Source organism: Corythoichthys intestinalis, chromosome 19, assembly GCF_030265065.1.
Source record: "Corythoichthys intestinalis isolate RoL2023-P3 chromosome 19, ASM3026506v1, whole genome shotgun sequence".
NCBI classification, from domain to species: Eukaryota; Metazoa; Chordata; class Actinopteri; order Syngnathiformes; family Syngnathidae; genus Corythoichthys; species Corythoichthys intestinalis.
This window is the reverse complement of record NC_080413.1, coordinates 9058057-9178145: the sequence shown is the minus strand read 5'-3', so window position 1 is coordinate 9178145 and position 120089 is coordinate 9058057. Positions and strand designations below refer to the sequence as shown.

The 120089-nt window shown below is 39.3% G+C and overlaps 4 protein-coding genes, 2 long non-coding RNA genes and 1 pseudogene across 9 annotated transcripts; 3 read left to right on the top strand and 4 right to left on the bottom strand.

Moving 5' to 3' along the window:
* Positions 1–1764: 1764 nt before the first annotated feature.
* On the bottom strand, positions 1765–19977 carry LOC130907975 (probable methyltransferase-like protein 24; annotated as a pseudogene).
* A 7682-nt stretch (positions 19978–27659) lies between these two features.
* On the bottom strand, positions 27660–35997 carry LOC130907974 (uncharacterized). Its single transcript, XM_057823544.1, has 5 exons — positions 35993–35997; positions 35479–35762; positions 31605–31802; positions 31249–31423; positions 27660–27936 (listed from the first exon to the last, which is right to left on the bottom strand). Exons 1-4 carry the CDS (start codon positions 35995–35997, stop codon positions 31254–31256), a joined length of 657 nt encoding a protein of 218 aa, XP_057679527.1. The 3' UTR covers positions 27660–27936; positions 31249–31253.
* Positions 35998–38430: 2433 nt separating this feature from the next.
* Positions 38431–93383, bottom strand: mettl24 (methyltransferase like 24). 4 transcript variants are annotated; one of them, XM_057822620.1, is made up of 6 exons: positions 92968–93383; positions 54508–54640; positions 51670–51768; positions 48386–48501; positions 44346–44565; positions 38432–42763 (listed from the first exon to the last, which is right to left on the bottom strand). In XM_057822620.1, exons 4-6 carry the CDS (start codon positions 48490–48492, stop codon positions 42443–42445), a joined length of 648 nt encoding a protein of 215 aa, XP_057678603.1. In that variant the 5' UTR covers positions 48493–48501; positions 51670–51768; positions 54508–54640; positions 92968–93383; the 3' UTR covers positions 38432–42442. The 4 variants fall into 4 exon arrangements, with proteins under 4 accessions (XP_057678604.1, XP_057678603.1, XP_057678602.1 ...); XM_057822619.1 differs by lacking the exon at positions 92968–93383 and adding an exon at positions 68808–68952; XM_057822618.1 differs by lacking the exons at positions 54508–54640; positions 92968–93383 and adding an exon at positions 68808–69122 and having other exon boundaries at positions 38436–42763.
* Positions 40015–54308, top strand: LOC130907480 (uncharacterized). The gene is made up of 4 exons (XR_009061484.1): positions 40015–40839; positions 41710–41798; positions 51208–51281; positions 52016–54308. It is a non-coding gene; the product is annotated as an uncharacterized LOC130907480 (long non-coding RNA).
* On the top strand, positions 54381–67792 carry LOC130907479 (uncharacterized). The gene is made up of 4 exons (XR_009061483.1): positions 54381–54661; positions 64311–64450; positions 66695–66815; positions 66937–67792. It is a non-coding gene; the product is annotated as an uncharacterized LOC130907479 (long non-coding RNA).
* On the top strand, positions 75947–97203 carry slc22a16 (solute carrier family 22 member 16). The gene is made up of 8 exons (XM_057822612.1): positions 75947–76060; positions 78363–78839; positions 81431–81548; positions 86980–87535; positions 89443–89570; positions 89876–89985; positions 92979–93078; positions 93149–97203. Exons 1-8 carry the CDS (start codon positions 76017–76019, stop codon positions 93311–93313), a joined length of 1698 nt encoding a protein of 565 aa, XP_057678595.1. The 5' UTR covers positions 75947–76016; the 3' UTR covers positions 93314–97203.
* rnf217 (ring finger protein 217) lies at positions 94840–110241 on the bottom strand. Its single transcript, XM_057822615.1, has 7 exons — positions 109343–110241; positions 106461–106682; positions 103190–103354; positions 102926–103023; positions 102731–102834; positions 100696–100767; positions 94840–100528 (listed from the first exon to the last, which is right to left on the bottom strand). The coding sequence occupies exons 1-7, from the start codon at positions 110162–110164 to the stop codon at positions 100446–100448; spliced, it is 1566 nt and encodes a 521-aa protein (XP_057678598.1). The 5' UTR covers positions 110165–110241; the 3' UTR covers positions 94840–100445.
* Between the last annotated feature and the right edge of the window lie 9848 nt (positions 110242–120089).

Below are 120089 nucleotides of genomic sequence, written 5' to 3'. Positions count from 1 at the left end.
ACCATGAGAGACAGAATGGGAAAAAAAAAAAACAGAAAATGACATTGTTTGATTTTTAAAGAATTTATGTGCAAATCATGGTGGAAAATAAGTATTTGGTCAATACCAAAAGTTCATCTCAATACATTGTTATGTACCCTTTGTTGGCAATAACAGAGGCCAAACGTTTTCTGTAACTCTTCACAAGCTTTTCACACACTGTTGCTGGTATTTTGGCTCATTCCACCATGCAGATCTCCTCTAGAGCAGTGATGTTTTGGGGTTTTGGGACTTCCAACTCCCTCCACAGATTTTCTATGGGGTTGAGATCTGGAGACTGGCTAGGCCACTCCAGGTCCTTGAAATGCTTCTTATGAAGCCACTCCTTTGTTGCCCTGGCTGTGTGTTTGGGATCATTGTCATGCTGAAAGACTCAGCCACGTCTCATCTTCAATGCCCTTGCTGATGGAAGGAGATTTTAGCTCAAAATCTCTCAATAAATGGCCCCATTCATTCTTTCCTTTACACTGATCAGTTTTCCTGGTCCCTTTGCAGAAAAACAGCCCCAAAGCATGATGTTTCCACCCCTATGCTTCACAGTGAGTATAATGTTCTTCGGATGCAATTCAGTATTCTTTCTCCTCAAAACACGAGAACCTGTGTTTCTACCAAAAAGTTCTATTTTGGTTTCATCTGACCATAACACATTCTCCCAGCCCTCTTCTGGATCATCCAAATACTCTCTAGCGAACCGCAGACGGAACTGGACGTGTTCTGGCTTCAGCAGGGGGACACGTCTGGCCGTGCAGGATTTGAGTCCCTGGCAGCGCATTGTGTTACTGATAGTAGCCTTTGTTACTGTGGTCCCAGTTCTCTGTAGGTCATTCTCTAGGCCCCCCCGTGTGGTACTGGGATTTTTGCTCACCGTTCTTGTTATCATTGTGACGCCACGGGGTGAGATCTTGCATGGAGCCCCAGATCGAGGGAGATTATCAATGGTCTTGTATGTCTTCCATTTTCTAATAATTGCTCCCACAGTTGAATTCATTACACCAAGCGTTTTACCTATTGCAGATTCAGTCTTCCCAGCCTGGTGCAGGTCTACAATTTTGTCTCTGGTGTCCTTCGACAGCTCTTTGGTCTTGGCCATAGTGGAGTTTAGAGTGTGGCTGACAGATTGTGGACAGGTGCCTTTTATACCGATAATGAGTTAAAACAGGTGCCATTAATACAGGTAACGAGCGGAGCCTCGTTAGAAGAAGTTAAGACCTCTTTGACAGCCAGAAATCTTGCTTGTTTGTAGGTGACCAAATACTTATTTTCCACTCTAATTTGGAAATAAATTCTCTAAAAATCAAACAATGGGATTTTCTGTTTTTTTTCCACATTCTGTCTCTCATGGTTGAGGTTTACCCATGTTGACAATTACAGGCCTCTCTAATCTTTTCAAGTATGAGAACTTGCATAATTGGTGGTTGACTAAATTTTTATTTGCCCCACTGTATGTTCTCTGAACTTCTAGGTACATGTGCATCCCTGCAATATTGTCCTCTTGACTCGGTGAACTGGTGGCCATTTGTTGCTGTGGGCTTGAATTTAATATAGGGCCACAAACTATCGTTCAAATGACTAATGAGTTGACCTTTAGCAAGGACAACATGTGGTAGCATACACAGGCTCTGAAGGCATATTAGGTCATAACAGCCCAGGAGAAATGCATCTGGGTGAGAATTAGGTTAACAAAAAAGGTCAATCCGAGCAGAGAGCTGGGCTTCAACCAGCACCTTAGCCCCCAGTCCACCGTGTGTTCACCCACACAAAGGTGTAGGCACTGCTAGCATTAAGGATGTTCTTGTGCAGAAAGATTTGCGGTAGCGTCGGGTCACTGCACACGTGGAAGAGACAGAAGTTGGCGTGTTCCAGCTCCTTGAGCAGACTGAACCAAAATCGTACTACGGAAGGATTGTCTCCTGCTACCTCAAAACCTGCCCAGTGGAGGTAAATCTCCAAAAGCAGTTGACCGACAAGAGTCCAGAACCCCCTCCAGGATTAAATTCTCGAGGATCTTCCACTCAGCAATCTCCATGTCTGCCTTCAGTACGTCCACCTGAAATGAGAGCGCAAGAATTTCTTACCGCCACCTGGGGAAAACGCTTAACTGTGCTATTGATTGGTAGTTAATTTGTACTTTGCACTTTCCTTATCTAGATGATGGATTGAGTCTGACAAGGCTTAACTATAGTGACAGGAACCTTTTGGTCTGGAATCATGAATCACCTAAGGTTTTTCAGGTTGTCTTGTCTAAGGCTATTCGATTGGTGATAAACATCGTTTAGCCATCACTCCAGTGGACAACACCAACTTGGTGATAATGCACACTCAGCAGGGAAACTACATTATTTTCAATGACCTATACCCACCTGGAGGCAACAAACTGTATGTTTAAAAAAAAAAAAAAAAAGTTGTCCGGGCAGACACTCGCTAATAGCATTAGGCGAATGCTATGCTCACGCTACTAGTTACATTTAGTGTGTGATGATCACTCATCACAGACCTTTAAAGGCTAAAGCAACATTGCATATTCTCTCTGGCCAAGATGAGAAAAGAAATCTTACTGTGTATCATTGTTTTCGTCAACAATGGCGATAACGAAAATATTTAGTTGACAATTTCTTTCATGACGACGAGCTAAAAACGTATCTTGGGAAACTAAATCATAATGAGATGGATGCCAGTTGTCGTCTGACTAGACGAGAACGAGATGAACTTTCGCCATAGTTTCCGTCATCAGTTCACAATGTGTGACATTTTCTTACCGTATGTGTAGTTAGCACGCATCTTAACAGTGTTTGGTCGTGTCACTCATGTGACGTGCTGCGCCTTCCCCCCACCCACACACACACACACGTGATTACTCACCAGCCGGTCATTAAGCTTGCCCACTCCAGGCTCCTTTTTTGAAACGTGTCAGGTGCTGTTTGGTAAGTTTTGATTTCTTATTTTGGCTAGTTACGCCATATTTCTTTAGCCTTTAAAGGTCTGTGCTGACCGATAATCACACACTACCTAACTTGTAGCATTAGCATTTAGCATGGTGAGTGTTGTCTTAAACTCTTGGAAAACCTTTTCCATACAGTTTGCAGCCTCCAGGTGAGTTTAATCAATTGAAAATAATGTGCCGTTTTCCTGCTGATTGTCTATTATCATCACAAAGATGGTGATGTCCTTCTAGACTTATGTTCATTCGAAATTGTTGGAAACCTTTTATTTATTTATTCATGGACTAAAACCTTTGAAGTTTATAGACAAAAACATACAACAGTTTTCGTTGACTGAAACTAGACGAAGACGAACACATTTTGAAATGACTAAAATATGACTAATATTTTTATCCAAAAGATTAAATTTAAAGTCAATGCCAAAAATAACATCGTACGCCACAAACTGTTATGTTACAAAAAAAGTTTAGGAGGATGCTCACTGTTAGCATTAGCCTAATGCTAACGCGAATGTTATGCTAACGCTACTAGTTACATTCATTGTGTTTTTTACTTCCAGGTCTTGGCTTCCAGGTGGGTTTAATTGAAAATTATATACTGCTTTTCCTGCTGAGTGTGTACAGTGATCCCTCGTTTTTCGCGGTTAATTGGGACCAGAACCCGCCGCGATGAGTGATAAACCGCGAACCCCCACCCCACAAAAAAACTTTTTTTTTTTTTTGTGTGTGTGTGTGTGTTCAGTGTATTTATTCAGATTTAGGATTGAAAAGAGATACATCTAAGACATGTTTTTTCACACACCCCACACACACACAGTATAATTACACAAAAAAACTTAAGTGTATACATATTTTAATAAATGCTTTTGAACATGTTACTGCCCCACCGAATTATTTTTTTTAACAAGAATAACGAAGAAAAATGCTTGTCTTTATTAAATGCGTCATTGAGTGAGCCCACTCAAATCCGCTGAAGCTGCTCACCTACACACAATGAGTTGCCACAGCAACTTTTTAACAAGCTAAACGATGATTGACGTGTGCAGCGCTTTGAAGTTTCGGCTTCCAGGCATTTCTGGGAAGATCAAACCTTAACGTCTGTCAATTATCGTTAACTTTACCAAGCAACTCCAGTGCATTGCCTAACCAAGAAAAGCAGCAGGAGGGAGAGTGAGACTACTTGGTCGGATAGGGGCAGCTAATCTGTATTTATTTTTATTTGAAAAAAAAAACTGCAATGGACTGAGGTCGTGAAGTTTGAAGCGCGAAGTAGCGAGGGATCACTATATTATCCTAACGAAGTTGGCGTCCTTGTGAACGCTAAAATATGTGCTCGTCTGTCTATGTTCATTCGAAATTGTTTTGGAAACCTTCATTTATTTTTGGACTAAAACCTTGGGAGTTTTACAGATGACATTTTTTTAAGTAACTAAAACAGTGGTTCTTAACTTTGCTAATGATACCGAACCCTACAAATTTCCCATGTGAATTCACCAAACCCTTTTTGAATTAAATAGTAGCAATTTTTTTCAAATTCAAAACCAATATATCTAAGCTAGCAAGCTAATAATTTAGCAAATCCCCGTTCAAAATTCTTCATATTTTGGCAGCATGTTTGGCAGATCAAACTTTAAGACCACGCTGCCCATTGGTCTGTTATATTCCCCCATACTAAGCGCAAGTCAACCTTCCACTGAGCAAACCAGTTCCTCCTTCCATCAGTTTGAGGACTAGCAGTTAAAAGAAATGGATTAAGCCTTTAATCGGGCGCAAACCAGTCCAAGACCTGGTCCAAAAAAGCCACTTTGCGTACGAAAATGGATATCTGCGTTTCTTTACTTTCGCCGAACCCGTCACTTACTCACTGAACATTCGGTTGAACCCAGGTTAAGAACCACTGAACTAAAACGCAATTTGTATGAAATTCTGTCGACTAAAACTACACGAAGACTAACACATTTTGAAATGACTAAAATATGACTAAGACTACGAAACAAAAATTAAATGGGCTGCTAACAACACTGTTTAAGAGGATGCTTGCCAGTAGCATTAGCCTAATGCTAACCCGAATGCTATGCTAACACTAAGAGTTACATTTAGTGCGTGATGATCACTCAGCACAGACCTTTAAAGGTTAAAGCATATTGCATCATTGCAGTTGTGAGTGTGGGTGCACACGTCACATGAGTGACACAACCAGACACTGCTATGATGCAGGCTAACTACATATAAAATCTCACATATTGTGAACATGTGACGGAAACTATTGCGCATTTTCGTCTCGTGATGTTTTACTCTCCCAAAACACGTCTTTAACTCGCCATCGTCATTGAAAAAAGCGTTGGTATATGAAATATTTTCGTCCTCGTCGACAAAAACCAACACTGGACAAGATGCCTGAGGCTCAAAAGCTCACAGTGTTGACTTCTCAACAGGTTTCAACTAATGAGTGCACGTTATTACGCGTGCACACTGCTGTGTAAATTGCTTTTTCTTAAGCAGCTGGGTAAGTGGAAGCTGCTGATTGTGCTGACCCACTGCGCTCACTGTCATTAAAACCTCATTCCGAGGATGAATGTTGTGTGACGCTGCGTTTAAAAACGGAGAAGGGCTAGGCATGCTTGTCTGGTTAACATAATGAAGTGATAACACTCGGGGAAAAGTTCACAGTCGCCAGTTCAAACAAACAAAGCTTTTTTTCCCAAGGAGTCGTGAGGATTTGTGTAATGCTGGGATAAAGGTGGGAATATATGGTACTCTGGATGTATTATTAAACAGAGGTAAGTAGTAACTCATTAAATTTACTTCATTGACTTTTTGAGAAAATGTATTTCTAAGAGTAGTTTTATTAAACCATGCAATATTACTTTAACTTTAGATTTGTGAAGAAGAAAAGCTACTCTTTCTCTGCTACTTTGGACTACACTAGTCGTTACATTTTTCCTCTTTATTCTACACTCTACTTCTTTACTTTTTTTTTTTGGCCAGACGCCAACAGTCGCTGTACCAGTTTCACCAATGAGACGTCGCAACAATAATCACATGAATCCATTCTACCAATCAGACTCAAGCTTGCCGTTCTACAATCACGCTGGCCTGCTCAATCACGTTGCGTCTTTAAAGCACCGTAAAAAATGATGTATTTGATAAATAGCGCCGCCGTCAACTTGACTCGAAAGCGTGGATTTTATTCCCTCTCCCAGCACCGACTGACCACGGAAAAAGATCCTTTTAGTTTCATGATAGGAAATATGTTTTCTCCACTAGAGGGCACTTATTCTCTTTGGACAAATAATGCTTAATTTCTGTAGATTCTCTCGCCAGAATTCAATGTTTTTTTGTGTTTATATCTTTGGCCTAATGTGTTTATGTAATATGTTATAGCACAGTATATTAATAACAGTTCATACTGTAGAGATAACTTTGTGCTGAGAAAACACATCTTAAACAGTTACAATGTTACTCATTACTTGAGTATTCTTTTCACTTTACTTTTTTACTTGGGTAAATTTTTGGGATGCCTACTTTTACTTGAGTAATAATATTTTAAAGTAATGCAACTTTTACTTGAGTCTAGTGCGGCAACGTTTAATCGATTAACTTCAGTAATTTGAATAGAAAAATGCTTCGAATCAAATTTTGCTGCTTCGAGTATTCGTTTTGTTAGATTGGCCTTGTAGTGGTTTGTTTTGAAAGTGTTTGCATTTAGTTTTATTGATTTGGGTGGATCCACTGCCTTCTAGTTCCAACAGTGAATATTACATAACTCATTTAACATGGCTGAATCGAGCTGCTACCTGTTAAGACAAACATACGGTAAGTTTTTTTTTTTTTTGCTAATATGTTTTTAATTTGTAATTGTAATGTAATGTAATTTAGTTTATAGGTATATTCAACCATGTTTTGTGGGAATATGTGTTTGAACGATTTGTTGAGAGCATTGTCCCAAAAAAATGTTAGCTTTTATAGCACTCAAGCTAGTGGACTGTTACTATGCAAGTTAGCCAATTGTTCTTCTGTTATACTTAGATCATTTTTTATGATTATTTATACAGTTTGAGGCTAAGCTCAGGTATTTAATATTTAAATTAAGTGCAATTCTGCTTAGTTTGAAGAAACACTTGAATTTTATTTTGAAAGTGCAATCTTAGATAAGCCTTTGTTTTACATCCCTAAAATTTATTGTTCGACGCATTAAATGTTTCTAATCAGATTACTCGATTACTCGAACTAACTAGTTGATAGATGAATCGACCACTAAAATAATCGACAGCTGCAACCCTACTTGAGTCAATTTTTTGGTTACTCTACTCACCTCTGTTCTTCAATTTCTTACCTATCTGTGACCAAAGTCGTTGAGAATAGTGGCCAGTTTCTTGGTGTTCTGACGCTGGGAGATGACAGCAGGGTAGGGATCCCTCCAGTCTACGGATAAGCGGTGGAGCCACATTTCACTGCGTTGTTGGTGTGGCTCTTTCAAACTGGGGTCAAAGATGTGGACCTCGCAGCCAGATGTCGCTAGGTACCGTTCAACATTACGAGTATTTGGCCCCAACCTAGAAGCAAAATAGTCAAGTCGTTGAGGTTAAAATTGAAATATTAAATCCGCAATGTACCATACTTTTCAGGCTATAAAGCGCACCTGACTATAAGCCGCCACCCACCAAATTTGACACAAAAATGGCATTTTTTCATAGATAAGCCACACTCGACTATAACCCGCAGCTGTCATCACTGTATTGTGGGATATTAACACTAAAAGATATTTACCGGTCACACTTTATATTACAGTGGCAACATAAGACTCGTAAGACCACATGAAGCTTTGAATCAATTGGCTGCAAGGCTTCATTGCTTCGAGAAGCTTCATTTTGCCAACACTGCTCCCTTGGGGAAGACAGTCAACCTCTGCTGCCACCTGCTGTCAAAACTTTTGTCGTCCAACATGCCTCCTAGCATGCAATGCAGCCATAGCTGGAGGTTTTTTTTTTTTTTTTTTTTGTGGCGGGAGGCAAAACATGTTGATCACTCAGAAACGCAGTGTCGGCAATAAAATTACCTCACAAGATATATGCTGTGATAGTAATTTAGCCCATGCTTGTACATACAGGCATGCCTGCTATGGGTGTGTGTGCGTGCGTTTCACCCATTATAAAAATATATTTTTTGTTCATTTCAGCCATTTTTATTGTTTATTTTATTGCTTTAGAACTTTGACATTTTGTCCCGGCAAAGTCTTAATTTTAAATTCAAATATAGGAAAGTCAATTACATGCAATGACATTTACGGCCACTGGGAGGGGGCTATGCCCCCTGCTCCCCCATAATCTCCGCGTATGATTGCAGCGCTACAGATGTAAATAACAATCAAAATTCATGTTCTGTGCTCATTATTTCTTCATTTACTGTACCACTTGTTTCACAAATAGCTAGTTATGGTATTTGGTCACACTTTATTTGACAGTAGTGATTATCATAATTATGAAAAGACACTGCTATGGGCATTAATGAATGCTTATGACGGATATTATTTTGTGTCATCCAGCAAATTATCTCACTTTTGAATGGATGTAAAAGATCGGAGCTGGACATAAATGAAGTTAGTCACATAATTTGCCGGATGACACTGAATGACATCTGTCATAAGCATCCATCAATGCCCATGATAGTGTCATAATTATGTCTGCCTTATGATGCAGCTGTCAAATAAGGTGTTACCTATTTACCCAAATAAATCAACAAATAAGCCGCACTGGACTATAAACCGCAGGAATCTAAATGAGGGGAAAAAAGTAGAGGCTTGCAGTCCAAAAATGGTGAAAAAAAAAACACGGTAAATCAGTTCCTTTTTCACCCTATTCCCCTTAGCTCCTATCTCCATGCTCTCCCTTGGGTCTTGTTTCTGCGTTGACTGTGTTCTTTAATTGCTGGAAGGGAAAACACATTACTCGCAGTACTCATCTTTTACAGATGAGTCCCCAGATTGCGTCCCGTGAGCGGGAGCATGAATGATGCAGAGAAATGGAGCCGCGACTCGATGCATGTTTTCGCTTCACTAAATATTTCATTGGGAACTTCCAGGGTGTTATGGACGTGAGCGACACCTCAGACAACAGCATTACTTATGGAACAGCCCAGGTCATGGATAACCAGTAACTTGCTTTGAATTATTAACGCACTACAATGAGATTTGCCGTGTATAAGGCCCCTGTGTCACTGCAATAGTTTGTCACTAGAGACTGCAAAGTGGAGGAATGCGCTTGTTTATAGTATAGCTTCTATTTTTCCATAGGTGCTGGTCTGTTGCTTCACTTTCCTTCCTGCTGGACTGCCTTTTCTGGAGAACATACAGTGGGGCAAATAAGTATTTAGTCAACCACCAATTGTGCAAGTTGTCCTACTTGAAAAGATAAGAGAGGCCTGTAATTGTCAACATGGGTAAACCTCAACCATGAGAGACAGAATGCGGAAAAAAACAAAAAATCACATTGTTTAATTTTTAAAGAATTTATTTCCAAATTAGAGTGGAAAATAAGTATTTGGTCACCTACAAACAAGCAGGATTTCTGGCTGTCAAAGAGGTCTAACTTCTTCTAACGAGGCTCCACTCGTTACCTGTATTATTGGCACCTGTTTTAACTCATTATCGATATAAAAGACACCTGTCCACAATTTCAGTCAGTCACACTCCAACCTCCACTATAGCCAAGACCAAAGAGCTGTCGAAGGACATCACAGACAAAATTGTATACCTGCACCAGGCTGGGAAGACTGAATCTGCAATAGGTAAAACGCTTGGTGTAAAGAAATCAACTGTGGGAGCAATTATCAGAAAATGGAAGACATAAAAGGCCACTGATAATCTCCCTCAATCTGGGACACCATGCAAGATCTCACCCCGTGGCTTCAAAATGATAACAAGAACGGTGAGCAAAAATCCCAGAACCACACGGGGGGACCTAGTGAATGACCTAAAGGGACTCAAATCCTGCACTGCCAGACGTGTCCCCCTGCTGAAGCCAGTACACGTCCAGGCCCGTCTGCGGTTCGCTAGAGAGCATTTGGATGATCCAGAAAAGGACTGGGAGAATGTGTTCTGGTCAGATGAAACCAAAATAGAACTTTCTGGTAGAAACACAGGTTCTCGTGTTTGGAGGAGAAAGAATACTGAAACGCATCTGAAGAACACCATACCAGCTGTGAAGCACGGGGGTGGAAACATCATGCTTTAGGGCTGTTTTTCTGCAAAGGGACTTGGACAACTGATCTGTGTAAAGGAAAGAATGAATGGGGCCATGTATCGAGAGATTTTCAGTGAAATTTCCTTCCATCAGCAATGGCATCGAAGATGAGACAGGGCTGGGTCCATTCAGCATGACACTGATCCCAAACACACAGCCAAGGCAACAAAGGAGTGGCTTCGTAAGAAGCATTTCAAGGTCCTGGAGTGGTCTAGCCAGTCTCCAGATCTCAACCCCATAGAAAATCTGTGGAGGGAGTTGAAAGTCTGTGTTGCCCAACGACAGCCCCAAAACATCACTGCTCTAGAGGAGATCTGCATGGAGGAATGGGCCGAAATACCAGCAACAGTGTGTGAAAAGCTTGTGAAGAGTTACAGAAAACGTTTGGCCTCCGTTATTGCCAACGAAGGGTACATAACAAAGTATTGAGATGAACTTTTGGTATTGACCAAGTACTTATTTTCCACCATGATTTGCAAATAAATTCTTTAAAAATCAAACAATGTGATTTTCTGTTTTTTTTTTTTTTCCACATTCTGTCTCTCATGGTTGAGGTTTACCCATGTTGACCATTACAGGCCTCTCTAATATTTTCAAGTGGGAGAACTTGCACAATTAGTGGTTGACTAAATACTTATTTGCCCCACTGTAAATAGCTATAGCCAAGGAACAAGTCCGAATAACAGTAATGTGCCCAACAAGGAATTTAATGATGACGTCTGTTTTGAAGCAAGATTGATGCTGGAGAGTAGAGCCACTGAAGCAGAGCATAACTCTCCTGAGAGTTGGTCCCATATGGCGCCTGGGATCGTTTTTAGAAGTATGATTGAGGTCAGATAGAGGATGGTGATCTGGATTTGATTTCTTTGAACTTTTATCCTGGGATGTCTTGCCTTTAAATGTGTTTTCCAAAATATGCTAGCTTCTTTCAAGTGGAAAATGCACACCGAAATGGTAATAGTCTTGACACCTTGACACAATTTTTTTGGGGTTGCGCAGAGGTTAAGGGCGCTTTCACACTAGTGTTTCTCACTATTCCCCCGATTTTTGCGCATTTTACGAAGGCGAAAAATGATAACCTGGAACTCCAGACTCACTCAGAGAAGTTTATTCAACATGGCTAGCGCGAGACAGACTGTTGGTTTTAGCGACTCAATGAGTTTTTGGTCATTTAAAACTGAATTTACAGCGAATAGGAACATATTCTCGGCTCTTCCGTTCGCCATCTGTGTTGTTGTGGAGACGACTTCCAACGCGCAAGAGTTACGTTGCTCATTAAGAACACGTCACGCAAATAAACGAATCTGATTCCACGAACGAGTTAGTTCGGGCTTGAGAGGCCAATAAGGAGCTGGGTCCCAGACTCTATACTTGAACAGCGGTGAGTCTGAACTAGAAAACAGGCTAGAAAAATGAAGGAATACAGCAAAAAAAGGTTTTATCACTATTCCCCCGCTTTTCGCATTTTTTACGCAAAAAAAAAAAAAAAAAAGTGAACGCTGCGAAAAATCTGATAATACGGCGAAAAAAAGTATTTTCAGTATTTTCACACCATTTTACTAAAAAAAACAAAAACAAAAAAAAGGGAATACGCTGAGGAAAAAAATATTCCTATTACCCCGCTTTCCCCACTTTTATGACGACTGAACGCCGTGAAAAATAAGGGAATACGGGAGAAAAAGTATTTTCCCCTTTCCCCCGCTTTTTGCGATTTTTACGGTGGAAAAAAACTCGAAAAATGATGGAATACGGTGGGGGGAAAAAATCTATTTTCACTATTCCCCTGCTTTTTGTGATTTTTACGGGGGAAAAAAAAAACTGAGGGAATATGTCGGGGGGGGAATTCTCACTATTTCCCCGCTTTTCGCGCTTTTTACGAAGACCTCAAATGCCGCAAAAAATGAGGAAGAATTTTTTTTTTTTAATGTGAAAAACGAGGGAATACGGCGAAAAAAACAATTCTCACTTCCCCCACTTTTCGCGGTTTTTCACGCAAAAAAAAGTGAATGGTGGGACAAACCAGGGAATACGGCACACAAAAAATACACAGTTCCCCTGCTTTTCGCAAAAAAAACTAGAAAACCCCAAACACCGCAAAAAAATAGGGAATACAGCGAAAAAAAATTTAATAAAAAAAATTAATCGCTGTACTCCCCCGCCCAGTGAAGATGGACAATTTGACAATCTGAAAAGTCACGAAAGTGAGAGTGATCACGCACTTGTGTGACTTGGGGTACCCTTTCGTGGTTTAATTTTCCCCTTATGCATTTTTTATATACTCCAGTTCGCTCGGCATAGAATCGGGAGGGAGTGACAGTGGCCGAGACAGGTGGAGCCTCTCGGGACGGCTGCTTCTAGGGTCTCGCTCATCTGGAAGTGATGACAATTTGACAATCTAAAAAGTCACGAAAGTGAGAGCGATTGCGCACCTGTGCGACTTGGGGTACCACGCGGTTCCCTTTCGTGGTTACATTTTCCCCTTATGCATTTTTTATATACTCCAGTTCGCTCGGCATAGAATCTGGATGGAGTGAGCCCAGCGGCGACTTAATTTATTCTACATTACGTGCAACGTCACAGCCTGCACATTCCCTCCCCTCAAAGGAAGGATGTATTTCCTCTTCTATTTGTTCAATCAATGAGTGCACCTTTCGTCCACGTGATGCGACAAAGGCACACTGCTCAATAGTCTCTCAGAGTTCACATTTATACACTCCCTGTTCTTCAGAAGTTGAAACCCCTGTGGATCTGAGCATAGTAAAGAAACCAGCAGGGCAGTGTCGAGCCAGAATAAACAAAGTCATTCATTAACTTAATGATCTCAAGAAGATGAACTGCCACAGCGTCCTGGCAGGATCTGATCTGAGTGGCTTGAGGGAGACGGATTCAGATTGGAGCATTATCTTCTCTTTAATTAAACTGTCACACGACAAATTAAGAATTAGAGGTAACGACAGATGCAGTGCGAACGTAGTCCCTCGGTGACCAATTAGTCACAGACAAAGAGTAGGATGTCAGGACTGAGTTTTATGAGGAAAGCAACTATACAAAGAAATCTGAATAGACTGACGTGAAAACAGCTGCATTTGAAGGTTTGATAAACTGTAACAGCATGAAGCTCAGTATGTAACATTTTCATACATAACTTAAACCACATGCGTAGCTGTTAGTGATGGGTGATACCAGTGATTTTGGATTCGATCCGATACCAAGTAATACCAAGGCCAAATATTGCGATCCAGATCCGATATCGATACCGGAAGTTCATATATATATATATGTGTGTGTATGTATATGTGTATAAACAGTGGGGAGAAGTATTTGATACACTGCCCCCATTGTCAGTGTATCAAATACTTGTTCTCCCCACTGTATATATATGTATGTGTGTGTATATGTATGTGTATATATATAATATAATCAGGTGTCCCTTAGCAATGGAAATCGCTTACCGTGACAAATGAGCGGGAGCCAACGCTCCGGTAAGGCGGCAAAGGAACAAAGCCAGGCGATCCGTACGTGACCCGCTGGTGGCCTTCACTGGTCGCCCGGAAATGCCCGGTTTTTGTAGGAACACGCCACACGGGGGCGGAGACGGCCAACCTTTGCTCCCAGGCGGCGCGGCCCCGTCCAATGACAAAGCTACTTTTGGTTCAGCCCCTCGAAAAAGGGGCTTTTCTTTGCGTGGTTCCCAGGTTCCGCCGTCCGGTAGCAGATGTTGTGTTCCCACGGTAAATATTATGAGTGCAAAACAAGTTATCTCGTGAGATTCCCTCCTAACTATGGAACCCAGGCGTGTAAGAAACAATCAAAACAAGTTATCTCGTGAGATTCCCTCCTAACTATGTAATTAAAGGTAAAAAACAATAAAAGTTGTTACAATCTAGGTCACAGAAGCAATCATACATCACAAAGGCATAATGTAATTATTTTCCCCCATCATTCCGCCCTTTGACCCAGATTGAATTTATTATAAGGCATAATGTGCTAATTCACTTCGGGTCACATAATATTTTCTCCATCAGTAGGTCACCCATTAGGTGAATTGATACATTTAGGGTAGTGTATGATTCACTCGTGGTGTTGTGATGTAGCAAAAGAAATCATTTGGCTTCATCCTCCAGAGATTGACTGTGTTTGGCCCAAGGCTGCAGCTCTATGCACCACCGATGCACCTGCACATAAACACAATACAGTATTTACAAACAACTCATTAAACATTCCAGAAATCCAGATCAAGGATGCTAAAGTGAGCTAACGGAATTCTCACGTTTTAACCTACTTTTGTTCATTGATAGAAGGTAGGACTGAGTGTATTCAGTTTTTATTAATTCCTCACTTGCACATACACAAGCTAAAATCTGTTCCATAGACACTATTCATCTTGCTGCAACCTTGAGGAAATGTGCACCCTGTGTACTCCTTCCACAGTCGTCCCTGATGGAGAAGCTTGGCTGTCAGTGTACTCGGCGCAGGTTGGAACATGACAACTGATCACAGGGCAGATATCTGGGACAATGGACTCAGTGGGAGGTGTTGCAGAAGTTAATGGCATGACAGGATTTATTTGGGACAATGCAAACGTGGGTTTTATCCTGATTTTGCCATAGGAGAACCCTAACAAATTGTATTTTGAGGTCTGTTCATCCCCTTTATGTGCATCCATTCCATCATTTTAGCACTGTGACAAAATCAGAGTTGAGTGCAAGTGTTCAGTCAGGCAGCAACAAGTCATCAACACCTCTGGCAGAAGGTAAGCCGTGTTAAACACAAACACATCTCATGTCCCTCACTAGGGTCTCGATTGACTGGACTTAATGGGATCCTCTATTTTTAAGACAAGTAATTCTTAAAAGATAAATGTTAGTATGAGTTATAATAATTTGACATTAAAACCCCTCTTAATGTTTTTGTTTTAAAAAAGTTTGTAAAATTATTTTAAGTGATAGGTCGCCATTCTTGTTACGTCGCAGTGTGTGACGTCACCGGGCCCGTTGCAGAAATTCCAGCGTGTCACTCGTTAGCTTTCCCAACATGTCGTCAGTTCTACCCTTCCTATTTGAACCAGATCTGAAAAGTGAAGAGCAGGACAGCACTGTCGGTCGTTCACAAGACGAGCTTCAGGGAAAAATGCGTGCAGCAAATACCTAATAAGACAAAAGTTGGGCAAAACTGGTGATGCACTCGCTGCTATTGAGTCTCAATGGCAACAGAGCGAGAGAGTGCTGTTGGGAACTCCGGTTTTATTAGCAGATATTCAAGGTAAGCATATTGCGTTTTCAAACTTATCCCAATATAATAATGTAGATTGTTAACATCCAGAGCTGTCATGTGCTTTACATACAGTACAGGCCAAAGAGCACATCTTGTGTAATCCATGTCTTGTACATTGTAACGCGTGGTAGGTAGGATATGTGTATAAAAGTACAAAAAAGGGGAGAAGCTTCCACTTATGCACATTTATTCACAAAAAAAATATTTCCACCTTGACCACTCTTCACTCGGGAGCTCAGCAGTAGCAAACACGCGTTCCCTGACGAACTCCAACATTGTTGTAAGGTCCACGTCAGAGTCACTGTCGTTACTGTAGCGTGCCATAGTGCTTTAATTATTATGATTGGGGGAAAACTCCCACGATGAATAGTCAACAAAAAAGATAGTAATCCAAATCCGCGTTTTTTACTCACTCGACGATCCAGGAATTAGACCGGTCCCATAGCAATGTTGCAGCCACGATCAGGCTGTCGATTCCACAGAATAGACTGATCCGTAAAGCCGCTGTGGGACCAACGAATCAAAAAAATGGACAGATCCGAAACCAATATTGCAGACGCGGTGGGACCGTCGGATCCAGAAAATAGACGGATCCCTTACTTGCCTGAGGATCCTGGAAAAATGTTCGGGCGCCAGTTGTAATACGTGGTGGGTAGGATACGTGCATGCATGGACCAAAAAGGGGGAGAAGCTTCCACTTATGCAAATTTATTCACTAAAAATAATAATTCCACCTTGACCACTCACTTCACTCCCCTTGTTTCCATTTGACTGGAAATTGCATCCAAAAGCAGCACATCGTGGCATTTTACTTCGCGAGTTTAGGCAGCAATAAGCAATTGTTGAACATGCTACACATTTGGAAAGATCCCAATTACGTCATCACTGCGAGCCCGCTACCATGGCGCCAACTAACGGTCAAAATATGTACTAAATATTATAAAATACTGACATTGATTTAACATTTTATGTGTTTCTAACAACATATTTTAGTACAAGAGAACAATTGTGGTTTATTAGAGCCAACATGTATTTAAGTTAGAGGATCACTTTAAGAAGCACTTTGAAACGAGTCCATCTTAAACAGTGACGACATCCAAATGTTTAGGAGATTTTTCTTGTTGTCGTGCACGACCTGGTGGAACCGGGATGTCGGTGGAACTTGCAGAAGGTTCCCAAAAAACGTCAAACAAACCGTAACGAGAAAACAGATGCTCCAAAAACAAGCGAGGAGACATTTTAGCGATAGCATTGTTGCTAATGTCCCAAAATTGTAGATACTACAGAGCAGAGGTGTGTTGCTGCCCAGTTTTTATTGGCCCACAAATTATGAAAATAACACTGAAGCTTGAGTTCAGCCTACATTCTGCTGTACTTCTCAGCTTCAACTCTAGATGGAGCGAGTCACTTAAGAGACCTGAAGTCTCACCTACGCCCCGAGGAGCACGAATTTCACCGAAGACTAACTGCATTTGGACATATTAAATTACTCATTCGGCTTAATTCGATTATAATTTTCCTTTCCCTTTCCCTTATCCCACACCTCCCTTCTAGGGAGAGCCGCGCAGATGGCCCTATCTCTTGCCCTCGATTCTATTCCCAAGGCCGGTCGCAGGGCCCTGCAACTCTTATTTTGTCTACAGACACGTACACATACTGATACGTCTGTGCATACACACACTCACACACAACCCCCCCCCCCCCCCCAGTCCGCCACCGCCTTTTTCTTACTATCACTGACCCCCCGCCCTCTTCCTCCAGCCATAACTGGTTGGCGGCGCAGAACGTCTGCAGCGGCCCGATGCTCACTCATCGAACGGAATTTCGTTGTCATCCTGTGAGAGCTGGTGTCAATGACAAATAAATCTCTGAATCTTTTCACGCTTTTTGTGACAACCATGAACGCAGTGAAAAATGAAGAAATACTGCGAAAAAAAAGTTCTCACTATTTCCCTGCTTTTCGGGGTTTTAAAAAATGTGAATGCCGCGGAAAATGAGGGAATACGCCGCAAGAAAACCTCACTGTATTTCTTCGAATCAGGGAAGTTCGAGTTTGAATCCCAAGACAAGCAGCAATCGATAGCTCAAATATGAGAGAAATGAATCAGGCCCAGCTAAGGATTGCCTGCTTCGAAGACTTTATATAAAAACTTGATAAAGGTCAAGGATACAATGGCGTGATCCGGCCAGGAGCCGTGAACACGCGGGAGTACAAAGAGGATACACAAGTCAAGGGTTTACATATGCTTATTGAAAGGGCATTGCTTACTATGAAAACGATACCTACTAGGCCTGAACGATACTGGAAAAAACTATTGCTGCAATTTTTGGGGGATTTGCGATATATTGCGGTATTATATTGCGATATTAAAAAAATATATATCTATATATATTTTTTTTAAAAGACATTTTTACTAGATGACTTGAATAGCTGTGTGGAAAGACTTTGGATGACTCATCATGACCACAGTGTACAGTATTCCATCGTTTTTCGCGGTTAATAGGGACCAGAACCCGCTGCGATAAGTGAAAAACCGCGAAGTAGCGCATTCCCCCCACCCCCATTTGTGTGTGTGTGTGTGTGTTTGTGTGCTCAATGTATTTATTCAGATCTAGCACTGGAAAGAGATACATATAAGACATGTTTTTTCTCACTTTTTCCCCCAAAGTATGATTTTAAAAAATGTGTATATATATATATATATATGTATATATATATATATATATATATATTTTTTTTTAATAAATGTTTTTTAAGCACTTCAAATGTAATAATTATGATCAGTTTTTAACATAACTGTCCCATTGAATCATTTTTAAACAAGAATAAAGTACTGTAGTAGAAAAATGCTTGGCTTTATTAAATGCTTCTGTTTACCTAACATGGCTGTGACTCTTGGAGTGACATGTAGAAATTACAAACTCCTCATAATCACTTCTGGCGTTTATTTTATGTCTCGAACGTCACCACATTCTCCCCCCACAGACACACACATTCATTCCAGCCCGTTCTTCTTTGCAGAGACTGTTTAACAAGTTAAACGATGATTGACAGATTGCTACCCGGCTTCTTTGTCCAGATCAAAGCCATTTTTAACTTTAGTAAGCATGTGCCGCAGTGACTGACAGCTGGGAAAGGGGGTGAGAGAGGCTGTGCGAGCGAATGAAGCAGATCAAAGGTTTGTGGATTGGAGAAAAAAAAATAAAAAACTATCGCACGTCCTTGCGATGGGACTATCGCGCATGCGCACATTGCGATGGCGATGTTTAAACGATATATCGTTGAGGCTTAATACCTACTATGAAAGCAAAAATGAAACCTCTTACAGCCCACCTCTGGTGATTTTCTGCTGAAAAACATCTTGAGTTACAACCTTGGGAACTTCGCCGTAGCTGGCACGAGTGGGAGTAAAATCAGATAAGACAGTCCACAGAAACCTTTTGTACTATGTTCAAAGAAATACAGCACACGAACATGGATACAGTCACAGCACAAATGAATATAGTATAACAGCAGTTATGTGTTTTATAAGCATGGAAAAAATATTCTTTCACACCCCGCCCAGTCAAAATGCATTGGACATCTATTGCGTCAATGAATTCCTACCTAAAATACTTGAACCATGTTGGAAGCACAGTTATTCTTTTACTTTTGTTTGAAAGACTAATTTTGAACAGCATCCTTCCAAAGATTTGGTCTTGTGTGATTTACGGTGTAACTAACTTCAAAGCGTGAGTGTGTGACAGGAACCTAAGCAGCCAGGTCATCCGTGAAGGATCCCTCTGGGACAAGATACAGACAGACGGATGAACAAGAGATGAGGGGATTAAACAAGAGAGAGGACGGTCGGTCAAAACAATGGAAGCAGGTGAGAGGGAAAGACGCAGGTAGTGTGCACACAAACAACATTGTTGCCGTTGATAAATATGCAGGATTTGACCCAAACGTTTAGTCCCGATTATGATGATTTTACACAATTCAATTCTCGTAATCAGCCTTTTAAAGCATCGTCGAAGCTCAGGTTTTTAATACGTTGTCATCCAGTGAAGGATTATTTTCATCCTATTTAATACCGGCAGATTTTTTCCCCACTTTAACGGCTTGCAGAGTGATTCCGGCAAGGAGACGGAACTAAATTGCCGCGATGACAGACTCCTGATTACTTTTACGCTCTGCCCACATGCTGTCAGTTAAAGCCAATCCAAGACCAGCGTGTGGGATTGTAATTTGCACCATTGCCCGCCTGCCTACTGTGTTGCATTAAATAGCGCAAACTACCAGAGGGGACTAATCCTTAATAAAATCACGCAAAAGAACTCCTACTTTTGTTTAGCTCCTGTTTGCACGTGCTACTCATAGCGCGCGGCTGGGCAGGACGTCGCTGTTAAACACACGTTTGCCTTGCAAGCATGCGCTCGCCTTACTTGGATGCCATCCCAGACGCCGCAAGATGTCTCTTTGGAAAGAAACACAGTGAGCGCCATATGGACAAGATGGCCTCAGAAGAAACAAATGTCGCTTTAATAATAATAACTGTTTAAAATAGTCGCCGCATGGAATGTAGATGAGGTAAATTGTAAGCTTGAGAACGATAAAGCGATACGACCGGATATCCGGTTTTACAGGTGAGAGATACAGCTGTATCGATAGTAAACTTACCATTCGACAGTAATGGCGTACCACACGCATGCTATTTTTAGACCGTGACGTCGCATCGTAAAGCGGAAGTATTGCCGAAGTGGGACATTATAGACCCGCCCTTGCATAGAAACAACGTAATTTGTGCTATTTTTCGCCGGTAATCTTTCAAAAACAATCATGCCGATCACACATTGCTTTTTTGGAACTTGTAGAAACGACTCTGGACATTACGACACATGAAGAATGTGTTCTTCATACGTTTCCGGTAACCAAAAACTCGGGAGGAAAAAATGTGAAGACCGAATCAACTTGAGCGGACTTTAACACCAGCTCGGTGAATCCATTCACATTTCATATGCAGTAAACATTTTGTCGGGTTGGCATGGTCTTTCAGAGGACAAAGCGAGTAAGCCATTTATATATTTCTAACTTAAATTTTTTTTTTTGCGTAACGTTGTGCCGTACTGCTTCTGTCTGACAATGAATGACCTGAAAAGAATTACAATGGTATCTGACTGCCACTGTTACCGTTTCTGTTTTATATATAATATATATATATATATATATATACTAGGGCTGTCAAACGATTAAAAATTTTAATCGAGTTAATTACAGCTAAAAAATTAATTAATCGTAATTAATCGCAATTCATCGCAATTCAAACCATCTGTAAAATATGCCATATTTTTCTGTAAATTATATATATATTCTGTAAAATGTTGGAATGGAAAGATAAGACACAAGATGGATATATACATTCAACATACGGTACATAAGGACTGTATTTGTTTATTATAACAATAAATCAACAAGATGGCATTAACATTCTGTTAAAGCGATCCATGGATAGAAAGACTTGTAGTTCTAAAAGATAAATGTTAGTACAAGTTATAGAAATTTTATATTAAAACCCCTCTTAATGTTTTCGTTTTAATAAAATTGGTAAAATTTTCAATCAAAAAATAAACTAGTGGCCCACCATTGTTCATGTCAATAATTACTTTCGCAATGCTCATCGGTGCTGAAGCCTATAAAATCAGTCGCACCCAAGCGCCAGCAGAGGGCGGCAAAACTCCATAAAACACAATTAACAAATGGGCATTTCACTCTATATACTCTATATTTCACAAATATTTTAACGTGATTAATTAAAAAAATTAATTACCACCCGTTAACGCGATAATTTTGACAGCCCTAATATATATGTGTGTGTATATATATATATATATATATATATATATATATATATATATATATATATATATATATATATATATATAAAACACCTTTAGTAAGGTGGAAGTGTAAATAAATTCTAGAATTAAGATTTGTTATCAATGAAAAAAATAAAAGTGTTCGTTGGCTGTCACTGAGTAGCATTTGCGATCGCTACACAAGGCTAACTAAATTATCACCAAGAACGGTCAGAGACGTAGGACAACCAGAGGATATATAAGAAAGACAGGGCTGATGGTAAAGTTCAATCCATTGCTTAATATGATAATAATTTAGCTTTTGCCTCACGTGCTGCGCTTGTGTCATTCACCACACAGCGCACTTAGATTGTGACCGCCGTCGTGGTTGACTCAACTTCCCATTCATTTCGGCACAACCGCTAGTAGTCGCCGTCATTACCCGATTGTCACGGGCGTGTGATAACAACGCGAGAGCTAACAAAACCACTGTAACGCACGCTCCGTAGCGTTTTCTTCACAGCCCAAAACGAAACTAGTAGTGGCAATGAAGCAACATGCTAAAGCAATGGACAGTTCACGCACCACGCTAGCGACGTGCAGCGATTGATTTTCAACGCACCCAGGAAAACAAAAGTCGGACTTTGAAGTGACGAAGGCAGCCAAATCTGTTCGCATGGGACAGAGCTAGTGTGAAATGTGAAGTGGTACACAGATCTGCTGACAAAGCACAATAGCTGTTGGGTTTATGTTTGTTTTAGTTCAGTGCTCATTTTTCAGGGGAACACATCGTCAATGATATTGACTATTTGATTTTGATGGAATCGAATTATATTTATTTGAAAAAAATAAATATGGGCACTTTATTTGAAGCCAAAACTGTTCTTGTCTTTGTTTTGTTCATTATAATGTTCATGTCATCATGAAAATTCTGGTTAGGTCAAAGGCAAATTTATGCTGAATCCACCACTAGTAGTTTTGACCCTTGGGTGTTCGAAAACTCAGGTGAATATACAGTACATTGAAAAATTAGATATATATTATCGGTTATCGTATCGGTATCGGCCTTGAGAAGCAGGGAGTTATCGATATCTGTAACTAGAGCTGGGAATCTTTGGGCACCTAACGATTAGATTACGATTACGATTCAGAGGCTCCGATTCGATTATAAAATGATTATTGATGCAATGCAATTGTTCAAAAATCCTCTAAGGCTAAACCATACCACTATTTCAGTATCAAATTAACATATAACAGTAAATAAAAAAAACTCCAGTCCCCATTCTGTATCAGCAGCTTTAAACTACATTCAATTGATTTAATGTTGTGAATCAACTGTTAGTTGTCAAAATTGCTCCCGTTATTCCACAATTTCCCTTCTGTCTACTTCTGTCAAAGTTTTAAAACTTTATCATTTAAAGATAGATTCAAGACAAGATTCTGCCGATATAGGAGTATTTTAGATAAAAAGTTAATTAGGTTCGCTACAACAGAGCCTTCTAGAGAGGTTGTTGAGGTGGTTGCAGCTCAATGTTGCGTTCGTAGGAAGAATTGACGGAGAATAAGTTGTCTTTCAGCCAAAACTCTGCGTATTTAATTTCCATTGATATGCGGATACATCCTCTCTCATTGCTGTCTTCACAGGCAATCCCACAAATCAGTCATCAAAGTCAAACTAGAAGTAATAAAAGTAGCACTTTAGACAATTAAGACCCATCCTGCCATCTTGTGGCGAAAAGTTAATATGTCAATAATAACAAGCAATAGGAGCATTATTTCCACATCAACTGAGGACACATTTATGAATACAAAACATTTCCTCCACCATTTCTCTCAACACCCCCACTTGTTCTCATGTTGATGGCCTTTTTAACAACCAAATGAACTTTTAAATTTCAAATTCCAAAAATAACACTGTCAAACTTCTTCAATTTTAACTTTGTTACAGGTTTTGTCATGATATCAGCTATCATGTCATCCGTTGTCAATCAGGTAGCACTCCGCATCTTCTCTTTTTAGTGCGACTCCATCTTCTCTTTTTAGTGCGACTCCACTGCACCGGTTGCCATCTGCCAACTCGACGCTGTGGTTCTCTGGTTTGAACGTCTTCTGGAATCTTTTAAACTTGGTCACGTCAGTCATGATACTAGATGTCGCTCCCGTGTCCACCATCAGACCTCGTTCCCGGATACTGTGTGTATCCTGCCGCCTGGTGTCGGGCTGTTCATCTCTCACCTTGAACGCGAAGTCAGGATCTCCATCTTCAGCAATTTTTCTCGCTCCGTCCGGTCTTTCCTTGCGTCTGCAAGTGGTGTCTTTGTGCGTGTCCGTTTTGCACCGACTACACCATGTCTTTTGTCGACATGATTTTGCACGGTGGCCTTTGATCCCACATTTGAAGCACACTAACTCTGCGTCATCTTTGATCCGGTCACGAGCGTTTGCTTTTGTGGCTTGCTTTGAAGCTCTTGCTTGAGTCTTCATCACTCTGTCGCTTGATTCTGCTGCATTTAACTTTTCCGTTTCTTCAAAACTTCGGAGTTTGGTTTTGAATTCTGCAAATGTCATGTTCTCATCAGTATGCGCCACATGAATTGTAAATGGCTTGTAACTTTCTGGCAGCCCCTTCAAGACCATTGCGATGAGTAGACCATCTGCCATTGTTTCACCTGCATTTTGCAATGCTGTGATGGCAGTCTCAGCTCTTATTATGTAGTCCACTATGCTTTCTTCGGTTCCCTTTTGAAGAGATGTTAGCATGGTGTACAAATTTATAATCCTGGGTTTTCCCATCCCAGCATAATATTCTCTTAATATTTTCAGAGCTTTTCTTCCATCATTTGGCGCATCTCTCATTATTAATGAAAGGCTTTTATCATCAAGAAGTTGTATCATTTCAGCATACGCGTCCGCATTTTTCATTTCATCATTTTCTCTCTCTGCTTCATTGGTTGGTCCTACCAGCACTGTCTTCTTTAGCCCGATTAGATGAAAATGTCCCAACATTTTAGTTTCCCAGAGTTCATATTTAGCTTCATCTCCGTCAAATGCCAGTCGAGGTAACCTACTTGTTCCTAGTGGATCCATGTTGCCTGTGAGCTTTTTCCGCTAATCAGCAGTCCGTGAGCACGCTGTCCTTCGCGACCTTCTACACAGTGGAAACTGACTTTACCTTCGAATGACTCCTGGGCCCATAACCTGTTGAGGTGGTTGCAGCTCAACGTTGCATTCGTAGGAAGAATTGACGGAGAATAAGTTGTCTTTTAGCCAAAACTCGGCGTATTTCATTTCCATTGATATGCGGATACATCCTCTCTCATTGCTGTCTTCACAGGCAATCCCACAAATCAAAGTCATCAAAGTCAAACAAGAAGTAATAAAAGTAGCACTTTAGACAATTAAGTCCCATCCTGCCATCTTGTGGCGAAAAGTTATTATGTCAATAATAGCAAGCAATAGGAGCATTATTTCCACATCAACTGAGGACACATTTATGAATACAAAACATTTCCTCCACCATTTCTCTCAACAGAGGTCTACTGCTTTAAGATGGCGGCTGTTTACTTACGCCGGAAAGTCTGTTATTTCGCATCTCCGTTCAACAATACATGTTCTAACACCGACGTCGTCTGTGTATTTTCCCATCTGCCTCTTCCATGAATCTGAAGAATGTTTACCTCTGTATTTTTTCCCAAGAAGTAGAGTTACGGTGTGGATCCCACGTCACTCGCTTAGTTAGTAAACTAACCCCAGAGCAGCGAGCACAATTTCGGAGATGCACGTTCGCTCGACGCGCCAGTTATTGCATTCTCAACGACCTTGCTCAATAGCTGAAATATGAGCCTTGGTGCCAAGATTTGGATGGACAGATGACCCCCACCAGGAAGAAAGGCGAGGTGAATGGTCCAAAGCCAGACAAGCGCCCACAAAAACGGACAATCACCGTATTACATGGCTCAAATAATACGACTAGAAAGGTGTCCATGCCAAACAATACCTCCACCATCTCAAAACCACCTTGTCATTGTGCCCTCTGTGACAGCAACGAACGGCACATCAGCCAGTGTCAAGATGTCAGCCAACTAACAAAGGAAGAGCTCACCGAGTGGATCAAGACCAACAAAAGATGCTGGCGCTGTGCCCGTCCACACCAAGCGGCGCAGTGCAACCTCAAGAAGCCCTGCCAACTCTGCCGAGGTCAACACGTACGTGCCTTGCATGATGTTAACAGTGGCGCCTCCAAAAATTTTTAATAGGGGTGGCCAGATGGGGCCACTTAAAATCTTGGGGTGGCACACCAAAACTAAGGTGTCGTTTACATGGTGACTCTCCGAGAATACGAAAAATTTCAAATTTGCATTTGCGTCTCCATTTGAACAATGTCGCAATTCCGCATGAAAACGATGTAGTATTCATGCCAGACCCTAGGGGGCAGTGCAGATTTACAGGGAGACAGAGAATGATGCACTTTGACCCCACCAAGCTCCCTCAGCCCGGAAAAAAATATGCCCGCCCACTCGAAGCAATGTCACTTTTCTTTTGTTCAAAAAGGCAAAAAAAAAAAAAAAAAAATGAAACGTTCAACATATTTAATTTAAAAATATTACTAAAACAGTAAATTAAAGCCGACATTCCGCCATATTTGCTGTTTTTAATGTTTAGTAGCACCACTGCGCACGCCCATTGTGACGTGTACGAGTGCTGACGTTACGGCGCGGTGTCGCGGCGCAAGAGCGTTTGATATGCATGCCGAGGTAGCCCCCCACAACCGGATTCTTCCACTTTGGTGGCAGGATTCAGAATTTTTCGTCTTCGCCGACACCATATGCACGCGAGGCGAGTCCGCTACTCAGTCATTGCGTCTTTGTGTCACAGAGTCGCCATGTAAACTGCCCCTAAAAGCCATAATTTCAGGTTTTCATTATATTATTGCAGAAAAAAGGTCAGGGGGAAACTATCAGAAAGACTTAAGGACACGGCTACTGATATACTTTGGTGTATTGTGTTATATTTGATGTTACTAATGATTGAATGTGCATAGTCCATAACTGTCCAGTCAACATTTTGAGTTCCACAACAATTATGTTTTATTGAGTTATGTATAAATTAGGCATAAGGTGTACATTTAACAAAACAAAATATTTACTGGGGAAAAGCAGGTGCTGGCAGATTTGCATTTGGGATGAAATGCATAACTCGTGCTACAACAATCTAACGATATACTGGCAAGCGGGGTGGCCAACTAATTTATAGGGGTGGCAACGACATCCCAGGATAGTGGTGAGAGTCAAACAAGTGTTCTACTTCGATCGACCAGCAGAGGGAGCCAGAACACTGCTTAAAGTCGCTCCTGTGTCCTTTCAACATGGCAAATGCACCCTTAGGACTTACAGTATGCAGTGCAGATGATGGGTCAGAAAACAATGTTGCTGCCTATTGCTGCTCAGAAATTAGGCCATTTATTCTATTTATATCTTCAATTATTTTTCATTTTTCTTTTATTTATTCATATGATTTTCAAGATTTAAATTTTTAGGGAAAGGTTTTTCATTAGTTTTCGACTTGTTATGTTTTATTGACCGGGGGATTGTATGCTATTTAATTAAAAAAAAATATATTATTTACCTTTTTATTTTCAAAAAAGGAAAAAATATTTTTTAAAAGGAAAAACTAACAATCCTTAGTAAAAAAAAAAAATTTAAACCTCGTAGTGACGTACAGGTCACTTAGGCAGATAGGTTGCACCCCCTAGTTTATGGTTCAAAAAGTAAGTATTTTAGGTTGACCTCTGTATGTGTCGCAACAAAATATGGGAGATGTTTGGGCAAATTTTTGGACCAATTTTCAATACCAATATGACTGACAGCATTTTTCTTTCATTTGAACTTTTTCTTGAACAACTTTGAAAACAATATTATTCCACAAGCTTGAACGTAGTATATTAAACTTAACAATTTATTTCACCTTTGAACATTTAACAAATAACAAGAACAACTTTCAACATTTAAATTTCACAATTAACAAGAACAACTTTGAACATTTAAATTTAACAATTAACAAGAACGACTTTGAACATTTCAACTAACAATTAACATTTCATTTTTGCCCCTCGCGTACGGGCGCGAGGTGACTGGTCGCGTCTCGTCTGATTTTGAGGTCCGAGTCCAAAAAAAAAAAAAACAAACACAAAAAGACATATCGTATTTTTCGGGCTTTAAGTCGCAGTGCCCCCCCCCCCCCCCCCCCTAGTTTATGGTTCAAAAAGTAAGTATTTTAGGTTGACCCCCTGTATGAGTTGCAACAAAATATGGGAGATTTTTGGACCAATTTTTGGACCAATTTTCAATACCAATATGACAAACAAATATTTATTGACAGCATTTTTCTTTCATTTGAACTTTTTATTGAACAACAACTTAATTATCAAAATAACAATTACTGACAACAATTATCAACTTGACACAAATTAATTCATTTGTCGCCCGCAGCGTCTGGGGCAGTGGGACGGTCGGGCGTGGGCCCCCTCGGGTTGCGCCCATCTCCCATAACACGCCGGAGCAACGGCAGGATATCCGCCCATCGCACGTGCCTCCGTGCGGGATCAGGTCCCTGTGGTCGGAGAAAGTGTTAATTCATTACAGTTACAAATGACTTCTCCCAAAAAGTAATTGAGTTAGTAACTCAGTTACCTGAATGGAAGAGTAATTAGTTGGCCTAAACTTGGCAAATGTGTGTTACTTTTCATGTTCTGTTCTGAAAAAACAAAAAGACATATCGTATTTTTCGGACTATTTCGGTCGGACCTCGATGCCATCAATCCTGTCGTGTTTTCTACGTCTCTCTCCCCTAACACACCAGAATCAAATGATTATGTCATCAGCAACCTCTCCAGAAGGTTGCTGATGGTAATGGTCCTGATTATTTGATTCAGGTGTGTTGGAGGGTGGAGACATGGTAAACACGACAGGAAAAGTGGCTCAGAGGTCCGGATTTAGTGAACCCTGATATATACTGACATACACATCACTCCGGCAGATAGGTCGCACCTAGTTCCAAAAGTATTTTAGGTTGACCTCTGTATGGGTCGCAACAAAGTATGGGAGATTTTTGGGCAAATTTTGGGACTAATTTTCAATACCAATATGACTGACAGCATTTTTCTTTAATTTGAACTTTTTTATTTAAGAACATTTTTTTTTTTTTTTAACAAACTTCATCACAAAAAACTAGGGCTGTCCCAAACGACTAATTTTCTCCCGATTAGTCAGCCGACTATTTTTACGATTAGTCGACTAATCTAATAATTAATTTTTTATTTATTTATTTATTTATTTAAACTAATTTAGAAATGAAATTTTTGTTGACGCTTATCAATTAAAAAAAAAAACATATTGGAACACTCAAATCATTTATTAAAGTACAAATAAACACGTAAATAACAATAATGAATCACAAATTAACAATGAGTTCAAATGCTGATAGAATTAACTAGTGTAGCATCCCGACTGAAAAGATGGTCTCTTAAACTGATGGTTTACAACTTTTATTCCATCCTTGATGTAAACACACCGTAAGAGCTACGGCGCACACAAATAAAGCAACACAATTAGAAATTAACAAAAACTTTTCACATTTTTCCTTTTAAACCTTATTTATATATCTATGAATTGCCTATATGAATTGCCTTTACCTTATTACCCTATCATTGACAATCTCTCCCTTGAGTGCAATCACTGTATATACTGTATATATTTATGACCTTTTAACCTTATATAATTTTCTATACCATAAAATAAACTATAACATGAAATAAACCTTTCAATTAGCATTAAGAACAATACTAATAGCACTTATAGGCCCATTGTCAATGAAACATTATTATTTAGTAAGGCGACAGCACCCTCTGGTGTACAAAAAATGAAAGAAAAAAAAAAAAACCTTATAAACTGCGTGAAGGCGCTTGAGGTGTTTATTCACGGCCGACGTGCAGCCAAGCTTGGCACTGAAGAGACAGGACAGAAGAGTGTACTCTCCTTTGTTTCTTTGAAATAAGTCAATGTTTTGGACATCCTGGTGCGCTTTTTTTTGGCTTTGTGCCGCTTTCCCTGCTTGCAAACAGAGCATCCGACATTCTAACTTTCCACGCATATATTTTTTTAACCCTTCATCAACCGTCGACGGCATGTTGTGCTCGTCGACGGATTTACGTCATCGATGACGTCGACTACGTCGACTAGTCGGGACAGCTCTACAAAAAAACAACTAAGAACTTTTATTTATTTATTTTTTTTACAAAACCATGAAAAAGAACTAAAGGCCCAAGTACACTGCATGCGTGATCGTTGCGGTTCCGGTCCGGTTCAGTGTTGCCTGCGTGCCACGCAGTCCGTCAAAAACAGGCAAATCATACCGGGCTGCTGCACGGCTGCGGTCCGCCAATTCCGTCCCCTCGTGAGCTCTCGCGTGATCGCGCGCGATCATGTGCCATTTAAATCAACGACAAACACACAGAGTCTGTAGTATGTACTCATCAGAGAAGCAGAGAGAGAGAACATTTTTTTCCTTGCATATTGATAATGTAACGTTTGCTAAGCGGAAGTTTGGCCGCGAAAACAACACACGAGCTTCAACGCCTTTTTCCTCTTTTTCTTTATTAACTTCCCGCCACCTCACCAATGCAAAAACAACAACTACAGTGGGGAGAACAAATATTTGATACACTGCCAATGGGTTTTCCCATTGTCAGTGTATCAAATACTTGTTCTCCCCACTGTATTTACACTGACGCGATCTAGTCCACCAATCGGAGCGTCGCGCTGGTGCACCAGCACACCAATGACAGCCCCGCGTTGGTACATAAATTAACCCACCGATGACAGCCCCGGCGACGCTACAATATTTTATTTGTGTCTGTCTCTTAATTCCAGATTGACTGCATCATGTTGAGATCAGGGCTCCGTGTGTGGAGGGAAGGGGGGCTATTATGCCCTTGGTTGTGTCGGTGCGTTTATATCTTTGTGCACATTTAAAATTTATGGCACATAACATCTCATAGAGCTGTTATAAACAACTGATAAATAATCTGTCATATTTATAAAATGGATAGCGAATTATATTCGATATGAACTAAAAAAACAGCGTACTTGGAATTGGTGTCTCAACACTGCAGATTCATGTGGCCAGCGCAAACTGTTGTTTTTTCTATGAAGAGTCAAGTGAAATGTAGGAAAGAAAGAGAAACGTCTTGAATAGACCACCAGGTCGAAACTTGTGGGTGTCTCTTTTTTTCTCTTTCGTCTCTTTTTTCTCTTTCGTACTTTCCCCCCTCGACTCTGTATACAAACCGAGATTGTTTGTACGCGGGGCACGAGAATTTCTGCAGTGGAACCACTTCCAGATACGCCGTCTTTTTTTTTTTTTTTTTTTTTTGCTTAGCACGTCGTGTTTGATATCATTGCCAGAAAAACACACATAATAGGACACTTTGCAGTTTCGCTTTTAATGGTGTCCTTATAGTAATATCTGCTGCATGTATATCACTTTGTGGCTTTCCACCTCCATGATGAAGCGCTCATCATCCATTTTCGCTCGTGTTTAAACCGTAATTAGGCACCTGGGCTTTTGACGTCAGGCCCAGCTCCGCCCATTTTGCCGGATGCGTGTCCGGCAAAAATAGAAAATAGCCTATACCATCCGGCGGGCATGCGGCACGCCGGAGGTGGTTCGCAGTCAAGCCGGAGCACTGACGCGGCCGGTATACGTTGAACAATAGGATATAATGGGAACGGATTGGCTCCGGCGCTATTTTTTACCGGAGTCGGACCGGAAACGCAACGATCACGCATGCGGTGTACTTGGGCCTTAAGAATAACTTTTATTTTTTTTAAACAAAACCATCACAACTAACGAACTTTCGAGTACCTTTTTTAATTGTCGTCCTGACTTTGTGGCGCATTGGGCGGATCAGGCACAGGCCCCCTCCGGCCGGCCCTATCTCCCATGGCCGCCCTTTGTCGGAGGCACCAGGGCGCCAGCGGCCTGTCCCAGCGGAGCTGCGGAAAGGGGAGCAGTGGATGGCAGTGGAAAAAGGACGGTTCTGTTGTTGGAGAAAGAAGTGTTAATTCATTACAGCCACAATTGAGAAAATTTTTGGGACCAATTTTCAATATCAATATGACTGACAGCATTTTTCTTTAATTTGAACTTTTTATTTGACAACATTTTATTTTATTTTAGAAAACTTCATAACAAACTAAGAACAACTTTTAGTTTTGAACCTTTATCAATTGTTGCCCTGGCCCTCTGGGGCAGTGGGTGGATCACCGTCCGGGGCAGTGGGAGGATCGCCGTCCGGGCCAGTGGGCGGATCGGGCGCGGGCTCCCTCGGGCCGTGCCTATCTCCCATACCGCGCGTGGCACGCCGGAGCAACGGCAGGACGTCCGCCCATTGCATGCGCCTCCGTTGGGGGTCGGGTCTGTTGTCAGAGAAAGAAGTGTTAATTAATTCATTACAGTTACAAATGACTTCTCCCAAAAAGTAATTGAGTTAGTAACTCAGTTACCTGAATGTAAGAGTAATTAGTTACTTGGCAAATGTGTGTTACTTTTCATGTTCCATTCAGAAAAAACAAAACAAAATGACATCGAATTTTTCGAACTATTTGGGTCGCAGCCCCCCCCCCCCCCCACCCCCCCATAGTTTGGCTGGGGGTGCGACTTATACTCGGGAGCGACTTATGTGTGAAATTATTAACACATTATTATATTGTTTCACATGTTATTTTTGTGTTTTGGAGTGACACTGATGGTTTGGTAAACTTGTTAGCATGTTATTTAAGCTGCAGTTGTAGCAGTAGTGGTAGTAGCCTGAATAACTCTTTATACCTATGTTACGTTAACATACCGGCTACGTTCGCGTTTGGTCGCTCATGTAACGTTATCATACTGTACACTTATTCAGCATGTTGTTCTCTATTGTATTTTTATTTTAAAATTGCCTTTCAAGAGGACATATCTGTTCTATGCATTTGATTTATCAAGTAAATTTCCCCCAAAAATGCGACATACTCCGGTGCAACTTCTACCGTATTGGCGCGGATACAAGACGGTGTTTTGTTGCATTGAAATACGACAAAAAGTAGGGGTCGTCTTATATTCGCGGTCTCAACATTATACCCATTCATGACGCTTGATGGCGCCAGATATCATTGAAGCGATGTTCTGTCATGACAGATCTCAGCTACTCTCAAGTGAACCAGTTTGCATTATTTTATTGCAATGTTTTTCCTTATTCAGATTTGTTTCAAGAGTACAGTTACAGTTAGACTTCACTTTGATGGTTAATGCAGTTATTGCAATTTTGTTGTTTCATCACAATAGATTGGTTTCTTTACATTTCAAAAGCCATTCATTTGCGAATGTGATATCACTTTAGTTTTAATAGTTAAATGTTCAGATATTAAGATTTGAACGAGGCAAAAGAACATGCTTTTCTCTTAAATATGTTGTTGTAATCGTTTGTTTCAGATGTACTGCAATTATTTTCTGTATAAAAATTAATTTGGTGTTCAAAAAGTCTTTTTTCAAACTTCAGTCTTGAAAAAGAGGGGGTCGTCTTATATTCAGGGCCGTTTTATATTCGGGCCGATACGGTATATGTTTTTTTCCCCTCATCGTTGGGCATTTTATGGCTGGCATAGTCCGAAAAATACGGTAGGTCAGACTATGTGAAGTTCAAAGGGTTCTTGGGACAATTCGCCCGAGCCCAATTCTTTACCCTTAACTTACTGAGACACAGGGATATTGTGATAACTTGATGGTAACCTTTGCTATGTTTGGAAGTCATTTAATGTTGTGAATCAACCCTTAAAGTAAGCCTGTCGCAATATGCAATTATTCCATTCATCGCACGGCAATTGAAAATGAAGGCGGTAATTTTCCCGCTGCGATTTATCGCCCCGCGTGCGTGCGGCGGACGTGCTGTTAAAAGTTTGGCTTCCTTGTTACCGACAGCGCAATACGCTGTGACGAGGATTCACTGTTTTATTGACTCCTGGGTATGTTTGTTTTATACATTTGAGTTTGCGTGACCATCATTCAATGGGGGGGAGGCGGGGCCGAGTGCACGGTCGGCGTACAGCAATGAGCGAGCAGAGTGAGGACTGCGAATTGGTGCGCGTTCGTGATACTTGAACGGGCTCCATGGACAAAGGCAGTCTAAATGGGCACGCCCCCCCCAAAAAAAATTTGGATTTGTGCATCAAGACCTGCAGTATGAACCTAGCCTTAGTGAAGCCAAATGTTTTTTTCTCTGTTGTTGAAGTGCAATTGTTTGTGTTACTACAACGTTATACCTCTGTGTCTGAATGCTTAAGTTATTGAAGCGCGATTTTATTTTTCTCTTGAAAGAGACATTTTATTTCTGTATTTCTGTGCGGTATTGATAATGTTGTCTTTTACTTAAAAGAGGCACGGTCTATTGTTTTTAGTTCTGATTTCTTCAAATATTTTTTTGAATTGAAGAGTAAATTTTTATTGCGTTTAAATGGGTGTACTTAATATTATTATTCATATATACTGTATTCTTACTGTGTTATTGTAAATTGGTTTAAAAAAAAATGGGGGGGGAATAATTTACGAGGGAATTTATCGCCTACTAAAACTTGTTATCGCGACAGGCCTACGTGTAAGTTGTTAAAATTGCGCCCATTATTGCATTAATTTGAAGTTTTAAAACTGTTTCATCGTTTAAAGATGGATTCAAGTCAGGATTTTGGCTGATTTAGGCAGTATTTCAGATATATAGTTACTGAGGTTCACGAGGAAGGTTCTGTACAACTGAGACTTTCTGAGAAGTCTGCTGCTCTGAAGATATCGGCTGTTTATAAACAGCTACGCCCAACTACGCCCACATGTAATTTCTAGTGGGCGTAGGTTGTAGGCTGTCAGCTACAGTCAGGTATTATTGGAGCCGCCACCTGGCCTAGCATTGCGTTTGCAACTGCTTCACAACCAGTGTTGTTAATAACGGCGTTACAATATAACGGCGTTACTAACGGCGTTATTTTTTTCAGTAGTGGGTAATCTAATTAATTACTTTTCTCATCTTGGCAACGCCGTTACCGTTACTGAGGACGGAAAGGCATGCGTTACTATGCGTTACTATATTGGTCGAAAAGTCTGAGGGAGACGGACTCACCTAGACGACAGAGCAGAGCAGGAGTGGGGAGGAAGCTAGAAAGTTGTGACGCCGAGCAAACGCGATGCTAGGTAGCTCCAATAATACATGTTGTAGCCGATAGCCTACAAACTACGCCCGCATGTTATGGTAGATATGGTAGACATGGTAGATAACACATGTACTGTGATATAGATATAGATATAACTAGATGCAAAATGACAGACATGGCACTAAATGCGTTAGTAGACAGCGCCATCTTAAAGCAGTACTTTTTAGGACGGCTCTGTTGTAGAGAACCTTCCTAGCGAACCCAAGTAACTTTTTATCTAAAATACTTCTAAATCGGCAAAATCTTGACTTGAATCTATCTTTAAATGATGAAACAGTTTTAAAACTTTCATATGTCGAAAGTAGAGAGAAGGGAACTAATGCAATAATGGGAGCAATTTTAACAACTTTTAACAGTTGATTCAGGGTAAAGGGTAAATTAGGGTAAAGAATTGGGCTCGGGCCGATTTTATAAAATACCTTCACAAAAAACTTGACATAATGTGGCCAATGTTTTTTTTTTTTTTTTTTTTTTGGGAGGAAAAAAAAAGAAGTAATTATCACCAATTACTTTGCCAAGTAACTAATTACTCTTACATTCAGGTAATTGAGTTACTAACGCAATTACTTTTTGGGAGAATTAATTTGTAACTATAATTAATTACTTTTTTTTCAGTAAGATTAACAACACTGTTCACAACTCCCTTCACTCCTTCCCACTCCCGCTCTTCTCTCTCCGTCTCTCAGACTTTTCTCGCGCCATTGAACCAACGTTGTAACGCACCCCTTTACATCCTCAGTAGGCTAACTAACGGCGTTGCAAAGATGAGAAAAGTAATTACGACTGAAAAAAGTCACGCCTTTATACTCTAACGCCGTTATTAACAACACTGAAATTAAAGCGCGTTGTGTTTTTAACTTACCCGCCACCACGGCCGCCTCCCTGCAGGGTTGGCGGTGCGAGTGGCGCGGACGTCCCCGCGCCTCCCTCCTGGATGGTCGGCGCGGACGTCCCCGCGCCTCCTTCCTGGGTTGCCGGCTGGGTTGTCGGCGCGGACGTCCCCCCGCCTCCCTCCTGGATTGTCGGCGCGGACGTCCCCGCGCCTCCCTCCTGGGTTGTCGGCGCGGACGTCCCTGCGTCTCCCTCCTGGATTGTCGGCTGGGTTGTCGGCGCGGACGTCCCCGCGCCTCCCTCCTGGATTGTCGGCTGGGTTGTTGTTATATAACTGACTCTCTGTCTAGTTATATTAATATATGTTCAGGACTCGGGAGGCACTTTCGTGTGTCGCATGCTTTACTGAACTCTTGTTGTGTGTCACATACAAGTACGTCCGTGTCACAACACGAACCCAACACATATAACATCCACTTACACAACACCTCCCCTTCTTAGATGAAACTTTTAATAAACAAAATAGTTATTTTTCTATTTCCCACAACATTCTCATATAACAAACAATATCGTTTACACATTTTTTCCCCATTGAACACAATAGACCCTACTCACGTGACGTCACAGCCACGCCTCCGCGCCATGTTGTCCGTATAGACCCTACCCACCGACGTCACAAAACCACGTGCTCGCTGTATGGTTCCGCCCACTTGTCCGTCATTTTGTCTCTGTATTAGCATTGGTTTCAATTGATCGAGGAATTTAAAATGCATTTCATGGAAGACCCGGTGCTTTCTGATGCCGTAAACTCACTGGATGTGTTGCATAAAAGGCGTTATGTGGAAAAGCTTCGTTCTATACAGTCGCCAGATCCATATTTGATGCCCAAATCGATGTTTTTCGACCCACTGTCTTCGCCCTGTCTGCCTGACATCTGCTATGCTATCTTGTCCACACAAAATCAGCCTATTCTCACGAAAATTTGAAAAACTTCAAGAGCTTGGAGGCTTATAAATACTTCGTTGCTGGTTGGGTGAAACAGGTCCTCGTCCACGAAAATTCGGCAGGAATCTATCTTGTGCTTGGAAAGGTGAGTTACGAAATTTTCAATTCAAAATCTTTTATTCTCGCTAACATCCACTGTCAAGTCTAATTTATTTCATGTCATTTGTCAATGCAGTTAGGGCTTTTTATGTTTATATGGTTTAGCGATAGCACTCTCACTACATACATACGTGTATGTTGTCGGCGATTAGCGTAGCAATGATCTTAATTGTGGTTATTTGTCAGCCCAAAACCCTCTAAGTATATCTTAAATGCATCTTACCGGATATAAAATGACGACTACATAGTCTGTGGTGATTTTTTGGTGCCCAGTTTTCACGTCGAATTGCAGCCGTCCATTTCGCTCTCCTCTTTGGATCCCTCGGAATATGGTAAAACTTCAAGTCTCTCCTTCCATCTTCTCTGTTAGTGCAACCAACAGCCACACACGCCTTCACCATTTTGATTATTAATGTTAAGGAGCAGAAAAACATGCCGTAAATAGGAGGAATGTACGTAGCCGTAACAGGTTAACACTATGTTTTGACGGACAATTGGGCGGTACCATTCAGGAGAGCGGAGTTGTGACGTCACGTGGTAGACCCTACCCACCGACGTCACAAAATCACGTGCTCGCTGTATGGTTCCGCCCACTTGTCCGTCATTTTGTGTCTGTATTATCAATGGTCTCAATTGATCGAGCAATTTATAATGCATTTCATGGAAGACCCGGTGCTTTCGGATGCCGTAAACTCACTTGATGCGTTGCATAAAAGGCGTTATGTGGAAAAGCTTCAGTTTATCCATTCGCCAGATCCATATTTGATGCCTAAATCGATGTTTTTCGACCCGCTGTCTCCGCCGTATTTGCCTGACATCTGCTAGCTACCCTGAACTGTACAACTATCTTGTCCACACAAAATCAGCCTTTTCTCACGAAAGTTTGAAAAACTTTAAGAGCTTGGAGGCTTGTAAATACTTCGTTGCTGGTTGGGTGAAACAGGTCCTCGTCCACGAAAATTCGGCAGGAATCTATCTTGTGCTTGGAAAGGTGAGTTACGAAATTTTCAATTCAAAATCTTTTGTTATTGCTAACATCCACTGTCAAGTCTAATGTATTTCATATCGTTTGTCAATGGAGTTAGGGCTTTTAATGTTTATATGGTTTAGCGATAGCACTCTCACTACATACATATGTGTATGTTGTCGGCGATTAGCCTAGCAATGATCTTAATTGTGGCTGTCAGCCCAAAACCCTCTAAATATATATTAAATGCATCTTACCAGATATAAAATGACTACTACATAATCTGCGGTAATCGTTTGGAGCCCAGTTTTCTCGTCGAATTGCAGCAGCCCATCTCGCTCTCTTCTCTCCGGGTCTCTCGGAATCCGGTAGAACTTCAAGTCTCTCCGTCTTCTCCGTCTATCTTCTCTGTTATTGCAACCGACCGCCACACACGCCTTCACCATTTTGATTATTAATGTTAACGAGCAGAAAAACACGTTGTAAATAGGAGGAATGTACGTAGCCGTAACAGGGAAACATGATGTGTTGACGGACAATTGGGCGGCACCAGTCCGGAGGAAGGAGTTGTGACGTCACGTGGGTAGGGTCTATACTCGTCATGTTAATGCATTAGCACTTCGTAAATTCCTTCTATTATGGCGTGTTTTTCTGCTCGTTAATATTAATAATCAAAATGGTGAAGTCGTGTGTGGCGGTCGGTTGCAAAAACAGAGAAGATAGACGGAGAGACTTGAAGTTTTACCGTATTCCGAGAGACCCGAAGAGGAGCCGAGATTGACTGCTGCAATTTGACGAGAAAACTGGGCTCCAAACGACTACCACAGATTATGTTGTAGTCATTTTATATCTGGTAAAATGCATTTAATATATATTTAGAGGGTTTTGGGCTGACAACCACAATTAAGATCATTGCTAGGCTAATCGCCGACAACATACACTCAGACGTTGTGAATGAACTACCTGAAAATATACAGTTATAAGGGGATAATCAGACAGTTGTCATACAATTAATTTACAATTTCACTATTGAGGTCAAAATCCAAAAAATAAATTCAACTAGGGACAATCTGGAGTAATGCTATCGCACTTCATATTTATTACATATTATATATGTATGTAGTGAGAGTGCTATCGCTAAACCATATAAACATTAAAAGCCCTAGCTCCATTGACAAATGACATGAAATACATTAGACTTGACAGTGGATGTTAGCAAGAACAAAAGATTTTGAATTGAAAATTTCGTAACTCACCTTCCGAGCACAAGATTCCTGCCGAATTTTCGTGTACGAGGACCTGTTTCACCCAACCAGCAACGTAGCATTTATAAGCCTTCAAGGTCTTAAAGTTTTTCAAACGTTTGTGAGAATAGGCTGATTTTGTGTGGACAAGATAGTTGTAAATATCAGGATAGCAGATGTCAGGCGAAGCCTGCGGGTCGAAAAACATCGATTTAGGCATCAAATACGGATCTGGCGAATGGATAAACTGAAGCTTTTCCACGTAACGCCTTTTATGCAACGCATCCAATGAGTTTACAGCGTCAGATAACACCGGGGCTTCCATGAATTGCTCTATAACTTGCTCGACTAATTGAAAACAATGAGAATAGATCTAAAAAATAGGTACAATATGGCGGCCGGAAACAGCGACACGCCCATTTTGTGACGTAGGTGACTAGGGTCTATAGGGAATGGGACGTACTACGTCATTGTTTGGACCAGTGGCGCCTCCAGAAATTTTTCATAGGGGTGGCCAGATGGGGCCACTTGAAATCTTGAGGGTGGCCAAAACTAAAAGCCATAATTTCAGGTTTTCATTATATTATTGTAGTAAAAAGGTCAGGGGAAAACTATCAGAAAGACTTAAGGACACGGCTACTGATATACTTTGGTGTATTGTGTAATATTTGATGTTACTAATGATTTAATGAGCATAGTCCATAACTGTCCAGTCAACATTTTTAGTTCCACAACAATTCGGTTTTATTGTGTTATGTATATATTAGGCATAAGGTGTACATTTAACTAGGGCTGTCAAGCGATTAAAAATTTTAATCGAGTTAATCACAGCTTAAAAATTAATTAATCATGATTAATCGCAATTCAAACCATCTCTAAAATATGCCATATTTTTCTGTAAATTATTGTTGGAATGGAAAGATAAGACGGATATATTACTTAAGACAAGCTGGATATATAACTTTAACATGCTGTACATAAGTACTGTATTTGTTTATTATAACAATAGATCCACAAGATGGCATTAACTTTATTAACATTCTTTCTGTGACAGGGATTCACGGATAGAAAGACTTGTAATTCTTAAAGGATAAATATGAGGTTATATATTGTGACTAAATATTGCCATCTAGTGTATTTGTTGAGCTTTCAGTCAATGATACGGTAGCGACTTAACCGTTCTGCCCAAATGCATGATGGGAAGTGGTGCAACCATGAATGTGTGTGGTGGCTGCAAAGGCTGTATCTCCTCTGCGTTCGGTACACTACAGGGTGTTAAGAAAAAGATCAACTCCTGTCATTCTTCCCCACGTCGCTTCCCACAATATTTATAGTTGCTGTGGGAGAGATGACAAAGCTTTTGCCAATTAAAAGCACGGCCCCAATGAATGCTTGTATCTACTCCACTCTGCCTCTTATCTCTGTATATAAGTAAAACTGCACCATTGTAGGCTGTTTGCGGCAATGCATGAATGAGTCGTACCGCGAATGCGTTAATTGCGATAAATATTTTCACGTGATTAATTTTAAAAAATTAATTAGCACCCGTTAACGTGATAAATTTGACAGCCCTACATTTAACAAAACAAAATAAATGCATTCAATTGGGAAGAAATGCATAACTGATGCTACAACAATCTAACGATATACTGGCAAGCGGGGTGGCCAGTGGGGTGGCCAACCAATTTATAGGGGTGGCCGTGGCCACCCCTGGCCACCCCCTGGTGGCGCCACTGGTTAGGACGCGCCTCCATGCTGGTAATATGATTCACTTCCGGTCCGGCAGACTCAATGCGGATTGTAACGTGTGGTAGTGCTAAGCTAACTCCTTCGGTGTTTTAGAAAGAAAATATGGGTGCTTATTGTTGCGTTACCGGGTGCAACAGCGTCTCCTACGACAAAAAAAAAAGGGGTTAGGAAAAATGGACTCACTTTTCACCGTTTTCCTGCATGGAGGACCAAATATCAGATCACGAAGGTACGACGGATGGCTGGATTGCAGCGGTTCGTCGGAAAAGCATCTCTTATGATCATTTTTCTGCTGGAATGAGAGTGTGTTCCTGTCATCTCTACTCTTGTAAGTTGAACGATTTATCCACTTTTGGTTTCAATACGTTTTTGTTTTTTTACACCGTTGTGTAAATCTGCCTCGGTAGCAATGCTCGCCTACTACGACTCACCTACCTGTTGTGTTCCTTGGTAAACCTGCTGACAACACATCCCGATTGGTCACCATCTCTCTTCTTGGATCATTTGACAAAGAAAAATTGTTCAAAGGAGTGGTTCCATTTGTCCTGTGTCGGACTCAAACAAGCCCCTGCAGCAGACGCCATCTGGGTCTGCCCTTCTTGTCGATAAACTGCGGGCTTTTAACTTGTGAAAATGCAAGAACTTTAATGCACATATTTATTCTGCCTGGCTATTTAACTAAGGCCAGTGAAGTGTTTTTTTTTAACCACTTTGACAAAGACACGTTTCATTGTAATGTTGAATTTATATATTCTATTATTATTTTTAATTTATAATATTCTTATTTGCACTAATGTAGACTATAGACTGTCAATTCAAATAGTGTTGGAAAAGTTGCAATACCTAAAATAGAAACGCAAGAACTGTAAAGTACATATTTATACACCTTTATTTACCTAAGGCCACTGGATGTTTTTTAACTGCTTTGAAAAATACAGGTTTTGTTGTGATCTTGTATTTATATAGTATATAGCTTTTTATAATGTATTATGTATTATAATATTTGCTGCCCCCTGCCAGAGTGTGGGCCATTTTGTACTAAAGGGATTTTAAACTGTCAGTTCAAATACTGTGTTGGAGACTAGTACTTGCAATACTTGAAATGGAAATGCAAGAACTTTAAAGCACATATTTATTCTGTCTGGCAATTTACCCAAGGCCAGTAAATAGTGTTTTATGCTACGGTCATAATGTGCAGGCAAAAGCCAGGCGATCCGTACGTGACCCCTGGCGGACTTCCTTTGCCGCTCTGCCGGAGTGTTGCTGGCTTCCCACTCATTTGTCACGGTAAGCAATTTTCATTGCTAAGGGACACTTGGTTGTGCTGTAACGTAGCGCGGGGATTCTGGGGTTGACAAACTCAAATCTAGCGTCATCGTTGACATTTGTTGATACTTGTTTGTTTGCTCTTGTGGGATTGTAATCAATAAATCTAATTTATTCTCCATTTTCTAATCAATAAACATCGTCTATTGAGCAAAAGTGTGCCTGTTACTGATTCACCGCGAACCTGGAAATTTCGGAAAACATTAGTGGCGTCAAGGACATGTCGTATTACTTGATAAACTGATTGGGATTTGTGTTATTTGGTAAATTGAATTATTGTGCTTTTTGATAAATTGAATTAAGTAATAACTGGGATTGTGCTGTTTGATAAATTGAATTGATTAATACTGGGATTGTGTTTTGATAAATTGAGCAAAAGTGTGCCTGTTACTGATTCACCGCGAACCTGGAAATTTCGGAAAACAGGCCATGAACTTTGGGTCGGATGACTAAGAAGTTGACCCGTAGCACAGCCAACATGAGGTAGCATACACAGCCTCTGGAGGTATATTAAGGTCATTACAGGCCAGGAGAAACACAGCTGGGTGAGAAGTAGGTTAACAAAAAGGTCAATACAAGCAGAGAGCTGAGCTTCAACCAGCACATTAGCCCCCAGTCCACCGCGTGTTCACCCATGCTAAGGTGTAGGCACTGCTAGCATTGAGGATGTTCTTGTGCAGAAAGATTTGTGGTAACGCCCGGTCACTGTGCACGTGGAAGAGCCGGAAGTTGGCGTGTTCCAGCTCCTTGAGCAAACTGAACCAAAATCGTACCACGGAAGGATCGTCTCCTGCTACTTCAAAACCTGCCCAATGGAGGTGAATCTCCAAAAGCAGTTGACCGACAAAGTCCAGAACTCCTTCCAGGATTAAATTCTCGAGGATCTTCCACTCGGCACTCTCCATGTCTGCTTTCAGTACGTCCACCTGAAATGAGAGAGCAAGAATTTCTACCACCACTTGGGGAAAACGCTTAACTGTGCTATTGATTGGTAGTTAATTTGTACTTTGCACTTTTCTTATCTAGATGATGGATTGAGTCTGACAAGGCTTAACTATAGCGGCAGGAACCTTTAGGTCTGGAATCATGAATCACCTGAGGTTTTTCAGGTTGTCTTCTAAGGCTATTCGATTGGTGATAAGCGTTTAGCCATCAATCCAGTGTTAAGACGAGCACATATTGTAGCGTCTACAAGGACAAAACCAACTTGGTGATAATGTACACTCAGCAGGAAAACAGTGCATTATTTTCAATTAATTATATTATTAATTATCGCGTTAACGGGCGGTAATTAATTATTTTAATTAATCACGTTAAAATATTTGACGCAATTAACATACATTCCCCGCTCAGACAGATTTAAATGACAGTACAGTGAATGCCCACTTGTTAATTGTGTTTTGTGGAGTTTTGCTGCCCTCTGCTGGCGCTTGGGTGCGACTGATTTTATAGGCTTCAGCACCCATGAGCATTGTGTAAGTAATTATTGACATCAAAAATGGGCGGCTACTAGTTTATTTTTTGATTGAAAATTTTACAAATTTTATTAAAACGAAAACATTAAGAGGGGTTTTAATGTAAAATTTCTATAACTTGTACGAACATTTATCTTTTAAGAACGACAAGTCTTTCTATCCATGGATCGCTTTACCAGAATGTTAATAATGTTAATGCCATCTTGTTGATTCATTGTTATAATAAACAAATACAGTCCTTATGTACCGCATGTTGAATATATATATCCATCTTGGGTATTATCTTTCCATTCAAACAATAATTTACAGAAAAATATGGCATATTTTATAGATGGTTTGAATTGTGATTAATTGCGATTAATTACGATTAGTTTTTAAGCTGTAATTAACTCGATTAAAAATTTTAATCGTTTGACAGCCCTAATTTTAATGTTTTTAAGCACTTCAAATGTAATGATTATGATGTTTTAAACACATTATTGTACCACCGAATTAATTTTAAACAAGAATAAAGTAGAAAAATGTTTGTCTTTATTAAATGCTTCATTGAGTGAGTCCACTCAAATCCGCTCAAGTTGCTCACTTATACACAATGAGTTGCCAAAGCAACTGTTTAACATGCTAAACGATCATTGACGCATGCGGCACTTTGAAGCTTCGGCTTCCAAGTATCTCTCACAAGATCAAACCTTAACGTCTGTCAATCATTGTTAACTTTAATAAGCAACTCTAGTGCACTGCCTGACCAAGAAAAGCAGCAGGAAGGAAAGTGAGACTACGTGATCGGATCGGGATGGCTCATTTGTATTTATTCAATTTTTAATTGAAAAAAATCTGCGGCCTCCGGTATGGCTCTTCCTGGCGGTTAGAAGCTAGCCGGCCTTCTTCATTCCTTCCTCCGTGGCGGCGATTACTCGATTATTCAAACTAACTAGTTGATAGATTAATCGACTACTAAAATAATCGATAGCTGCAACTCCACAAGACTCAAATTTTTGGCTACTTTACCAACCTCTGTTCGTAAATTTGTTACCTGTCTGTGACCAAAGTCGTTGAGAATGGTGGCCAGTTTTTTGGTGTTCTGACGCTGCGCGATGACAGCAGGGTGGGGATCCCTCCAGTCTACGGATAAGCGGTGGAGCCACATTTCACTGCGTTGCTGGTGCAGCTCTTTCAAACTGGGGTCAAAGATGTGGACCTTGCAGCCAGATGTCGCTAGGTACTGTTCAACGTTACGAGTATTTGGCCCCAACCTAGAAGGAAAATAGTTAAGTCGTTGAGGTTAAGACTGCTTTAAGCGTACCCTGCTTCGCTTGTGAATGCAACCGGATCACGGTGCGCTTTTGCAACTTTATGTGTAGCGTCACAGCCTGGAGATGTGATGCTACGCGCAGGGCATCCTTAGAAGCGGGAGTACATCGCACGCTATTCAAATTGGCAAGATGACAGGAAAAATAACCTGGCCAAATGTTGTTGTGCTGTGTTAAGCAGTTGCATTTGATACACAGACACACTCGGGTTCAAATGTGGCAGTTGTGTTTTGCATGCTGTTCCTGAACGAACCGTGTGAGAATGGCAGTGGCCAAGACAGGCAAAGCCTCTCGGGCGGCCGTTTCGTAAGTCTCACTCTCCTGGAAGTGACGGTAATTTGACCGTCCAAAAAGTCACGAAAGTGAGCGTGATCACGTGCCTGTGTGACTTGGGGTACCACACGGTTCCACTTCGTGGTTTCATTTTCCTCTTATGCATTTTTTATATACTCCAGTTTGCTCGACATAGAATTGGGAGGGAGTGTCCCCAGCGGCAACTTAATTTATGCTACGTTACGTGCAGCGTCACGGCACCACTGTTTATGTTGCCTTCCACCCTGCAGATCTCTCAGGGTGCAGACAATTAAAAAACCGTGTGGCATTTGCCAAGGCCCACAGCCTGTCAAAAGGATGGATGCTGGAAAAGTGGCAAAAAGTGGATTTTTCAGATGAATCTTCCATTGAATTGCACCACAGTCGCCGCAAATATTGCAGGAGACCTACTGGACCCGCATGGATCCAAGATTCACTCAGAAAACAGTGAAGTTTGGTGGTAGCAAAATCATGGTCTGGGGTTACATTAGGTATGGGCGTGTGCGATAGATCTGCAGAGTGGAAGGCAACATACAGTGGGGCAAATAAATATTTAGTCAACCACTAAGCGTGCAAGTTCTCCCACTTGAAAATATCAGAGAGGCCTGTAATTGTCAACATGGGTAAACCTAAACCATGAGAGACAGAATGTGGAAAAAAACCCAGAAAATCCCATTGTTTGATTTTTAAAGAATTTATTTGCAAATCATGGTGGAAAATAAGTATTTTGGTCAATACCAAAAGTTCATCTCAATATTTTGGTATGTACCCTTTGTTGGCAATAACGGAGGCCAAACGTTTTCTTTAACTCGTCACAAGCTTTTCACACACTGTTGCTGGTATTTTGGCCCATTCCTCCGTGCAGATTTCCTCTAGAGCAGTGATGTTTTGGGGCTGTCGTTGGGCACCACGGACTTTCAACTCCCTCCACAGATTTTATATGGGGTTGAGATCTGGAGACTGGCTAAACCACTCCAGGACCTTGAAATGCTTCTTACGAAGCCACTCCTGTGTTGCTCTGGCTGTGTGTTTGGGATCATTGTCATGCTGAAAGACCTAAGCCACGTCTCATCTTCAATGCCCTTGCTGATGGAAGGAAATTTTCACTCAAAATCTCTCGATACATGGCCCCATTCATTCTTTCCTTTACACAGATCAGTCGTCCTGGTCCCTTTGCAGAAAAACAGCCCCAAAGCATGATGTTTCCACCCCCATGCTTCACAGTGAGTATGGTGTTCTTCGGATGCAATTCAGTATTCTTTCTTCTCCAATCACGAGAACCTGTGTTTCTACCAAAAAGTTCTATTTTGGTTTCATCTGACCATAACACATTCTCCCAGTCCTCTTCTGGATCATCCAAATGCTCTCTAGCGAACCGCAGACGGGCCTGGACGTGTACTGGCTTCAGCAGGGGGACACGTCTAGCAGTGCAGGATTTGAGTCCCTGGCGGCGCATTGTGTTACTGATAGTAGCCTTTGATGCTGTGGTTCCAGCTCTCTGTAGGTCATTCACTAGGTCCCCCCGTGTGGTTCTGGGATTTTTACTCACCGTTCTTGTTATCATTTTTACGCCGCTGGGTGAGATCTCACATGGAGCCCCAGATCGAGGGAGATTATCAGTGGTCTTGTATGTCTTCCATTTTCTAATAGTTGCTCCCACAGTTGATTTCTTTACACCAAACATGTTACCTATTGCAGATTCAGTCTTCCCAGCCTGGTGCAGGTCTACAATTTTGTCTCTGGTGTCCATTGACAGCTCCTTTGGTCTTGGTCATAGTGGAGTTTGGAGTGTGACTGACTGAGGTTGTGGACAGGTGTCTTTTATTCCAATAATGAGTTAAAACAGATGCCATTAATAGAGGTAACGAGTGAAGCCTCGTTAGACCTCTTTGACAGCCAGAAATCTTGGTTGTTTGTAGGTGACCAAAAACTTATTTTCCACTCCAATTTGGAAATAAATACTTTAAAAATCAAACAATGTGATTTTCTTTTTTTTTCCCCCACATTCTGTCTCTCATGGTTGAGGTTTACCCATGTTGAGGCCTCTCTAATCTTTTCAAGTAGGAGAACTTGCACAATTGGTGGTTGACTAAATAGTTATTTGCCCCACCGTAAATAGTCTGAAATATCAACAAATCTTAGCTGCCTCTTACATTCCTAACCATAAAAAAGGACAAATTCTGCAGCAGGATGGTGCTCCATCGCATACTTCAATCTCTACCACAAATTTCTTCAAGGCAAAGAAGATCAAGATCCTCCTGGACTGGCCGGCCCAGTCACCAGACATGAACATCATAGAGCATGTCGGGGGTAGGATGAAAGAGGAAGCATGGAAGACGAAACCCAAAAATGTTGAAGAACTCTGGGAGGCCTGCAAGACTGCTTTCTTTGATGTTCCTGATGACTTCATCAATAAATTGTATGAATCCTTGCCGAACTGCATGGATGCAGTCCTTCAAGCCAATGGAAGTCATACAAAATATTAAATTAGGATCTCACAGCACCACTACTTAATTCGCTTATGTTATGTAACATATTTTTGTATTTGAAGTACATTTTTTGTTCAATTTTCTACTTTCTGTAGGTGACAAAACTTTTGTCTTGCCAAAATTTGACCTTTATTTCTTCATTAAATGATAAATCGTTTTTCAGTGAAACAAATATGTTTTTGTACATTCAACATCATTTGGAGGGTCTTAGCTTTCATATGAGCCATTTCGGAAACCAATTGAATAATTAAAAGGTTATTAGCAATTGTTTCTACAAAATGGATAAGCGACAAGACTTTTGTCAGGGACTGTAGTACTTCTCCAACCGGACCCTGGTCCTTTTGGTCTAATATGATAGCGCCCTTAAAGGCACACCTACTCAATATTCTCTCAGAGTTCACATTTATACACTCCCTGTTCTTCAGAAGTTGAAACCCCTGTGGATCTGAGCAAAGTAAAGAAACCAGCAGGGTAGTGTCGAGCCAGAATAAACAAAGTCATTCATTAACTTAATGATCTCAAGAAGATGAACTGCCACAGCGTCCTGGTAGGATCTGATCTGAGTGGCTTGAGGGAGACGGATTCAGATTGAAGTATTATCTTCTCTCTAAATAAACTGTCACACGAAAAATTAAGAATTAGCGGTAAAGACAGATGCAGTGCGAAGATAGTCCCTCGGTGACCAATTAGTCACAGACAAAGGGTAGGATGTCAGGACTGAGTTTTCCGTGGAAAGCAACTATGGGAAGAAATCTGAGTAGAATGACATGAAAACAGCTGCATTTGAAAGTTTGATAGACTGTAACAGCATGACGCGCAGTACCTAACATTTTCATACATAACTTAAACCTCATGCGCAGCTGTTACTCATCACTACAAATGTATCTAACTCACTGGTCGGTATGTGTGTTTTCGCCTACATTACTGTACGAAAGCTCTGCTTTCAAATCAATATTGCTCACCCAAATGAATAGACCCGACAGTGCTTTTGTTGCATCTTGTGAGTCAGGCTGTACTTCGGGTCCAAACACACAGCCCAGCCTCCATCTGGGTCCACATGGGGGCTCATGCAGGATACCTGAACATATGAAGGTAGTATTGTAATACAGTGTATCACAAAAGTGATTACACACCTCTCATTTCTGCAGATATTTAAGTATATCTTTTCATGGGACAACACTGACAAAATGACACTTTGACACAATGAATAGTAGTCTGTGTGCAGCTTATACTAGTCCTTCTAAAAAAAATTAGCATATTGTAATAAAGTTAATTATTTTATGTAATGTACTGATAAACATTACACTTTCATATATTTTAGATTCATTACACACAACTGAAGTAGTTCAAGCCTTTTATTGTTTTAATTTGGGTTGTTCCGATCTTGTTTTTTTTGCTCCCGATCCGATCGTTTTAGTTTGAGTATCTGCCGATCCCGATATTTCCCGATCCGATTGCTTTTTTTTGCTCCCGATTCAATTCCAATCATTCCCGATAATTTTTCCCGATCATATACATTTTGGCAATGCATTAAGAAAAAAATGAATAAAACTCGGACGAATATATACATTCAACATACAGTACATAAGTACTGTATTTGTTTATTATGACAATAAATCCTCAAGATGGCATTTACATTATTAACATTCTTTCTTTGAGAGGGATCCACGGATAAAAAGACTTGTGACTTTGTATATTGTGACTAAATATTGTCATCTAGTGTATTTGTTTATCTTTCAGTAAATGATACTGTGGCCATGCCCAAATGCATGATGGGTGGATGTAACACGCCTTTAGCAACCATGACTGTGCATAGTGCTACCAATTGATATATCTTCTCTGCGTTGGGAAATAACATAGAGTGTTAAGAAAAAGATCAATTGCTACCTTGCTTCCCCACATTGCTTCCCACGATATTTCTAATCGTAGGGAGAGGGATTGTAAGGCTTAAGCCAATTAAAAAAAAGGCTCCTAAGGCTGCCAAAATTCACTCTACTCATTTTACGCTCTGTTTTAGCTCTCTATATAGGTAAAACGGCGCCATTACAGATTGTGCGCGACAATGCGTGAGTGGGTCGTGAAGCGCATGCATTAATTGCATTAAATATTTTAATGTGATACATTTTTTAAAAAATTAATTACCGCCGCTATCGGGATAAATTTGATAACCCTATCTTAAGCCTAAACTAAAGACTCTGGATGAGTGTAACATATTATGTCTGTAACGTTAAATACAATCAGAAAACGATTTAATTAAATATATATATATATTTAAAAAGGCATGTCCGATATTTTTTTGCCGATTCCGATACTTTGAAAATGACGTGATCAGACCCGATCGATCGGCAGACATCTCTTGTTTTAATATTCATGATTTTGGCAAAAAAGTCAAGAAAAACCAAAAATCTCTATCTTAAAAAATTAGCATATCATGAAAATGTACTCTGAAGAAGCTACTAACCTAATCATCTGAATCAACGAATTAACTCAAAACCCTTGGGAAAGATTCCCGGGGCTTTTAAAAACTCCCAGCCTGGTTCATTACTCAAAACCGCAATCATGGGCAAGACTACTGACCTGACAGCTGTCCAGAAGGCCATCATTGACACCCTCAAGCAAGAGGCTAAGACACAGAAAGAAATTTCTGAGTGAATAGGATGTTCCCAGAGTGCTGTATCAAGGCACCTCAGTGGGAAGTCTGCGGGAAGGAAAAAGTGTGGCGGGAAACGCTGCACAACCAGAAGAGGTGACCGCACCCTGAGAAAGATTGTGGAGAAGGGCCGATTCCAGACCTTGGGGGACCTGCAGAAACAGTGGACTGAGTCTGGAGTAGAAACATCCAGAGCCACCGTGCACAGGCGTCTGTGAAACAGCAGCAGAAGCGCCTGACCTGGGCTACAGAGAAGCAGCACTGAACCGTTATTAAGTGGTCCAAAGTACTTTTTTTGGATGAAAGCAAAATTTGCATGTCATTCGGAAATCAAGGTGCCAGAGTTTGGAGGAAGACTGGGGAGAAGGAAATGCCAAAATGCCTGAAGTCCAGTGTCAAGTACCCACAGTCAGTGATGGTCCGGGGTGCCATGTCAGCTGCTGGTGTTGGTCTACTGTGTTTTATCAAGGGCAGGGTCAATGCAGCTAGCTATCAGGAGATTTTGGAGCACTTCATGCTTCCATCTGCTGAAAAGCTTTATGGAGATGAAGATTTCATTTTTCAGCATGACCTGGCACCTGCTCACAGTGCCAAAACCACTGGTAAATGGTTTACTGACCATGGCATTACTGTGCTCAGTTGGCCTGCCAACTCTCCTGACCTGAACCCCATAGAGAATCTGTGGGATATTGTGAAGAGGACGTTGAGAGACACCAGACCCAACACTGTGGATGAGCTTAAGGCCGCTATGGAAGCTTCCTGGGCCTCCATAACACCTCAGCAGTGCCACAGGCTGATTGCCTCCATGCCACGCCGCATTGAAGCAGTCATTTCTGCAAAAGGATTTCTGGCCAAGTATTGAGTGCATAGCTGATATAATTAATTGAAGGTTGACTTGTTTGTATTAAAAAACACTTATTTTGTATTGTTTGGATGAAATATGCTGAGAATTCTGCACTGAACTCTTGGCGTCATCTTTGGTGGACGGCCACTCCTTGGGAAGGAAACAACAGTGCCAAACTCTCTCCATTTGTAGACAACTTCTGTGACTGTGGATTGATGAACATCCAGACTTTTAGAGATGGTTTTGTATCCTTTCCCAGCTTTATACAAATCAACAATCCTTGATTGCAGGTCTTCAGACTGCTCTTTTGACCGAGCCATGATGCACATCAGACAATGCTTCTCATCAAGACAATTCTTACCAGGTGTGTGTTTTATTGTGGACAGGGCAGCTATAAACCACTCATCATTGATTGGGCACACACTTGACTTAAATTGTTTGGTAAAAAATTGGTTTCAATTGCTCTTTAAGTCTCCCTAGGCAGGAGGTTCACTTACTTATTTTTCCCCCTTCTGTCTTTGTGTGCATGCTATCCTCATTAAAACATGAAAACCTATAAATGTTTGGGTGGTTTTAGTTAAAGCAGATACTGTTTTATCATCTGTGTGATTTTGACAAAGATCAGATCAAATTTGATGGTGATTTTATGCGGAAATGTGAGAAATTCCAAATGGTTCAGATACTTTTTCATACCAATGTAAGTAGGTCAGTCATTAGGTGAATTGATACATTTAGGGTAGTGTATGATTCACTTGTGGTGTTGTGATGTAACGAAGAAATCGTTTGGCTTCATCCTCCAGAGAGTGACTTTGTTTGGCCCAAGGCTGCAGCTCTATGCGCCACCGATGCACCTGCACATAAACACAGTACAGTATTTACAGACAGCTCATTAAGCATTCCAGAAATCCAGTTCAAGGATGCTAAAGTGAGCTAATGTAATTCTCACGCTTTAACCAACTTTGTTCATTGATAGAAGTAGGACTCAGTGTATTCAGTTTTTATTAATTCCTCACTTGCACAAACACAAGCTAAAATCTGTTCACTATTCGTCTCGCTTCAACCTTGAGGAAATGTGCACTCTGTGTACTCCTTCCACAGTCGTCCCTGACGGAGAAGCTTGGCTGTCAGTGTAGTCGGCGCAGGTTGGAACATGACAACTGATCACACGGCAGATATCTGGGACAATGGACTCAAAGGGAGGTGTTGCAGATGTTAATGGCATGACAGGACCTATTTGGGACAATGCAAACGTGGATTTTATCCTAATTTTGCCATAGGAAAAACCCGAACAAATTGTATTTTGAGGTCTGTTCATCTGGTTTGTATGCATTCATTCCATCATTTTAGCACTGTGACAAAATCAAAGTTGAGTGCAAGTGTTAAGTCAGGCAGCAACAAATCATCAACACCTCTGGAAGAGGGTAAGCCGTGTTAAACACAAACACAACTCACGTCCCTCACTAGGGTCTCGGTTGACTGGACTTAAGAAGCACTTTGAAACGAGTCCATCTTAAACACTGACGACATCCAAATGTTTGGGAGATTTTTCTTGTTGTGGTGCATGGCCTGGTGGAGCCGGCATGTCGGTGGAACATGCAGAAGGTTCCCAAACAAAGCGTAACTATACAACAGATGCTCCAAAAACAAGCTAGGAGACATTTTAGCGATAGCATTCTTGCTAATTTTCCGTCGCAAAAATGTAGATACTATAGAGTAGAGGTGTGTTGCTGCCCAGTTTTTATTGGCCCGAGGCAAATAATGAAAATAACACTGAAGCCTGAGTTCAGCCTACATTGTGTTGCACTTCTTAGCTTCAACTCTAGATGGAGCTGGTCACTTATTAGTTCAGGAGTCAAAACTAGGGATGCTTTTGCCTATTAATTAATCTAAAACAACTAGGGTTGTTCCGATCATGTTTTTTGCTCCCAATCCAATCCCGATTGTTTTAGTTTGAGTATCTGCTGATCCCGATATTTCCCGATCTGATTGCTTTTTTTTTTTTTGCTCCCGATTCAATTCCAATCATTCCCGATAATTTTTCCCGATCATATACATTTTGGCAATGCATTAAGAAAAAAATGAATAAAACTCGGATGAATATATACCTTCAACATACAGTACATAAGTACTGTATTTGTTTATTATGACAATAAATCCTCAAGATGGCATTTACATTATTAACATTCTTTCTGTGAGAGGGATCCACGGATAGAAAGACTTGTAACTCTTAAAGGATAAATGTGACTTTGTATATTGTGACTAAATATTGCCATCTAGTGTATTTGTTGAGCTTTCAGTAAATGATACTGTAGTCAGGCCCAAATGCATGATGGGAAGTGGAACCATGACTGTGCGTAGTGCTACCAATTGATATATCTTTGCGTTGGCAAATAACATAAGGTGTTAAGATAAAGATCAATTGCTACCTTGCTTCCCCACATTGCTTCCCATGATATTTCTAATCGTAGGGAGAGGGATTGTAAGGTTTTAGCCAATTAAAATAATGCTCCAAAGGCTGCCAAAATTCACTCTACTCATTTTACGCTGCCTTTTATCTCTAGGTAAAACGGCGCTATTACAGATTGAGCGCGACAATGCGTGAGTGGGTCGTGCAGCGCATGCATTAATTGCGTTAAATATTTTAACGTGATACATTTTTAAAAAATTTAATTACCGCTGTTATTAGGATAAATTTGATAACCCTACCTTAAGCCTAAACTAAAGACTCTGGAAGAGTGAAACATATGTCTGTAACGTTAAATACAATTAGAAAACGATTTAATTAAAAAAAATTAGGGGTGTCAAACGATTACAATTTTTAATCGAGTTACAGCTTAAAAATTAATTAATCGCAATTCAAACCATCTATAAAATATGCCATATTTTTCTGTAAATTATTGTTCGAATGGAAAGATAAGACACAAGATGGATATATACATTCAACATACGGTACATAAGTACTGTATTTCTTTATTATAACAATAAATCAACAAGATGGCATTACCATTATTAACATTCTGTTAAAGCAATCCATGGATAGAGAGACAAGTTATAGAAATTTTATATCAAAACCCCTCTTCATGTTTTCGTTTTAATAAAATTTGTCAAATTTTCAATCAAAAAATAAACTAGTAGCCCGCCATTGTTGATGTCAATAATTACTTACACAATGCTAATGGGTGCTGAAGCCTATAAAATCAGTCGCACCCAAGCGCCAACAGAGGGTGGCAAAACTCCGAAAAACACAACAAGTACACCTTTTACTGTGCTCTCATTTTAATCTGTTTGAGCGGGGCATTTGTGCGTTAATTGCGTCAAATATTTTAACGGGATTAATTAAAAAAAATTAATTACCGCTCATTAACGCGATAATTTTGACAGCCTTAAAAAACATATATATATATATATATATATATATATATATATATATATATATATATATTAAAAAAAGGCATGGCCGATATTTTTTTGCCGATTCCGATACTTTGAAAATGACGTGATCGGACCGATCGGGACATCTCTAGTTTGAACTGCTAATTTATAACAGCAGACTTCCAAAGAATGATGGTCTTGTGTGATTTATGGTGTACCTGACTTCAAAGTGTGAGTATGTGACAGGAACCTAAGCAGCCAGGTCATCCGTGAAGGATCCCTCAGGGACAAGATACGGACGGACGGATGGATGAACAAGAGATGAGCGGATTAAACAAGAGAGAGGACGGTCTGTCAAAACAATGGAAGCAGGTGAGAGGAAAAGACACAGGTAGTGTGCACACAAACAACATCATTGCTGTTGATAAATATGCAGAATTTGACCCAAACATTTAGCACCAATTATCATGATCTTACACAATTCAATTCTCTTAATCAGCCTTTCAAAGCATCTTCGAAGCTTAGGTTTTTAATACGTTGTCATCCAATGAAGGATTATTTTCATCCTATAAAATCAAGGCAGATTTTTTTCACTTTACCGGTTTGCTGAGTGATTCCGGCAAGGAGACGGAACTAAACTGTCGCGATGACAGACTCCTGATTCAATGGCGCCTCCAGAAATTTTTCATAGGGGTGGCCAGATGGGGCCACTTAAAATCTTGGGGTGGCCAAAACTGAAAGCCATAATTTCAGGTTTTCATTATTTTATTGCAGTAAAAAGTTTGGGGGAAAACTATCAGAAAGACTTAAGGACACGGCTACTGATATACTTTGGTGTATTGTGTAATATTTGATGTTACTAATGACTTAATATGCATAGTCCATAACTGTCCAGTCAACATTTTAAATTCCACATCAATTCTGTTTTAATGTGTTATGTATATATTAGGCATAAGGTGTACATTTAAAAATGTGTACAGCTTAAAAATGAATTAATCGTAATTAATTGCAATTCAAACCATCTCTAAAATATGCCATATTTTTCTGTAAATTATTGTTGGAATGGAAAGATTAGACAAGACGGATATATACATTCAACATACTGTACATAAGTACTGTATTTGTTTATTATAACAATAAATCCACAAGATGGCATAAACATTATTAACATTCTTTCTGTGAAAGGAATCCACAGATAGAAAGACTTGTAATTCTTAAAGGATAAATGTGAGTTTGTATATTGTGACTAAATATTGACATCTAGTGTATTTTTTGAGCTTCCAGTAAATTATACTGTAGCAACTTAACTGTTCTGCCCAAATGCATAATGGGAAGTGGTGCAACCATGACTGTGTGTGGTGACTGCAAATGCTATATCTTCTCTGTGTTGGGCACACTACAGGGTGTTAAGAAAAAGATCAACTCCTGTCATTCCCCACGTCGCTTCCCACAATATTTATAGTTGTTGTGGGAGAGATGACAAAGCTTTTGCCAATTAAAAGCACGGCCCCAATGAATGCTCGTATCTACTCCACTCACTTGACACTGCCTCTTATCTCTGTATATGAGTAAAACGGCGCCATTGTAGGCTGTTTCTGGCAATGCGTGAATGAGTCGTACCGCGAATGCGTTAATTGCAATAAATATTTTCACGTGATTAATTTTTAAAAATTAATTACCGCCCGTTAACACGGTAAGTTTGACAGCCCTACATTTGACAAAATAAAATAAATGCATTCATTTGGAATGAAATGCATAAATGATGCTACAACAATCTAACCCCTGGCCACCCCCTGGTGGCTCCACTGTCCTGATTACTTTTACGCTCTGCCGAAATGCTGTCATTTAAGGCTGATCCAAGACCAGCATGTGGGATTGTAATTTGCACCATTGCCCGCCTGTTTACTGTGTTGCATTAAACAGCGCAAACTACCAGAGGAGAATAATCCTTAATAAAATCGCAGAAAAGAACTTATACTTTTCTTTAGCTCCTGTTTCCACGTGCTACTCTTAGCGTGTGGGTGGGCAAAACGTCGCTGTTAAAACACGTTTGCGTACTCATCTATGCAAGCGTGCGCTCGCCTTACTTGGATGCCATCCCAGACACCGCAAGATTTCTCTTTGGGAAATAGCATACTGAGTGCCATATGGACATGATGGCTCCAGAAGAAACAAATGTAGCTTTAATAATAATAACTGTTTAAAATAGTCGCAGCATGGAATGTAGATGAGGTAAATTGTTAGAAAAACGTCAAAACAATGTTAGGTTTTGAGACTAGTGCGAACTATATGATTTATTGTCTGAATAATGTATAAATAACTAGTTTTTTTCCCCATAGTTTGGCTGGTCCTGTGACATATACTCCGGGACGACTTATATAAAAGTCTTAAGTGTCAAGTTGTTTCACATAGACCAACATGACCAAGGAGTAAATACAGTGGTATGAAAAAGTATCTGAACCTTCTGGAATTTCTGACATTTCTGCATTAAATCACCATCAAATGTGAGGTGATTTCAGTCAAAATCACACAGATGAAAAAACTGTCTGCTTTAACTAAAACCACCCAAACATATATAGGTTTTCATATTTTAATGAGGATAGCATGCAAACAATGACAGAAAGGGGAAAAATAAGTAAGTGAACCTTCTGCCTAGGGAGACTTAAAGAGCAATTGAAACTAGTGCTGCAACGATTAATCGATTAACTCGAGTACTCGATTAGAAAAAAATATTCGAATTACATTTTGCTGCCTCGAGTATTCGTTTAATTAAAGTGGCTTTGTAATGGTTTGTTTTGAAAGTGTTTGCATTTAGTTTTATTGATTTGGGTAGATATACTTCCCTCTAATCTGCCTCATTTCACATGGCTGAATCCAGCTGCTCCCTGTTAAGACCAATATAAGCTTTTTGATAAGTTTTTGTTTGAGCTAATGTTTTTAATGCATTTGTAATTTAGTTTAAAAGTATATTTAGCCGTTATTTGTGAGAATATGTATTTGAATTATTTGTTAAGAGCATTGTAAAAAAAAAAAAAAAAAAAAAAAAAAAAAACGTCGGCATTTTATAGCATTTAAGCTTGCGGACTTTTGTTATGTAAGTTAGCCAATTGTTCTTTTGTTGTACATATATCCTCATTTATTCATTTTTTATACCGTTTGAGGACCAGGTTAGGTATTTAAATTTTTTATGTTCCTTATCCGATTACTCGATTATTCAAACTAACTAGTACATCGATTAATCGACTACTAAAATAATCAACAGCTGCAGCCCTAATTGAAACCAATGTTTACCAAACAATTTAAGACAGGTGTGTGCCCAATCACTGATGAGTGGTTTAAAGTTGTATAAAACACACAAATGGGAAGAATTGTCTTGATGAGAAGCATTGTCTGATGTGCATCATGGCTCGGTCAAAACAGCTGTCTGAAGACCGGCGATCGAGGATTGTTGATTTGTATAAAGCTGGGAAAGATTACAAAACCATCTCTAAAAGTCTGGATGTTCATCAATCGACAGTCAGAGAAGTTGTCTACAAACGGAGAAAGTTTGGCACTGTTGCATCTTTTCCAAGGAGTGGCCGTCCACCAAAGATGACTCCGAGAGTTCAGCGCAGAATACTCAGAGAGGTAAAAAAGTACCCTAGAGTGTCTGCTAAAGACTTACAGAAATCACTGGCACAGTCCAATATCTATGTGCACATGTGTTCATGGGAGGACTCCACGAAGGAAGCCACTGCTGTCTAAAAAAAAGCAAAAAAAACATTGTTGGTCATTTAATGTTTGCAAAAAGGCACTTGGGCACTTTGGCAAAATATTTTGTGGACTGATGAAACCAAAGTTGAATTGTTTGGGAGTAACAAACAACGTCATGTGTGGAGAAAAAAATGGAACAGCTCACCAACAACACCTCATCCCCAATGTGAAGCATGGTGGAGGGAGCATCATAATTTGGGGCTGTTTCGCTACCTCAGGGTCTGGACAACTTGCAATCATTAATGAAAGAATGAATTCAAAAGTTTTGCAGGAAAACCTGAGGCCGTCTGTCAGACAGTTGAAGCTAAAAAAAGGATGGATGTTGCAACAAGACAATGACCCTAACCCTAACCCTAAACACAGAAGTAAATCAACTTCAGAATGGTTTCAGACGGACAAAATACACGTTCTGGAGCGGCCAAGTAAAACCCCAGACTTGAACCCCATTGAGATGCTGTGGTATGACCTAAAGACAGTGATTCATGCCAGTCAACCCAGGAATCTGACTGAACTACAGCAGTATTGCCACAGCATCTCAAAGGAGTTCAAGTCTGGACTATGACTTGTTCACTCCAGAACACGTATTCAGTTCTTCTGAAACCATTCTGAAGTTGATTTACTTCTGTGTTTTGGATCTTTTTCTTATTGCAGCATCCATTCTCTTATCAGCTTCAACTGTCTGACAGTCGGCCTCAGGTTTCCCTGCAAAACATCCTGACAAACTTTTAAATTAATTCTACCATTAATTATTGCAAGTTGCCCACACCCTGAGGCAGCAAAACAGCCCCGAATCATGATGCTCCCTCCACCATGCTTCACGGTGGGGATGAGGTGTTGATGCTGGTGACCCTTTCCATTTTTCTTCCACACATGACGTTGTGTGTTACTCCCAAACAATTCCGCTTTGATCAGTCCACAAAGTATTTTGCCAAAACTTCTGTGGCGTGTCCAAGTGCCTTTTTGCCAACATTAAACGTGGAACAATATTTTTTTTTTTTAGACAGCAGCGGCTTGTTCTGTGGAATCCTCTCATGAACACAATTCTTGGCCATAGTTTTACATATAGTTGATCTGTGCACAGAGCTATTTGACTATGCCAGTGATTCCTGTAAGTCTTTAGCAGACACTCTAGGATTCTTTTTAACCTCTGAGTATTCTGCGCTGAACTCTTGGTGTCATCTTTGGTGGACGGCCACTCCTTGGGAGAGAAGAAACAGGGCCAAACTCTCTCCATTTGTAGACAACTTCTCTGACTGTCGATTGATGAACATACAGACTTTTAGAGATGGTTTTGCATAATTTCCCAGCTTTATACAGATCAAACAATCCTTGATCGCAGGTCTTCAGACAGCTCTTTTGACCGAGCCATGATTCACATCAGACAATGCTTCTTATCAAGACATTTCTTCCCAGGTGTGTGTTTTATAATGGGCAGGCCAGCTTTAAACCACTCATCAGCGATTGGGCACACACCTTACTTAAAATGTTTGGTAAAAATTGGTTTCAATTGCTCTTTAAGTCTCCCTAGGCAAAGAGTTCACTTTAGGGCTGCAGCTATCGATTATTTTAGTAGTCGATTATTCGATGAACTAGTTCGTTCGAATAATCGAGTAATCGGATAAGGAACATAAAAAATTTAAATACCTGACCTGGTCCTCAAACGGTATAAAAAATGAATAAATGAGGATATATGTACAACAAAAGAACAATTGGCTAACTTACATAGCAAAAGTCCGCTAGCTTAAATGCTATAAAATGCTAACTTTTTATTTATTCATTTATTTTTTTAAACAATGCTCTTAACAATTGGTTCAGACACATATTCCACAGAAAATGGCTAAATATACCAAGACAATAAATTACGAATGCATTAAAAAAACATTAGCTCAAACAAAAACTTAGCTCATGTTGGTCTTAACATGGAGCTGCTGGATACAGCCTTGTGAAATGAGGCAGACTAGAGGGCAGTGTATCCACCCAAATCAATAAAACTCAATCCAAACATTTTCAAAATAAACCATTTCAACACCACTTTAATTAAAGGAATATTAGGAGCAGCAAAATGTAATTCGAATCTTTTTTTCTAATCGAATACTCGAGTTAACCGAGTAATTGTTGCAGGACTAGTTCACTTACTTATTTTTCTCCCTTCTGTCATTGTGTGCATGCTATCCTCATTAAAATATGAAAACCTATAAATGTTTGGGTGGTTTTAGTTAAAGTACACTTTTTTTTTTTTCATCTGTGTGATTTTGACTAAAATCAGATCACATTTGATGGTGATTTAATGCAGAAATTTGAGAACTTCCAAAAAGTTCAGATACTTTTTCATACCACTGTACCCTGCGACCCAAACGTCTCTCACCGTCCACTTGGTCGGCGCGAACGCGTCCATGATTTTAGTGCCCAAGATGGACGCTCCAGCTTTGGTTTCAAAAGGTCAATGCCCCCATTCAAGTGTGGATGAGGGCCAGTGGGATTGAGGGAATTTGGTGGAATGTTTCCAGACAAGATGTATGAGGGGGAGAGTTGTGCGCAGAGAGTTCCACACTGATCATTTTGTCTGTGAGCGCACAACAGAGCCGCTTTTGTTCAAGTAGTGTTTTTTAATGAACATGTAGCGTTTGAGTGATTGTATGAAATGCCTTCTTCCAAATATGGGAACAAGGATTGCTTACGTTTATGAGACGTTGCAGGGACGTTCTGTCCTTTTTTTGGAGTTGTGTAAGAGTCTTTCTGTACAGCAACAAGCAGATTATCATTTTTTTTCTGCAAGCGTAGCATTTCCACGCGGCGCCACAGGGCAACTATTGTGACGTATGGATTTGAAGCAGGGTGTTGTTTCCGCTCATGCAAGTTGAAATGGAAAATTCACGCAAGTGATCATGGGAAGTAGTTGGGACCGTGAGGTGCATAAAAGTTGTATACAGAATTTGGAAAAAAATTACGGTTCCCTGGAAATTTGCCAAAAACTTTCCCATTCATTTTTAATGGGAAATTTCCCATTCACTTTCAATGGAATTTTTAAGAGAATTTACATTGCATTGATGCCATTGACGGCCATGTATGTAGAATCCATTGATGCGAATGTACTTGTATTCCATTGACACCTATGTAACTCGATGCCATTGACGGCCATGGATGTCCAAAATTTTTCCCATTCATTTTCATGGGGAGAAAAAAAAACAATGTCCCCCAAATCAACAGGAAATGACAAGATATCAATAGGACGTGTCCCCCAAACTTCCCCGATTCCATTGACGCTTATGCAGGGTGCTGCCATTGACGGCCGTGGACGTCAAAATTTCCCATTCATTTCCAATGTCATTCACTTTGTTTCATGCCATTGACTGGCATGTTATTGATGCCAATGGACTTGGAGTCCACGGCCATGGACGTCCAAAAATTTTCCCATTCATTTTCAATGGGAAAAAAAAAACAATGTCCCCAAATCAACAGGAAATGACCAGATATCAATGGGACTTGTCCTCCAAACTTCTCCGATTTCATTGACGCTTATGAAGGGTGCTGCCATTGATGGCCATGGATGTCCAAATTTCCCATTCATTTCTAATGGCATTTATTTTGTTTAATGCCATTGACTGGCATTTTTGTCCGTTCTATTGATGCCAATGTACTTGGAGTCCATTTGCACCAATGTAAGTTGATGCCATTGACGGCCATGGATGTCCAAAACTTTTCCCATTCATTTTCAATGGGAAAAAAAAACAATGTCCCCAAGTCAACAGGAAATGACCAGATATCAATAGGACGTGTCCCCCAAACTTCCTCGATTTCATTGACGCTTATGAAGGGTGCTGCCATTGACGGCCATGGACGTCCAAAATTTTTCCCATTCATTTTCAATGGGAAAAAAAACAATGTCCCCAAATCAACAGGAAATGACCAGATATCAATAGGACGTGTCCTCCAAACTTCTCCGATTTCATTGACGCTTATGAAGGGTGCTGCCATTGATGGCCATGGATGTCCAAATTTCCCATTCATTTCTAATGGCATTTATTTTGTTTAATGCCATTGACTGGCATTTTTGTCCGTTCTATTGATGCCAATGTACTTGGAGTCCATTGGCACCTATGTAAGTCGATGCCATTGACGGCCATGCATGTCCAAATTTTTTCCCATTCATTTTCAATGGGAAAAAACAATGTCCCCAAATCAACAGGAAATGACGAGATATCAATAGGACGTGTCCCCCAAACTTCCCCGATTTCATTGACGCTTATGAACGGCGCTGCCATTGACGGCTATGGATGTCCAAATTTCCTATTCATTTCTAATGGCATTTGTTTTGTTTAGTGCCATTGACGGACATGTTTGTCCATTGTATTGATAGCCTTGGGCGGGGCCAAGATCTGTATATCCTCACAGCAAAGACCCAGAGTAATTTCTCCAGGAATTGGTTTCTAGTTGGATTAGTTTTGTAAGTTGTAAAACTTATTGTCCTTGCACTAATAACAACTGTATATGACGACGTCATCCAACATGCCTCCTAGCATGCATTGCAGCACTATAGATGTAAATAACCATCATAACTCATGTTCTGTGCTAATTATTTCTTCAGTTACTGTTCCAGTTGTTTCATTAATTGCTAGTTATGGTATTTGGTAACACTTTACCTGACAATAGCGCCATAAAACTGTCATAAGACCATCATAATTATGACATGACACTGCCATGAGCATTAATTAAGGCTTATGACAGATGTCATTTTGTGTTATTCAGCAAATCATCTCACTTTTGAATGGATGTAAAAGATCCGAGCTGTACATAAATTGAGTTAGTGACATCATTTGCCAGATGATACTTAATGACATCTGTGATAAGCAGTCATTAATGCCCATGATAGTGTCATGTCATAATTATGACGTTGAGCCGGCGTCAAATAAAGTGTTTCCTATTAACCCAAATGAATCAAGAAATGAGCCGCACTGGACTATAAGCCGCAGGATTCAAAATGAGGGAAAACAGTAGCTGCTTATAATCCGAGAATTAGGGTAACTATGATTGACTGTATAATACAATGTCAATAAAAGATAAAAAATAAATAAAAACTGACGTTATGAAGTAACTTTATTACTGTACTTATTAAGATTTTTGTTGCTGTTGTTCATTTTATTTAACTCATTGCATGCCATTGACAGCAAGGGATTTCATATTCATTCATACAGGGAGGCATGGCCGTGAATGCTCATTTTTCGGTGCCACTGATGCCGGTATATGTCCAATTCATTTTGACTCCCTGTCTAAATGGATTGGACTCCTAGTGCCGTCAGTGACACATGCAGTCAATGAACACAGTGGGAAAAAGAACATGAGAAAAATCAATTACTGTATATTAAAAATAAATATTACAGTTTAACGTAAACACTAATGATTAAATATATATATTTTTTAGGGCTGTCAAAATTAGCGCGTTAATGGGCAGGAATTAATTTTTTAAATTAATCACATTAAAATATTTGACGCAATTAACGCACATGCCCCGCTCAGACAAAATTAAATGACAGTACAGTGAAATGCCCACACGTTAATTGTGTTTTATGGAGTTTTACCGCCCTCTGCTGGTGCTTGGGTGCGACAGATTTTATAGGCTTCAGCACCCATGAGCATTGTGTAAGTAATTATTGACATCAACAACGGTGGGCTACTAGTTTATTTTTTTATTTAAATTTTTACAAATGTTATTAAAACGAAAACATTAAGAGGGGTTTTAATATAAAATTTCTATAACTTGTACTAACATTTATCTTTTAAGAACTACAAGTCTTTCTATCCATGGATCGCATTAACAGAATGTTAATAATGTTAATGCCATCTTGTTGATTTATTGTTATAATAAACAAATACAGTCCTTTTGTACCGTATGCTGAATGTATATATCCATCTTGTGTCTTATCTTTCCATTCCAACAATAATTTACAGAAAAATATGGCATATTTTATAAATGGTTTGAATTGCGATTGAGATTAATTACGATTAATTAATTTTTAAGCTGTAATTAACTCGATTAAAAATTTTAATCGTTTGACAACCCTAATATTTTTTCTTTTTAGTCTGAAGTGAAATGAAAATGCAATAGAAAGTGTTATAAACTGTCAATATTAACACTTTGTTGGGCATTAATTCATCTTGAACACCTTAGAAATTGATTTTTTTAAAGCTTATTTTGCTTTCAAGCGTTTTTTTTCATGTATCAAAATATGCGTCTGAAATTGTGTGACCCAGATGACACTTTTCCCTTCAGGCTGAGGGTTACCTCACGGGACCCCCGGCCGCTCTCCTCCCACCTCCAGCTGGAGGTGAAAGGTGGCCGAGACCCAAGAGGAGTCACACCTTCGGGATTAGACCCACGCTTTCCTTTGTCCTCTGCTAGACGTGACCCAGGTCAGCCACTTTTTTTTCTTTATTTCAACTCTGCGGGGGGCCCAAAACTGTCACTTTTCAGGTTTTATGAACTCATTAGCTGTCAATGACGGGAATGGATGTCTGCCGGAAATCTATTGCCGTCTATGAAACTTAAACATGATATTATGTTAAACAAGAAACTAAACACGTTCAAACATTACATGAAAAGGTGGAAATTTACAGTACCTTAAATGTGTCATCAAATTAAAATGTGATTTTTTTTTTTGGTATCAAGTTTCCAGCTGCAGCTATCGATTATTTTAGTAATCGATTAATCTATCAACTAGATAGTTTGAATAATCGAGTAATCGACTTACATTTAATGAGTTGCGGAATAAATTTTGGGAGATGTAAAACAAAGGCCTGCTAAGATTGGACTTTCAAACGAGCATTAAATGTATAAACAAAATAAAATTCCCAAGTGTTTCTTCAAACTATGCAGAGTTGCACTTTCATTTTAAAATAAATTAAAATACCTCAGCTTAGCCCCAAACAGTATTTTAAAAAAATATAAAAATAAATTAGGATCAACAACAAAAAAAAACAAATGGCTAACTTGAATAGCAAAAGTCCGCTAGCTTAAATGCTCTAAATGCTAACGTGTTTTTTCTCAATACTCTTAACAAATTGTTCACACAAACAACAGCTAAATATACCTATTAACTAAATTACGAATGCACACACACAAAAAAAAAAAGAGCTTATGTTGGCCTTAACGGGGAGCAGCTGGTTTCGTCCATGTTAAATGAGTTACGTCATATTCACTGTTGCCACTAGAGGGCAGTGTATCCACCTAAATCAATAAAGGTAAATGCAAACACTTTCAAAACAAACCATTATAACGCCACTCCAATTAAACGAATACTTGATTAGAAGCTTTTTTCTAAACGAATTACGTGGGAACTAGGGCTGCAGCTAACAATTATTTTAGAAGTCAATTAATCGACGAACTTGTTAGTTCAAATAATCGAGTAATCGGATAAGGAACATAGAAAATTAAAATACCCGAGCTGAGCCTCAGCGGTATAAAAAAAAATACATAAACAAGGATCTCAGTACAACAAAAGAACAATTGGCTAACTTCGCAAAAATCCACTAGCTTAAATGCTATAAAATGTTTCTTTTTTTTTTTTTTTTTTTTTTTACAAATGGTTCGAACACATATTCTCTCAAAAAACGGCTAAATATAGTAGTGCTGCAACGATTAATCAGTTAACTCGAGTATTCGATTAGAAAAAAAAAGATTCAAATTAGAATTTGCTGATTCGAATATTCGTTTGATTATTGTAATGCTTTATTTTGAAAGTGTTTGCATTCAGTTTTATTGATTCGAGTGGATACGCTGCCCTCAAGTCTGCTTCATTTTACATTGGTGAATTCAGCTGCTCCATGTTAAGACCAACATAAGCTAAGTTTTTTTTTGAGCTAATGTTTTCTTTTTAATGCATTCCTAATTTAGCTTATGAGTATATTTAGCCGTTTTTTTGTGGGAATATGTGTCTGAACCATTTGTTAAGAGCATTATAAAGAAAAAAAATAATTAGCATTTTATAGCATTTAAGCTAGCGGACTTTTGCCATGTAAGTTAGCCAAATGTTCTTTTGTTAAACATAGATCCTTATTCAAATTTTTTTTTTATACCGTTCGAGACTCAGCTCAGGTATTTTAATTTTTCATGTTCCTTATCCGATTACTCGATTATTCGACAAAGTAGTTCATCGATTAATTGACTACTAAAATACTCGATAGCTGCACCCCTAAAATATAGCAATAAACTAAATTAGTAATGCAATTAAAGAAAACATTAGCTCAAACAATAACTTAGCTTATGTTGGTCTTAACAGGGATCAGCTGGATACAGCCATGCCAAAAGAGTTATGTCATATTCACTGTTGCCACTAGAGGGCAGTGTACACACCCAAATCAAGCAAACTAAATGCAAACACTTTCAAAACAAACCCTTAAAACGCCACTTTAATTAAACTAATACTCAAAGCAGCAAAATTTAAATCGAATCTTCTTTCCTAATCCAATTACTTGAGTTAATAGATCCATTGTTGCAGGACTAGTGGGAACCTCTGGGTACCTCACGATGCGATTCACGATACAAGCCTCACAATAAGGATTATGTCACGATAAATGGTGATACAACAATTATCGATCCATGGGTCAGGAAATCAGCTCTACAAAACAATAGAAAATCAAGCTGTTTTCATCTTTCAGCTGTGAATTGGAATGAGTTTATCACCGCTGGACGTCCAATCCATGTGAACTAGGAAAGATGTATCCATTCCTCCCACTTCAATTGGATTGGACATCAAGGGCCGTCAGTGGCAGCCAATGGGTAATTCACATCATTTCCTATTGATTACCGGTCACTAGGTCACTACCTTTTAAAGTATTTATTTACCAAGCCACTTCCTGTTGATATTGGGTGTGGTCTTGGGATCATCCCTCTGTGTCAGGTTTGGGCGGTGAAGTTCGTGCGTCATCCTTCGTGGCTGGGACGGTGTTGCCACGGCGACCGACGCATGTCTTGACGTCCAAGGCGCCCGCGCTATCAACTTGTTATCCTGGTTGGGCGAGAGTGTTCTCCGATACTACTTGTTTTAGGACAGAGCGCCCTGCTCTTTGTGCTGGAGTGCCCGGGAGAACAGATTGCAAGAGTTGTTGCGTCAATCTTGCTCATGACGCGTTGGGCTTCTGTGATAAGGTGGCGTTGTGTACCACTATTCTGCTTCTTTTCATTAAACTATGGTGTAAGTGCTATTTATTTTATATTAGGTGTGTTAGAGTAATACAAACAGTCCTACAGTAAATATGAGAAATGATACTATTCCCTGATTGATTATATTACGTGTGTTAGAGTAATTCAAACAGTTATATGATGTGTGCAAGAAAGGTAACTATTCCCTTCATTTACTGAAAAGGAAGTGACTCGAGAATTACCGGTCACTTCCAATTCATTTGGGGACAATGACCCCCAAGACTGGCTGTGAATGGACGTCTAATGCCGTCAATGACAGCCCTTGAGCTAACACAGACACTATTCTTGTGGAGGATTTTGGCAGCAAACTGTTAGTCCCTATTTTTTCCGAACAGTGACACCTTTTTAAAACGATATATCTTTTCTTGGCAGGAGCATATCGATAACCTTTTGGGATACAAAGTACCGCGATACATCATCATTTCGATAAATTGTCACACCCCTAGTTCTTACTACAGCTAACATTCTTGATCATCTATCTATGCCAGCTACTAGAGATGTCCTGAACGATCGGCATCCCGATCGATTGGGTCTGGTCACGTCATTTTCAAAGTATCGGAATCGGCAAAAAAATATCGGACATGCCTTTTTATAATATATATATATTTTTTAATTAAATCGTTTTCTAATTGTATTTAACGTTACAGACATAATGTGTTACACTCTTCCAGAGTCTTTAGTTTAAGCTTAAGGTAGGGTTATCAAATTTATTGCGTTAACGGCGAGAATTAATATTTTTTGCATTTATCACGTTACAATATTTAACGCAATTAAAAGCATGCGCTGCACGACCCACTCACGCATTGTCGCGTTCAATCTATAATGGTGCCGTTTTACCCATACGGTATATAGAGCTAAAAGGCAGCATAAAATGAGTAGAGTGAATTTTGGCAGCCTTTGGAGCCTTTTTTTAAATTGCTAAAGCTACAAACCCTCTCCCGACGATTAGAATAATCGTGGGAAGCAATGTGGGGAAGAAAGGTAGTAGTTGATCTTTTACTCAACACCCTATGTTATTTCCCGACGCAGAGAAGATATATCAATTGGTACCACGACGCACAGTCATGGTTGCACTTCCCATCATGCATTTGGGCAGAACAGTTAAATGGCTACAGTATCATTTACTGAAAGATCAACAAATACACTAGATGGTAATATTTAGTCACAATATACAAAGTTACATTTATCCTTTAAGAATTACAAGTCTTTCTATCCGTGGATCCCTCTCACAGAAAGAATGTTAATAATGTAAATGCCATCTTGAGGATTTATTGTCATAATAAACAAATACAGTAATTATGTACTGTATGTTGAATGTATATATTGTTGAGTTTTATTCATTTTTTTCTTAACGCATTGCCAAAATGTATATGATTGGGAAAAATTATCGGGAATGATTGGAATTGAATCGGGAGCAAAAAAAAAAAAAAGCAATCGGATCGGGAAATATCGAGATTGGCAGATACTCAAACTAAAACGATCGCGATCGGATCGGGAGCAAAAAAACATGATCGGAACAACCCTACCAGCTACACATGTTGAACTTCAATACATTGTTTAGCTACAAACCTTCCTGTGCTGCTGTTTTGGCAATTCTTCATCTTTACCCTCTCTCTTCTCAAGTCCAACCCTCCCCGTCCAGGTGGTGCGGAGCGCAGGTGCGTCCGTTCGCGCCATCTCCAGGTACACGCGCACGCTCACGCACACAATGGTGAGCAACAAGGCCACACGCAGTAGCAGGCCCATATCCACTGCTTAGTCTAGCCCATCTTTTTCCTTTCTTGTCTTTATCTCAAACTTACTTGCAAGCATGTGTAGAACAGTATGTGCACACTCTCGGAATACTAGGGGAACTCCCTCCGAATACTCTCAACTCTCTCAAGACATACTCACACACACATGCCTCTTTCATTTTTTTTCTTTTTCAAGACTCCGCCTCATACACACAGACGCCCCTCCTAGCTGAATCTCAAGTTACTTAAGCCTTAATAGGGCAGTCATTGGCTGCCACTGACAGCGCTAGACGTCCAATCCATTTTTGAGTCAATGCATAGACTCATTGACATGACACGGGAAACTGGGCTGATTCGTATTCAAATTTAAATATTTACAAAACCAAAGCTGCTACCGACCTCAAACTAAAACAGGCACCTACCTTAGCCATATTTGAGTCTCCATGAGCAGCGGCATCAAAAGATTCAAAGTCGTTCCCTTATAAAATCCAGATTAATTATTTTCTATGTAAGTATAACACAACTTAAAATTAAGGTTGTTACGATCATGTTTTTTTGCTCCTGATCCAATCCCGATCGTTTTAGTTTGAGTATCTGCCGATCCCGATATTTCCCGATCCGATTGCTTTTTTTTTTTTGCTCCCGATTCAATTCCAATCACTCCCGATAATTTTCCCCGATCATATACATTTTGGCAATGCATTAAGAAAAAAATGAATAAAACTCGGACGAATATATACACTCAACATACAGTACATAAGTACTGTATTTGTTTATTATGACAATAAATCAAGATGGCATTGACATTATTAACATTCTTTCTGTGAGAGGGATCCACGGATAGAAAGACTTGTAATTCTTAAAGGATAAATGTGACTTTGTATATTGTGACTAAATATTGCCATCTAGTGTATTTGTTGAGCTTTCAGTAAATGATACTGTAGCCATTTAACTGTTCTGCTCAAATGCATGATGGGAAGTGCAACCATGACTGTGCGTAGTGGCACCAATTGATATATCTTCTCTGCGTTGGGAAATAACATAGGGTGTTAAGAAAAAGATCAACTACTACCTTTCTTCCCCACATTGCTTCCCATGATATTTCTACTTGTTGAGAGAGGGATTGTAAGGCTTTAGCCAATTAAAAAATGGCTCCAAACACTGCCAAAATCCACTCTACTCATTTTACGCTGCCTTTTAGCTCTATATATAGGTAAAACGGCGCCATTATAGATTGAACGCGACAATGCGTGAGTGGGTCGTGCAGCGCATGCGTTAATTGCGTCAAATATTTTAACGTGATTAATTTTTTAAAAAATTAATTACCGCCGTTAACGCGATGAATTTGATAGCCCTACTTTAAGCCAAAACTAAAGACTCTGGATGAGTTTAAGACATTTTGTCTGTAACGTTATATACAATTAGAAAACAATTTAATTAAAATCAAGTCAAGTTCAAGTTTATTGAATATATGTATATATATGTGTATATATATATATATATATATATATATATATATATATATTAAAAAAAGGCATGTCCGATATTTTTTTGCCAATTCCGATACTTTGAAAATGACGTTGAAATGCCGATGTCACACCCCCGTACCGGTGCCCTCTATTCGGCTTGGACTCCAAGAGACTCCAAAGGCTGGATGGAGCCCTGGTGGCCATTATTCTTGCTTCATACTTTTATGCCATTGACGTAATCACCTGCCACTCAAACACACCGGAACTAACGTTGAAGTTGAATCTTTGTGTCAAAATGATTCAATTGAAAAAAAGTGCCTTCAAAACTTTTTCCACTTCAAAAAAAAAAAAAAAAAAAAAGTGTGTTCAAAACTTTTTCCACTTTGAAAAAAAAGACTTTAAAACTTTTTGCTTTTCAAAAAAAGTGAGACTTCAATAAAAAATATATTTCAAATAAAAAAATATTTTTGCAGTTTTTTTTCTTTTTTAAAAATTTTTGTTTAATTTTTTAAAATTATTTTAAAAAAAAATAAATTTAAAAAAATAAAAATACATTAAAAAAAAAAAAAAAAAGTTTTTTTTCTTTGATTAAAAATTTAATTACGATTGAATGATTTAGACAAAAATGTCCTACCCCTAATATGGCTCAAACAAAAAAAGGATTGCTTCAATCAAAGAAAACAGTTTGAATGAAAAATAAAGTGTTCAAAAGCGAATTTCCGAGTCTCAAATATTTTTTCACATTCAAACCTTTTTTTCTACGATTGAATTTCTTTAAATTTTTGATGGAAGTGATTTTTCTTTTGAAAATATATATTTTTTTATTGAATAATAAAGACACAAATGTCCTAGCCAAAATGTGGTCCAAACGCAAAATTACGTGACTTCAATCAAAAATGGTGTTTCAATAAAAAAAAAAAAAAAACTTGACTTAAATCCCCCCCAAAAATTTCAAACAAAGAAAAATAGTTTTCAAATATAATTTTTTGAGTTTCAAATTTATTTTTGCATTCAAACACTTTTTTTTTTTTTGATTGAAGTGACGTTTTTCCTTCAATTTAAAATTATACATTTTGATTAAAGCAGCTTTTTATTTAATTGAAGCAACTTTTTTTTTTTGGATTGCATAATAAAGACAAATCTACCTCCATAGTAGTCGACATTTCATTTGCTAACAAAGATGAGTTTGACAACCAAGCTTTTTGAGAAAAATGATATGAGAACCTCTACTGCTATCTAGTGGCTAACTTTTAGCATTACAAGCGGCGGGATGAGGAAACCCGTGGATTGCCTTCTCCGGGTAGGGAATGAGGTCCTGCCTCAAGTTCAGGTGTCTCAGGGTCTTGTTCATGAGTGAGAAAACAAAGGAGCGTGAGATTGGACGGAGAATCGGGGCAGCAGGAGCAGCATTGCAGTCGCACTGTTGCAACGAAGAGGGAGCTGAGCCATCAGGCAAAGTTCTCCAGCTACCATTCGATCTTCGTTCCTACCTTCACCTATGGTCATGAGTAATGGGTCAAGCCAGGTCCGGCCCAGGCCATTTGGGGGCCCTAAGCAAAATAATGCCAAGGGGCCCATATTTTTGGGCCACCATTTCGTCACAGTGTACTGTGAAACCCAAACATGCAATCCAACCTACAGTATATGTCCATATTTTGTATATTAATCATATTTTGTTGCACTGCATTCTTCAAACTTCTCACCCCAAATGATTGTCAGTACTTACAATGGATAACGCGAAAACTTTTTCTAAAAGAGGAAAGAAAGAAGGAAGAACTTTTATTTTTTAAGCTTGTAATCAAGTATCAAAACTCACAAATGTCAAATAAAGCAAACTGTAGTAAACAAAATACAATATAAATTAAACAACTGCCCCCTATCTGCCCCCCCTACTGGCCCTAAGCAGCTTCATAGTCTGCGTATAGGCTGGGCCGGCCCTGGGTCAAGCGGCCTAAATTGGTTTTCCCAGGAGGATAGCTGGCCTAAGAGACAGGGTTAGAAATGCTGCTATTTGCGAGACGCGTAGAGTCGAGTCACTGCTCCTTTGCGTAGAAAGGAATCAGTTGAGGTGTGTTACGTCCCAAGGACGGCTCGCGATGGGCGTAACATAAAACAAGCCACACAAGTTTACAAGTGGACACAAATTTATTTACTTATTTATTTATTTCTATTAAAATAATAATACATAGGATAGTTTTGATTAAAAGTAGGAAATTTGTATCATTTTTGACAGCGGATCAGTGGCGCCTCCAGAAATTTTTAATAGGGGTGGCCAGATGGGGCCAGTTAAAATCTTGGGGTGGCACAACAAAACTAAGGTGCCGTTTACATGGTGACTCTCCGAGAATACGAAAAATTTCAAATGTGCATTTGCGTCTCCATTTGAACAATATCGCAATTCCGCATGAAAACGATGTAGTATTAATGCCAGACCCTAGGGGGCAGTGCAGATTTACAAGGCGACAGTGAATGACGCACTCTGACCCCACCAAAGTTCCTCAGCCTGGAAAAAATTATGCCCGCCCACTCGAAGCAATGTCACTTTTCTTTTGTTCAAAAAGGCAAAAAAAAAAAAAAAAAAAACGTTCAACATATTTAATTTAAAAATATTATTTAAACAGTAAATTAAAGCCGACATTCCGCCATATTTGCTGTTATTAATGTTTAGTAGCACCACTGCGCACGCCCAACATGTACGAGTGCTGACGTTACGGCGCGGTGTCGCGGCGCAAGAGCCTTTGATATGCATGCCGAGGCAGCCCCCCACAACCGGATTCTTCCACTTTGGAGGCAGGATTCAGAATTTTTCGTCTTCGCCGACACCATATGCACGCGAGGCGAGTCCGCTACTCAGTCATTGCGTCTTTGTGTCACAGAGTCGCCATGTAAACTGCCCCTAAAAGCCATAATTTCAGGTTTTCATTATATTATTGCAGTAAAAAGGTCAGGGGGAAACTATCAGAAAGACTTACGGACACGGCTACTGATATACTTTGGTGTATTGTGTTATATTTGATGTTACTAATGATTTAATGTTCATAGTCCATAACTGTCCAGTCAACATTTTGAGTTCCACAACAATTATGTTTTATTGTGTTATGTATAAATTAGGCATAAGGTGTACATTTAACAAAACAAAATAATTACTGGGGAAAAGCAGGTGCTGGCAGATTTGCATTTGGGATGAAATGCATAACTGATGCTACAACAATCTAACGATATACTGGCAAGTGGGGTGGCCAACAAATTTATAGGGGTGGCCGTGGCCACCCCTGGCCACCCCCTGGGGGCGCCACTGCAGTGGATAGTTGTTTTTTTTCCAAATAACTTTTCAAAATATTTGAATGTGCACCCTTGTCCACAATGAGACAGAGGTCATATGACTGTGACGTCCATTTTCTCATCCACTGTAACAAAGTTCAACTGCGGCCCAAGGATGACCGTTGAACATTTTCACCTTTTGCTGGCTTTTAAAGTGATACGACAAAGACAAATAAGGTCTGTCCATATACAGGTATGTATATAGTCTGCCTGTATATAGCTATCTAGTTTGTTGTATAATTCATAGAGAGAGAAAGACAAGTACAGTAACAGCAATACATCATTTCAGTCAAGTAAATTTAAACAAGGATTATTTAGAAATGTATATTCGGTTAGTTACGCAAACACTGGAAGGTGCAGACAAGCACACAGAACATAAAATACAGACAAGCATACTAACTCACTAAATATTAAAACATTTTTTTGCTCAAAAATCCTGCAAAATATGAAGGATTTTAAAATTGAAATTTGATAGAACTATTTAAAAAAGGACAAAACGCAACCAACATCTTCATTTTTTCATTTATAGCTGCTTCAAGTAACTTTCTGAACTATATTTACTTCCACCGTATCATTTGTTATCCTCCCGCTTGAAATGGATTGGACATCTACCGGTGATTAACTCCTTGAAAATGGACTCGCGATCGAATGTCGATCATCGTCAGTGACACTGAAAGAGTTAAGTTGAATGTTGTCTACCGTGAGCGCGTTCCGGACAGATCTGGTCAAAATGACCATGCGGTGAGTCAACCCGGCTCAAAATCTCCTGAATGCCGCCCGGTCAATTATTAATGAGGCGCTCGGATTGGTCGCCAAAGCAACATTAGGCATTTGTACTTTCTTATTTGTGTGAATACAGTGGTATGAAAAAGTATCTGAGAGAAATTCCAAAAGGTTCAGATACTTTTTCATACCACTGTATGTAAATTACCTGGAATACATTTTATACCTTATGACAAGTATTAGCATATTTGCTGTCTTCTGGAGGTTTTAAAGTGAGTTGAGGAGCTTCTTTTAAGGGAAGTTAGTGTCAATTCTGTGAAAAAATGTTTTGCCGCCATCTTGTGGCATCAATAGGCAATTCCAACTGTTTTTGCGTGTGTCAATCATTCACAATTTTCTTTTGTTTTGATATGTTCATGGGCTATTGGCAGCAATGGACGCCCAATTTTGAATGGTAGGGGTTAAATGAAATGCCATTTTGATTCATTAAAGATGAAGCTGCTGAGATTCTCTTTGGGAGTGACCAGGATGGATAGGATCAGGAATGAGAACATCAGAGGGACAGCACATCTTAGAGGATTTGGAGATAAAGTCACAGAGGACAGAATGAGATGGTTTGGGCGTGTCCAGAGGAGTATATTGGCAAAAGAATGCTGATTCTCCAAATGCCAGGAGGTCTAGAGGAAAGCCAAATAGGAGGTTGATGGATGTAGTTAAAGAGGACATTAAGGCAGTTGGTGTGAGAGCAGAGGAATGCAGAGGACAGGGTTAGATGGAGGCAACGGATTTGCTGTGGCAACCCCTGACGGGAAAAAAAAACGAGAGAAAAAGTCCTCTGCAATAAAAAACAAACAAACAAAAAATTCCAATGAAAACAAATGAATGGAAAAATGTTTTCCTAGTTTTTTTTTTTCAACAATTGAACTAAATTTTTTATGATTATTTTTTATTTTCTTTAAAATTAAATTAAAATATTGTTAAATACAAACAAAGTGAATATTTATTTCCTTTTTGTTTTTTAATAAAAAATATAAATAACAAAATAAAAATGGGGTGATTTAAATATTTTTTTTTTAAATGGTTATATTTTCTTTTTTTCTCTCTCAAAGAATGATATATATATATATATATATATATATATATATATATATATATATATATATATATATATATATATCCCGATCGATCGGGACATCTTTATCTACTATTAAGAAACCCAAAAAGGAGATTTGCACAGTTTTAGGTCAACAATGACTTGATTAACTAACTATTAACCCACAATTGATTAATTTTATAATTTTTGCAGCCCTAATTGCAGTTTGAAATTTTTGTTGTTGTTCTTCTTAGTTACTTGGGGACCCCTTAATGAATTAAAGAATTGTCCAAGCATGTTGAAGCATCTTGGCTCACCCTGACGCTGTTAGTGCGTGTGTGTGTGTATTTGTGCAGGCCCCCTCCCACTCGCTAACCCTCGTCAAAGTTGACGTGGACCCACACACTCACGCACACATGCAGAACACTACTTTCACAAAATGACGGTCGAGAGGATATTTGACGAGCTCGGACATTTTAAAAGGTAGGCAAACTTTTACATTTGTTTTGTTCTATTCTACGGAAACAAAAAATTAGAATGCAGTCAGGTTGCCAAATATCCTAATTAACAACAGATATCAAAATATTGGGCAATGCAGTTTTATAATGAGGAACAGAAACTAATCAGAAAAAAATGTATGGTTGTGTAATTTTTTTTATATTTCATTAACTATTTGCATTTTTTGGGAGGGTTGCACGGAGCACTAACACGTTTCATTGCGCGGGCTTCCTGGTGACCTCAAATGAACCTTTAACTTCAACCTTAAATGATGAGATGAAGTTTTCATACTTGTAATTGTATTGTTATTATGCATAGATACTTGGTGGTGCAATTTCTTGAGAAATTGTGTGGGAATGCAGTCATGCTGATGGTGATTTTTTGGTCAAAAATGTGAAATAGGTCAGTTGCTTTTGTAATGTGTTGGAATTGGAATGAGGTGAATCATTAGAAAGGGCAGTCTGGTGAAGAATTGGGTATTACTGGGAGGTTTTGGTCAAAAATGTGATAAATAGCAAATGTTTTTGGTAATGTATTGTAATGGGAAGATGTGCCAGTAAAATTTTATAGGGTATTTTTTTTTGTCAAAAAATGGTTCGTTTTTGGCCAGAGTTGTGGAAATATGAAAAGTGTAAATTGTTTTTGTTCAAAAATCAAAGATTTAATTTTGCTATTTTAATGTGCCCATTGGATTTCATTAGTTTTTTTGGTCAAAAATATAAAACTACCAACTGTTTTTGTAATATGTTGAATGGAAAAAGGTCATAGATGAAAACATGAATGTTTTATGTGCCTATTAAGGTTTTTTTTGTGGTCGAAAGGGTCAGTTTTTGGTAAAAAAAAAAACGTGATGTGTAATTTTTTCTGTTGTAAAATATTGAATCATGACTGTCATATGGTAAATGAATTGAAATATTAAAGGTGCAATATGTTTTTTGGGGGGTCAAAAATTGTCAGTTTTTTTAACAAAAATGTGATAGATAATAATTTTTGTAAAATATTAAATTATGAGTGGTGCAAATAACAAGGGGAGAAATTAAATATTAAAAAGTGCCATTGCAAATCATTGGAGGTTTTTTTGGGTCAAAAAAAGTTTTTAGTCAAAAATGTGATATGTAAATTTTTCTATTGTAAAATATTGAATCATGACTGGCGTAAAACACATGGTAAAGGAATTGAAATATTAAAGGTGCAATTACAAATAATAGAGGTTTTTGGGGCAAAAAAAAATAGTCAGTTTTTGATTTAAAAAAAAAAAAAGATAGATGTAGTCATTTTTGTAAAATATTGAATTATGAGTGATGCCAATCACATGGGGAAAAAATTAAATATTAAATGTGTCATTACAAATTAATGGAGTTTTTGTTGTTGTTGCTCTTGTCAAAAACGGACTGTTTTTGGTCTAAATTGTGATAAATTGCAATTGTTTTTGTAATGTATTGAAATGGGAAGATGTGTCAATACAATCTTATAGGGTTTTTTGTCAAAAATGGTTCGTTTATGGACAGAATTGTGAAAATATGAGAATATAGGGTCAAAAATGTGATAGATGATAATAGTTTTTGTAAAATATTGAATTATGAGTGGTGCAAATAACAAGGGGAAAAAAATTAAATATTAAAAGGTGCCATTGCGAATGAATGGAGGGTTTTTAGGGTCAAAAATAGTTTGTTGTTGTTGTCACAAATGGTCTGTTTTTGGTCAAAATTGTGACAAATTGCAATTGTTTTTGTAATGTTTTGAAATGGGAAGATGTGTCAATACGATTTTATAGTTTGTTTTTTTTTTTGGTCAAAAATGGTTCGTTTTTTGACAGAATTGTGAAAATATGAGAATATGGGGTCAAAAATTGTCAAATTTTGATCAAAAATGTGATAGATGATAATAGTTTTTGTAAAATTATGAGTGGTGCTAATAACAAGGGGAAAAAATTAAATATTAAAAGGTGCCATTGCTAATGAATGGAGGTTTTTTTTTGGGTCAAAAATAGCTATCGGTCAAAAATGATGATCGTTGTTATTGTAAAAAATTATGAGTGTTGACAATCACATGGAAAAAGAATTGGAATATTAAAGGTGCCAATGCAAATTAATGAAAAATTTTTTTGGTCAAAAATGGTCCGTTTTTGGTCAAAAATTGGATTTTTTTTTTTCTAAATACAAGTGGTGTCAACCAAATGGGACAGGAATTTAAATATTGAATGTGCCATTGGAAAGGGAGATTTTTTGGGTGGGTAATAAAAACTGTGAATATTTGAAAAGCTAAATTATTCTTTATTTTCTTCCAGATTTCAAGCATGCGTGTACTTCGCGGCAGCTTTCCAGGCAGTGGCCTGCGGGATCCACTATCTAGCTTCAGTCTTCTTGGTGGAGACGCCCAACTTTGTGTGCGGTGTCCCCACCAACGTGTCCGACATCTTGTTGGGCAACCAGACCGGCTCGCTTCTGGAGGACTTCCTGCCTCAGTTCAGAGGTGACACAGGGCCCTTAGTGGTACGGACGGACAACGGGCAACAGTGGGAGCTCGGTCGGTGTCACCGGGCGCTCCGGATCCGTCCCGAAAACTTTGTTTATGAGTTCCATGGGAATAAAACAGCGGAAAAGTGCGACAGTGCGTTCGCTTACGATCAAAGCGAAGTGCTTCAAAGCATCGTGACCGATTGGGATTTGGTGTGCGACCGTGCTTGGTTGGCTAAACTGTGTCAGCCTATCTTCATGTTGGGGGTGCTGGTGGGCGCGCTCGTGTTTGGGGACATCGCCGATAGGTAAGTTTCGCCACCATTCGCTGTGATCGAAGGATTGCTGCCAGCCCCTCCGAGTCCAAATGGATTAGACCAGTGTTTTTCAACCTTTTCTGAGTCACGGCACATTTTTACGTAGGAAAAAATCTTGCGGCACACTACGAACTAAAAATGTACCAAAATGACTTTCTGTTCAGTATATTTAATTATAATTAGGGCTGTCAAACGATTAAAATTTTAATCGAGTTAATCACAGCTAAAAAATTAATCATAATTAATCGCGTGCCATGAAAGATGCGCATGCTGAAAAGCACCTCATACCCACTGTGAAGTATGGGGGTGGGTCAGTGATGCTGTGGGGCTGTTTTGCTTCCAAAGGCCCTGGGAACCTTGTTAGAGTGCATGGCTTCATGAATGCTTTGAAATACCAGGACATTTTAAATCAAAATCTGTTGCCCTCTGCCCGAAAGCTGAAGATGGGTCGTCACTGGGTCAAGACACTGACCCTAAACATATGGCCAAATCTACATAGAAATGGTTCACCAGACACAAAATCAAGCTCCTCCCATGGCCATCTCAGTCCCTAGACCTTGTTTTGTTGGCAAAAGGGGGTTGTACAAAGTATTAACACCAGGGGTGCTAATAATTGTGACACACATTTTTTGATGTCAAATAATTATTTCTTTATGTGGGATTTTTTCCCCCACTGAATAAATGCACTTGTATTGAAAGTTGGATTTTTCTCCTTTTTTTTCCATTAAAGAGCATACGACAGGAGAAAAAAGTCTTAAATGGCATTATTATGTGAATTAGAATCATATTTTGAGACGATTCGACTATATACAACAATTTAGCAAAGCGCAGATGACGAGAAATTAGTCTTTTAATCTGCTGGTTAGCCACGCCTTCCATTATAAGGCTTTAGGGTCCCCAACAGGTGGATGACGTCAGCGGTAGACTGGGCTCATCAGTTTTACTATTCAGCCTATTGAGGGGGAATTATTCAGAACGAGGAAAACGCGACGAATAGAGCTGCAAAATGTCATTATTTCAGTCTCTCTACTCCAATATTTTTAAAGGATATCCTTTTTATCCAAGTATTTTCCCCCAATAGCTATATAAATGGCTTGAGAAGGACCAGTCAGCCCGTCGAGGGGGAACTATTCACAACGAGGAAAACGCGACGAAGAGAGTTGCAAAATGTCATTGTTTCTGTCTTTTTACTTCAATATTTTTACAGGATATTCTTTTTATCCAAGTATTTTCCCCAATTGCTAAATAAATGGCATGGTCATGACAAATAACAGTCTTGTGCTAAATGGAATATGAAATAATAAAAATGCATTTATTCAGGACGACATGGAAAATTACTCCATAATGGTCAAAACTGTCGACTTCACCTTTACTGTCGCACCTCCCGAACGATATTTTATGACACCTAAATCGGACATATGTCATTTCCCTTCCCCGGCTTCGGAGAATGTAAACAAACCAAAAGGCGTGACAGCTAGCCGACATGCTAACCCGAACCGAGTGATGTTTCAAAGTCTTCGAAGCGGAAAATCACACATAACTAGCTTCAATTATTTGACATGACGACTGGGTTGTCGATTGCCTTCGCGGATCGGCAAACCGCCCGGCGGAGAGCAATTTACAGTTCGTTCCCCGGAGGAAGGCGGCTGCAGTTGTTGTGCAGCTAACGTGCTGCTAATGTGCATGAGGAGAGCTTTTTACATGCCTATCAATGATAAAACGTAAGTAATCCTTTATTTAAAGAAAGTTTGTAGTGTTTACTTTGTAATCGCTGTATTCGTATTTGACATAATACAAAACAAGATGTTTACTCACTTCCTCGTAAATCCAATGGTCCCACAGTAAATATCCACGGTGAATGGGAACCTTTTGAAACTCCAAAAAGGCGCATACGCCTCTCCCTCATACAGAATGATTTTTCTGCAGCCGTTTGGCTGGCGTGATGCGAAAAATAAACGTATTAATCCGCAAAATCAGCTGAATCCTTCGTCCTCATACACAACAGTACACTGTAGCGTGAAGAGGACGTCTCCTACCGTACACGTCACAGCGCCCTCCTCCTCAATGCAAGACCGAAGCCGGAAGTCACTCCTTTTCATGGCGCGGGATTCAAAAAACTAAATAAATATAGCGATCGCTTCCACACAATCCATATCATTCAGGAGCATAAAATACCGCGTGTATTATGAAATAAACATGCTTTTTCGTGTCACATGCACTTTTTAAGGTCCCATATTATTTGAATAAAAAAAAGTATTAGAAGCTAAAAAGCACATCTTTTTCAGGGGTGCCAATAATTATGGAGGGCACTGTATTGTCGTGGACAGCAAGGTGACTGGTGGCTAGAAACCCAAGCAGTTCCTGAACGCGACACGAGCAATAAATCGCTTGCCTGCATCTGAGGCTGAGTGTCCTTACAAATACCGCCAGGGACCACCCTTTTAATAAAAAAAATTTAAAAAGCGATATTGGATAATTTCTCGCGGAACACCTGTCGATCTCTCACGGCACACTGGTTGAAAAACACTGGATTAGACGTCTATTAGCGTCAATGGTACGAGTGAGTGAATTTTCCCTTTTAGAGTCGGCAGAGTGAAAATCCTCATGTTCACCAGCGTCTGTCAATTTGGACTCGGGGTGTCTGTGGCTTTCTCCCCCAACTACTACTACTTTATGGTGTTCCGCTTCCTCCTGGCTATGGTGAGTTCACACTGCGATTGTGAGGAATCATACTTTTCAAAGTATGCCCAGCTGTTGTTTTTCACATGGAATCAAGACCGATAACGGTAACACTTGTGGGAGCACACGTCCCACTGCTCATTACTAAAGAATGGAAAAAGATTCGGTCAAACTTTTTGTTCCTGTTAAAGGACGCTTTTAGTTTTAATTTTTCACGAAGTCTATAGTATAGTAGATTCGCTGCGTATAATCATATGAAACAAAATCCTGAGAGCCTTGGAAGAATGGCTGATAAAGATCATCATGTTGTGATGTATTTTGTGGTTTCCTATTCCAGGAAATATACGCGGCGCCACACCATGTTTCTATTCGTTATTTTCCTTGTGGTGAGTCCACAACTGCGCAACGATTGTAACAACCCAAGCAACAATGTTAGACTTTCTTGTTCGTTTTCTCAAAATTTATTTAAATTGCAACTTGGCGACTGCTCATACAAGCAAAGCGTGACTACCCTCTGCCTCCCGTGTAATGCATTCACAAAATAGTGCTTACAAAACGGACTCGGACAAGCTGGCAAAACAACATAGAATATACATTGTGTGTTTATACTAGGGCTGTCAAAATTATCGCGTTAACGGGCGTTAATTAATTTTTTAAATTAATCACGTTAAAATATTTGACGCAATTAACGCACTCCCCCCGCTCAGACAGATTTAAATGACAGTACAGTGAACTGCCCACTTGTTAATTGTGTTTTATGGAGTTTTGCCGCCCTCTGCTGGCGCTTGGGTGCGACTGATTTTATAGGCTTCAGCACCCATGAGCATTGTGTAAGTAATTATTGACATCAACAATGGCGGGCTACTAGTTTATTTTTTGATTGAAAATTTTACAATTTTTATTAAAACGAAAACATTAAGAGGGGTTTTAATATAAAATTTCTATAACTTGTACTAACATTTATCTTTTAAGAACTTCAAGTCTTTCTATCCATGGATCGCTTTAACAGAATTTTAATAATGTTAATGCCATCTTGTTGATTTATTGTTATAATAAACAAATACAGTCCTTATGTACCGTATGTTGAATGTATATATCCATCTTGTGTCTTATCTTTCCATTCCTACAATAATTTACAGAAAAATATGGCATATTTTAGAGATGGCTTGAATTGTGATTAATTGCGATTAAATAATTTTTAAGCTGTAATTAACTCGATTAAAAATTTTAATCGTTTGACAGCCCTAGTTTATACACATACAGTGGGAAGAACAAGTATTTGATACACTGCCGATTTTGCTGGTTTTCCCACTTGCATGCCGTGTAGAGGTCTGTAATTTGTATCATAAGTTTTCTTCAAGTGTGAGGGACGGAATCTAATGCAAAAATCCAGAAAATCACATTGTATAATTTTTAAATAATAAATTTGTATTTAACTGCATGAAATAAGTATTTGATAGATTACCAACTAGTAAATATTTTGGCTCTTAGTTCTTTTTTAAGAACCCCTCCTGTTCTCCACTCATTACCGGAAGTAACTGCACCTGTTTAAACTTGTTACCTGTATAAAAGACACCTGTTCACATGCTCAAACAAACAAACTCCAACCTCTCCACAATGGCCAAGACCAAAGAGCTGTGTAAGGACCTCAGGGATAAAATAATAGACCTGCATAAGGCTCGGATGGGCTACAGGAAAATAAGCACGCAGCTTGGTGAGAAGGTAACAACTGTTAGAGCGATTTGTTGACGGTCAATCTGCCTTGTTCTGGGGCTCCATGCAAGATCTCACCTCGTGGGGCATCACTGATCATGAGGAAGGTGGGGGATCAGCCCAGAACTACACGGCAGGACCTGGTCAATGACCTGAAGAGTTACCTTTCATGTTTTTTTCTTCATTTTTTCAAAAAAAATTGGAAGTCATCTAATGTTGTGAATCAACCGTTAAAGTTGATAAAATTGCTCCGGTTTTTGCATTAGCTTCCTTCTGTCTACTTTCGACATGTGAAAAATTGAAAACTGTTTCATCCTTTAAAGATAAGACTCAAGTCAAGATTTTGCCGATTTAGGAGTATTTTAGATAAAAAGTTACTTAGGTTCGCTAGGAAGGTTCACTACAACACAGCCTTTCTGAGAAGTTTACTGCTCTAAAATGGCGGCTGTTTGCTAACGCTACCGAGTCTGTCATTTCGCATTTAGTTCTATATGCATGAGAAATCTAGGCATAGATTTTAGGCTGTCGGCTACAGTCAGGAAATATTGGAGCCACCTAGCCTAGCATCGTGTTTGCTACAGCGTCACAACAAACACTTTTCCCTCTCCGTGTCTCTTTGACTTTTCTTGTGTCATTCAACCAACATATTAACGCACATTGTCTCGTTGCCGAAACGGTGACAAAATCCGAACGGAGGAAAAAAAACGTAATGCACGAAAAACGTACAGGTTTTGAACGTAACGTATGGCGTACACATTTAAAAATCAGTGCTCACTTGTACAAATGACGCCGAGACCGTACAACTTGACTGGTATGAATTATAGTGGACCGTCACAGTTAGGTAGTAGCACTCTGTAGCACGGGACGTCCAACTATCTGGTCAGGGCGAAACTATGTGCTTTAGCGAAATCATCTTCGATGGCTTTGCGTGCCATTTCATAAATGTCGGGGATTACGTTGTTGGAGAAATATGTCCTTGACGTGGGTCAAGCGTTGCAAGTAAATTAACGAAGCGTGCCGTGTGTTTTCACTGGTGTCATCTTCGGGGTTGTCCTGCTCTTAGAAAGTGATATCTGTGGGTGATGCCGGCTGAGGTGCCGGAGTCATGTTATAAGTGTTGCCATTAGCATAGGGAACAAGCGCTGAGCAATGCTTGAAATTTTTATTTTTTTTTTCTCAATATTTCCTCTCCCTCCGCATTGTAGTCCACGGGGAAACCGAAATGTTGCCACACCGCAGATTTGAAAGAAGCCGGTGCTTCCTCAAAATTCGGTCTCTCCACTCCTCCGCTCGCCATAGCTTTTTGTTTTCTTTCCTGTTTCACTTTCACTTCGCTCGTAAGCGAGAGAGGGCGTTACTCGGCTTCTATTACACAGGTGCTTGACAGCGATCGGACATTTACTTGCGGGGCGGGAATTTCTCCACAGCTGTGCTTCACATCACACACAGGCACACAGAGCTCGATCAATTCATTCCACAAGCATTCGGAATACATTAATTGCAAAACCGAAAAGGCACGGTTCATAAAGACATATTGAACCGTACAGGGCGAACCGTATGGTTCGGCTTTGAACCGCAAACCGTTGCACTGATAGTAAACAGTAACGTTAGGGCTAGTGTTGTATCGGTCGCGAACGATTCGTTCTTTTTGAACGAATTGTTTGGGTGAACGAGACCGAACTAATCACCATCTGCACTGATTCGTTCTATGAAGTTGGTGGCGCTTGTTCGCTGCGTGGGAGGGCGTTGAGCAAGCGGCAGCGTCTTCTGACATCGCACACGACCAATCAGACGCCAGCCTCATCGCGGGCAGGGGAGGGAGCGGAAACAGAATCATGGCGTATGTCACTCATTTCCACGTGTGGCCAATAAGCAGCCAGCGTGCAGGCAGGGGGGAAAGACTGAGTTTTGTCACTTCCCGTTCAGTGATTCGGTCCTCTGGTTCCTGACCTAGCTTGCTGCTAACTTGACTTTCCAGTAATGACTATGCGGTGAACGAGTCATAAAATGAAAGGAAACGACTTTGTCACATATTTGTTAACGTGGAGCCTATCAAATGCTGCTCAAAAAGACAAAAACACCACACAAATCTAGCGAGCATGGTTTAGTGTTCTACTTTTCTCAACAGACTCGGGACTGTGCCTATGACGATATACTATCAAATTTACAGTAATTTAAAACACGCGTAGCTACGAGGCAAGCAAAACCTGAGCTGCGGTCGCGTGACGGCAGTGAAGCGGGCAGAGAACTGTCACTATATGGAGGCTTCATGGCAGCGATATGTACCTCATATGTGCACAGAAAAAAAATAATATTTAGTATGATCACCATAATACTGATTTGCAATGAAACTGTATATACATGTCAATTTTTTCCGAGTGTTTTTTTTTTTTTTTTTTTTTTTTCCGTGTCAGAGGGTGTCGGTTGGTTTGACAAATTATGTCAATCCGTCCATCATGTGCTACTCAAGCACCCCAAAAACAAAGCGCGCGGACACGGGAGATGTCGCAATATGTCTACATTTTTCTTAACAGACTAATGAGAGTAGAAAGGCGAAATCATAAAGCAAACAATTATTTCTCGTCAGCATTTGACGATCTGAGATGCGGGGACGACAGGGGAGCTGACCGGATTATTTTATTTATTAATACCAGTGCAAAAATTCAAAACGATCATCTTAATAATAAAAAACAAAAATACAACAGAGCGAGAGGTTAATATGATGTGTTGGCCGTTCCATAATTAGAAATTAAACTTTCGATTTATTTTTATTTTCGTGACAGCAGGCATGCCGCGTTGGCTGTTAGCAGCAGCATTGTATATGTGAGCACGATCATGCTAAAGAAAGTCCGTGCGCCCCCGACCCCAAACCCCGACTTCCCCCTCAAAAGGAAAATGTTTAACCGTGTCCTAATTCGAAATGCAAGCACGAGCCATGACTTTGAGCCCATAGAACTAGGACAGACGACGCGGAAGTTCTCCCTCGCTTTTGCAGCAGCGGGAGGGAGACGAGGCTGTCTCTGAGAGCAGAATGATATCGCCTGTCACTCATTTCTGAAACTACGACGAGTGGTCAATGTGCAAGAGAGGGAGGGACCAAGCAATGTCACTTCCCGTTCAGTTATACTGCGAAGCGGTCTTTGGTGATTCGTTCGGCAACGTCACTTCCCGTTCACTAACCGAACGATTCATTTGGGTGGGGAGGGAGATGAGGGGGGCGAACGATTCGTTGAACGATTCGTTTGAACGAATCGTTTTACTGAACGAACCGGAATGGATTCGTTTACTCAAGTGAACGACAGATCCCGTCACTAGTTAGGGCTACCTGCTGAGCCAGAAGAGGAGCCTACAACTGAGTCATTTCTAAACAATTTGTGGCTAAAAACTAGCAAAAGAGGCAACAAAATGCAAATGCACTGAGAGCGTCATACCTCGTGGCGATCCGTATTGCTAATGCCAAGAAATCTTTCACGATTGGAGATTGGAATGTTTGTTTTCAGGCCTGTTGTGTTTATATTTTCTGTAATTTTCTGCCACACTTTGCCGGCCCGTGAAAAAAATGGTCCAAGTCAAACCGGTCCGTGGTGCAAAAAAAGCTTGGGGACCAGTGCCCTAAATTTAACAAGTGGCGCAAAATTAACTCCTCGAGAGACGCCCTGTGAATGCTTATCTTTCAGTGTCAATTGCAGCCAGTGAGTAAACGCCATTGAAACTAACCTTTTTTTATCCCACCGTGCAGGCATCCAGCGGCTACCTCGTAGTGGTCTTCGTGTACGTCACCGAGTTCACCGGCATCAAAGTCCGAACGTGGACCTCCATGCACGTCCACGCCGCCTTCGCCGTAGGCATCATGGTGGTAGCTCTAACTGGCTACCTAGTGCGAGTTTGGTGGATCTACCAGATCTTCCTGTCGCTCTGCACCTCACCTTTCCTGCTCTTCTGCTGGAAGCTGCCCGAGACGCCCTTCTACCTCATCGCTAAGGGGAAGTACAAAGAGGCGCAGATCCTACTGGACAACATGGCCCGCGTCAACGGTTTGGAGAATCGCCTAAGGGTGGAGGATCTGCTAGAGTCGGAGGAGCGCAACGGCGAAACGCTGCTGGAGAAGCAGGAGGCGGTGGAGCGCTCTTCGGAGAAGAAACTGTCCATTTTGGATTTGTTCGGGAGTTGGAGGATGGCGGGACGTACGTGCACGGTGTGGGCTATCTGGTTCATCGGCAGTTTGGGATACTACGTTTTCTCGCTGGGGTCTGTCAACCTGGGGGGCAACCAGTACATCAACCTCTTCCTGGTCGGTAAGGAGTACTGACACTCGCCTTTTGATTGGACTCCTTAATTCGGGACTTTTTTTTGTTGTTGAGTTTAGAAAAGCGTCTTCATGGCACAGTAAAAAAGTATTTAGAAGTACTTTTGAGAGCACTTGTCTCAGATTTTTAAAATTCATCTCATTTTAAAATGAAGTGAAATATTTTGCTTAAAATTCTACAAAATTGCTAAAATTTAAAATAAAATGAAAAAAATTACCTTGATTAGGAACACAGAAAATGATAAAAAATATATAAATTACCTGATACAGTGATTCCTTCATCGCTACTTCACGCTTCAAACTTTTTTCAAGTAAAATAATAAATAAACTCAGTATTTGTAGAGCTGTTCCGATCCGATCACTTAATCTCTTACTCTCAATCTTGCCGCTTTTAGTCAGGCAGTGAACTGGAGTTGCTTATTAAAGTTAACAATGACTACCAGATATTAAGGATTTCATGCCAGAGACGCTTGGAAGTAGAAACTTCAAGACGCCGCATGTGTCAATCATCGTTTAACTTGTCAAACAGTTGCTGTGGCAACTCATTGTAAGTCAGCAGCTTGACCGGATTTGAGTGGACTCACTCAATGAAGCATTTAATAAAGACAAGCATTTTTCTACTTTATTCTTGTTTAAAAATAATTAGGTGAGACAGTAACACGTTTAAAACTTTTCATAATTTTTACGTTTGAAGTGTTTAAAAAAATATTTATTAAAACATTTATAGTTGGACATTAAAGTCTTTTTTAAAATTTAAAAAAAAATATACTTTGGGGAAAAAAAGGAAAAAACACGTCTTATATGTCATATTAAATATATAAATTTAATATATACATATATATATTTAATATACTGTATATACGTATATATTTAATAAAAAAAAAAATTGGGGGGGGGGGGGCTACATTGCGGTTTTTCACTTATGGCACCGGGTTCTGGTCCCCATTAACCGCGAAAAACGAGGGATTACTGTAATGGTTTTGAGAGAGAAAAAACTAAAAATAAAATCATATGAAATATTTGTGATAAGCTAATGTTATAATATCAATGTTAAACTCCCCCCAAAAATCCAATATAGGCCTAATGTAACATATTTTTATGTCTTAGTATTTGAAAACTAAATTATTTTAAACTATTTTTATTACATACATTTTATCAAACTATTGTAATTATGAACATGTACAAGTTTATAATAAATAATAATATCATTGTATATTTATTGAGTATTAAAATATTTCATGTATTGAAATACATTATATTTTTAAAATTGTGTTATTTATATCTTAACAATATGGATACAATAAAATATGATCAAAACTTATTTGTAATAAATTTTTAAACATTTTATGTATAAAACTAAATTTTACATTTTATTACAGTACTTAAGTCAAACTACAGTGCTGTATAATTATTAACCCACAAGTTTGAAATTACTGTATTTGTATTTTATTATGTTATTTCATGTATTTAAATATATATATTAAAATTTGAAACTGTACTTAATATATCAAATTAGGTGGAAAATAAAAATTAGTAATAAAATGTACCTAAATTGTATATTGCATTTTATTCTTTTAATGTACAATACATAACAGTAAAATATCAATTGTATTATATTTAGTGTTAAAAAAGTGATTTAATTATAAATGGCTCACTTTTTTTCTGTGATTATTGTTACACTTTTTAAAAAACTCAGCTTTTATGATATACATTAGAAATGTCAACGTTTGTACAGTAAAATCCAATTGAATTGCAAAAGCAATTGCAAATCCACACATGTGTAGTGTGTAAAATGTCACGAGGTTATTTGTAGCCTTCCAAATGGTGCGCGTCAGTGTCGCCGTGTCTAAGCAAAAAGTCGCTGACTCGCCACTGTCTGTGATTGGTTGCCTGCAGGTGCGGTGGAGCTTCCCTCGTATCTGGTGGGCTGCTTTGGCATGGACCGCATCGGGCGTAAGAAGACGTGCGCCCCCGCCCTGCTGCTGGCGGGGGTCGCTTGCATTCTCATCATCGTGGTCCCTTCGGTACGTAATCTGACGCGACCGCGGAGCTGCGTTGCCACGGCAACAGCACAATGCCAATGAAATTAAAGAGGGGGCTTTAAAAATAAATACAGGGTCGACTCTCACTAGTGTATTTTTAGTGGAAGAGAGGGACAGGGGGGGTGGGGGGGGGGTCCAGGTGCCGCTGTCTTTCTGAGCTACCCTGTGACCTTTTTACACTCAATCAAACACATCCGATTGCAATAAAGTGGTGCTTCGAGTTCAGTTTCCATTGATGGCCACCGTCAATGGCACTGAGATATGATCTTATAAAATTTACTTTTCAGGATATCGAGGCACTAGCCATCGCTCTCAGCATGATTGGAAAGTTTGCCATCGCCATCGCCTTTGGTCTCATCTATCTGTACACGTGTGAGCTTTACCCCACCATCATCAGGTACGCCAATCATGTTGTAAAATTATGAGGGAAATTAGGAGAAATTATGAGTATCGGGGCCAAACAAAGAGAAGGAAATAGGACTACGGGAACAAAGTCTTGATAGTACGAGATTAAAGTCATACGTCCCGATCGATCGGGTCCGATCACGTCATTTTCAAAGTATCAGAATCGGCAAAAAAATATCGGACATGCCTTTTTTTAATATATATATATATTTTTTAATCAAATCGTTTTCTAATTGTATTTAACGTTACAGACAAAATGTCTTACATTCATCCAGAGTTTTTAGTTTTGGCTTAAAGTAGGGCTATCAAATTTATCGCGTAAACGGCGGTAATGAATTTTTAAAAAATTAATCACGCTAAAATATTTAATGCAATTAATGCATGCGCTGCACGACCCACTCACGCATTGTCGCGTTCAATCTATAATGGCGCCGTTTTACCTATACATAGAGCTAACAGGCAGCGTATAATGAGTAGAGAGAATTTTGGTAGTCTTTGGAGCCTCTTTTAAATTTGCTAAAGCCTTAAAATCCCTCTCTCAACAATTAGAAATATCGTGGGAAGCAATGTGGGGAAGAACGGTAGTGGTTGATCTTTTCCTTAACACCCTGTGGTACTTCCCAACGCAGAGAAGATATAGCAATTGGTGCCACTACGCACAGTAATGGGTGCACTTCCCATCATGCATTTGGGCAGAACAGTTAAATGGCTACAGTATCATTTACTGAAAGCTCAACAAATACACTAGATGGCAATATTTAGTCATAATATACAAAGTCACATTCATCCTTTAAGAATTACAAGTCTTTCTATCTGTGGATCCCTCTCACAGAAGGAATGTTAATAATGCAAATGCCATCTTGAGGATTTATTGTCATAATAAACAAATACAGTACTTATGTACTGTACGTTGAATGTATATATTCGTCGGAGTTTTATTCATTTTTTTCTTAATGCATTGCCAAAATGTATATGATCGGGAAAAATTATCGGGAATGATTGGAATTGAATCTGGAGCAAAAAAAAAGCCATCAGATCAGGAAATATCGAGATCGGCAGATACTCAAACTAAAACGATCGGGATCGGATCGGGAGCAAAAAGACATGATCGGAACAACCCTAGTTGTAATACTACCAGAAAAATATTTTAATAATTTGGAGATTAAAATCGTAATATGACATTAAAATCGTAATATTACCAGATTAAATTCATAATACTAGGAGAATAATGTTATTTGTTGTCATACTACGAGGAAAAAAATCATGAGATTAAAATCCTAATGAGATTTAAATCAGACTGTAACTAAGACTGTCATAAGATCAAATGAACCACCGTGAACCTTTGAACCAATTGGCTGTAAAGCTTCATTGCTTCAAGAAGCGTCATTTGGCCATCACAATTCTCTTGGAGGAGACAACCTCTACTGCCACCTGCTGTCAACACTGTTGTTGCCCAACATGCCTCCTAGCATGCATTGCAGCGCTACAGGTGTAAATAACAATCAAAATTTATGTTCTGTGCTAATTTTTTCTTCTGTGCTAATTATTTCTTCAGTTACTGTTCAAGTTGTTTCATTCATTGCTAGTTATGGTATTTGGTAACCCTTTATTTGACAGTGGCACCATAAGTCATTCATAATTATGACATGACACTGTCATGAGCATTAATGAATGCTTATAACAGATGTCATTTAGTGATATCCGGCAAAATATCCCACTTTTGAATGGATGTAAAAGATCCGAGCTGGACATACAGTGCCCTCCATAATTATTGGCACCCCTGAAAAAGATGTGTTTTTTTTAGCTTCTAATTTTTTTTTTAATTATTCAAATAATATGGGACCTTAATGGAAAAAAAGAGAAAAATCCAACCTTCAATACAAACGCATTCATTCAGTGGGGAAAAAATCCCACATAAAGAAAAAAATTATTTGACATCAAATAATGTGTGTCACAATTATTAGCACCCCTGGTGTTAATACTTTGTACAACCCCCTTTTGCCAACAAAACAAGGTCTCGGGACTGAGATGGCCATAGGAGGAGCTTGATTTTGTGTCTGGTCAACCATTTCTGTGTAGATTTGGCCATATGTTTAGGGTCATTGTCTTGCTGAAAGACCCAGTGACGACCCATCTTCAGCTTTCGGGCAGAGGGCAACAGATTTTGATTTAAAATGTCCTGGTATTTCAAAGCATTCATGATACCATGCACCCTAACAAGGTTCTCAGGGCCTTTGGAAGCGAAACAGCCCTACAGCATTACTGACCCACCCCCATACTTCACAGTGGGTATGAGGTGCTTCTTCAGCATGCGCATCTTTTGTGGCACGCCAGACCCACTTAGAGTGTTTGTTGCCAAAAAGCTCAATCTTGGTCTCACACAAGCGTCAGATGAGACCAAGATTGAGCTGTTTGGCAGCTTACGGTTAGCAGTTTAGCGAACATACTTCCGGCGAACATTTCAAAATAAAAGCACGTCATGTTCGTCATATTAACGATTTCTGTAGTCAATCCCACATACGTCAGAATTCAGATTCTACACTAAGAATAGCTTTAAAATGACACCCTTTATGAAAAATCTGATTGACAATGAATAATTATTATACTATTGTATATAGTAGTATATTATAATATCAATGCATTTTTTTAAGAATTGCTTTGAATCATGTTGGAAAGGCGAAGTCAGTGTTCTGAATCTATTTACATTCCTTTCTTTTGCACTAGTTAATGTTATCAGCATTTGATCTCATTGTTTGTGATTTATTGTTGTTTACGTGTTTATGTGTACTTTAATAAAGAATTTAAGTGTTTTTGTGAATTAACAGGCGTCAACAAAAATTTCATTGCTAAATTAGTAAAAATAAATAATTATGAGATTAGTCGACTAATCGTAAAAATAGTCGGCTGACTGAGCCTTAGTAGACTCTACTAGCAACATTAACTTCTACTTAAATGGAAATCTTGAGATTCTTACCGTTTTGTCAGGTCTCTGGCAGTGGGCAGCGGCAGCATGATGTGCCGCGTGGGCAGCGTAGTGGCGCCGTTCTGCGTCTACCTGGCCGACGTCTGGGTCTACCTGCCTCAGGTTTACCTTCACGTTAAAATATCGGATCTTTTTCAACTTTCTTCCCGTAAAATATGAACTTATTCATCAGCTCATCGTGGGCATCCTGGCTTTCATCATCGGCGTCCTGACCTTATTGCTTCCCGAGACGCTGGGCAGACCGCTGACGTCCACCCTGGAGGAGGCCGAGGCGCTGGGACGAAGCGACAAGAGGGAAAAACCGCAGCGTGGGATGGAAATGAAGGTCCACGGGTGATGAGCAAAAGAGGGAAAATTTGTGAAAACACACTTTTTTATCTGCTTTTGTTGTTGACATTGATGACCAACACTGACTGGACATGAATCATGTTTAAAGATGATAGCCACTATTTTTTTATTACAGTTGGGCTTGAAATTAAAAAAAAAAAAAAAAAAAAAAAAAAAAAAAAAAAAAAAAAGGAATATTTCTTGGGTTTTTGGGTTGGGTGTATTTTTCCCCCACTACAATTTGGGTTAATTGGTAAAATTCAAACAAATCTAAATCAATACAAAAAAATACAAGACGTTTAATAACTAAAAATGTAAAAAACACTTTGTTTTCGTTATTCTTACACATTTGTTTTTTGGGAACATGACCTCTTGTTATTCATGACTAAGGTCGCTGTGTTTGCGCTCAGTGTCAAATTAGAAGTAGTGCTTTCACGCCATCTTGTGGCAAGGTGCTGCCAATGTCGAAGTGAAGAACTTCAATTCCCACTGTTTTTCAACCGTTTTTGAAACATGGTACTTTTTTCCCCTCCTGATTTCGTCTCATTGGTGAAACTGGTAGAGCTACTGTTGGCATCGTTAGCAAAAAAAAAAAGTAAAATCTAATATGTAGAATAAAGAGGGAAAATATAACTACGAGTGTAGCCCAAAGTAGCGGAGTAAGAGTAGCGTTTCTTCTTTACAAATCTACTCAAGTAAAAGTAAAAAGTATGGCTGAGTAAAACTATTCTTAGAAGTACATTTTTCTCAAAAAGTTACTCAATGTAATGGAGTAAATGTAACGTGTTACTACGCACCTTTGCTAATAAGTACACCGTAGTTGACTTATTAAAGGGTATGACAACACCTGGGGAAATGCTAATATTCCATCATTTATCCATAAACTAGGGCTGTCAATATTATCGCATTAACGGGCGGTAATTAATTTTAAAAATTAATCACGTTAAAATATTTGACGCAATTAACGCACATGCCCCGCTCAGACAGATTTAAATGACAGTATAGTGAAATGCCCACTTGTTAATTGTGTTTTGTGGAGTTTTGCTGCCCTCTGCTGGCGCTTGGGTGCGACTGATTTTATAGGCTTCAGCACCCATGAGCAATGTGTAAGTAATTATTGACATCAACAATGGCGGGCTACTAGTTTATTTTTTGATTGAAAAACTTTACAAATTTTATTAAAACGAAAACATTAAGAGGGGTTTTAATATAAAATTTCTATAACTCTATAACATTATCTTTTAGGAACTACAAGTCTTTCTATCCATGGGTCGCTTTAACAGAATGTTAATAATGTTAATGCCATCTTTTTGATTTATTGTTATATATATATAAACAAATACAGTCCTTATGTACCGCATGTTGAATATATATATCCATCTTGTGTGATTAATTTTTAAGCGGTAATTAATTCGATTAAAAATTTTAATCGTTTGACAGCCCTACCATAAACGCATGCATTTTGGATTCATATCATGCCACTTCGTGTAATTACACACATCGCAACACCAAGAAAATGATAGAAATTTGGATCGATTGTCAAGCTAAAACGACCGGCACCCGAGATCCCCGAAATCTAGCATATTGTGTGCGTGACGACACAACAAGGAAACAACCGGCTCAGTGCTTAGTACTGAATGATGGCGTCACAATTTTGTTTCTAGTTGCAGCGACGAATCCGACGTAACGAACGTTCTTCTAATGGTGACGAGGAGAGTTATGAACCTTTCTTTGGTGTTTTGGGTTATCAATTTGAGCCCAAACGAAAGCCAATGCAGCCTAATGAAAGGATTATTGAGGGGAGCAATCACACTGATGAAACACTAGCAACAGATCGTGTGGGAAACACCGAATGGTTTGTTTTGCATTTCTTTTTGTGAAGCTGATAAACCGTGACCGCAAAATAATGTATAGAATATTTATCATTTATTGTGCTATCATAGGTTTTCGCTCTGCCAACAGACACAAATATGAATGGGAATAGAGGATTTGTTCTATATATTTTACGAGCGATAATTTATACATGTGTCCAGTCCTATATCCAATGCTTGATGTTTTTTATTATGAATGAATGAATGAAATTTTATTGTCATCATCATCAGTATCATTGACAATCATTGACAATTACAAAATGTGATATGATATACCCCGAACCGAAGAAGAAGACAAAGGCGGACGGGATGAAGCATATGCTTATCAGTTTCCCATCCCCCAAGTTGTCATTCAAAAAAATCTTCGACCCTTTCAGGTGGTGGCGCTGGTTAAGCAGGGCAGTCTTGGACTTGTGGTCTGCCAGCTTCATGAGCACCGTCGCCGGTCCTCTCCCCCCAGATGGGAGCAGAAGGCAGCGACGGATGTCCAGCGGTTCCATGATTATTCCATACTCTTTCAGCTTAGCAATCGCCAGTTGCGCCACTGTGTCCCCTGGGCTAGGCGTCAGTTGTAATCCAGAAATGATGAGCTCATTTGCGCGTCGGCACTGGTCGAGATCGTCAGCCAAAATTTCCAGCCTGTTGATGCGAACATCTCTCTCATCGACCGCCTGCTTGAGTTTCTCGTTTTCAGCGCGAATTAACTGGAGCTCTCTGACGATTTCTTGATTCTGGTTTTGAATCAAGCCAGTCATTATAAAAGAGTACTCACTCTGGCCATTTCGAGCTTGGCTGCTCCGCTCCTTTGGTTAGCCTGGGGTGGTTTCATCAGAGCCAGTCATCGTCCTCTTTCTTGATATCTCGGGACATTTAGGTGGCTGCGCGTGTATGGTGGGCACCGCATCTGCTTTCAGCAGCAATTTCTTAGCAAAACCTGATTTCATTTGTCCATAGTTCGAATAGCTTTCAGGTGTAAACTGCGCACAACACAAAACCGTGCCGGAGGCTGGGTCTGCAAAATTAGCCCTCTTAGCACGGATGAACTTTACTCATTGTCTGCGTAGTCCAGCTCTTTTTCTCACGTTCGGGAACTCATGGGTACTACATTGCGACAAATGGCTATTTGTACACCACATAGCATTACAGGTTTGAACCATTTTAGCGATTTTTTGATAAAACACAAACGCAACTCTCTCGTCAATAAACAACGATGGCACCTGCCTCGACCTTTTGTTTCCTTGTTGTGACGTCTCCGCCCCATTCGGCTGTTTCCGGAATACTTTCGGAAATGTTTTTCGATCTATTTTCGATAATTGCTCGTGAATGTGATTTATTTTTTTGTTGACTTTACTAATATTTGTTATCTTGCCACATAACGGTTCTATACATATCTCACAGCCCCTTAGTATTATAATACCCTTTAAAATATATCTTGATTTTTAAACAGTATGTTATTGTTATGAATTAGTTGACATACAATGACATGACCTATACAATGGTCGGAATACTAAGAGTATTTTACTCAATATGTGTCTTATTTTTATTAGCTTCTTTTTTTTTGGTTTTAATTCAACTGTATTTCTCAGGGTGAACATTAAAATACACCATTTGTCACTGTGTAGCATTGTACAGTAATGTAGTTATATGTTGTATGATGGCAAAACGAGAAAATTACTACTCCCCCATAATTGGGCGTGTAAAATATTTGGACCAAAACACACCAATCAACCAATTTCAACTACGAATCAACGTACATGAATATTTAATTCGTTGGCTGGCATTGACAGGAATAGACGACCAATCCATTTGGGACATCTATCTCACTGAATATGCGCACATTTTCTGAGGACATGTTTTTTTGGTCTTTCATCATGCAATGATTACATAGCGGATTGTTTTTAATCAGTGTTTTACTAGTGCAGTCACAGTCCAGCTGTTGGATCCAAATATGTGAGAGGTGAAACGTGTGCCTTATGTGACATTTCAAAACAAATGAAAATAATAATAAAAAAGAAACTTGTAATATTCATCCATTTCTTTTTATTCATACTTCTATCAAGTCATGATTTGTTTTCAAAAAATCCGTGCGGTTTAGACATTGTAGTGTGACTGCCTTCTGTTGGCAACAAATTGCAACTGCAACTTTTTTTCTTTTTTTTTTTGCTCCCACGAACCACCACCAGGGTGACAATTTTTTCATCCTTATCTATTTCAATTGAAAACCACGATTATGAATGTACCATAAACATGAATGCAACAAAATAATTCTTCATTGTCTGATACAGTATGTACATTCATTTGGGGTTTGACTTTGCATCAGCAGCTGTAAGGCACCGTTAAAAAAAACACACACACAAATGAAAAAGCCAGTGATATCGTAAAAGCCTCAAAAACAGCAAAATGATGGGGTCAAAACAGTAACATGACACGCAGATTTTATCGGAATGAGAAGTTGGAAGGTTACGGGGAAAATGTGTGCGCTTCTGACTCCACCCACTAGATGGTGTTAGCAATAAAAATACATGTAAAGTTTGTAATTTAGTATTTTGGTAAATATTCCGATGTTTTTGTGATTGACAATATAAAATGTTGTCATAAAAGTACTTTTTACTCTTTAACATTTTCCATAGACTTCTTAATGGTATTGATGGGTCGGATCGGTCATGCACTGCGCCTCGCATTCAAGTAGGGGGCCGCCCACATCAAGAGGAGCTATTCACAAACACACGCACGCAGTGATCGAATGCCGGATTTCTGTTGAAAAAGTACGAAAGCTGTACCGCATAAAAACAGGAAGGATTGTCTCAGGAGTGATTCATGGTAATTATTATATTTTTCGTACCATGCATACATTTTGAAACGCTGTGAAAACAATTAATGGGAGAAATTAGCCGCTACTGCATTGGCATCATAGTTGGCAATACGTAGCGGAAGCTAGCTACATTTACTAACAGACTAGCATTGTACTTCGACATATTTACATAAAATAAATGCTAACCGCACATTTTGTTTTTGGCTTTTAACCAAGAATCGAGACTGTTTTACGTCCATATCTATAAAGAATTCGAGGTTTTAAGCATTTATTCAAAAGAATTTTCACCGGAAAAGCTCTGTTTACATAAGACCGCCGCTAGCTACATTCACTAACAGACTAGCATTGTACTTCGACATATTAATGTAAAATAAATGCTAACTGCACGGTTGTTCTGCTTTTAATCAAGAGTCGAGACTGTTTTACATCCATATCTATAAAGAATTTGGGGATTTAAGCATTTATTCAAAAGAATTTTCACTGGAAAAACTTTGTTTACATAAGGCGGCCGCTAGCTACATTCACTAACAGACTAGTATTGTTCTTTGACATATTTACGTAAAATAAATGCTAATTGCAGGTTTTTCTTTTTTTTCCTTTTAACCAAGAGTCAAAACTGCTCTACGTCCATATCTATAAAGAATTCGGGGATTTAAGCATTTATTCACAAGACTTTTCACCGGAAAAGCTCTGTTTAGTTAGATAAGGCAGCCGCTAGCTACATTTACTAACAGACTAGCATTGTACTTCGACATATTAACATAAAATAAATGCTAACTGCTAACTGTGATTCCAATCGGTCAGCTTTGACGGCCTCGCCAACAATGCAGGGCCACTATTTATCAACCCTGCGTCCCGTGTCCCGTCAATATATATGAAGTCTATGCATTTTCTTTGTCCTGTAAATTTTTTTTCGACTAACATGACTGCACGTTTTTTTTGCTTTTAACCAATAGACGAGACAGTTTTACGTCCATATCCATAAAGAATTCGGGGATTTAAGCATTTATTCACAAGAATTTTCACCGGAAAAGCTCTGTTTACATCAGGCGGCCGCTAGCTACATTCACTAAAAGACTAGCATTGTACTTCGACATGTTTACGTAAAATAAATGCTAACTGCACTTTTTTTTTTTTTTTGCTTTTCACCAAGAGTCGAGACCGTTTTACGTCCAAATCTATAAAGAATTCGGGGATTTAAGCATTTATTCACAAGAATATTCACTGGAAAAGCTTTGTTTAGTTAGATAAGGCGACCGCCAGTTACATTTACGAACAGACTAGCATTGTACTTTGACATATTTACGTAAAATAAATGCTAACTGAGATTCCACCCGGTCAGCTTTGACGGCCTCGCCAACAATGCAGGCCCCATATTTATCGGCCCCACCAATACATTATGAAGTCTCTACATTTTCTTTGTACCGTAAAAACGTTTTCGACGAACATAACTGCATGTTTTTTTTTTTTGCTTTTAACCAAGAGACGAGACTGTTTTACGTCCATAAAGAATTCAGGGATTTAAGCATTTAATTACAAGAATTTTAACTGGAAAAGCTTTGTTTACATCAGGCGGCCGCTAGCTACATTCACTAACAGACTAGCATTGTACTTCGACATGTTTACGTAAAATAAATGCTAACTGAACATTTTTTTTTGCTTTTTACTAAGAGTCGAGACCGTTTCACGTCCATATCTATTTAGAATTCGGGATTTAAGCATTCATTCTGACCTTTTGTCTCTCTTTTTACTATAAAATATAACATTATTTGTTTTGAATAAACATATTTTTTCTGTAACAGTAAAAAATTTCCGTCTTGATATGCCAACTGTTTAGCTATAGCATTAACACCTAACATTACCAATAAAATAACTAAAACATATATTTCAATGTTACAATGGTATTCCAAAAACATTCCTGTTTTTCTTTGTAATGAAGCTGCACATTTTTCCCTTGTAACATTCCAATTTTTTCCTTCTCATTTTCTTTAGTAACGCTACACGCTTCATGTAAAGTTTCAAGTTTGCCCACATTTTTCCTTCATTTTCGCTAAGCAAAATTAAAGCGTATTAGCGTCTTGTTCCTATTGACTTAACTTCACATTGAAAACCCTTGTTTTTTTAAAACAGGAGTCCCGGGTGGCACGAGACGTTATGGCGGTGACACAGCTCGACGAGGATTAGCGCGGCATCGCGACGATTGGTGGGAATGGGGTGTTGGTCGAGCTCGATCTGCGTTTGTTTTGGCACAATACGAGCGGCTGACTGTGCGCTTTGGCTTTTGTGATGAGGACGCACGCACGCCCTGCACAGAAGCGCTGAAGCCGTGCGTGGGGGTCACAGTGCAAAAAAAAAAAAAAAAACCCCGGTAACTTCCTGCAATTTTTCAGGAAAACGGGGGATGAGGAAATTTAAGTCTTACGCAGTCCCTGAGGAGCTTTTCACTTGGCGTTCCAACGTCAAAAGCGCCAGGAGCCTAAAGAAGAGGTGGCGCGCCTTTTTCTCTTTTTGCACACGTAGTAGAAGGGGAAGCCAATTAAGCCTAAGCGCAAAGATAGGAGCATCATTAGTTTTACAGGACAGTGAAAAAACAACACAGGCAGTATTATGTAGTCATGACATCAATTAAGGAGAATTAGACACAGACTGGAAACACATTACTGTAAATGATCAAATATGAGTATAAAGGAAATTTTAAAAAGTTGATACCTATGACCAGCGCCACGGCTCCCAAGACCAGTACCAGCGACAACACCAACGGAGCCAGTAACACTTTTGCGCCTGACGCACGAAACAAAAAAATGCACAATACCGTTAAGTACAATAGGGCAACCAAACCAAGACTCTGTAATATTACATTTGCCAACTTTTAAATCATTTTCAAATGACAATACAATTCACAATTTTTCTTAACGCAACACATTTTTACTTGTAAAATGGCAACTTCATGGACAGGGTATTCGCGGAGTCTTAAAAAGTAAAAAAAAAAAAAAAAAAAGTTGGTTTATTTCATATTTCACGTGGTGTTTTATCCTCCAGAATGAAATGAACCGCTTGGATATGTGTGGAAGCGATTGCTTTATATATTCAATAGGGCTGTGAAAATTATCGCGTTAACGGGCGGTAATTAATTTTTGAAATGAATCACGTTAAAATATTTGACGCAATTAACACATATACCCCGCTCAAACAGATTAAAATGATAGCAGTGTAATGTCCGCATGTTACTTGTTTTTTTTTGGCTTTTGGTGCCCTCTGCTGGCACTTGGATCCAAATGATTTTATGGGTTAGAGGACAATGAGTGAGCATGGTGTAATTATTGACATCAACAATGGCGAGCTACTAGTTTATTTTTTTGATTGAAAAATTTACAAATTTTAATAAAACGAAAACATTAAGAGGGGTTTTAATTAGGGGTGTCAAACGATTCAAACATTTAATCGAGTTAATTACAGTTTAAAAATTAATTATTCATAATTAATCACAATTAATCGCAATTCAAACCTTCTATAAAATATGCCATATTTTTCCGTAAATTATTGTTGGAATGGAAAGATGAGACACAAGATGGATATATACATTCAACATACGGTACATAAGTACTGTATTTGTTTATTATAACAATAAATCAACAAGATGGCATTGCCATTATTAACATTTTGTAAAACCCCTCTTAATGTTTTCGTTTTAATAAAATTTTTAAAATTGTCAATCAAAAAAATAAACTAGTAGCCCGCCATTGTTGATACCAATGGGTATCATGGGTGCTGAAGCCTATGAAATCAGCTGTACCCAAGCGCCAGCAGAGGGCGGCAAAACTCCACAAAACACAATTAACATGTGGGCATTTCACTGTACTGTAATTTAAATCTGTCTGAGCAGGGCATGTGCGTTAATTGCCTCAAATATTTTAACGTGATTAATTTAAAAAATTAATTACCGCCCGTTAACGCGATAATTTTGACAGCCCAAATATATATATAATTTATAATAAATTATATACTTCGTAAGTGTTTCCGGCCCTCCAATTTTCCTTCAAATCCTTTGTACATATTATATTGCCGCTATTGATGTGACATGGGTTTTATTTTATTTTTTTCAATTATGGTCTTAAAAAGTCTTAAATATGGCTTGTCGAACACTGCCGACACTGATGGATTAAAGTGATTTTTTAAAGTAAGTGTCAAGACACAGCTGTGAATGACCACAGCCGGATTTTGGGGGGATTTTATGGGTGAAACATGGTAAACTTACCTTCTTTTTATGGCCAGGTTGAAACAAAAGCGGTTGCGCGACGTCTGTAAACGGGGGTTTCCAGGGTAAAACGAACAAATAAAAAATAGTTCGGGGGCTTCATGCGCCATGAATCTGCTATGGCAGCATATAGACATATTGTTCTATCAAACACAACAGTTCTTTTGGCTTAAATTACAGCAGTTTCTTTTAAAGAAAGGTGCAAGAGCAGAAACGGCTTTTTCAGCCTTGTCTGTGTTTTCCGCCATATATAAATTTTAATAAGGTTTTTTTAACATGCTTTTTCACCCTAAGAATTTTTTTGTCATTGTTTTTTTTAATCATACCAAGACTTTATTTTTCCTTTCAATTCCAGAATTTTTTTCTCACAACAGTATAACATGACAACTTTTAGTAATCATTCATCATCTCCTTACTATTAAACTGGCAACTATTCTGCCTCAGATTTTCATTCGTACTTAAAAACAAAGACGCAAAATAAAAACTCACCACAGATGGACCCTCGAATAAAGCGTCTGAGATGCGGTTTATCTGGCAAATAGCGATACTTGCAGCCAAACACGCTCAGGTTGGACGTATGATCCCCGAAATACCTAACAGACAAAAAAAAAAAAAAAAAAAGGATTACAATTTAACAGATTTTATCCATCAATCACTCTTTTCTTGTCTTTATAATGAAATCACCTGAGTTGACGGTAGCGCTCACCACAGCGATAACAAAAATTAGTGTTACACTGCGTGCACACCATGTGATCGCATCCTTCAGTGCGTTGAATGTGGATCTGCACAAATGCACAGTTAATGGCCGACTCGCTTTGCTGTTAAGCGCGCATTAAGCTCGGCTAAGTGCGGGCTTAGCGGAGTTTACTGTCAAACAAACCGAGAGCAGCTTAAGTTCAGTTAGTGTGATGGATTTCTCAAGTCGAGATGGTTTTTTTTGTTGGTTACCATGCACTTTGGGCATTTCTGCGCGTTGCGTTGTCCTCGTTCGATGACGCACGCCCAGCTTCGCAGCTGTTTGTCGCCCTTTCGGTAGTCGCGGCACTTGATGCCTTGGTGCCACGGAGCGTGGCATTTAAAGCACCACACAAATTGACAGTCGCTGCACTGGATCTAAGAAAAAAAATAGATGGAACGGTTGTTTTAATTATTGGCTGCCATTGACGGCGATAGACATCCAATCTATTTTGACTGGGCAGATTACAGTGAATGAGGTACACATTTAGTTTTCCGATTTCTTTTCTTGTGAACTCTGGCAATTGGCGAAAACTATGGAACAGTCTTGTTTTCGTCAACGGTGAGGATGACGAAAATATTTCGTCGACAAACAAATTTTTCATGACGATAACGAGCTTATAACTTGACTTGGGAGACGAATGCAATTTTTGGTTAGATGAAAATGCGCCATATTTTCAGTCACATGTTCACAATGTGTGACATTTTTATGTATAGCTAGCCTGCATCGTGGCAGTGTCTGGTTGGGTCACTCATTTGACGTGCTGCGCCCCAACTCACCATTGTCCTCTCCAGGCTTGCTTGTTTTGAAACACACATGGTAGAATTATTATTATTATTATTTTTTTAATCTTTGCAAGAGAGAATATGCAATGTTGCTTTAGCCTTTAAAGGTCTCTGAAGGCTGAGTTATACTTCCGCGTCAGACCTGCGCCGTCAAGGAAGACCCGAGTTACGACCCTGCGCCATAGCCTGACGCGCGCCTCTCGAATTTTCTAACCTTTGCGTCGTGTAGACGCATATGACGTGGCAGAAACGGACTGTGACTGGTCCGCTCAGACTGTTGTTTCCGGTTTAGCGCGAAATCACCGCCATTGTAGAATAGAATCAAACATTATTTTCTACACGCAAAAATGGACCAAGCCGACGGGAGTATCATCAAAGAGCAAGTCTCGTCAAGACATTATTGTGATTGCCAAATGGCAAGGTAGGCGATTGAAAAAACAAAAAAAAAATACGAAAAAAATAAGAACGACCGAGACATGTGTGTTCGGAATCGAGTGGCCTCACGAAGCGGTGACCCAGTCGGCCAAAAACTGCCAACTTTTTATCACTTTATGTCATATTTTTGGTTGGTGCACTTTATTGCGTACATATGTTTGCTGTGAGTCTGTGACTTATTTACGTGTCACACTTCAAGTATATGAAGAATAAAGCACAGATTTGGTGTCAAAAGAGTTGTTTTGATCTTTAATTTTCAATAACAGACAGTTCAAACACGATACATCATCACTGATTGAGAGTGCCTCGGTGCTTTTTATGATAACGTTAAAATCAAGGCTCCCAACGCAGTTTGGGAAGTTCCATAGACGCCAGAAATCTGCTGGACACGGCAAACAAATCAGGCTGGAGGGCTTTGCAGACCTTGAACGCAGTGCTCGACGCCAGTTTGAAGCTAGCCGCCACAGCTAGCTTTCTCCACCCGAGTCTAAAACTCTCTGTTTGGCATCAAAAGTCGGCCAGACCGCCTCGAAACCTTCTTGCATTGTTTATTTTTTCTCCAACTAGCGGAAGTCAACAAGCATGCCCCCAAACCGTACAAACATAACGCCACACCTCTCTAGTGGCTTGGTGGTGAATTACAGAGCAACGCGTTCCCTCACCGCAGAACTATCGAATGTCGAATGACGCAGTAGTCGCTGCGCCGTCACCGCAACCCGGGAGTATAACTCAGGCTTAAATGTAACTTGTAACATTAACATAGCATTTCTGTTTGTGTTAGTATTAGGCTAATGCTAACGGCAAGCATCCTCTTAAACTCTCAGACAACTTTTTTTTTTTTTTTTAAATTCACACCGTTCAATTCACACCGTTCATGGCGTCCAGGTGGGTATAATTAATTGAAAATAATGATAATAATAATACAAAGTCCCAGCTGATTGTGTTTTATCACCAAATTGGCGTAGACCTTGTAGATGCTACAATATGTGCTTGTCTTTCAATTTTCATTCGAAATTGTTGTAAATCTTTATTCATTTGTTTTGGGGCCAAAACTTCTAATTTTAACAGCCGAAAACATTTTGAGTAAACGTTGACTAAACTAGACGAAACGTTTTCGTCAACAAAAACTCGACGAAGACAAACACATGTTGAAATGACTAAAATGTGACTAATACTAATACGTGTTATCTTCCATAAGAAAATTAAAAGAGCTGCCAAAAACAACGCTGCTCCGGAAGCAGTGGTATGTACAGTATTTAGTTCCATGTGTCTGTTTGTGTTTTAGATAACTCAGCGATTATTATCAAACTTGCATGTTTGTATTATGAAATGGAAGAGGTGATTAAATTTTGAGGTATGAGGGTCAAATGTCGCAAAGAAATTTCACTATAACTCAAGATTGAATGAAGGGTTAGTAGAAAATTTGCATGATATTTTTGTATTATGAAACAGAAGAGATGATAAAATGTAGGGGTCATGAGGTCAAATGTCAGGAGTTTCGCATGAACTCAAGATGTAATAAAGGGCTATTATAAAACTTACATGATGTTTTTATTATGAGCCAGAAGAGGTTATTTAATTTGGGGGGGTCATGAGGTCAAAGGTCACAGAGGTCAGAAAATGAATTTTGCGATAACACAAGAATGAATAAAAGGGTTGTTATCAAACTTTTGGGATTTGTATTATGAAAACGAAAAGGGGATTGTAATTTGGGATAGTAAGGTCAAAGGTCACAGAAATCAGAAAAGGACTTGCGATAACTCCGGAACGAATAAAGGGGTTATTATTAAACTTTTTGGGATTTGTTTGTATTATGAAAAGGAAGAGGTGATTATATTTTGGGATAGTAAGGTCAAAGGTCACAGAGGTCAGAAACGGAATTTTGTGATGACTCAAGAACAGGGTCATAGATGAACTTGAATTATACAGTATGTTTGAAATATGAAATGAAAGTGGCGATAGAATTTGGGGGTCAAAGGTCACAGAGGTAAGAATAGGTATTTTACAATATCTTGTTTCATCCTTAAAGGAAGTGCATACTCTACCAAATATGCTTGGATTTGGTTGCTAAATTGTTTTTCTTATGGATTTATTGAAATTAAAATTACTTTTTTTTTGACATCTTAAAAAAAGATCGTTGTGTAATACTGCATTTTGGAGGGAACTGATCCATGGTACAACTTCAACAGCAAATGCCTCTTCACAAGACATTTACAACTGTGCGATTCTCTTTTCAAACTCTACCAAATTGACCCCTTTTCACCTTGTACTTCTGCTCGGAGCGCGCAGGACTGGCTCGTTCGAGCGAGGTGAATCGTCTGCAGCGGGGGCAGGGCTTGGTACTGCTGTCCAGCTGACTCAGCTCCAAGAAATAGCGGTAGCGCAGCACGTCCTCGGGGCCAAGCCACGACTCTACAGCGGCGTTCTCCAGCATCCCGCTGCACTCCGAGATAGGACAGCGGATAGACGCCTTGGCTTCTTGCACCTGCCCAGCAACACAACAACCAAAAAAAAAAAAACCCCATCATTTTCACTCCAGGTTAACAATTCCTTTAATAACCTTCTGTGATTCAGCATTTCTGAATTGATGCAATCACGCATGGAAAACTGCCCAGACAGGAAATGCTTAATAATTCACAACATAATGCGGTTAAGTGTTACATAAATGGAAGGCTGGACCAGACGCATTGAGAATTGAATGTTCCTCATTATAGCGAACATCTACTTAGAAAATAGTCTTTGGCCACAATATTAGGTACACCTACACCATCTTACATACATGAAATCGGTCTTTACAGATGCAATGCAATGTTCCTGTGTTCTATCTATTGAGATTTGGTATTGGCCTGAAAATGCATCACATGACCAGGTTAAATTTTACATAGCAGGAAAGTGAGAGACACTTAGTATTGGCTACTGTGAGTCATACTCACCGGCATGGCGTTTTGGACACAACAACCTCAAAAGGGAAATAAAAAAGGTCACCAAACAGGTCAGGCAGGTTCAACTGTGCAACATGTGTTATAAACGCACGTGTTGCCATGTGTGCAACATTATAATTGATAGGAAATTCCCTAAATTTCCAAAGTTACTTTTTAGGTAATAACATTTTATCATTTAAAAATATATTTTAAAGAGAATTTATTTGATGTTAAAACAATTTTCTAATATAAATTTACACATCTGTGCGACTTTTTACATCAAAATCTGTGGGACTTTTTACATCAAAATGTAAGAGTTGAAAACTTAATGTGTAATAAAACTACTCAAAATGTTGTATTTTCTAAAATAATTGTCTTCAAGACCAAGTAAATGAGTTATTTTTTGTAAATTGTCCCATTTCCAATTGTTATTAAAAAAAAAAAAAAAATTACTGGCAAGATTGCTCAAACCGAATAGTATTTATACTCTACTTTATTGAACAACAGCATGGCAAAATGTAATGGTGGAGTGCCTCTGGGCTCTGTACTATACCCTTTAGCATTCTTAAAGTGAACCTCGGACTTAAAGGACTTGTAGGCTCTAATAAGCCATAGTTGTTCTCTTTTACTAAAATATGCTATTAGAAACACATATATTGCCACTGATTTAAATTCTATGTTCTGACCTACTGAGGGGGCCATGACATTCTGGTGCTGGTCAGATTGTTTTGTAACAGAGATGTGGAATGAGGTCCCAACGCTGTACCTACATACAATTCCAGTTCTTCAGCAGTGTCTTTAAACCGATCCTAGGCGACTTGCCGAGATACCGACTTGCTGCCATTTGACCGTTTCAATATCCATCAGTTGCTAATTGCATCATTGCCTTGTGTTTTTTGTTTGTTTGTCTGCTTTTCACCGTGGGTTTCCCTCAGTTTTTTCTTTTTAATTGATCCCGACCTGTCACGGAGCCTGTGTGTTTGATAAACCCTTTTACGCAATCCCTTTGTTATTGTTATCTACTTGCTGTCTGAAGTCAGCCGCGTTTTCTAATTCCGTGGTCTTGACAGCAGCACTTTCTATTCAGTTGCATTTTCTGTCTGACAACGCATGTGGGTTGCGATTGCTTTATGGGGAAAATAATGACTAACATCACGCGGAAGTATACAGTCCTGTGGTCTACGTGCTCGTCTATTACACGGAAAACGCGGTTTCAAATCCCGCTGGAGACCTTCATTTAATTGCTAATGCTGCTCGTTTTGTGAAATATCGACAGTGCCGTCCTGCTCATTACTTTTCTGCTCGGGTTCAAATTGGAAGCGCAGAACCGACGACATGTTTATGCAGCTAACGAGTGACACTGTGGAAGTACGGCAGCGCTGCCCAGTGACGTCACCGCCCAGAGTGCATTGCATCATCAACAATAATTTGAATTAGGGCTGTAGCTATCGATTATTTTAGTAGTCGATTAATCTACTAGTTAGTTCGAATAATCGGATGAGGAACATAAAAAATTAAAATACCTGAGCTGAGCCTTAAACGCTATAAAAAGATAAATAAACGAGGATCTATGTACAGCAAAAGAACAATTGGCTAACTTGCATAACAAAAATCTGCAAGCTTAAATGCTATAAAACACAAACTTTATTTATTTATTTATTTTTTTATACAATGCTCTTAACAAATGGTTCGGACACATATTCCCACAAAAAAAGGCAAAATATAGCTATAAACTAAGTTACAAATCCATTAAAAGAATTAGTTCAAACAAAAACTTAGCTTATATTGGTCTTAACAGGGAACAGTTGGATTCAACCATGTGAAATGAGACGGTGTATCCACCAAAATTAATAAAACTAAATGCAAACACTTTCAAAACAAACCATCACAACGCCAATTTAAATTAACGAATACTTAAAGCAGCAAAATTTCGAATCTTTATTTCCTAATCGAACACTCGAGTTAATGGATTAATCGTTGCAGCACTAGTTTCAATATCAAATTATTATAACTAATACTAACATTTATCTTTTAAGAACTACAAGTCTGTCTGTCCGTCGTTCCCTTTATTTTTTCCCCCCCATTATTTTTAACTCATTGGCTGCCATTGACGGCGATGGACGTCCAATCCATTTTAACTGTGCGTAGGAATGAATGTCATTAAATGAGTGCCATAGAAAGGGTTAACTTAGTTGGAAACAATACTAAGCTCCTTAGTACCCACCTGAGAAGTGACGTACAGTGTCAAACATTCGTCACACACCAACTTCCGGCAGCATGGCAAGGGTACGATAGTTTTCTCCTCCAGACACACCCGACACAGTTGTGCCTCGACGTCTGCGTCGGTCCCCGCTCGTAGTAATGAAGCCCCGCGCAGTGGGTCCACCAGGTCCTCCTCGGTGTATAAAACGAGCCCCCCGTCCAACCCGGAAGTCAGTTCATTGCCCCAAACTTGGGGTATATCAGTGTTATGCTGTTCCTCGTTGGCGATACAGTAGACAGTGCAATAAATATGATCATTAACTCTTGGTGTCACGTCCGGATTTAGGCTAGTATCACATTTTTCTCGATTAGTTTCCAAAAGGGAAAGTATATCAACTCGCCCAGTGTCCGATGGGGTTAACTCCACGGGGGGAGGCTCGTTTTGAACCTCGCCGCGCCCCGGTTTTTCGTTATCGTCGCAAACGGCGTTTATGTCACCTTGCCCAACCTCCTCGCCGCCCTGCATTTGACCGTCCGGACTCGTGCGGTCCAAGGGAGATGTTGGAGCAAGCAACTCCTCCTTCATGGACTGGACAGCGTCCACCCCGCCGTCCTCTCCCCCGCCTCCGTTGTTATTGTTGTTCTCCGCATCCCGCGTTTGCTCTTCTTCTTCTTCTACTCCTCTTTCTTCTTCGTCCCGCGGTAACTTCTCTCTGCTGATTTTACCGCTCCCAAAAAGCGATTTCACCTTCTCTTCCGCTTCAAAAGCGCCGAGAAAATTTGGAATATTATACGTGCTGGATACATGGCCGTCACGGTCCATCGCCGGGCGGTCTTGACCCATTTCTAGTGCGAGGCGTCAACCCCGCCGCATTGTCAGCGCCTCCCAAGTCATAACAAACTCGGGCACCAAAACAAAACAAAAGCGGCCGCCGGCACTTCCGGATTGACGTCAGCACGGCGGACGTAACGCTATAATTACGTCCTTGCAGTACTCCAAACATCCTGCCAGAGGGCGTCCAAGTCACCACCTCGTATAGTTTTATTTTTCATTTACATGAATGAATGAATTTGTCTACAATTAAAAAAAAAATCACTTTTATCCTGTTTTTGTTGGCCTGACCATTTGTGACACAAACTATAGGGATATTTGTCACTTTAATTTAAATTAGATTTTTTTTTCAAAACTTGTGAAATTAAAGCATTTTTAATTATTAATGTTTAATTAATTATCTTTATAAACATGAAACGTTAACAAGAACACATCACAATTAAATTAGAACAGGTTTACAATGTTGTTTCAAAATATCACAGCTTTTTGCTGATGACACAAATATTTTTTGTGCAGGTGATAACCTAAACAGATTGACCCAGCAAGTAAATGTGGAATTGGATAAGTTACAATATTGGTTCAATGCCGACAAACTGTCACTAAATCTTAGCAAAACAAAATATATGTTATTCGGTAAAAAAAAGGAATTAAAGAACATCCAAACATTCAAGTTAATCATGTGACTATTGAACGTGTTAGAGAACACAAGGTTTTAGGAATAATAATTGATGGTTTATTAACATGGAATACACATATAAGTCAACTGAAAAATAAATTCGCTAGAAGCATTTCTATTCTATTCAGAGCTCAAAATGTACTGGATCAGAGAGCCCTTAAACTCTGATTGTTGATAATCAGTATCGTCCCAAATCTGTAAAGACATGGAATTGGTAAATTGGTCACAATGTGCTCTGGACAAGATCTTCTCTACAATGCGAACAGAACCTGGACAACACCCATGTCCGGGCAAAACTTTCAAGTCTGGATTTATGGAGGATGGCTGGGGAAAATGGCGGCCGCTGTGTCTGACCACACTCAAAGTGGAAGACATCGAGGACATCTACCTGTTCTTCATGCTGATGGCTATGATTCTTCTGCAAGGGCTTGGAGCCCACTGGACATATCACAGGTGAAGAAGGACCTAGCTGCATCCAGCATTGCCACAACCAGAATGGTAATGAAAATTACCACGGAGCTGCGCAATCTGGAGATGATTGTTCGTCGGAACGCAGCGAGGAATGAAGACCGTGACGAGGAATGAATCAACTGAAGGAGGTGGCGGACGCGGGCTGCCATCTGTCCTCAGCTATTCTCTATCTACTAGATCGAATCAACAAAACGAACTAATCGCCGTGATCGACAATGACTATTGGAAAGATGAACATTTACACAATCAAGTGGAGGAAAAAACAAACAAACTTGTAATCATCACACAATTTGAAATGTCAAAATTGTTATTCGATAATTTGCGTCCTATGGTATACTGGGGACGGGATCTAATAAGCTTCGGCTTCTCCCGTCAGCCCTTTTTCTTTTCAGGTTTAATTGAATGTAAACACAAATGAATGCTGTACGTTTGGATTGTTGCCTGTCCAAGCCTGAAAAGGAAATAAATAAAATATCATTTGAACTGTTGGCGTGACGACCATACGCGGTAATTAAGAGGAGACCGGGGGGCATCGCCCCTGCCTGGTGGCATAAAATGTCCTTGCGTATAACTGACTTTCCACTAATGTGGTACCTCTACATACGAAGTCTATTCGTTCCAGGACCTTGTTTGAAAGTCGAAATGGTCGTATGTCGAGCAGGATTTTCTCATAAGATTACATTATAATTCCATTAATTCGTTCCACAGCCCAAAAACCTACACTAAATCCTTAATAAATACTGCTGGTTCAATTACAAATGGCAATTACACATAACAAAAGAAATAAATTAGAAATAAAAATCGGAATGATATAATTATAATAATTCCTGTAATAATGTAACGAATCGGGTTCTAATTTGGCGGATGTTTTTTGCTGTACCTGAACGCACCGCGCGGCTGACCTAACAGAGAGAGGGAGAGATAAGGTTGAGAGCTTAGTGCTTTCACTTTCGATGTTTTCTTGAGAACACAGTCAACTGCGCCGATGAGTGGGCGTTTTGTGTTGGATAAGTTCTGAAATACTGTAAATGATAAAAACCTGACTAAGCTGGCGATTTCTTTGGCGACGTCACCACAATAATAATTGTCACCTTAACATATAAAGACTGGCGAACGGTGTCGAGGGAGCACCGTGGAGATGTATTGATGAACCAGTTCACGGAGGTGCACCGCCACCCTCATATTTTTCTATAATTTGCCTCATTATTTCAATGATAAGCGTCACCTTTTTCCTTGTTTCACCACCTGTACCAACCTTTTTGAAACCTGTGTTGATTTGTCATGCAAGAAAATCCGCCGTGTTCTTCTGCGGTGCTGTCATGTTGTCTGATGTAAAAACGAATGGCAAGTCAAATATTACTTCGAATGTCAAAAAGATCGTGTGTCGAAGCGATCGTATGTCAAGGTACCACTGTATATGAATTTAAAATTAAGACCTTGCCGGTAAAATGTTGTCTATAAAAGTTGTAAAGCAATAAAACAAACAACAAAAATGAATGAAATGAACATAAAAATATTTTCAGAATGGGTCAAAATTCATCTTCAAACAGATCATGTGACTAGCATCTTCGAGACGGTCATTTGCTTTGCTTAGCCCTCCAAAAAACACCTGAGGACATAAGTTTCAGTTTGCTCCAGTAAAGAAGTTAACCCTCAGAAATGATGGGAAACAAAACAAAAAAAAAGAAGCTAATTTTCAACGTATTATTATAAATGTTCCTGGCTGGAATATTCAGTCAAAACCGATGCTGCGTCTACTTCTCCACTAGCTAGGTGCGCTCACACACACACATGCACACACACATAGCTGGGATGCCTGTATGTATGAGCACGGGCTAAGCTACTATCCGAACATATATCTCGTAAGTTAATTTTAACCCCGTGTTTCGGGGTCATCTACATCTTTGTCCCCTCGCCCACGAAAGTCAAACTCAGCCTATGGTGACGACCAACCAGTTTTTTTTTCCCGCTAAAAGCTAAGCTAACAGCTAGCGTTCAACTGGTTAGCTACAGAATTTGAATCATAACTGTAGCTTTGCCGTCATCGTTTTTAATGGTAACATTTTAATAACTATAAACCAATATAATAAAAGCACATAAAAATGAATAGTGAAGACCTTAACATTTTTAAATTGACCCTAAAAACGTAATTCCCTCTTCCCTCAAAGTGATGTGTGACAACAAAACCAATGTATTTTTTCTGGGCACAATTATTGTATAAAACTGCCCTCTAGTGGTCAGCAAGTGTGACAACCAACCTATGGGACTATAAACCTCGCTTTCTCCTATTCAGTACATCCAATTTATGGCTGACTTCTTACCTTCTGATGCAATAATGTTCCTTTTGGTCTTCAAACACTTGAACTTTGAAGTGATGCTTTTAAAACAGGTGAAGGGCCCCACTTTAATACCCCCGCTTAGTTCTGAAAATGCCAACAATGTTTAAAAGCCTCCTCAAGAGTCGTAATAGTAGCAAAGTGCGCCTTTCCGCACAAAAATGGGTCACAAGTGGTGGATAATTTGGCCAATAAAAAAGGTTTTAGTGGCAAACTTGAGCATTTAAGTCTTCTAATGCACCAATAAAGATTTTGGAGCGCTGCACAATTTTGTCTTTAATGCCATCACTTTATAAACGGGCAGGTTTTGCTTCTTTGTAACTGGAGGACTCTGAATAGTTAGCAAAGATTAATATTTAACCAATATTTGTTAATTTGTTAACACAGTACATGTATATTTTTCCAAATATTTGTCTCGTCCAGATTTAAACGTTAACTGAACAGTTGCAAACTAATTAAAAAAGGAGTACAACAGGGTTCTGTTCTAGATACTCTGGATCTTTGAATACTCTTTTATAATAACACAAAAAGGAAAAAGCATTTTGAAATGATTTTTTTTTTCTTTACATTTGAGAATTTAGATAATGATAACACTGGGTTTTTAGATTTTTGAATCAAGAATTCAAAGTACTTTTTCATGAACTCTTTCAGTGCTATTGACGTCTTTTGACATCCAATCATGTGGCCCTTTAGTTTGTCATGGGAGGGTTAAAATGGATTGGACGTCTATCGCTCTCAATGGCAGCCAATGAATTAGCGAATATTTACATACAGGTAGTCCCCGGGTTTGTGACGTACTCGATTTATGAGATTTCGACTTTAAGATGCAGCAGTCTTGTCCGCCATTTTGTCTCCTGTCTTTTTTTTTTTTTAGTCGCATAAACAGTATCTTATACTACCTCACATGTGCATTTATGTTCAAAATGACAGACATTTTAACAATAAAACACTTGACACCAAACAATTGGTGTTCAAATGTCCATCGAGTCTGATCAATATGTAAATTTAGTAGATTAAATTAGCCTAATTGGCCTAACAAAAGTCGGCTAGCTTAAATACTACGAATGCTAACGTATTTACAATTCTCATAGTAAATCACTCTCAAGTAACTCCACAAACTGTAGCTGTAAACTTAATAACAAATGCATACACAAACATATATTAGCTGAAACAACTTACAGCCTTATGTGCGCCAAACCAGAGCTTAGTTATCCTTTATCCAGTCAGACGTCTGACTCTGCCTCTCAGTTATACAAGGCGACAGTCCAGCCAGACCCAACACTGCCACCAGAGGGCAGTGTATCCTCCATCATTAAACAAAATACTATACTTTTGGGCTTTTTGGATATTTTGAAATTTACTAAAAGGGTTAATTCCAACTTCCGCGGAAATTCAGGTTACATCACCAGCGTAGGAACGAAACTCATTCGTGACCCAGGGACTATCTGTATTGGTTTCCAGTTAAAGTCAAATAATGCAAATTTTACAATTTTTTTCTGAATTTTCCTGCACAACTTGTCTAATACTATAAAAAATGACTTTTTTTTCACCTGACAAAAAAACGCCAAACACTTATTATTAGACGCTTAGTACAAAAACATCAACTGACTCTTCATCGATACAAAACTGCAAGCTTGTTCTGCAATTTTTGACCCCACGCTGCATGAATGTGTGCTTGTGTATTGTGCACACATGCACGTGTCCATTCGCGGAACCCCCGCACAAAAGCTCTATTGACAGTTTCAAAATCTAAAATGTCATGTGCAGCCTAATCAAGTCATAATTTCATACTTTTTGTGAGTCCAATCATTCTGTGCACAGTATTAATTTCTTTTAATCAAATTTTCGCTAACTTTGATGGAAATAGCGCCCCCTGTGGTGATTAAAGCTCCTTTTATGCTTCTGCCGAGAATATAAATGAGTTCATTACTAGTGGACGCCCAATCCATTTGAAGTAGCAGGGTGGCAGGGAAAGAAAGAACCCTCCCACTTTAAATGGATTGGACGTCTAGCTCTGTCAATGGCGGCCAATGAGTTCAGGAGTGTTTTGATCAAGCCATGATAGCAATAACTTTACATTTAAATAAGAACTCAGTATCTTAATACAAGTAGTCCCCGGGTTACAAACGCGCTTTGTTCCTACGCAGGTGACGTAACCAGAATTCCCGCGTAAATCAGAATTAACCCTTAAAGTACCCCTACAAAATAACTATCCAAAATGTCCAAAAGTATTGCATTTTGTTTAATAATGGAGGATACATTGCCCTCTGAAGGCAGCGCTGGGTCTGGCTGGACTGTCACCTTGTATGACTGAGAAGCAGACTCAGACATCTGACATGGATTAAGGATCGCTGCGCTCTGGTTTGGCCCACATAAGGCTGTAAGTTGTTTCAGCTAATATATTGTTGTGTATGCATTTGTAATTAAGTTTACAGCTACAGTTTGTGGCGTTATATAAGGGCAATTTGCTATGAGAATTGTAAATACGTTAGCATTCATAGCATTTAAGCTAGCGGACGTTTGTTAGGCACATTAGGCTAATTTAATCTACTAAATTTATATATTAATCAGACTAGGCTATCGGTCGTGAAGTCAAAATTGCGTAAGTCGAGTATGTCGTAACCTGGGGACTACCTGTATTAAAAGAAAACAAAAAAGAAAATTTTCACACACACAAAAAAAGTTATCGGACTGTATCAGCATCAGCTGATACCACATAGCCAGGAATTGGAATTGGGAGCCAATAAATGGTATCAGTGCAACACTAGCCAACAGACCCAAATTCATCTAGATCAGACATGTCCAAAGTCCGGCCCGGGGGCCAAATGCGGCCCGTGGACAAATTTCATCCGACCCCCAGCATGTCATAAAATCAATAACGTCTGGCCCACACACAGACTTAATTGGTCAGCAGTACTGCAACCAGCATATGAAGTATCTTACACACTAAATGCTGCTCCTCATTTACCCACAAAAAGGCAGCAGCACTCTAATACCCCTTTCCCACTGAAACTAGTGGGTCAACGCACGTTTTTCCAAGCCGATGCATCCCACTAGCAATTAGCATTTGGCACCTTTCCCATTGACGAAAAAAGCTGTGTCTTTTTTTTTTTTTCACCCGTCTAACCCCCACCCCTCCTCAGCCGTGCGTAAGGTGCGTGACGTCACCACGCTAAGATGCGCTTCGAAAACTGCGACCGAATTCATTCAGTTCAAGGACGTTAACAATGCAAAGCAACATGAAATCCTCCTTTCCGTTTGTGTTCTCTGTTTTCATGCTTTTTACTGCCCGCAAAATAGTCGAAATGCAGCAAAGGATCAACACTGTGCTTGTACTGAGGCAACGTAGGCGACGTAAATTTTGGTTTGAAATTGAAAGGAGTCGTGTACGTCACAGAAGGAGGAGAAGAGCCTTTGTTTCATCTGTTATGGCTATTGCTGACGCTGCTACACCGACTGTTCGTCGTATGTGGATCCGGCCTAGAGCACATGCTTTTTGTTTTTTGTTATGACGCATCACGTACTAGCCTACGTCACCACGTAGATTTGGGTGTTGACTGTTGACCCGGGGTTTTGCTTTCACACTGCATGGCGATCAGAGCCGAGGTGATTTTAACGTGGGTCGCTTGGCGGGTTGATTGACACGGGTCGAGGCGGGACAGACAAATATGGCATATTTTATAGATGGTTTGAATTGCGATTAATTACGATTAATTAATTCTTAAACTGTAAATAACTCGACTAAAAATTTTAATCGTTTGACAGCCCTAGATATTTCCAAACAAGACACGCTGATATGTACGACAAGATTACAGAGAAGATACGCAGCGAGAAATTAAAGCAACTTGAAGCTAGTTTAATTTCACAGCAGCAGTATTTCGCAAGAGCCCGAGAGTCGAAAGAGAACGCCACAAAAGTTAGTTGCGAGATTGTTGAAATTATGAATTAATACAAATAATAAAGCAAATGTGACACACAGAATGGATTGCTAAAATTTGCTTAAATATATTGTTCGACATAAAGGACGTCAGCCAAGGTCGGCCCCCCAAATTTTTACCACACCAAATCTGGCCCCCTTTGCAAAACGTTTGGACACCCCTGATCTAGATTATTGATGTGTATCATTGTGTTTTGAGTTATACCCCCCCTTCACTCTCACACATCAAGACACAAGGGCCACTTGTCCACGACATCATACATTATTAGTCAACTAGAAAAAAAACACACACGTGATTTAAAAAACATCTACAAGTTCAAGTCACATTTCATTTTTTTCCCTTTTTTTTTTTTTTTTTAAACTACCGGTATTTCCCCACTGGTAGAAAAACAACAAAGTTCACACTGAGGACATTTTCCCTCGTGGCGGAGTAGCTAGTCGTCACGCAAGAGCGGCATGAGGCGGGTAAATACGCTAACGGCCCATGCAAAACACACACAATGTTGTCAAGTCCTCAGTGGTGACCTCCGGAGAGGAAAAGTGTCCTTAAAGCCTTCGCGTAGAAGAGTCACATGGTAAACAAGGAAGGCCTCCAATGTTTGGTCCAAAAAGTCCAACAAGAAGATCAGATTTGACTTTTTTTCTTAAAATACGTGATGTGGTGTGTTTATATGGAGGGAGGGGCTACAAGGACACATTTACACTGTTTTTGGGGTGTGGGTGCAGTGGAAAATTGGAGTCCTTTTTAAAAAAAAAAATTAAAATCCGATCACTCGTAGATTACAGTATTTATTTTAGAAATAGCCAATGTTCACTTTTAAAATGATAATGAGTGTTAATCCCTGTACGGGGCATAAAAGTAATCAGTTTTAGAGTGCTATTGGGGACCATAACCAGAGTTTATTTCTGTTTTTATTCTTTTTAATGTTGTTTTTATTCATTTATATATGGCGGAAAACACTCAGGTGACTTGAAGTTCCGCTCTGAGACCCCCAATTTGGCCAAATTTCAAAATTGTCCGATATGCATGTATGATTTATCATAGGAAAGCTTACAATCTCAATTTTCTGGGGAAGAAAATTTTTAAACAGGAGGGCATTTAAAAGAAAAACCAATTAAACAGCTAAACCTTAACTGGAGGTGAGAGCACGCGAGAACATAATTAAAGACGCCATGATTTACAACGAGATATTGCGTACTTGCCTCTTTTCAATCGGATTTTTGGGGGATTTTATGGGTGAAACGTGGTAATATAACAAGGGTCGCGATGCAGAAATTGCAGACATCAAGGTGTGGTCGAGATTTTCATTTTCATATATTTACCCTTTGAAACGTTTTTTTTTCATTTTTTTTTTTGTTTGGATCAATTATTTATCATCTAAAATAATGGGGGAAATGTGACAGTAACGAAAAAAAAAACAATTAAGCGATAGTTATGAGGTAAATATCTGAATTTTTTTACAAACGGCAATTTTTTCATTGTGACGTAATTTGTTTAAAAGTTTAAAATATGCGAGTGAATAATTTTTTAAAGTCATTTAAAAAAAACAACTAAATATTAGCCATCAATTAATGATTCTAAGCTAAAAATAACAGACATTTCGAATAATAAATACGATTACTTGCCATCCTTTTATGGCTAGGTTGAAACAAAAGCGGTAGTGCGACATCTGTAAATGGGGGTTTCCAGGGTAAAACGGACAAATTAAAGTTCAGGGGCTTAATGCGGCATGAAAATGCTATGGCCGCAGAGGGGCGCAAGAGCAGAAACTGGTTTTTCAGTCTTGTCTGTGTTTTCCGCCATATATATTGTAAATTAATTTAAAAAATAAGGCTGTCAAAATTATCGCGTTAACGGGCTTTAATTAATTTTTTAAATTAATCCCGTTAAAATATTTGGCGCAATTAACGCAGATGCCCCGCTCAGACAGATTTAAATGACAGTACAGTGAAACGCTCACTTGTTAATTGTGTTTTATGGAGTTTTGCCGCCCTCTGCTGGCGCTTGGGTGCGACTGATTTTATAGGCTTCAGCACCCATGAGCATTGTGGAAGTAATTATTGACATCAACAATGGCGGGCTACTAGTTTATTTTTTGATCGAAAATTTTACAAATTTTATTAAAATGAAAACATTAAGAGGGGTTTTAATATAAAATTTCTATAACTTGTACTAACATTTTTCTTTTAAGAACTACAAGTCTTTCTATCCATGGATTGCTTTAACAGAATGTTAATAATGCCATCTTGTTGATTTATCGTTATAATAAACAAATACAGTCCTTATGTACCGTATGTTGAATGTATATATGCATCTTGTGTCTTATCTGTCCATTCCAACAATAATTTACAGAAAAATATGGCATATTTTATAGATGCGATTAATTAATTTTTAAGCTGTAATTAACTCGATTAAAAATTTGAATCATTTGACAGCCCTAAAAAAAAAACCCAATCCTAAATAATAATACAAACATACTTAATAATTTTACATTAAAAATTTTAATTAATGATATT

What these genes read in the sequence shown, in the direction of transcription:
- slc22a16 (XM_057822612.1), top strand. Translation starts at nt 76,017, where the DNA reads ATGACGGTCGAGAGGATATTTGACGAGCTCGGACATTTTAAAAG. An exon ending in CATCAACCTCTTCCTGGTCG is followed by an intron (nt 87,536 to 89,442) that starts GTAAGGAGTACT and finishes GGTTGCCTGCAG; the next exon opens with GTGCGGTGGAGCTTCCCTCG. An exon ending in TCATCATCGTGGTCCCTTCG is followed by an intron (nt 89,571 to 89,875) that starts GTACGTAATCTG and finishes TTTACTTTTCAG; the next exon opens with GATATCGAGGCACTAGCCAT.
- LOC130907974 (XM_057823544.1), bottom strand. An exon ending in GGAGGCGGCCGTGGTGGCGG is followed by an intron (nt 31,803 to 35,478) that starts GTAAGTTAAAAA and finishes CTCTGACAACAG; the next exon opens with ACCCGACCCCCAACGGAGGC. An exon ending in CAGGGCAACAATTGATAAAG is followed by an intron (nt 31,424 to 31,604) that starts GTTCAAAACTAA and finishes CTCCAACAACAG; the next exon opens with AACCGTCCTTTTTCCACTGC.
- mettl24 (XM_057822618.1), bottom strand. Translation starts at nt 68,984, where the DNA reads ATGGGCCTGCTACTGCGTGTGGCCTTGTTGCTCACCATTGTGTGCGTG. An exon ending in GTTACATCACAACACCACAA is followed by an intron (nt 48,502 to 51,669) that starts GTGAATCATACA and finishes TCATATGTTCAG; the next exon opens with GTATCCTGCATGAGCCCCCA. An exon ending in ACGACTTTGGTCACAGACAG is followed by an intron (nt 42,764 to 44,345) that starts GTAACAAATTTA and finishes CTCTCATTTCAG; the next exon opens with GTGGACGTACTGAAAGCAGA.
- rnf217 (XM_057822615.1), bottom strand. Translation starts at nt 110,164, where the DNA reads ATGGGTCAAGACCGCCCGGCGATGGACCGTGACGGCCATGTATCCAGC. An exon ending in GCTCCGAGCAGAAGTACAAG is followed by an intron (nt 103,355 to 106,460) that starts GTGAAAAGGGGT and finishes TTTTTTTCTTAG; the next exon opens with ATCCAGTGCAGCGACTGTCA. An exon ending in AGAAATGCCCAAAGTGCATG is followed by an intron (nt 103,024 to 103,189) that starts GTAACCAACAAA and finishes GCATTTGTGCAG; the next exon opens with ATCCACATTCAACGCACTGA.